This window comes from Myxocyprinus asiaticus, chromosome 8, assembly GCF_019703515.2.
Source record: "Myxocyprinus asiaticus isolate MX2 ecotype Aquarium Trade chromosome 8, UBuf_Myxa_2, whole genome shotgun sequence".
In the NCBI taxonomy this organism is placed as follows: Eukaryota; Metazoa; Chordata; class Actinopteri; order Cypriniformes; family Catostomidae; genus Myxocyprinus; species Myxocyprinus asiaticus.
Genome location: NC_059351.1, coordinates 3730023 through 3872500, shown reverse-complemented (window position 1 = coordinate 3872500; position 142478 = coordinate 3730023). Strand labels below are relative to the sequence as shown.

The 142478-nt window shown below is 38.0% G+C and overlaps 2 protein-coding genes across 2 annotated transcripts; both read right to left on the bottom strand.

Annotated features, from left to right (window-relative positions):
- Positions 1-21360: 21360 nt before the first annotated feature.
- LOC127444546 (neuronal acetylcholine receptor subunit alpha-7-like) lies at positions 21361-92204 on the bottom strand. The gene is made up of 10 exons (XM_051703966.1): positions 91893-92204; positions 79153-79292; positions 60224-60268; positions 51762-51871; positions 35958-36037; positions 34924-35091; positions 28236-28430; positions 25475-25561; positions 24770-24879; positions 21361-22693 (listed from the first exon to the last, which is right to left on the bottom strand). Exons 1-10 carry the CDS (start codon positions 91963-91965, stop codon positions 22151-22153), a joined length of 1551 nt encoding a protein of 516 aa, XP_051559926.1. The 5' UTR covers positions 91966-92204; the 3' UTR covers positions 21361-22150.
- Positions 92205-103721: 11517 nt separating this feature from the next.
- Positions 103722-122481, bottom strand: LOC127444548 (neuronal acetylcholine receptor subunit non-alpha-3-like). Its single transcript, XM_051703968.1, has 6 exons — positions 122190-122481; positions 116604-116755; positions 107342-107386; positions 107141-107250; positions 105754-106657; positions 103722-104431 (listed from the first exon to the last, which is right to left on the bottom strand). The coding sequence occupies exons 1-6, from the start codon at positions 122248-122250 to the stop codon at positions 104300-104302; spliced, it is 1404 nt and encodes a 467-aa protein (XP_051559928.1). The 5' UTR covers positions 122251-122481; the 3' UTR covers positions 103722-104299.
- Positions 122482-142478: the final 19997 nt, after the last annotated feature.

The window sequence follows — 142478 nt, the reverse complement described above, 5'->3', positions numbered from 1 at the left end:
TTAGCGTTTTAAACTTGAGTCTCATCAATTTGGTTGACTATCTTAAGTGACATTGACGAGTGGTGTTAACTTTTTTAAACCACTATATAACATCTGCAACAACTTAATGACAATTAGACAGTGGTGCATAATGAACTGCAGAAGAACAGCAACAAGGATATCAATTATTGGGGAGGGGGGGGAGGGCAATCTGGCCATATCTGATTATTGAGGACTTGTATCCCTCAAAGTATATTGAAGTTACGGCCCAGCAATCGCCTACACACAAACAAACATGCACACACCCATACGCACAGAAAGAGTGAAGCCTCATTTTTATGTCAAAATGTTGCTGACGCTGTCCTTCCTGTGGCTGTTTTGCCACTATCCAAAAGAGAGAAACAATCTTATTAAAATTACCTCAAGAATTAATAAAAAACTCACATTTTAAATATGCAACTATATCTAATATAGTCGCCAAAAGGCTATATCCATGTTTTGATGATAAAGTACAGTGATGAGCTGACCTACAGATTTCTTCTCTGCAGATCTATTTGGCATATTCATTGTTTTTATAGGGATGGCGTTTGGTTCGTTGGTTTGTTGGGTCGGACTGCATTCTCACCACTAGCAAGTCACTCCAAATTTCGTTTGCAATTGGATAAGGTGGTGTCGGACTATTGTTTTGGTACGGATCCGAGTGCGATTGCCATGTTCATATATGCCTAAACGAACTGAACAAAGGGAGAAAGAAAAATAAACACACCAGGTTCAGAAAAAAATGCTCCAAATGTGCCAGGTGTGAAACGCCAATTGAGAGGAAAGTGCCAACTGGAACATCTCTAAGGGGAGATAATGATCAGATAAAGTCAATCATGAGTTACATGCCCCTAAAGGATACATGCTATATCACGTGCTTAGTATTGTTGTTTAAAATATGTGTCTGTAATAATTCTTTGATGTGATTCTTTTCTTCATCAGGTGTCCATCAAATTGACCATCATCTACTTCACATTTACCAGGTCTGGAAGACCAAATCCTCAAATCAAATAAGCGTTGAAGGGTTGCCCTCTGCATGTTCTATTTGCTACTGTAATTTAATGGCTTGGTTCCAAAACATAGTGAGCTTCCTTTGCTCTCTACTGCCTACAGAGGCATCTGCTCTTTACGCTGGGTGTACACGGTGCGATTTTCTCCTGTCTTGCGAACTCCAGAGCAATTTTTTCCTGTCAGGAGAAATCGCATTGAAATCGTTGGTGCTCATGTGGTCGCGGTTTGTATCATGTGAGTGGAATTACAAGTGGAGCCAAGCGGCTTACTAGCAGCTTGCGACCAGCCGATACGTTTTAAACATGTACAGTATAAAAAAATGTGTGTACTGTCAGATTTAATTCGTGAGCTGTGTGCGTTGAACGACGTGTGAAGTTGACCAATCAGTCAAAGGTGTCACAACTTGCACAAGGATTCGACAGAAAGGTCATACTGTTCTCTAATATTCAAACAAATCCTTTGCCATACCTAGAGGTTGCGCTAGAAAATAATTCGTTATCACTCTGACAGACTGAGATATTAAATTACCATCTTTAACTATTTTTATCATTTATACTTGTATTCATTTCAGTTGTAGGGCTACATTCAGTTGCATGTAGCATTATTACATAATGGTGTAGACACAATAGTGTGACACAAAATTTTGACTCCCCAAGTGCAAGTTTGGTGAAATTAAGGAAACCAAGGGTGAAAGTTCTACCTGTTAATCAACTGCTGCACTATTTTTAAATCTTTTGCGGCTATGTGCTGCTTTAAAGTGCATTCACATGGACAATACCTCACGGATCCTCTTCAGTACAGTGATATCAAGATACAGTGACACAAATGAGAAGCAAGCACATCTGAGCACAATTATACAGGTACTCCACTAAAATAACTCAGAATTCTGCTCTAAATGTCATGTTTGCGCTTAGAAAAAGTATACTTGCCAGAAACGGTGTGCCGATTTTACGCACTTTCCTTTTAATCTTATACTTTTTGTGTGCATATTTATCATGCAGTGACTGACCATAACACACTGGCGCCATGACTGATGATACGGTCACTAAATCAGACAGCCTCCTCCTAAAATCCGATCTGTCTAATGTTGAACAGCATATGGAATAATTATGAGTCAATGTTTAAAAAAATGGAGTGACTATTTGCACCTTGCTGTAAACAGCATCTGCCACACAGTGCACTCATTTGCACCCCAATAGTTTGGTGAAACCACAGGAATATAAGACAAACTAGACAATAGGCATTGCTGCAGTGGTGGGGGTGTAAAGACGGTGTGAATGTGTAGTGTTGTCATAGCGATCCTGGTTTGATTCCACCTTTTGTCCCACTCTTTTCCCCTTACGATTTCCTGTTTCCATTCTTAATATTTCCTTTAATACTACTTGAAATAATAGATAAAAACTAATATAAATGTTGATTTCATCACAGTGATTTGGTCACGGTGAATTTCGGGGAGTGCAGAGAAGGGTTTGATCCGGAGGCGGGGTCTGTCAATCACAATTGTTCCCGCGTCTCAGCGTCTTTTTGTGTTGTAGTAATCATGTTTTTGGCAGAAACCATAGTTTTAATGCATTTAATCATAGTGTTACTACAGTAATATGGTGGTAATATTGTAACCATGGTTAATTTTGTGGTTACTTTAAATTTACAACATAATACCATGGTGAAACTATGGTTACTTTTTCTAAGGTAAGGAAAGGTTAGGTTTAGGGGTAGGGGTTAATGTAGCGTGTCTGTGCGATTCTAAATAAACACAATAAACACACTGCAGTGATGCCCATATACTGTATGCTAGTAATTAAATATGGGGTTTGGGGTGCAAATAATATCTGCCACTATTTGCACTGGGGTGTAAACAGCATATACCATTATTTGCACCAGGGTGCAAATAGCATCTGCCTTAAAGTCTGTAAATGATGGAGAGTTCTGAGTTAACACAGCCCCTGGCCATACCCGTCTTCTTTTTTATTTCTAAATTGCAAGCTATTACTGCTACATGGCAAGTTGTGATTCATGTGATTGCTTTGGAATTCGCCAGGTCATAAAGTCGTGTTGTGTACCAATGCATCTGCACAATTATCAGATAAACTGACTCGTAACGTGTGTTGGGGCTCAAGATCTCCCAAGTGTCAGAACTTGCACCATGTACACCCGGCCCAAAGCAGCATCTTGACTGAAATTGACTTTTTTTTCACCCTCTATGCAAATACCGCATTGTGCCGCATTTTTCATATCTGATGTAGTGCCGTTTGGGAGGAATACAGTTTACATATGTGACTTGAACTCCCAGATGCATTTACACTTGGCTGAGTATTGTCTGGAATGCGTCTCAAATCACCTCCGGAGTTTGAGTGTTTGAGTGATCGTATTGTTATCCATCTTGAATGCGTCTTGCAGGGCATATTTAATTGGCTTTTCATGATAGAATAGCTGTCCAATCAATAAAAAAGCATAAAGTAACCAGGTGTAAAAACCACCTAAGATTTGTAGTTCTCAGAGTTTTCAGTGTTACATCATGAAAAACCTCACACTGTATTTTAGTGCAAAAACCTGCGACTTTGCTAACCACTCACAATCCAGTTTAACCAGGCACTAAATGTGCTGAAATAGCACTGCACCATGAGTTTTTAAATAAAGTCATTATCAGAACAAACATGCCTCCTGTCTATGTAAGTTAGGTTCAGTATAGATTCACAAAAACTATTAGAACAATTTGCTTGGTGCAATTAGCACCATGATATTACCGTCTGCCGAAAGCAGGCTGTATGCTATTTCATTTAAGAGAGATGTTTGTGAACAATTGTTATTGATCATGACTGCAGTTATTCATCTTAATGCAAATATAAGAGCATTACTACAGCATACTGTATATCCAGGCACACGATGTAGACAAACGTATTTTCAGCATTTTAAATGGTTGTTTCAGCAATCTGGATTGTGATGGTGGAGCAATGATGTACAGTCCCAGCAAAGAGTGCCAAATCTCAGCGCTGTACCCTCACATCTAGCACACAGAATCAACCAGTAAGACATGAGATTGTACCATGAAAATTGTGTTCAGATTTTTTGGGCGCATTTGGGCCATTACTTGATTTGCATATAATTCCTTTAGTGAACTGAATGCAAAAACAATGCAGACAGGATGTAGCCTAGAAACAAACAGCGCTTTCAGCAAGAACAATTCATTCTTTCTGAATACCTGCCTGGGTGTTACAGACTAAAGCGAGAAAGCAGTAAACAGCAGTAAGTTATTGATAATATATTAAAGCAGGTGAAGATGTTATGGACTTTAAAAGCACAGTTGATGCTGGGTCTTGTGTTGAAACTCATTTGGTATCATGGAGATACTCCTGTCAGGATTTGTTTTTTGTGGCTGACAAAACTGACCCTTCACAAAATTCTTCCCACCTTAATTACTTGCTCACTTTGTCAAGTTTTTGTCCCTGCACATTTCCTGCCATCTGCATCTTCGGAATTACTAAATAACATTTGAACTACACTTGTCATTGCATTAGATAACAAAATATCATGTGCAAAGGACACATAAGGATACCCAATACATAAGGTATCCAATTCATAAGGATACCTTTAGTAATATTCTTAGCAACCATTTTAATTTAAAACCAGTATTCTAAAATAAAGACTAATACACACTGGCGGCCAAAAGTTTGGAATAATGTACAGATTTTGCTCTTATGGGAAGAAATTGGTACTTTTATTCACCAAAGTGGCATTCAACTGATCACAATGTATAGTCAGGACATTAATAACGTGAAAAATTACTATTACAATTTGAAAAAGAAGAAAAAGAAAATTTTCAGAACTTCTTAAACTACTTCAAAGAGTTCTCATCAAAAAATCCTCCATGTGCAGCGATGACAGCTTTGCAGATCTTTGGCATCCCAGCTGTCAGTTTGTCCAGATACTCAGGTGACATTTCACCCCACACTTCCTGTAGCACTTGCCATAGATGTGTCTGTCTTGTCGGGCACTTCTCACGCACCTTACAGTCTAGCTGATCCCACAAAAGCTCAATGGGGTTAAGATCCATAACACTCTTTTCCAATTATCTTTTGTCCAGTGTTGTCCACTCTAAACTTTTCTTTTTGTTTTTCTGTTTCAAAAGTGGCTTGTTCTTTGCAGTTCTTCCCATAAGGCCTGCACCCCTGAGTCTTCTCTTTACTGTTGTACATGAAACTGGTGTTGAGCGGGTAGAATTCAATGAAGCTGTCAGCTGAGGACATGTGAGGCGTCTATTTCTCAAACTAGAGACTCTGATGTACTTATCCTCTTGTTTAGTTGTACATCTGGCCTTCCACATCTCTTTCTGTCCTTGTTAGAGCCAGTTGTCCTTTGTCTTTGAAGACTGTAGTGTACACCTTTGTATGAAATCTTCAGTTGTTTGGCAATTTCAAACATTGTATAGCCTTCATTCCTCAAAACAATGATTGACTGATGAGTTTCTAGAGAAAGCGGTTTCTTTTTTGACATTTTTGACTTAATATTGACCTTAAGACATGCCAGTCTATTGCATACTGTGGCAACTCAAAAACAAACACAAAGACAATGTTAAGCTTCATTTAACGAACCAAATAGCTTTCAGCTGTGTTTGATATAATGGCAAGTGATTTTCTAGTACCAAATTAGCAACTTAGCATGATTGCTCAAGGATAAGGTGTTGGAGTGATGGCTGCTGTCTAGATTTGATCAAAAATGACTTTTTCAAAGAGTGATGGTGCTGTTTTTTACATTAGTAATGTCCTGACTATACATTGTGATCAGTTGAATGCCACTTTGGTGAATTAAAGTACCAATTTCCTTCCGAAACAGCAAAATCTGTACATTATTCCAAACTTTTGGCCTCTTAAGTAATTCATAAAAATCAATTACCATTATTACCATTTGGATACAAATGTGATCCACCTAGAATTCACAACGATCAAGTTTGTGATAAATTTCAGTGGCCCCCTCCTGATAACCAATTTGGTGCATTAATGATGGAAACAATGTAGTAACCCAGAAATCATGTTATTTTCTATAAAGAATGATATGTGATGCCTAACCTGTGCCACTTAAGCCAAACTCCACTCCTTTCTTCTTGATTATCTTCCCTTGTAGTTATGCAACAACACTATCGATTTAGCTGAAAAGCAGAGATTTGAATGTGGTCCTTGTGGACCAGATTCTGCTGAGTGCCTATACAAATGTGTCCTATGGCCTCTTTGAGCAGCACAAGGCCACCTACAGATTAATGCTGTATATGGAGATCATGATGTAGTGAGATCTCCCAGCAGGAGTGGCAGTACTTCCTGTGAGGTACTGGAGGCATGGAGAAGGTCAGGGATTAAAGTACACATGTGATTAGAGAGAAAGAGAGTATTCGCCTCCCTCTCTCTCTCTCTCTCTCTCTCTCTCTCTCTCTCTCTCTCTGTGTGTGTGTGTGTGTGTGTGTGTGTGTGTGTGAATACATCAAGGTTCAAAATTCCAGAGTCCACACTGAAAATGTACGATTCAAAATCTAATTTAAACCTTGACATACATAAGGCTTTAGGATTCTGAAAAATTTAAAACGAAACATTCATGAAAATTATACATTTTAAATGAGAAAAATTGACAATTCTGCACTATTTCTAGGTCTTCACAATTTTGTACTTCTCTCTGTAAACATGTGTGAGTGTTGTGTGCCCTTGAATGTGTACTGTATGTATGTTCTTATTCTGAACTTTCTTTCAAACTGACACTGTTGTACACCATACACACAATCATCCTTCCATAAGCCATGACTGAGATTCAGTTGTATTAATTGTTAGACTGAAGTGTTGTTTTCTATTTTTTCCTTATCCTCAGGGGTCTGTACTATATGCCACCATTAAAAAGGCATCTCCCTAATGCTCCATGCTGTTATATTGTTTTAATGTGTGCTGAAGCAATACATCGCTGTGTGTCTACAAACAGAAATCATGTTGTACTACTGCCAAACGTTTGCTCATTAGTGGTGCTTGTTAAGGCAAGCACCACTTTAACTATTGTTCAAACTTACAGGATAAGGATTTGAACAAACCCCTAACCCTAAAGTAGCCCCAGGAAAGTATATGGACATTTATGTCACACTTAAAAAAAAAAAAAACTGACTTCATACATCTACTAAAATTTACTTCGAGAACAGTTGGTGAAAAGTCATGAAAAAATGACTCAGAAAAGTGAAGTTTGTTCTAAGAAAAGGTTTAGCATCATTTGTAGATGCCATTTGGTTTGAAATTTTGTATCTAATGCAATGGAATTCAGACATTTTTAGATGTGACTTGAATGCCCAATTGTGTACAATACTTTTGGCCACTGTGAAAATTTTACTTGAGAATGCAACTTGATATGGATATGAATGGATGAACAAATATCGTTGACTTACATTTAGGTAGGGACCCAAGTCATATCTATGGACCAGAATATAATTGACTTGGGGATTGGGCTAATTTGACTTGGACCAGTAACCACCCATAACACCCTAGCAACAGCATAGCAACCCCTGGCAACCACCATTTAATCAATTAAAACGTTATTTTAAATTTCTTTGCTCTCCTGTCATTGAATTGAGGATATACTGTCCAATTGTTTTCTTCGGTTTCTGTTTTTATATTTCAATCTGCTCCAGTGTTTGTCAACGCATTAACATTTAAATCAACAATGACTGAAACTTGATCAAAGTCCCTAATCTCAATTTGAATGTAAATGGTTTCTGACCAGTATCAGTATTAAGATGCAGTATTACTCTCAGACCAAAACAAAACACACACACTTTTTCTTTTTGTAACACTACTTCTTACCACTGCAGGAATTGCCAGAGAAGCCAGAAGTGCCATGGTTATCTGATTTTGCCTGGGAGATGTATAATAATTTAAAAGAATGACTGCTGTGCATTAATGGCATTAAGAAAGAGATGATATCCACACTGTAGGGTTGAAAATGAACAAAGAAATTAACTTCTGTGTCACAACACCTATAGTATGTCCTTTTTAAAACAGATATCTTGCATTTCAGAAGGTGCTGATAGTAATCTATCAGCCCATTGGCTGTGGTGTTTGTATATTGGGGCTCTGCAAATGGTCACAACTTGAGTACAGTGGGGGTTAAAAGTGATCTGCTGATTGGTCGGTTTAAATGTATCAAGTCTGGTCACATGCTCAAGAAAATGATTAAACAGGTTCTCTTTCTAACATTCGTTCGTTATCTCACTAAGGGGATCACCTCAGGCGTGTTTGTTCCTGGAATCACCAATGACACCACGTCTGTCAGTTGACAGACCAATCACAGCAGTGGTAAAGGAGCCCCACCTCCCTTATATAAGACACTGCCCTAGTCCCCTTCTTCCTTCTCGTTCTCTTCCCCGGGAAAATTATTGGAAGCCATTCTCAGCAGGACTCTCTAGAAGTGGTCGCTAAACAGTTTGTTAGTCGAGCCGTTCAGGTATGTCACAGCGTGTGGATGTTCTTTATGCGAGTATATTCACTGTCAAAATGATTATACTTTTCTGCTGTGTTCATATTGTTTCTCTGGGTGTCATAAACCAGTGCGTCAAGGTAGGTTTAAATTTTTTCTGTAGAGTTTAAAGAGATTATAGCTTCTACCAGAACCCTTCTAATAGGGGAGCCTACAACTTAGCCTAAAATAGCATAATGCGCATGCTCACATAGACATTCTATGGTGGTACACTGGCAAGGAGACAAGAGGCCGTTCTTTTTGAATGGATGTTTATGGAGGAGATGCCTCAGTACGCTGAATAAACTGCTTTTGTGAGGAAACAGCTCATCGTTTAATGAACTGACCACCTGTCTGGTAATATGCAACATGTTCTACTCTAAACAATCCTTTTGGAATGAACTGTGTGGAATTAATTTGTGGAGTTTACTATGATAAAATTGCTGTTTTATAAGAGAAGACACTGACAATTTTGCAACCGGTAGGTGTCATTTTACGGCTCTCCCCATTCATTTATATGGTATCCCCAAACGTTGACTCACTGTCATAACATGCTAGTTGACTGTTACTAGTCGTTACGCTCTCTCCTACGATAGAGCTTCAATTGGAGGTTGTTATCTCCTTATATATAAAAGAATTTCACTTCTACTGTCTAGGGGGAATCCTCTGTATGGAGAATGGAGACATCACCCTCAGGTGGTGAGTCAGCTGTGGGAGAGATTCAGACGAGCTGCTGTAGATCTTTCGTAGCATCGCACCAAAATGCTCATTGCCCTTAGTTCTTTGCTCTGGCGAGAGATGTGCTCCTATGTGTGTGGATGTTCTAGCACATCTTTTGCCAAATGCACTAATTTATGTGTTTCCCCTACTGAGATTAATCATTCCAACTCTAAGAAGAGTACGAGATTATGGTCACTCAGTCATGCTGATCGCCCCGAACTAGCCTGGGAAACTGTGGCTGGCAGAGGTAATACAACTTTTGTGAAGCCAGCACTAGCCCCTCCTGCTATGAGGGACTAGTGAACTCCATGCTTTGTCGATTCATCACTCTTGTATATACTTTGCTGTGGATTTGTCGAGAGTGACTCTTATTACAAAGCCAGCCTTTTTGCCTAAGGTGAGGAACTCCATGCTTAGCTGTAAGCCGGTGGACTTGCTGGCATTTAACCTGCTGCCTTTTTCCTTGTCGGAGGACTAGCAGCTTCACTGTTTGTGTCCAGTTCATATTCTTCATAAGCTTTTCATTTTGTGGGCTGATTCTCATAAAGACAGACCCATATCACAACAGCGTCTGTGTCATTGGATAGTGGAGGCTATTATATTAAGTTATAATTGTCTGGGGTCGTGGCCTCTGGAGGGCTTGAGAGCTCATTCTACCAAAGCCGGACTACCTTGTGGCCACTGTTTAGGGGCGTTTCAGTCCAGGACATTTGTGCGGCTGCGAGTTGGGCATCGCCTGACACTTTTGTCTGATTTTATAGACTGGATGTAACAGAGCCATCATTGGCTCATTCAGTCCTTGGTGTGGGTAGTCAATCTGCTGATGGATAAAAAACAAAACAACAATAACACAGTGAAAGCACAAGTGTGTTCTTTTTTCCCCTATCCATTCTTTGGGAATTTGATTGGGTTCTTGTACATCGGACACATCGGTTGAGTGATCTGCTTCGGACAGCGTATCTGCAGTAAGGGAGTTGGATAAATTCCTCATTGAGATACCTAATGAATTTTTAGAAAGAGAACTTTAGGTTATTTACATAACTCCGGTTCTCTGACAACAGGTGTGAGGTATCTCACCACACTTCCCTCCTTGCAGTTGCACAGAGTAGAGATATGCAGAGAATGAAGAATGGACCTAGGGCAGTGTCATAAACAGTATAAGGGAGGTGGGGCTCCCTTATCACTGCTGTGGTTGGTCATTCAACTAACATTAGTGATGTCATTGATGCTTCTAAGATTGAACACGCCCAAGGCGATTCCCTTAGTGAGATCCCTCACTCCTGTTATCAGAGAACCGGGGTTATGTGAGTACTCAAAAGATTTTAACTTGTGTTCCGGCAATTTTGCTCAGCACTCTTTTCTCTGGCTCTTCTCTCTGGGCTCTGCCCTTGGACACACCCTCTGAGAAACAGCCACAGGTCAGAGGTCACTGGAACAAGCGGCTTGGTGCCTTCCAGAAATTCTTCCTCATCAAGAGATTTATGGAGGAGAAGGATTTTAAAATTGTATTACTGTATAGACAAACAATTGCATTAAAATTTTAGTAACACAGCACAAAGATTAGTTACAGACTGTAACAAGTTCACAAAGAGGTAAAAAGAAGAAGCGGGAGATGGTGAAATCCAACTCAAAATATTTTTCAGTGAACTGTAAGAAACATGCTCTCTGGGTGTATGTGCATGGGCAGCTCTCTCCCCTGCAACAGCCATCTGTGCCCCCTGCCTGAGGACCACCTCGAACTTAAATGGCTGAAGAGCCAGATACCAACGGGCAATCCGTGCACTGGTATCCTTCATGCGATGGAGCCACTGGAGTGGGGCATGGTCTGAACAGAGGGGGAAGACCATCCCAGGAGGTAGTACCAAAGGTTGAGGACCACCCACCTGATGGCCAGACACTCCTTCTCAATGGTGCTGTACCTCGCCTCTCTTGCCGAGAGCTTCCGACTGATGTACAGCACCGGGCGCTCCTGCCCCTTGACCACCTGGGAAAACATGACTCCCAACCCTCTGTCTGACACGTCGGTCTGTAAAACAAAAGGGAGAGAGAAATCAAGAGAATGTAACAACAGCCTACCACAAAGCGCAGCTTTCACCTGCATAAAAGCCTGTTGGCACGGCTCCGTCCACTGGACCGGGTCTGTGGCTCCCTTTTTATTGAGATCAGTCAGTGGGCTGTTGATGTCCAAATAATTAGGCACAAACCTTCTGTAGTAGCCAGACAGCCCCAGGAACTGTCTCACGACTTTTTGGTCTTGGGCCCGTGTCCCAAGTGGAATCCCAGATACCGTACTTCCACCCATCCAATTGCGCACTTCTTAGGGTTTGCCGTGAGTCCTGTCCATTGCAGCGACCTCAGAACAGCCCGCAGATGCTGCATATGCCATTGCCAGTCATTATTGTATATAATGATGTCATCCAGATAGGCAGCGGCGTAAGCAGAATGCGGTCTGAGGACTCTGACCCATGGTGCTGAAATGTAGCCGGGGCCCCGAACAAACTGAACGGAAGGGTCACAAATTAGTGTAAGCCAAACATTGGCATTAAGGGGATTTGCCAATAACCCTTTGTCAAATCCAGTGTCGAGCAAAAGCGAGCCACACCCAATCGATCAAGCAGTTTGTCAATATGAGGCAGTGGATACGTGTCAAATTTAGACACCGCATTGACTTTCCAATAATCCACAAAGAACCAGACCGAACCATCGCTCTTCGGAACCAACACCACCGGGCTGGCCCAGTCATTGTGGGATTCTGCTATTACCCCCATATCTAGCATGACCTTTAATTCTTCCTGAATCACTTCTTTTTGTGCTCTGGTAATCGGTAGGGACAACTGCATACCACTACCCCTGGGGTTGTTTGATATTGTGCTCTATGAGGTTTGTACAACCGGGAAGGGGTGAGAAAACGTTTGAGAATTCTCTTTGCAACCGGGCCACGTCCGTGACTTGCTACAGTGAGAGGTGGTCTCCGCAAGTGACCAGGGTTCTTCGATTGACTTTTAAGTTTACCTCCGGCCCGAGCTCCTCCCGCTCCGAAACCAATATCGCCAAAGACACGGGGACGTTCTTGATTCTCCTGTGATAGCTGCCCCAGTGTGTGGAGTTTTGCTCTCAGGTCAAGAATGTATTGCATTTTGTTTTTGCTGTGTGAAGGTCCCTCCTGCCAATTTTCCCTCATGACATCTAAGATGCCACAAGGCTTATACCCACACAATAATACAAATGGGGATAACCCCGTGGAGGCTTGCAGGACCTCTCGAACTGCGAATAACAGGGGTTCAAGCCACTTATCCCAATTCTGAGCATCTTCATGCACAAACTTACGAATCATGTTTTTCAGGGTTTGATTAAACTGTTCGACCAAGCCATCCGTTTGCAGGTGGTACACACTTGTCCAAATCGATTTAATACCCAATAATTTTACAGCTCACGTAGTGTACGTGACATGAAATTAATGCCTTGATCAGTGAGGATTTCTTTCGGAATCCCCACTCGAGAGATGATTCTGAAGAGTGCCCCCACAACACTACGTGCTGAAATGTTGCATAGAGGTACTGCTTCATGATATCACGTTGTGTAATCCACCAGAACCAACACAAAGTGATGTCCTCATGCTGTCCACTCTAACGGCCCAACGAGGTCCATACCAGTTCTTTCGAAGGGGACCTCGATCAAAGGAAGCGGGCACAAAGGTGCTCTTGTGGTGGCCGGTGGATTCACCAGCTGACATTCATGGCATGCCGCACACCACCTGTGAACATCTCTGTGAATGCCCCACCAGTAGAAGCGGGCCATTAGACGGTTTAGTGTTTTTTATTGCCCTTAGTGACCCACCATCAGATTATGATGAGCCGTCTAGAATAGCATTTCCCGATGGCTCTTCAGTATCAACAACTGGGTTGCATCTTCTTTTGTCTGAGCATCCAGCATCACTCAATACAACCAATAATTTATAATAGAAAAGTACGGGTATGAGAGTGCAACATCTGGCTGAATACATTGACCATAAACTACTCTTACTTGGTTGAAGGCGTGCCTAAGGGTTTCATCTCGTGTCTGCTCCAGAGGGAAATCTCCTGCAGGGAATCCTCTAAGGGCTGGGGAAGCCGAGACTTCCCTCTCCCTTATGTCATTCTGCCGTGGAGCTGATGTAGATGACCCTGGCTCAGCCTCCCCAGCCAGCACATCGCAAACAACACACCGAGGCGCTTTGTTACAGGACCCATCCACACAAATTTCCCTCAATAAAGTGGTAAATGCTGGCCAATTTGTACCCAAGATTAGCGGATGGGTGAGGCAGGGACTAGTGGTGAGGCCTCCATGGTGATGTTCTTCCTCCTTAATCCCGGGTTTCATCACCAGTGTAGCAAGTTCATAAAGCGGTAAAAAGGAGGAAGCGGGAGATGGCGAAATCCAACTCAAAAGGTAATTTTATTTTCACAACTCAAACTCACTTTTCAGTGGACTGTAAGAAACACGCTCTCTGGGTGTGTGTGCGTGGGTAGCTTTCTCCCCTCACAAGGGGTCTGGCTCGCTCTTAAAACTGTCTCCACTCTCACTGCAATGACAAACAGCTGTTAGAGACAATCAATGACAGGTGGTGATCCTAACCATTCTCATCTCCCGATCTCACTCTCCATTCACAAGCTGGCTCTCGACCACGCCCCCATCACCACACAGACTAACAAAACATGACCTTAAAAATCCATGGTCACAGTTCACAATCTCTACATCTATGCAAAAATTACAGTAGGTGTTTTCTGTTTGGTTTAGGGGGTCATATGAATTAAAATAAATGTTTCCATGAATTTTTCAAATAAACCTAAACATACGAAAAACTAAGAAAACTCATCTAAGTTGCTAAAACGTCTCATTCTGCAACTTACTAACATCAGAAATCTGAACACATTAATGTATGACTGCTCACATGTCAACAATTCCTAGTCGGTGTTGAGAAACTTGTCATGGTGAGGTGCATATCCATCCAAGGTTCCCAGCTTTTGAAACAATTGGTTGAAGATTGTTATTAATAATGTCCCTGATCATTTCAGATTCACCTTAACAGTTTGAGGGATTTCTGGGCAGATATTTTTTGGAATAAGTCACAATTTAATATAGGCTTTGTAAAGAGGCTGCTATTGAAGGATGGGGCAATACAAACTATATTAAACCTAACAGCAAACATGTGTAACACGTAAGCACTGTTACATGTTTCACATGCAAAGACGGCATTAACAGAGAGTATTAAAGGCCTAAATTATGACCGTTTTGGAGCAACAACAACAACAACAACAACAAAACCTTTAATAACATAATAAGTGGAGATCAGAGAAAAAATTTAATTATAATGAAATGTAAGATAATACACCTTTAATCTCCCAGCTGTTCCTTCAGTTCACTGTGTGGCTTTTTAAACTCAGATTCTGCGGTCACAGAGAGGTAAATAGCAAATCAGTGTACAATATCTCAGGAGAGGCTCTTCTCTATGTTTCACTGTATACATTCACAATTAAATACATATTTTGTGCACTGTGTACACAACATACTAAGAGACCTTATTTGTTTGATATTAAGAATCTATGATTTGTGTGCATCAGTGGCAGCCCGTGCATTTTAAGTCTAGGCCTTTAATGCGATTAAATGCACCATTTCACAATTAATAAGACACAGTATATATATATATATATATATATATATATATATAGTTTCACTGTAGGGAAAAGAGCTGCTCAGACATTCAGCTTAAAGAAATAGTTCACCCAAAAATGGAAATTCTCTCATCATTCACACACCCTTATGCCATCCCAGATATTTATGACTTTCTTTCTTCTGCTGAAAGCAAACAAAGATTTATAGAAGAATATTTCAGCTCTGTAGGTCCTCACAATGCAAGTGAATGGGTACCAAAATTTTGAAGCTCCAAAAGCACACAAAGGCAGCATAAGTGTAATCCATATCTTAAGAAGCGATATGATAAGTGTGGGTGAGAAACAGATCAACATTTTTACTGTTAATCCCCACTTTCACATACTTCTTCTTTGGTTTTTGGCATTTGTGTTATTCGTGCATATCGCCAACTACTGGACAGGAAGGATAATTTATAGTTAAAGAGTACTTAAATATTGTTTCCTATGTGCATAACTGTCTATGTGTTTCCTATCACTGTATTGGAAAACTCAAGGTCAAGGTAACTCACACAAACTCAAATGCTCACAAACACAAAATGTATTGGATTTTCAGGTACACAATTGCACATATACAGTATATACAGTATATATGTGTAATGGTAGCCAGCTGGTACATGCTATGCAGTATGTATAAACCTCACTCCCCTGGCCTGAAGAGGCACACTAGTGACTGATACTTGTGGCTGTAGCCTTTAGCCTCCTTGTTAGCGCACCCACCTCCCATGCAGGATCAAGTCCCGTTTGGAGCGGGTTGAGCAGAACCGGTAACATATGTATATACAATTTTTTGGAATAATTTGATTTACAGTTTATGCTTACACACAATTACCAATTTTTGAACAGGACAAGAAAATAAATATTGCCATTTTTCAGTAAAGCATGCACATGCCTTAATCCAATTTTTCATCCTTCTCTCTCACATGTCTATAGCATGCAATGTAGACACAAGTTTCATATGTTGATGGCATGCACATATTTGTACCTTTACTCGACATTCATCAGTTCAGCGCAGGGATGCACGTACATGAAATTAATATTTAAGTCACAATAATGTAGTCACACTCCTGCAAGAAGAAGATAACACTTCATAGGGAGGAGCACTTTCATGTTTTATACACTTTCTACTTGACCATATTGACTTGATATATTACTGAACCAATAAAATGTAGTAGCCTACCTTTTCAAGTGTATTCTCCAAATATTCCACAATATGCATAATATACTGTAATTGGGGAAGAAATTAACTTGTTTTGCATGTATGGACACATTCAATATGAATAATGAGGCATAAACCCAAACTCAGTAGCATAAAATGTCTTAATTTAAAGTAAGTCTGTTGCGAGAGTGCACATGTAATCTGAGACAGACTCTGTAACATATTGGGTGTTATTATAATCATTATGGTTGATTATTAAATTTCGGAATTGATGCATTGAAGTTTCAGCATAATGATGCTTTTTACACCCTTAAATACTATAAAGCATAAAAAAACCTGTCATTTCTTTTAGGTGTGCAAGCTTACATTTTGGGTAGCAGTTGCATACCCTGGCACACCTGTGGCTATGCCACTGTTTTACAGCAGAAATAACACACATTATAGTCATACCTCTAATATGAATTTTGAAACCATAAAAAAAAAATTGCCGAATAGCTTTATACTTTTAATGACTTTTGTGTCTGTGTTTTTATTTGTCTGTTGTATGAATGTGTTTGTATATGCAATCATGAGTGTTTAGGAGAGGAAGAAATCTGGTCCTCTGGGCTGGAACATTCGTTATCTATTCAATGACAGCGACAGAGAATGTGCTCTTCTCAACCTAAACCTCTACTGTCAGACTTTCAGGCTTTTGGCACTTTCCACAAATGCAGTGCACTTTGGTGTCCTATATTTATTTATTTATTTATTAATGAAGAGTAGCTAGTTGTATAAAAAAAACAAAAAATAAAGTAAAAGGTTGCAGGCCCTATTTTGTACCCTATTCATTGAAAGAGCATTAATTATGGTATTAGGCAGAGCCATTTCAGCGTTTTACGTTTTACTGAAAGTCTCTTGGACTCTTCCACCAAAATGTCTACATTTCATGTTTTCTAACTGTAATGGACGTCTGTGATATAATTTGCACTCTTTCAATAAAGTAACTCTGAGATCATTTGAACCTAATTTGTATGCATTCTTTTAAGTATGCATCATTTTACAGACCATCAACTGCTGACAGTAAATGTTATTACATTCAGAGCAGCTGGTGTTGTGCAGGGACTATGAAAGAATTTTCCAGAAATGGCTTCAGGAAAGACTCATTAAAGAAGTTTCACACAATGTCAAACTGTCTCATTAATTCTTTGAAAGGTGCCAGTCAGTGATGCAATAAAATGGAATGTGTTTATGTGTGTGTGTTTTATTGTCACTGTAGGTGAGATAACTTATGTTTATATAATGCTGGCTGATATGACAGTGGGTTGGAGCTTTACACTGACACCTATTGGTGTGGATGCAGGATCACACTAAAGACATTTTTCAGCAGGTGTGGAGGGAAGAGTAACGATGAGCTGGTCCATGAGCTGGCTGACTCCATCTTAGCTAGAATCCCTGGGTAGTCTCAAACACATGTAGCTCCCTACTCACAAGCATACTGTCACCTCAATGGTTTTATAACTGGCCTTGTGGCTCTGTTTGTGTGTGTCTATGTGTGTATGTTTATGTGTGTGCATCTGAACAGAGAAGTTGAATATGGATGCAGCAGTGGAGAGTCTGTTTGTGCAAGACCAGAATGGTAAAGTCAACTCTACAACCACTGTGCTCAGACAAGCAGTAGACCACTTTACTTTCCTGTTATGTGTACTCAGGGTAAGTGACAGATTTTGCTAGAAATTTTTGATTGTAAACAGCAGATGATAATACAGCAGTTATTCAAACAACAAATGAATGTGTCTGAACTGTTAAACACAGGTAGATCCTGTTGTAAAAAAAAATGTACTACAGTATTCGGTACAGACTAATCTCACTGTGAATTCCACGACTGTAGGCAACACTTTAGCTGAAATCGGTCTGTGCTGATCAAAATTCTAACTACTGTCCCTAGTGGCCTAAGCAGGAAGTGCTTTTGTACAGAAGGGCACGTGTGAGCTCCAGTTTCTGGGTAAAAGAGATGAAATAAAGCAAGTTGTTTTTAGTTTTATAGTCAATGATTTAAAACAGTTTAAAGAAATGCATATTTCATTAACTCTACCACCAAACCCAAACCATAAAACTTACCTTCAATGGAACCTCCATTTAGGTCTGTGACACTGTTGACCCAACGTGCATTCAGTTGCACCACAGGAGAAGGTAAACGTACTTGAACGAATGCAAAAATGTCTGATGGGAGATGGTGCTTGTCAGTAACTCGGCAGAATGGGATCGATGTCAGGGGGCTGGAAAATTCAGTGGCAACTTTTTGACTTCCTGTATGATCATGTTGTTTGAATTGGAACAGCATCCCCCAAATATTATTATTATTATTATTATTTTTTTGGTAGTCCCAGAGACAGATAATAGTAAAGCCTTAACAATACGGTTTTGTTCTGTTTTCTTTGTCCCATGTGGGCTTGGTTGGGATGGGTCAGGGAGATAGAAACCCACACGGCGATGTAAAACTATTAGTCTGATGTCGGACTAATAAAATGGTTGAAGGTTTCTGCGTTGTTCTGTCTTTTCTGAGTGCTGAAGCAAAAACACTTATTATTAATTTGCACTTTATCAGTTGAATTAATTTTATCTGACTCCAATTTTATATTAATCTGACACCAGTTTAAATTGAACCTCTAATTTAGATTTAAGCTCTAATTGATTTCTGATCATTCTTTTAATTTAATCTTTTTAAGTTATTGATTTCTCTGAATCGTCCTAACTTTCATTATCCTTTCATTCGTGTCCCGATTGTCGCTCAGAGTCATATGCCAGCCTATTAATTACATAGATCTCACGGACACAAAATCGGCAGTTCCGTTCATAGTCAGCGGTTGCAGGGTTTACTAAAATCATCTGGTTTGGCCGCCTACTGCTTGCTCATAACCAGATGATAGTTTTATGTAGTCACGTTTCATACAACTTGCTAAGATGGTGATAAGCAGTGACTGGTAGTCTTACGTGGTTTTCTCCTATTCATAAGCTCCAGTAATGATCATTATCCTGGACATAAATTTGCAGTAACAAAGGCGTCCCTAGAATCTACTGGTGATAAATTATTTCAGAGGAATACCGAATAAATCAAAAAGTAACAATTTATTTGCCAGGTAGGATTTAAAACATTAGTTTCAAAATAAATCAAAGCCAATTTCACACATGATCAGAATAAACAAACATTCCTAGAAATAAAAGACAAGTCAAAGAAACATACCTGGCAATAGAAAATGACGCAGGGATAAGCGTGGGATATCTGACTACAGACTCCCCAAGTACCTTGCCAACATTCCTTAAATATCCAGACAGAAAACACTGAGTACCAAATTAATTTATTACATGGGGTGATATTCAGGTGTTGATTTCAGCTTTTGTGAGAGAGTTCAGATGTTGTCTGAAGTTGAAAGTTCTTTGTTATTCTATGAATTGATGTGTGTTGGGCTATCAGACATCTTGGCATCGGCCTTACAGCAATATATTTTTTGCTTATGTTGGGGAGTTACAAGAGTGGTGTAACCATCTATGTTACTGTAAAACCTCTAAAATAAAATAAAAATCACTACAGTACAGGACAAGTTCATTATAGTGGCACTGATGATTTGACAGTAGTCTTTCATATTTGAATGGACTGTTATCTCCACTACTAATAACACCAAATACATTAACACCCAGAGATCATAAAATCAAACTAATTTCTTTTTACTCCAAAGTTATAACATCTTATAAGAGATTAGACATATATAGCTTATTAAGGGATACAAAGATACCAAGGAATCATATCGGTTTTATTTCAGTCTTTTGCAACACCTTGGATTTGAACGTTTATGCAGGTGTAATGCATTGCCTCATCAACTTCATTGTAAATGCACTTTTCTTGTTTTGCTTGTTTTTACAAACTGAAGAATTAGTTACAATTATTTTCTGTGGAAATCAACAGCATGCCACAGATGCTGTCTTAATGTGTATTGTTAAGTTGTCATGGGACTGTTTAGGTTATTTTCATATATCTTGATACATGGCTTACAGGTTTGTAGTCAATCTGTAAAACTCTGACTGTTATTCCAAAAACTTTCATTTCATTTCTGTTTTTATGTCATTGAAAACAGTTGAAAGACTCAACTCAACTCCAGCACGCACGCACGCACAGACAGAGGATTGTTTCACTATATAAGAGAGGACATCTCATAGACTTCCATTGATTTCATATCAGGATAATGCTATTTTCTATCTCCTAACCCTCACAGAAACCTGTGCTCATCAGTAGATTTAAAGCTTAACATGATTTGGCCGATTTATGAGCCTTTTTTTACTAGTGAGGACCACCTAAAATGTCCTCACTAGTGGGTTTTCAACAAGTTTCTCTATATTAGTGAAGTCATTTAAAAAAAATTGGTACTCACAAATATAATGAAACCTGTACACAAACACACACACACACACACACACACCACACACACACACACATGGACACATCCAAACTGTTAGCTTTGACTGGATCTACTGTTTCATGTGGATGGTCTGGAGCTCTCTGTTATATAACCCGCACAATAAGCTCATGCTAATATAAATGAATGCCGGAGGTACTGGATATGTGTTTCTAAACTTGGAACACAGGCTCAGCATATGTGACTTTCTGTAGTTTAAATATAAGCAGTGATATGAGAAGTCTCCTCTCCATAAACATAAATAGATTGATGTAAAAAGCAGAACAGAAGCCCACAGGCTTTTTTTGAGAGATAAAACTTTTCCTTCTGATGTCGTCCTCAGATTTACAGATTTTAATAAAAAAAATTATTATTGAATGGCCGTTCATGCAGAGTCAAGTTTTGCATCTCTGCACTTTTAATTTTCCTATGTATATGTGCTAGATGGATAGATTTGACCATACAACACATCTTACTGTTTTTTTCTTTGTCAGCGTCTCGCATATGCACACCATTTTTTAATATGTGTTTAAGTTAAGTTAAGAGTGTCACCTTTTGAAACAAATCTTGAGACATCTGCATTTTGTTCCATTCAATGTGCAGCGTATAGCTTTTTCAAACCCAATGACAAGTTCTATCTGAGCAGCCATACGGTACTCTCATGCAGTTTCAGATTCAACATTTTGTCATAAAAATCCATGGTACACAAAAAGAGATTTTTAGCAGAATGTTCTGATCTTTTACACACAACGAGAGTATATGTTGTTTAAAAATCATCTTTAAGAGAAGCAAAATTAGGCTAACAAAATTAGAACATGCCTCTTGCACACGGTTCACATATAAAAAAGCCATAATTAAACTCCAGTAATTTTTTATTTTTTAATCTATATTTTCTAACAAAATGACCTGTATCCACAGTGTTTACAAATTTGTACATAATACAACAGAGCACAGGGTCAGAAAAAACAACACAAAATAATGACACTCTGATTACGTGGACACAAGTGAGTTTAGAACACGCTAACAACTGTAATATCTATTAAAAAAAAGTCACTGTGAAAGATTGTGTCTATGAATTCTACCTTGAATATAAGTTACTGTTGCACTGGTAAGGGAAACAGAAACATAGCAAACAGATAAACTTATTTAACTCTAAAGTATTAATATTAAATGATGCCAAAATATTGTTAGGAATGAAAAAGGATGAAGGACTTCCAAAGGGATTACGCCGCCCTTACATGGTATTGAGAATGTTTGTACTGCTGCACATGAACCATTAATCAGACACATTTCTAACTTTTGTGAATATGTTGACAGTGCTAGCACACACAGTATACTTTTTACATAAACCAACCCAAGTGCTCGGTCAAGACACAGTGTTTAAAGACATAAAATTTCACCCTAACAGCTTGTCCAAGTGTCTGCATGTTTGTTTGAAAAGTCACATTTCAAAAATACATAATTTATTCAAGGTTTTCTTTTTTGTTGTTGTTGTTAATTATTGTAACAACTGTTCATGTTAATCTCAGAACGATGAGTAGAGGAAGGAATCAACTTTGGTGGTAAACACTTCTCACACTCAATCAAGTGGTGTTGTTTTATTATATTAACTTGTCTAAAAACAATGAAAGAAAGCAAATGCAATGCTATTATGATTATGTGAAGTCTTTTGAAACTGCCTCAATGAAGTTCGGCGCAGACATGAGAATGGTAAAGGTGCAGATGATGGAGAAAAGTGAAAACGCCACCAGACAGAGCCGATCCACGACTGCTGCTGCAAATTTCCACTCACTGCAGATTGCCTCTGCCTCATCCTGGTCACGGAACCGTTGGGCGATGTACATCACCTCCGCCAGGATGCGATGGATCTCCTGCTCACCTGCAAACATCCTAACTGCCTCCCGCTGTTCCTCGTTGGGCGACCCACAGACTCGCCCTCCACTGCAAGACACACCAGAGTCGCTGCTGGGTGGGCAGCAAGCACTGTCAATGGAGTGGTAGCCAAAGTACAGGTTCATGTGACCATTGGTGTTGGAGTTGGTAGAGGATGGCTGTACAGGCATCACCCCCATCTGAATGCTGCTAGCACTGGCATGGTGTGCTGGAGAGTGGTCATATGTGTGGTTGGCTTTCCGTTCCTCGCCCGGCTTCTTCATGCGCAAAAACCAGGCACACCAGTTGAGCAGGATCACCCGCACCTGAGAAGAAAAGGAAGAAGCTTCTAAAAGATATTCTAAAAGGTTTTCTGATTGGTTGATGAGGCATTCAAATCATTCCACTCTGTATGATGATAAATTGCTATGTGAAGTCAGTGTATTTCAAATGATTATGGGAGAACGTGTCCAGTAAAGGCCCAGGTGTGTTTAAAGATTCAGGCGTGCTTCAAGCTGAGGGTGCTTCCCACTAGACATGAACTAAATAAGCAACACCAGGCAGCTGTACCTAAGAGTTCTTTTCTTCTTCTAAGAGTAGCAGAGGAGACATTAAAAATGAATACAAAATAGACCTAATTACCTCTCCAGTGAGAAACCATGATGCACTAGAGTCATTGCAAAACTTTCAAGAAGCTCACCCACACTGGGTATATTTCAGAGCACAAGACATTTTTCTCATATTTTAAAAATCAATTTATCTTGTGGGATTTAAGGCTAGTTGCTTTCGGGTAGAAAGCAGTATTTCAAAGGAATAGTAAACTCTTTCTTTTTTCTGCGGAACACAAGGAAAGATATTTTGATGGATATGTGAGATGTTTTTGTTCATACAACACAAGTCAATGGGGTCTAAAACTTTCAAGCTCCAAAAATGACATACAGTAAGGAGAGCATAATAAAATTTAAACCTCCTGAGACCCCTGCATGACTGCTGTGTGCATTGTCCATTTCCCCTTTTGATTTGAAACTTGTACCACCTAATAAACAAGCACTGATGAGTGGTAATGGCGTAGTGGGCTAAAGCACATAACTGTTAATCAGAAGGTTGCTGGTTTGATCCCCACAGCCACCACCATTGTGTCCTTGAGCAAGGCACTTAACTCCAGGGGGATTGTCCCTGTAGTAATTGCACTGTAAGTTGCTTTGGATAAAAGCATCTGCCAAATGCATAAATGTAAATGTAAGCAAAAAAAAAAAGTTTTCCTTAAAATTGATGTCCACATATGTGGACAGTGGGACTAAGTTGTGAAATAGTACAAAGTAATACCAAGCTATAGAATGTCTGAGTTTTATCATCAAATAGTTTATTATGTTGATCCTGATAAGGGCCAATGGGGGAATTTGGCCAGGACACCAGGGTTACACACCTACTCTTTATGAGAAATGCCCTGGGATTTTTAATGACCACAGAGAGTTAGGACCATCGGTTTAACGTCTCATCCAAAAGACAGTGCCTTTTTACAGTATAGTGTCCCACATCACTATACTGGTGCATTAGAACCCACTAAGACCACAGGGTGAGCACCCCCTGCTGGCCTCACTAACACCTCTTCCAGCAGCAACCTAAGTTTTCCCCATGAGGTCTCCCATCCAGGTACTAGCCAGGTTCAACCCTGCTTAGCTTATGAAAGAATGACTTAACCTCCAGTGTGCTGTCTGTCTGGTCTCAGAACAGTTTGAAACGCACCTTATTTTCATCTAAATGTGACTCCTTTTTCACTATAAATCTTGCCATCTGCAGTCTGGCATCATGATTTGAAGCTCAGTTACACTTCCTCACCATGCACTGTGCATTTACAGTGCTCTGCACATGTGTCAAATGCGAAGAAGTGTAACTGACCTTCAAATCATGATCACGCTTAAAGTGTTGGACCCCAATGATTTGCATTGTATGTATAAAAACACCTCAAATCTGCATTAAAATATCTTTGTTTGTGTTCCGCAGAAGAAAGTAAGTTTGAGACGGCATAAGGGTGAGTAAATAATGAGAGGATTACTGTGAGATTTTTTGGGTGAACAATTTCTTTAAGTTTAACATTAATTAAATATAAATAGTTCAGACTTCAGTTTCAAAAAACGTAGTACTTAATTTTTACTTCAAAAATATAATTGCAGAATAACAGTCTATTAACCACTTTGTGGTTCCCACTAGATAGTTTCATGACTAGTATTTTGTATTCTTGCATGTGTTGCATGGCATGCATATGTAAGGGACTTTTTTTATGTTGCACAACTCAACAGTATAAAATGATGACAAATAACATTCCTCTCTCTCGATCTTATTGTTTTCATGCTAGTGGTGCCCTGATGTTGCCTGATAAAAACAAAAGAGTCTCTACTCACCCATCTTGGCATCTTGCCCCCCTGTGGATCATGATGATGAAACTGCAGAACGAGGACGGTGACAACAACTGACAAGCCCACAATCATCATAGTGCTGGCAAAGTACTGAGCTACACAGAACCAAAGAAGACACAACAAAAACACATTTTTTATGTGAAAATCTGGGATTTGAATTCCAATTTAATTTTGGAAATTATGTTTTAGGATTTTGAAAATAATTAAAACCAAGAGACATGGATCATTACATTTTACACAAAATTCTGGATCACATGTGAGCTTAAATACATGCTGTCATTAAAGGAAAAAAGGGACCAACAAATACTAAAATTTTTTGAAATTCATGCTCAATTTTGCACTTGAATTATTCTGATATCATTTGCAATGGTAAAATATATATATATATATATATATATATATATATATATATATATATATATATATATATATATATATATATTAGACAAATGCAAAATAGAAGCATTTTCACTAGTGGTCTCAGATGTATGGACCCCACTGTATATTGTCTAAAACTGACTTTTGTAAAAGATTTATACGCAAAATGTTGGTGCTCGAACTATACATGGATTCTCCTCTTTGTAAAGTATGTGGTAGTATAAAGCATTAAACCAATCTTTTTTTAAAAAAAAAATATGATCACACTTTTCAGACCATCAACTAATAATCTTAATGAAGTACATGACTTACCTATGAGAGGAACAGAGTCAGAGGTGGCTGGCATAATCTCAGCCACCAGCAGCATGAAGACTGTTAATGACAGAAGGACTGTGATCCCTAACAGAAGGGGAAATTGAAGGGAAGCATAAAATTACTTGAAGTTCAATCATGAAACTCTATAGTAAATGGCGAAAACTGATTAGTTCTTTTAACTTTCTACCTCTTAGCCAATCGTCTTGTTTAAGCGTGATGTGTTCAGCCAATCCACTTGCATACTGCCTCTGACTAATATTTAAATTGCTCAGTTTTCTAGATAAGCCGGTTTCATTGCAGGGCGCTGCAAGAGTTTTTCTCTGAAACCCACCTCCACCCCAGCTTCACAGGTCTAGATCTGCCACTTTTACAGGTCTAGATCTGCCACTTTTACTGTATGTCTAATTGTGCAGCAGCATGTCTTGTGTTTGTATAATTGTGCAACAGCAGCATCGTAGCAGATCTAGTCCACCAAGACCAAATCCTATCAATAGTCATTCCCATATTAACATGCTAAATCATTCCGAGTGTTGTCATGACTGAAATAATGTCTTCCCTTCATGTGTGTGAATGAATGTCATCTTCAATTTTTGCACCTGCTACCAATTTGATACTAAATACTGTATTTCTTTTACAAATGTTGCCAAAATATTAGTTGTCAGAACGTTTTGGAAAAGTTATGGAGATTTCCATTTCATACACTGTTCATTGGCATTTATCATGTGTGGTGTTACAATGTAACATTAACCACGATCCTGTATTCGGTTGTTTGTGTGAACGTTCATCCATAGACGGCTGAAAATGTCAGGAATGTGGCGAGCAAAACATTAGCCTGCAGCAGCACAAAAGAAATGGGCAACACTTTATAATAACTACATGGTATAAAGTATTTGTAAAGCATTAGTTTGTAGTTAATTGATCATTAATAAATGATTGTTCCTACATTATTAATACATTAATAAGCTACATATAAATAGTATGTTATTAGTTTCTATTCAATTTAGCAAATGATTTATTATTGTTTAATAAGTTCATATATAGGCAGTTTGATAATGTTTTCTTTTATCCATAGTAAACTTTTTAATCATAACTAACTGATGTATTTTAGTTGATGCAAACCAGTGGTAAAGAAGTGTTTATGAGAACATAAAGAAAGCATACATTCATAATTAAAAAAGATATTAAATATGTAGTGAATTGGATACACATTTCTGCTTAATTAATGTGTATATTAATGTTTTAGGAACACTTACTATTAAATCAATTAATGCTTAATAAAGGTTGTAATAAAGCACTTACTAATGGCTAGCTAAGCAGTTTGTGTGACCTAATCTAAAGTGAGAACTATACATGCCTAATTGAACATTTATTAACATAGTTCAACAGTAAGTATGGCCAGCTGGCCCAGGGCCAGTGTGAGAGTTTCACCCTTTCGGACTCCAGCCAGGTCTCCTAAGCAACCAAATTGGCTCGGTTGCTAAGGAGGGTGGAGTTACATGGGGCAACCTCCTCGTGGTCGCGATTAGTTGTTCTCGCTCTCAATGGGGCACGTGGTAAATTGTGCGTGGATTGCGGAGAGTAGCATAAGCCTCCACATGCTGTGAGTCTCCGCGGTGTCATGCACAGCAAGCCACGTGATAAGATGCAGGGATTGATGGTCTCAGAAGCAGAGGCAACTGAGACTTGTCCTCCGCCACCCGGATTGAGGTGAGTAACCGCGTCACCACAACGACCTACTAAGTAGTGGGAACTGGGCATTCCAAATTGGGGAGAAAAGGGGATTAAAAAAAACAAACAAACCATTAATTAAGTTTAAATGTAAATGCAATTAATTACATAAACAATTTCTTTATTTACCATGAATTCATGCCTTGTTCATGTTAAAAAACCTTATCAAACTGCCTACAAATGAACTTATTAAACAATAATAAATCATTTGCTACAGGGAATATAAACAAATAACAAACTATTTGTATGTAGCTTAATAATGTAGGAAGAGTAGTTTATAAATGATCAATTGACTATAAACTAATTCTTTACAAATATTTTATACCATGTAGTTATTATAAAGTGTTACCAAGAAATGTGGTCTCAACAACGTGTTCTCTGGCCTAAACCGATGCCTCACCTATAATTAAAACATCATAGCCATAAAATCTCACTGGATTATTCACATTTATATCATCAAGTGCAAAAATCACACAGACGTTTCTTCCTGCAGGTCATCATGCTGTTGAACTCCAACATCAAATAACACTATAATCGAAATCCTACCCAATCTCTTCGAACCATACTTCATTAATCGCAAGACACTGTAATTAATTACTGCCTATTTATTGCATATCATCAAGCACATGACACAAATGAATATAATTATTGCGTCTGTCACTGCCTTATGTCTTGTGTTTAAGTACTTTGCACATTCATAAAGCTGTCAACTGTTTATACAGTAATTTGCATATTTTGTATAATGGATAAATGTGTTCCAACAGTGTTAATGTCTCATGTGCTTTGCACATTTGTCAATCAGTGAATTATGTGTATAGTAAATTTGTATAAGACAGACTGTATACGATCATTGCACTGGAATATGGCATGTGTATAGTGAAGTGATAAAGTAATTTGAAAGATGAAAAAAATGGGGTGGTTCAAACGACAGAAGTATGTTATATTGCTTCAGGGCCATGTTGTGCAGTAGACCAGAGGGATAAATGTGTAGATATGATATGTGAGAGGAAAAAAGATTGTAACATTTTACCCAGTGATATCTTCTCTCCAGAATCCGCAGGCAGCAGGAACACTAGCAGAGCCAGACCAGAGATGAGCACACAGGGAATGAGCAGGTTAAGACCATAGTACAGTGTTCGCCTGCGCATCGTTACGGTAAATGTCACATCAGGGTACGGCTCTTTACAGCATTCATAATACAGCTCATTACGCTTTCCAGGGACACCTGCAAACACATGCACACACACGCACAGGATCACTTTCAGCCCTATGTCATACATTAGCAGGATGGCTAAACGTAATTCCTAAGAAGGACGTAAAAGTGAGACTGTCATTAACTGATAGCCTAGACCATCATTCTTGTGACAAGACTAAACCTCTGAAAGGAATTTTACATGACCTTTTAGTACAATCTAAAGCAAAAACACAAGCATCAGTCATAATTTATTCTCTGTTTTTGTCCTTGATCTGTGTTCAGCACACTGATATTTGCTTTTTATTTTGCAAATTTTTTGCAAAGTAATCCACTGAATCCTGGTGGCCTCCAAAGAATGTAAATAAATATTTCAATCCATCAAAGTCAAACAAGCCTGAACAAAGTTTAAATAAAATGAAACACAGCCTTGTCGTCTGTAATGTGCCATAAAAACACAATGCAAATTCCAAAATGCACAAAAAACATTTAGACAAAAACTTTATTTCTACCATTTACAAGAGTGAAGGGAAACAATTACATGTAGCAAATGAAACAGAATCTTAATCTGTAAGGGTCAGACAGCCCTCCTCTACAACTGATTAAAAATGAAATCAAAATTGTAATTACTCAAAGTAAGCGGGTGGAGGAAAAGCTTTCATCAGGGTTTCACGCTGTGAAATGACTGGTCACAATTGTCATGGTACTCAGAGATAATCACATCAAAGCAAATTGTCAGTTTGAGTCATTTAACTGATTAAAAAAGACTTACCTGAGTGATGTGGTTGCGTGTGTGTGTGTGTGTGTGTGTGTGTGTGTGTGTGTGTCCGTGTGTGTGTGGAGCAGGAGGGGACTGCCATTTATAATCAAATCTGCCATCTAGATTGTGCCACTGATGGAAAATATACACAGAACTCAGAAAAGGATAACAATTTCCTTGTTGTTTGGCATCATGCATTAGGTTTTAATACAGGGGAAATACACTGATGACAAACTATTATCACATTACAATTACACATGTTTCATTTATCCAAATAATCCAGATGAAAAAAATAAAGGAACAGAAATACAATCTAGAAGAACATGTAAAGTACCCCAGTGCTGTGAAATATTAGCACTCTTGGAACAACGCTTGTTCAGTCAAATTACATGAATGAAACTAACTGTTTAATTGTACATATTGTATATGTTGATAACTCTCTGCAACAGGGTAACCAACTACAAGTGTGTGCGTGTTTCAATGCAAGTGTGTTTCCCTGCAGTGTTAAAGATGCTCATTCACAGACTGTCCATGTCACTGCAAAACCCTGGCACCTAACTGGGATTGGTGCCAGCCAAAATCAGTGCCAAAGCACTGCCAACTTCCATCAGGACCCCATCTGTCAACCAGACCCTGGGTCACATTGGCTCTGACTCAAAGGAAGAAATCTCTGACTGAGACAGAAACACTGATGGAGAGATTAAAAAGGCAGACATCATCAAATTATGACATTTCAGAACATCTGCCACAAAAGAGGACAAGGTGGAAAAGGACCACGTAAACACTCATTTGGGACAATTTGTAATATTAGGGCAAACATTTTTTATTTATTTTTTTACATTTAATTAACACATATTAATGATATTAACCCTAAAATGCATACGTGGGTCAAAATGCTTTGCTATACTTTTTACGTTTTTTGTTTTTTATCATGTGAACTAACTGTTTCCACATTATTATTTATATATAGTATATATACACCGATCAGCCACAACATTAAAACCACCTGCCAAATATCGTGTAGGTCCCCCTCGTGTCACCAAAACAGCTCTGACTTGTCGAGGCATGGACTCCACAAGACCTCTGAAGGTGTCCTGTGGTATCTGGCACCAAGACGTTAGCAGCAGATCTTTTAAGTCCTGTAAGTTGCGAGGTGGGGCCTCCATGGATCAGACTTGTTGGTCCAGCACATCCCATAGATGCTCAATCTAAATTATATCTGGGGAATTTGGAGGCCAAGTCAACACCTTGAACTCTTTGTCATGCTCCTCAAACCATTCCTGAACAATGTGTGCAGTGTGGCAGGGGGGCATTATCCTACTGAAAGAGGCCACTGCCATCATGGAATACCGTTACCATGAAGGGGTGTACGTGGTCTGCAACAATATTTAGGTAGGGGGTACGTGTCAAAGTAACATCTACATGAATGCCAGGATCCAAGGTTTCCCAGCAGAACATTGCCCAGAGTATCAAACTGCCTCCCCCGGCCTGCCTTCTTCCCATAGTGCATCCTGCTGCCATCTCTTCCCCAGGTAAACGATGCACATGCACCCGGCCGTCCACATGATCTAAAAGAAAATGTGATTCATCAGACCTGGCCACCTTCTTCCATTGCATGGTCCAGTTCTGATGCTCACGTGTCCATTGTAGGCACTTTCGGCGGTGGACAGGGGTCAGTATGGGCACTCTGACGGTCTGCGGCTACATAGCCCTTTACACAGCAAGCTGCGATGCACTGTGTGTTCTGACACCTTTCTATCATGGCCAGTGTTACGTTTTTCAGCAATTTGTGCTACAATAGCTCTTCTGTGGGATCGGACCAGACGGGCTAGCCTTTGCTCCCCATGCGCATCAATGAGCCTTGGGTGCCCATGACCCTGTCGCCGGTTCACCAGTTGTCCTTCCTTGGACCTCATTTGGTAGGTAGTAACCAATGCATTCAGCATACGGGAACACCCCACAAGACCTGATGTTTTGGAGATGCTCTGACCAAGTCATCTAGACATCACAATTTGAGTCGCTCAGATCCTTACGCTTGCCCATTTTTCCTGCTTCCAACACATGAAATTCAAGAACTGACTGTTCACTTGCTGCCTAATATATCCCACCCCTTAAAGGTGCCATTTTAATGAGATAATAAATGTTATTAACCTGTCAGTGATTTTAAAGTTGTGGCTGATCAGCATAAATATACTGTATATACTATATGTTAAAAAGAGATTGTGTTACTATCCTTATTTTAAATATGTTTTTCTTTCATTTGTTATCTTTATATGTAATTACATTCAGTATAGGCAATGTTAGATATCGTGTTTCTGATCAAATTTAAATATATGTATTAAGAAAGCTATATGCACACTCATTTAGCAGATACTTTGATCCATAGTGATTTACAGTATATTTATTATGATTAAGAGTATAGGTATTACAGTGACATTCCCCCTAGAACAACTTGGTGATTTATATTATTATTAAATAAAATGATTACATTATTATTACATTACACTAGTGTTACAATTTTCATTCAGAAAATAAGCAGTGTTTAACATACGTTTAATTTTTGACCCACGTACGCATTCTCTGGGGGAGAAGTTAGCTATGCATTCTATACTTAATTGCATTAAATTATAAAACATCCAGGAAAAGTACCGGTAGATGATTTTGTTATAGTAAACAGGATCTGACTATAGACATAAAAAAAATAGTGTCTTTCAAAGACCTGTTCTGTGTGTCTGTAAGTTTGTGTTCCCTGCAGTCCAGCAGGGAGGAGGAAACTCACTCAGCATTCAGATGAGCCAACATTCCATTTACACAGTTTTCCATAAAATAGACAGTAAAAAATTATCAATAGTGTCCCCTTAGGCAAAGAAAGAAACCATACAAACACAGCTGATCTCACACATTGATAAGCTACTGAACTGACATTTAAAATCCAAAAAGTGAGAAAAGCAAACAGATCTATACTATTATAGAGAGAATGTGTCAGGAGGGATGTGTTTGTACTTTAAAGTGCTTTCATAAAAATGGATTGGGTTCTTCACAAAATGCTCTCTTTTAAAGGTGTGGTGTGTAATTTCTGTGACAGTAGCAGAACCAAATAGAATTGCACAAATAATGATTGTTTCCAAACAGGTTTCCCAAACACTCTCAATCCGTTATTGTTCAGAAATACAGGTAGTCCTGCACCAAACCAAGACTGATCTCGCGGGATATCTGCGACAGAATGTACATTTTTTGTCTGCTTAAATTGATCTACTTTTTTCGAATTTCTGAGTGTAATGACACACTGGTGTCAGGAGCACAACCTCTCCCTCAACGTCAGTAAGACAAAGGAGCTTGTGGTGGACTTCAGAAGAAAAGACAGAGAACACAGTCCCATCACCATCAATGGAGCACCAGTGGAGAGAGTCAGCAGCTTCAAGTTCCTGGGTGTCCACATCACTGAGGAACTCACATGGTCCATCCACACTGAAGTCGTTGTGAAGAAGGCTCATCAGCGCCTCTTCTTCCTGAGACAGCTGAGGAAGTTTGGAATGAACCACCACATCGTCACACGGTTCTACACCTGCACTGTAGAGAGCATCCTGACTGGCTGCATCTCCGCCTGGTACGGCTAAAACACCGCCCACAACCGCAAAGCACTGCAAAGGGTGGTGCGAACTGCCAGACACATCATCGGAGGTGAGCTTCCCTCCCTCCAGGAAATATATACCAGGCGGTGTGTGAAAAAAGCTCGGAGGATCATCAGAGACTCCAGCCACCCGAGCCATCACTTCTGTGGTGGTGCGGGAAGTCACAATGGATGTTTTCACATTTGAGTCTTCTTTAAATCTGTGTGTGTTTGTAAGTTATTTTCCCGCTGAGCAGTCTTTTTCAAATGCAGGATAATCACCTCAGGTGAGGCAGGTCCTGTCTTTCAGAAGACCATGTTGACATGTTAATTTTGCTCATCAAAAATTTATGATTTTGAGTAAGTAGCCTAGAAAATGATTGTTTTGGCTAGGTATGCCATTTTTTTACCCTGCTGTCTAAGAAGGCTATTTCCAACGATGTGCCGACTGCTTAACGGATTAAACTATCTTTTATTCTGTGTGCACGTCATGTTTAGAATACATTAGGTTTATTGTTAATTTCCCATACGTTTTTTTTGTTTGCTTTTTTTTTACATCGTAACTGTTATTGGTTAACGTTCTTAACCGAACAGTTGTCATATCAGATCCATGGCTAATGCACGTCGTGAAATACGTGCAACTTTTCAGCGCATTTTTTTCTCTCGTAGATTTGGCTCACCTGTTAAGTAACTTTGACTTGGTGTATTCCGTTTAGAACAGGCTATTATTGTTGCTCTATTGGTCCTGCACTGTTCATACAATTGTTTTCAATAAATATGCCTGTATTCGCCAACGATGATTCAGTGAATGTGTGTCATGTTCTATATTTAATGTACAATGATCATAATGCAAGGCATGCACGTCACAGATAAGCAGAATTTAGCGTTGGATTTGAAATAGATTAAGTACTTTAAATGGGTCGCATACAATTTTTTTTTTTTTACTGTTTTCTGAAGGTTTCTTACTTTTTAGACTAGTCGACTTCAAAATTTTAATTTAAACGTCAGTGAAATTTCGTTTCTCACATCCCTAGTTACGGTAGCCAGCTGATACATGATAGCTGTGCAGTGTGTAAACCTCACTCTCCTGGTCTTAAAGCCCAAAGTATACTTCGCCTGTCTGCGATTCGCGACGGCATGCGCACAGTCCACGTGACATAATTTTCGTCATCATTCTGTCCCTGTGGACTGTGCCTTAAGAGACACACTAGCGACCGAGGCTAGAGGTCATGGCTTTATAGCCTCCTTGTTAGTGCATCCGACTCTCATGCCGGGGACCGCCATTTTGAATTCTGCTCTGGGTGAGTCGAGTAGGACCGGTGATACGAGTTTGGAGTACAGTACAGTTCAACACGTGCATCTTTGTGTGCAAGACATTAGCAACATGAGAAAACATCATCTGAATGAAACATTTGAGTACTTATTGATAACATTATTGAGAATTTTAATAAACTTGTAACCCTGACAGTACTGAGACCAAAACTGTTCTTTAACTTCTTTGCAAATGTAGTATCTCACTAGCCGGAGATCAAATGGGATGTGACATCAAAGGCACAGCATGGGTGATTTTCAGGGTATGAATATTCGCCGCATGGTGGGAATTTAGAATTAGGCACATTCAAAGCTAATATGCCGATTTCCCATGAAACCATGTTGCTCAATCTGATGCCCCTGGTTGCTCTGTGAGGCTGTTCAAACAATGTTTTCAAAGTGCCTCAGAGCCAGGATGTTCACAATTTTTTAAAGAATTCAACCTATGAATGCCTTATAATTGTCTCTGTATATTAAGGGATTAGTTTGCATAACAATTTTAGTTCTGTTATCATGTACTCTCCCTCATGTCATTCCATACTCCTATGACTTCCTTGATGTGATACATCTAAAGGCACCATATTTGATTTGAGAGCTACAGTCAAATAACATCTTAAATATTGGTTGACAGCACACGCTCGCATTTACTTTTATTACATGGAAAAGAGCAGTTTATTCTTCAAAAATGTACCTTTTGTGTTCCATAAAAGAAATAAAGTCAAAGGTTTGGAATGAGGGTGAGTTTTTAAGATGGGACAGGAAAAAGGATTTGAATATCAAATGAAAAAAATAAAATAAATAAATACACACATCAGCTTTTCATTTTAATTCACAGGGTCTCTTACCCACTAAATCCCACTCTCCATTGGGGATGTATGCAGAGATGTCCACTGCCTGCATCTGTAGGTCCAGTAGCCAGCCGTTATGAGTCCAAGAGCCAAACTTCAGGTCACACTTTTGTATATCAAATGGGAACCAGCGCACATCTATGTAACATGTACTCTTCAGGATACCTGCAAAGTCACACACAAACATATACAGTATGTGCTTAAGGGTAACATATAATGTGCCAACCAAGCAATTGCCATTAAGATGAATGAGAATGCTAACAAACAGCTGAGGTATTATAGACCTCCTTGGGCTAATACACTATCCACTTGTTTAGAATTCAATGCTCTGAATAACTGCAAAACTCATGTATACTCTTTTAGGTAATTCCAGCCTTACAGCAACATTCATAGATTCTAACAGATCAATCTTAGAAAGATTTACCAGACCAAAACAGGGTTTAAGGGCTTAAATGTGTGGTGGATAGAGGCTCTAGAAGATATGACCAAAGTTCAGCCAAGAAACTCTATGCGGCACAAGCTAAAAGGTACTTTGAACCTGTTATCTTTTTGCCAGTTGGCTCGCTCACATGTGACATGTTAAGCCAGTCTGGCCACATGGTGTGAGCTGATTGGTCCTTTGACATGTAATCTGGTGGCCAATCAGCATGGTTTCATGGCAGCACGCTGCGAGAGTTTTTCCTCTGAAACCCACCTCCACATGGCTAAATCTGCTACATGGGGAATGATTGTATGTCTGTTTGTGCAGCAGCATGCATTACTTGCTAGATGCAGCATGTCTTGCGATTTGTCTAATTGCACAGCAGCAGCAGCATGTCCACATGCTTAACTCAGCATGTCTGTGTATGTTCATGCAGTAGCAAGTCTCAGTACTTGCTCTGCAGCAGCAGAAGCAGCAGCAGCAGCAGATACAGTCCGCCAAGAATAATATACAATCAATATGTCATACCCAGATTAACATGCTACTGTAAATCTTTCCGAGACTTTTCATGACTGAACTTGTTTTGTGGGGTGGTAAGGACACTTCTTACCTGGTGGAATGTACTGGCATGAGCCTGATGCATTAACCAGGACATTCGTATGGAAGGTGGCATCAAACCTCTCATCGGCACTACAGAGAAGAGTGCAAAAAAGAGCAAAACAAACTTCAATATTTTTTGTATTTTTTTAACTATAATAGTTGCTGAATTGTTAACCATCCTGTAGTCTGCATAAAGTGACACAGAAATAAGACATTCAAACGCTAGAGATATCTGAGTAAAATGTGGCTTTGTTTGATGCGGTTGGTCATTATCCAACTTAAAATTGTTCCTATCCCGGTAGCTCTTTCTAGAATAATATCTATGTCTTTGTCCAATTGCGTTTCTCTGGACTCCTACAAGAATAATTTTCCTTATATTAAAATGTCAAATTAAATAAGACAGTGTGGTTACCAAGAAGCAGTTGCATTATTCAAAAATCTATTCATTATTAATCATACAGGCCAAAGCACCATCAGGAGGATGATTAAGAAATGAAATTCAGGAAAATCTCAGCAGAGACTAAAGCTTAGAATTAGGCTGATAATACCTTCATTAAATAATGTCATGAATCCTCTGTGATATTGAGGACTTAACATTAGTATATAAGAGGTACCCAATATGGTCTTAAATCTTTCTATGTTATTATACACATGTACTGACATTTTATTTGGCACATTAGCCAATTAAATGAGTAACTACACAGAAATTGTATGTGCAAATACCAACATGCAGTCTTCACTGCCAAGATAGCAATAATAGTAATATTTCCTGATAAAAGTATTGCTTACTTTGTGAGAACATGCTCTTATGACATTCCTTCCGATCTTAAACTTGTCATAAAAGTCTTCACAAAGTCAGAGAAGTCAACATCCAATTCAAAGTCCCATAGAGTCTATAACTTTGTCTCTTAACAACATTGCCAAGATAATGGAGCTGATAATATTCTGCTTCTTAGAAGGCTGTCATTTTTAATGGTAGTTTTGGCAGATTTCTTTGTGCCAAAGTGAAGAGACACTGTCTGGCTAACAGCCATGAGACAGGAGTAGAAAAAAAATCTCACATTATGAGACTTAAATAATTTTTTTGACAACAATTAGCTCAAGAGCCAATTTGCTAATTGCTCAAATCGGTCTGTGTTAGTAAAATTCGAAACACTTCCCCAGTGGCAAAACCTGGAAGTGTTGTTAAACATATGGGCATGTGTGAGCTCCAGTTTCCGAGTGAAACGTCAACAGAATGGCACCAAAAGAGAATTGCATTTTTAGTTGTAAATTATGTCATACAGTCAGCAGGAATTCATATTTTATTTACCCTACCCCTTTTATTTACCCAACCCCTACCCCTATTTACCTTATACCTAACCATCGGTGGAGTAAATGTGTAATTTTAGAATGAAAATGCAACCTCTGAATCACGCTCATCATTGCTTATGTGAACATGATTACTTTCTGGTTTCCATGGGACCAGAACCTGCATCTCTACCAGTAGCGCCGGAGGGAAAGGAGAACGCATCTAAATTGATGCAAAAATGTCTTTAATTGGGCAGAATGGGGTCGATTTCAGGGTACATGTACAAGCAACATGTTGGTTTCCCAAGTGATTGTGTTTTAATGACTGAATGCTCTTTTGTTTTTGGAGTTAGTAGCTGTCGTCATATATTTTAGTGTTGGTGTGAAAAACAGGTTTATTGTCTAGCTAAGAAAAGCAGTGCTTCTTTGACCACCTCCTCTTGCCTCTCTGAGATAACATGAAGTTGACAACGCCCCCTGGAGAACTATGCATCAATCAACCTTAAACAATACTTTGTTCTATTAGGTAACACAGTCATAAAGTAGACAATCAGATTCATAAAATTCACTGTTATGTACCCTAATGCAATGACAATAGTAGCAGAAGGAATGGTTGAATCGCATCTGCATGTGTTAGCTTCTATTTACCCTTTACATTTTATTTCACAGATGTCCGATGGCACAGATGTCTCCAGTTTAATGCACCTGACCATTACCATCATCATTGGATATTTTAGCTAAATCAGAATCAGAATCAGAATGAGATTATTGCCAAGTATGCTTACACATACAAGGAATTTGTCTTGGTGACAGAAGCTTCCAGTACACAACAATACAAAAACAGCAACAAGACTTTTAAAATAATAAAAATTTAATAAAAAATAGCTAAATATTGAAAAGAAAAAAGTATATATAGAATACACAATAGACAAAAAAAATAAAAATAAATATATATATATATATATATATATATATATATACACACACACACACACACACACATGTACATACATATACACACACATACACATATATATATATATATATATATATATATATATATATATATACATATATATATATATACATATATATATACACACACACACACACACACACACATACATACACATACACATATACATACATATACACATACATACATATACACATATATACACAAATACACGTATATGAATGTATATACAGACATATACATACATAAGCAAATTGAAGGGGATCTAGAAAGGGTCCAGTGATGTCTTTCAGGTGGGCCAACACCAGTCTCTCAAATTACTTCATGACCACAGATGTCAGGGCGACAGGTCTGTAGTCATTAAGTCCTGTGTTTTTTGGTTTCTTTGGGATGGGGATGATAGTGGAACATTTGAAGCAGCATGGGACTTCACACTGCTCCAGTGATCTATTGAAGATCTGTGTGAAGATGGGGGCCAGCTGGTTAGCACAGGATCTAAGACATACAGGCGAAACGCCATCTGGGCCCTGTGCTTTCCTTATCCTTTGTTTTCGAAAGACGCGGCACACATCATCTTCATAGATCTTAAGTGCAGGTTGAGTAGCAGGAGGGGGGAGGAGGGGGGTTGCAGGAGGTGTTGCTGTTTGTGTGAAGTGAAGGTCAGAGCAGGTGTGGGGTGTGAGACTGGGCCTTTCAAATCTACAGTAGAACACATTTAGGTCGTCAGCCAGTTGTTGGTCCACCACAGGGTTGGGGGTAGGAGTCCTGTAATTCGTAAATTGTTTCATGCCACTCCACACTGATGCACACTAAATGCATTCTGCCTTGTTATAAGTCAGACAGCAAAGTCAGCATGTTCCCAATCTCTCCTGCTTGTTCCATCTGAACATGGTGGCATGATGTTTTAACTAATGACTTCTGCTAAGAGGACCATTGTAATTGGCAGGATGATACAAGTGGGCATACGCAATATTTTATGGTGCACATGATCTGGCATTTCAGATAGACAGAATCAAGATGATGTGGATTAAAAGCTCTTTTCATCCAAATAGGAAGTGGCTGTAATGCAGATTTGGGAAGAGTTTGACACTCTGACAAGCAGCGACAAAATAAATTTGATAATTCAGATTTATGAAGCAGGACCAAACAGAGGGCAATTACTCTGGAGTCATTTGACACAAAACAAATCTTTTTTCTTACAGACATATTCAATTGCAACTGTAATGTTCCATGACAAATGTGCTGTAATTAAAACCAAATTATTATTGAGAATATGATGTTATTGTTGTGGTGGTATTATTATTATTATTATTATTATTATTATTATTGTTTAAATAAACTGTATTTGGAGTCCTTGGGCCAATCTAGACCAACAAAGTAACAAATAAAGTGACATGTTGTTCATAATTTTTGACACATTATTAAGCAAATTAATAACAGTGCAACTTGAATGGACTGATGAGTAACGATTAGGTGTAAACTCTACTCTCTAAATAATAAAGCAGTAAACATTTCCTGAAGTAAATGTCTCTTGATTCAGCTAGAACAGAGTTTCCCAAACGGAGGCTTGCGAATCCTTAGGGGTTTGTGAGAGAACTTAATGGGGTTTGTGAGAGAGTGAAGAGATTATGTACAAAAAAAGATTTACGTAATTACACGTATTTAAGAAACATTTATGGATAATTCCCAAAGCTGTCCGTAATTTGACAAATAAAACACAACTTAAACCAAGCACGTCAATTTTCCTTTTAACCATCCTTGTGTCTATGCGGCTTCACTCTGTGGCATAATATTTATATAATATATAATACCACAAAAATGAATTTTAACTTGCCCCTCCTTTTGTTTAAAAAAGCAAGAAATCTGGGTTACAGTGAGGCACTTCCAATGGAAGTTAATGGGGGCCAATTTCTGAACATTAAAATACTCACTGTTTCAAAAATATAGCCAGAAGACAAACAATATGCATATTATATGTGATAAAATCACTTACTAACCTTCATATTTCTGCCTTTAAACCCGCCAAAAATTGGCCCCATTCACTTCTATTGTAAGTGCCTCATTTTTTGCTTTTTTAAAAGAAAACTATGGACAAGTTGAAATTTATTCTTGTGGTAATCAACATTATGCCACAAATGCTGTTTGAGTTTAACTTGTATTGAACCCAGGTTATTCCTTTAAATACAGTTAGGAAACTCTACTTGGTGCAGGCCGATGGGTTGCAGCACATCTCCAACAGCAGCAGCATACTGACTAATTTCAAGCAGCAGCAGCAGTATGCGTAAAGCAGATCTACAGTAGTCTGCCAAGACCAAACCTACTCCAATGTAATTTCCGTGAATAAAATCTTTTATAAACTACTCCGAGAGTTGTCCTAACTGAAATACTTTTATTATCTGCAATGCAATCATGTTTTTGAATTAACCTTAGAGTCATTAACCTGACATTGTTTACCCTGTAGTCCTGAAAAACAATAGGTGATAGCTGTACCTCATTGGGCTGTTAAATGCTTGTGCATTGGTTCAGTTCACTTCAGAAACCAACCAGATGACAGAGGCTTCTGCTGGGTCTTAAAGGTTTCGTTTAGGTGGCCAGCTACTATTTACTTGCACGGCTACCTAAAATTGTAAAATATAATGTATGATTTCCTAAAAATTATTTCTAGAACAATTGGACATCCAAAAGTTTTCTTTTGAATTTCAGATGTTGTAAAACTCCTTCACAACAGATTCCCAGGCAATTTTGCTCCTGTTTGATTAGTGTGTGTTTATTCAAATTTTGGATAAATCCGTGTCAGTTTTCTATAGAGTTCTGTGAGCACAGATTGTGTGTGGGCCTGGTCATAAACACAATGTGTAATGATAATGTACTGCAGAATTCACATATAATTCTTTGACCTCATAAATGTGGAGCAAATATTTATGAGGAGCATGCATTCTTGCTGAATACCACAAAGAACTGTGATGTGGAAAGAAAAGGGTGACGGTTTTGTAATCAGCGCAGTTTGACCTCCGAGGTCTGTCTAAATAATACATCACACTGCATCTGTCCACTCTCAGCACACACAAACACAGCATAACTACAAACTGTACACTGGCCAGTGCTCAAACTTACAGCATTTGGAAACATGAAGAGAGAGTATGTTTGTTGCTGGGAGATTACTGGGTAGTACGAGTGCACTGGTACCCACAACATATGGTAATAATTATATTATTATCTAATATTGTATATTTTTGTATAGCTGATGTTGTAATATTTCAATAATGCAATTATTAACTGATGTTTCACAATTCCATTTCTAAAGATATTGCATCGATACTCTAAATATTTATATGTGTATTTATATCCTTTTCTACAGTTCAATAAATGAAGTCATCTAAAGGTGTCTTTACACTGCTAACTCATATGGCTCTGTGCCACCTTCAAATTCTGCAAGATGCAATACTGCATAAACGCTGGACCAAAATTTGCCATAGGCTCTAACTTGTCTCATCCCCTAGTATCAGAGGTGGCTTTGATGCAGCTTTGGTTCTGTTTAACTGAAATGCCACATTGAAGCCACCTTAAAGAGATAGTTCACCCAAAAATTAAAATTCTCTCATCATTTACTCACCCTCATGATATCTCAGGTGTGCATAACTTTCTTTCTTCTGCAGAACATATTTGAAGAAAAATAGAAAAATATCTTAACTCAGTAGGTCCTTAAAATGCAAGTGGATGGTGATTTAACTTTTGAAGCTCCAGAAATCACAGACAGTCAGCATAAACGTCATCCATATGACTCCAGTGGTTAATGTCTTCTAAAGTGATATGCTTTTGGTGCGAAAAAAGATAAATATTTAAGAACTTTTCAACTATAAACAAATGCTTCCGGTAAGCTTCACGAGTGAGTGGATTTTAAGCGGTCTCTCGTGTGACGTATTCACGTTGCCATGATACAGACGTAATCTCACGTTTTTCTCTTGGTTGAGACATCCAGAATGAGCACACAAACCCACCATAGTGAGTAAAGAATCCGATAAATACAGATCTAAACCAAAACCAACCAAGGCACTGTACAGAGTTCCTCCTTCTCACTTGTAAACAGCACTGCTCTTCTGGCTGTGACGCACGTGTGTCAATTCTTGCGTGTTTCAAATGCCAATGCAATTACTTCACACGCAGAATGGAAGCACGATTTAGAGTTTAAAAAAGTACTTAAATAATGATCTTTTTTTGCACCAAAAGCGATCGTGTCACTTTAGAATATATTAATTTAACCGCTGGAGTCGTATCGATGGCGTTTATGCTGACTGTCTGTGATTTTTGGAGCTTCAAAAGAGAAATCACCATCCACTTGAATTTTAAGGACCTACTGAGCTAAGATATTGTTCTATATTTCTTCAAATGTGTTCTGGTGAAGAAAGAAATTCATACACACCTGGGATATCATGAGGGTGAGGAAATAATGAGAGAATTTTCATTTTTGGGTGAACTATCATTTAAACTTTTTTTCTTCTAAACAATTGCCGACTAACAGTCGCGATCCATTTTAAATATTGTGATACTGTACATCGCAACCTATTGAATCATGATGCAGTTGCTCTTTCCCAGCCCAGGTACATAATGTAGATAGCTTTGGCAAATTTTATTTTGAAATATTAAAAACTACAGAAATTAAATCATCTTGATTCCCACAACATGTTGTCATTGAAAAGTGTAAGTGTGTGCATTACACGTACAGGAAAGGACAGGAAACAGGAAAAGTTACTTAAAAGGAACTCACCCACATACATTGCTCTTTCCTTCACTTGTACTGTTTTTACAGTCCTCTCTTTCAACTAATGCCTCAAAAAAGAAATACTGTCTTGTTGTGCATTTCTTACCATTTGTGTCACAGTGGGCGAATGGACGGATTCTCTGTTACCAGGTTTAGGAGTTCTGCTCAATTGCATGTGTGTGTGATTTTAAGCTGACCTGTGTCAAATTCTTATTTGATATATTTGCTTTATGATTCACATATATATTAACATATGGCAAATATTTCAAAACACATATCAAGCACTTGTGTAGAAAAACAGCCTAAAACTTGGCACCTCTCACATCTCAAACAATTCAGTTTCAATGCAAATTCTTTGTCATTGTCTCATTTCCTTCAATCTTTAGCTTTTGGCACTCTTCAAGGAATTAAAAGGTTGCATTCAATAGAGTTTTCCTTTATTACTGAACTTGCATCATCTCTCTCTAACTCTTTTATTGTTCCCTTCTTTTCAGAATAGTGACATTACCATAATTAGGAGTTGATAATCCTATGTGTAAGCAGCTTAATGTTGTGTGTAATTCTATTCTCACCTCAATAATTTCTCTCAATATCCTCCTTTTTCTTCTTTTACAGGTTTAACTTAGGGAGTGTGTTTGCTATAAGAAAATCAACTCTATGCAGCCTGATCGCATGACTGGCAACATTTTTGCTCAATTAAATTACGTGGTTCATTACACGTATCGCTGCAGTTTCAAGATGAAATGTCCACTTAGGGGTGTTAATGCGTTAAAGGGTACAGGTTAACGCTTTATGCAGATTTAAAGTTGCTCTCAGTAAGTTTTTAGCTGGCTTTTAATCGTCCCATCTGTCCCAGTACATGTAGTTTTGTACTCTATACTGACACCTGTCATCCTGGATGCTTGAAGTATGTTTACTAAGTGCTGCCGCTTTACACTGAAGATGTTTGTCTATCTTCTGTTTTGTTACTTTTAATCTGTGTTTTTTCTCCATGTCATACTATACATATCCCTGTTATTGACATTCTTGGGTGTAATCCAAATGAATTACTGTATTGTGCTCGTGATTGCCGTTTGATGTTGTGCGTTTATCTGTGATCCATGCAGTGAGAGCTGCAGGTAGTAGTGGATTGTTTCATTTCTTAAGCAGGGACATCTTGTTTGAATATTTTATCTTTCCACTCTCACTCATTCTGTTCGGACTGTCTGGTGGATCACACTTCTGTTTTTAAATACCATACCATCAATATGGATAATACAGTTGACTTGGGCTCCGTTGTTGTTTGTAGTATTGTGTTTGTTGATTTTTTGTTTGGTTTTCTTATTTTATTTACATGTAATTTTATGTTTAAGCATTGGCTGAAAGTGCTATTTAATCTCCTGAGATCCGAGCACAAATGCTGTGTGCATTTTCCATTTCCCTTTTTGATTTGTAACTAGTAGCCCCTAATAAACATGCAAATAGTTTTTCCTAAAAATTGTTGTCCTCATATGGGAACAACGGGACTAAGTTGTGAAATTTTAAATAAAAGCTATAAATACAGTGCATCCGGAAAGTATTCACAGCGCTTCACTTTTTCCACATATTGTTATATTACAGCCTTATTCCAAAATTGATTAAATTTATTATTTTCCTCAAAATTCTACAAACAATACCCCATAATGACAACATGAAAGAAGTTTGTTTGAAATCTTTGCAAATTTATTAAAAATAAAAAACGAAAAAAAAACAAAAAATCACATGCACATAAGTATTCACAGCCTTTGCCATGACACTCAAAATTGAGCTCAGGTGCATCCTGTTTCCACTGATCATCCTTGAGATGTTTCTACAACTTGATTGGAGTCCACCTGTGGTAAATTCAGTTGATTGGACATGATTTGGAAAGGCACACACCTGTCTATATAAGGTCCCACAGTTAACAGTGCATGTCAGAGCACAAACCAAGCCATGAAGTCCAAGGAATTGCCTGTAGACCTCCGATACAGGATTGTATCGAGGCACAGATATGGGGAAGGGTACAGAAAAATTTCTGCAGCATTGAAGGTCCCAATGAGCACAGTGGCCTCCATCATCCGTGAATGGAAGAAGTTTGGAAGCACCAGGACTCTTCCTAGAGCTGGCCGCCTGGCCAAACTGAGCGATTGGGGGAGAAGGGCCTTAGTCAGGGAGGTGACCAAGAACCCGATGGTCACTCTGACAGAGCTCCAGCATTTCTCTGTGGAGAGAGGAGAACCTTCCAGAAGAACAACCATCTCTGCAGCACTCCACCAATCAGGCCTGTATGGTAGAGTGGCCAGACGGAAGCCACTCCTCAGTAAAAGGCACATGACAGCCCACCTGGAGTTTGCCAAAAGGCACCTGAAGGACTCTCAGACCATGAGAAACAAAATTATCTGGTCTGATGAAACAAAGATTGAACTCTTTGGCCTGAATGGCAAGCGTCATGTCTAGAGGAAACCAGGCACCACTCATCACCTGGCCAATACTATCCCTACAGTGAAGCATGGTGGTGGCAGCATCATGCTGTGGGGATGTTTTTCAGCGGCAGGAACTGGGAGACTAGTCAGGATCGAGGGAAAGATGAATGCAGCAATGTACAGAGACATCCTTGATGAAAACCTGCTCCAGAGCGCTCTGGACCTCAGACTGGGGCGAAGTTTCATCTTCCAACAGGACAACGACCCTAAGCACACAGCCAAGATAACAAAGGAGTGGCTCCGGGACAACTCTGTGAATGTCCTTGAGTGGCCCAGCCAGAGCCCAGACTTGAACCCGATTGATCATCTCTGGAGAGATCTGAAAATGGCTGTGCACCGACGGTCCCCATCCAACCTGTTGGAGCTTGAGAGGTCCTGCAAAGAAGAATGGGAGAAACTGCCCAAAAATAGGTGTGCCAAGCTTGCAGCATCATACTCAAAAAGACTTGAGGCTGTAATTGGTGCCAAAGGAGCTTCAACAAAGTATTGAGCAAAGGCTGTGAATACTCATGTACATGTGATTTTAATTTTTTTTATTTTTAATAAATTTGCAAAGATTTCAAAACTTCTTTCACGTTGTCATTATGGGGTATTGTTTGTAGAATTTTGGGGAAAATAATGAATTTAATCAATTTTGGAATAAGGCTGTAACATAACAAAATGTGGAAAAAGTGAAGCGCTGTGAATACTTTCCGGATGCACTGTGTATATATATATATATTTTTTTAATCAAATAGTTTATGTTTCCAGGAATGTTGGTTATTCATGTTTTTGAGACGTTGCAGACATTAAAGCTGATTTTCTGTAAAGCTGTTTTGGAACAATGTGTATTGGGAAAAGCACAAGTGAAAAAACTATACAAATACAAATTATTTGACTTGATTTGTCTTATGTTACAATGTTTTTTCTACTTTGGCAAAAAAATCTCAATGTTCTCTCTTTGCACAGTCAAACAAACAAATGACAGTCAGTGCTGAAGCATTTTACCAATCAGAAATTAGCATAATATATTCTGATTCAAAGTAATGGCCAGCATCGTCCAATCACTGCCAACCGTGTTAAAATAAAGTTCATCATCATAAATTCTAAATCTATGTACTGATCATCATTGTCTGCCAAACATGTTGAGTGGACCAAACATCATCTGCAGCCTGAAACTGAACTTTTGACCAGATGTTATGAGTGAATTCACTTAGCTGCATAGGAAAGCTATAGCATGCTCCCTTGCTCACTTGCTCCTTATTAAGTTAGTGACTCCAGATTCTTGTCTGTCTGCACTGGTCTCAGAACAGTTTGAAATGCCTAATTCTGTATACAGCCTCTAAAAGCAACATTTTACAGCTTTTGGAAGCACCCATTGATTCTCAATGTGATAATACACAGTCAGTGTAGGATTTGAGAGGGGAAAACAGCCCTATTGTTCTTATCTGCGGTCATTATGTTTAACAGAGTTCCGTTTTGCGATAAATCCAATACATTTTTGAAATGGCGTATCGGATGAAAAGAGTGTCTTGAACTGAGATCAGTCAGTTGAAATTAAATTATGCATAGCGTATAGCAAAGACAAAACATAATGTACACGCATGAGGTCGTAGGGGTCACACAAGGATGAAGTAAACGTGTTATTATTACTGACATTATTAGTGTCAGTGTTAGTTACTTGTGTGGACAGTTCTTCCATCAATGTGCGCTGCCCTGAGGCTTTTGCTTTCACTATTGTGCACTGTCTACATGTTTATATATGCATCTCCTGCTGAACACGCTTAGATGCGCTATACAATATGGAACAGCCTTTCTGCCCCCCTCCCCCCCAAGCCTGGGACAAAAGGTCCAGTTGTCCCCCCTTATCATGTTTGCCTCTCTCTCAGTATAAAGCGGAAACGATTGAAAATGGTCAGTAATATTAGATAATTTATGTGGAACTGAACCTGTGTGGCCGATCATGTACAGAACACTCCCTTACACAAAACCTATTTTCTCAGTGATGACATAAACATCAAGATTCCTCACACGAGCCGGAGGAGTTCCACTGATATATACAGTATATACATAGATATATATAGGCTATATATATTATAGATCAGTGGAGGTTCCACCATGGGTTCAGCGATAGTGGCAGGGAACATGCAAGACCCAGTAGTTTTGCGTGGTATACCAGTGCTACAGAACTACTGGTGTACTTAAGCTTCAGAACACAGGTGGTGCCACATTAATTTCCAAACTGTAGTACTGTGATCACGGTGGCACCATAACAACCGCTGTATGTACAGTAGTTAACATTCCCAAAAAGCATGTGGTACTCGAGCTGATTTCCATGACGGTTGTGTGTTGTGTCCCGTGTGCCCAAATAACGCATCCTAACAACACGAATGGTATCGTAATACACAGTTAGTATCGTACCGTACATATTAAGGTAACTATCGTGGCATTGCAACACTAGAGCTATCACATGCTTGCTTTGCTGAACTCTGGTATTTTGCATTCAAAGTACAACACTCTGCCAGTTAAGCTACCACGCAACTAAATCACATTGGAATAGCTTGTAAATGTAGTTAGTTGTGTAATGCAAGCATTAAAATATACAGTATTGTCTGTAAAAAATGCATTATAGTAAAAGTGTTTCATTGTCATAAGATTGAAAGCATTGTGTGAGTAGAAGAGTGAAAAATAAGTGTTTATGAACTGTTAATCTGCCGTTATTCGTGATTAGTAAAAATGTAGTAACCAGGTTGAATATTTCAGAATGGCCTTTCACACTAGCTTGTGTCCCAGTGTCACTATAAGTCATTTGCAGAGGTGACAAATTTGATCAAACTTAGCAGTAAAAAAAAAAAAAAAAAAATTCCGTATGAGACTAATCTAAAATATCACGGCTGTTATAATCTCTTCCTTTTACTGTCTGACATCCAAGCACCACAATAGGCTACTGCATACTACAGTAGGAGTGATACGTTACTGTGTAAATGTACACTAAGATTTCAGTGCTTGTCCTTACTGCTTGAGGTTTCAATTCAGTCTAAGTGGTAGTGGCATCTAAATTGAAGTAGAATGTTATAAAGCTGAGTGCATCACAAATCAGTTCAGCCTGGCATTCAGATGTGACAGATGGCAACTCAAATCTACATGTATGTTGAAACAAAGCTTAAAAGAATAGTTCAACCAAAAAGTAAAGTTCTGCATTTAATTTGCCTCAAGTCATTCCAAATCTGTTTGCTGTTTTTTTTTTCTTTTCTTCTTCTGAGATACATGAATACAGAACTTTTTGTAGATCATGGGCTACCGAGCTACAAAAAGCACACACAAAAAACACACCACAAAAACATCATGAAAGTTGTCCAAATGACTTATATTTATGATGCTATCTTCCAAGTCTTCTGAAGATACATGATAGTTTTGCGTGAGGAACAGATTGAAATGTAATTAGTTTTAGTTTCTTCACCTGCACCAGAGCTTTTCGTGTTCAGGTTTGAAATGACAAGAAGGTGAGTAAATTTCTTATCTTTTAAACATATACACAGCAGAACTTGAGTCTTGTATTCTTTATGTTTGGTGCTGTAAAACATCACAAATGCATCATTACCTGTGTCAAGATTCATAAAGAATGTTTCTCATGCTAATGACTACTTTGTCATTATAAAAATCACAACACCATATCCACACAGATATGGGCCACAGTGAAATGGTGTCTCTGTTAAGCTCGATAAACTTCTGTTTCTGTTCTGTTTACTCTGATCTGTTTTACTGGCTCTCTAGTGGTGAAGTAAGATCAGAGCTCCTGTATCGGACATCAACAAAATGTACAATTCACTTGGGAATGTGATTAACCTTGAGTCATGATGTGATGACTGATATTGATACATCCTCTTATCCTTCCTTTACTGTTCCACCAAACCTCTGCCAGCACAATACATTTCTCATTTAAAGTTCAAAGCTGTATTTATCACATACACATTGGTATTGTTCAAACTTACAATAAAACAAAAGAAAAAAACACTGCATGGTCTTAAGTATGTGGACACCCAAACACCACACCCCTGTGTGTTTATACATTTAATTTCAAAATGATGGGAGTTAACAGGGAGTTCCTATAACAGCTTCCACTTTTCTGGGAAGGCTTTCTACAAGATATTGGAACATGGCTGCTGGGATTTTCCTCCAATTCATACACAAGAGCATCAGTGAGGTCAGGCGACCGATGTTGGTAAAGTTAGTGTTCCAATTCATCCAAAAGGTGTTCAGTGGGGTTCAGGTCTTGGCTTTGTGCAGGCCAGTTCTTCCAGACCAGAATCAGTAACTCATGTTTGTATAAGAACATTGTATGGCTGTATGCTTGATTTTATGCACCTGCTAGTAATATGTGTAGCTGATAGTGTTGTCACAATACCAAAATTGCAGTAGTCGGTACTGATATCATTGAAATTTCATGGTTCTCGCCACCAATTTCGATACCACAGCAAAAATATGCTGATATGGTAATGTGCAAATGAACACACTCCTTTAGCCTATTTAAAGTTAAATTTCAGTGCAAATAATAAATTAAAAGAAATGCATGTTTCCTTAAGTGTTTTATTTTTATTTTTCCAAATATTGTGTTCCTTTTTTTTCTTCATGTTTTAAATTTAAGTTCAACATCAAAATGGTGTCTAATCAAATTAATTTTCTAAAGTGAAAATAGAACAATTAGTTTTTCAAAAACTTTTAAAGTAAACATTTTTACTTTTCAACATAGCATTTACTTTTAATCAGTACAACAGCACACTTGCTTGTGATATAGTGCTTAATTTATTATTATTATTATTATTATTTATTAGTTATTATTATTAATATTCCTACAGTGAATATTATATTGAACTATATAGGTGTAATATATTTCTGTTGCCATTTCTTCCATTTCAAGCGACTGGCTTTTATTTTGAATCGTGCTTTTATTTTGACATATGTTGTTGCCGAAAGCTTCACTTCTCCAGATAAACAGTTCTCTATGTGTTCCAGTCTGATCATTAAAGCACTAATGCTGTGATTTAATTACCAGTATATAAATATTTAGTCTACATGTAATATGTGCTTTACAGTGGTTTAGTGCTCTGCTTTGTCTTCTCATCCAATGTTTCTCAATGTCTGTGGAGTTTCCAGTGTATGAGGGGTCGGCTTCACACATACATTTACAACATGCAGCTCGAATGCAGACAAAGATTACAGCGTTTCACGGTTTAATAATCAAAGTAGGACATATCACGATTTTAACTGTATTAATTGTGCATTTCAGTGTAAAGGGAGTAACAGAGCACATGCTCAGATTTTTGTGAGAGTATTTGAAAGCAGTCGTGTGTCAGACAGACAGCGTATGGGTAACGGATTGAGTCGGTGATCGGTACCGGTACTGCAGAAACACTGGTATCGTTGCATTTTTTCAATTTAGTATAAACTTCTTACCAATTCTACCGAAGTACTGGTACTTTTGATAACACTATTAGCTGATATAGACAAACACGTTAATTTGAAGGGAGTGTCGGCTTGTAACAAATAGCATTACCTTTTATAGCATTACCCTAATAGCAAAACATCTTTGGTGCAAAATAGAAGTATTAATATCATACAAGAACCTCAACGAACCAGCTTTTTTGAGAGTGTGGACCTGTGACCTTTGCATTTCTCCAAATGTAGATAAAGCAAAGAAACGTAAACAAAAATGCAGTTAATTGACCGCATGGACTGACCAAAATACAGTGGAGAAATGTCCAGAAAAAGCTGTGCATTTTGCATTTAATGTAGATGCAGCCAACCATGCATCCTCAACTGAATGGTGTAAACATTGTGCCACCGACATGGCACTTTTATGAAGTTTACCATGAAGTTAGTAAGTTGTCATGTAATCATTTAGTAGATGGTTTTATCTTAAGCGACTTATCACAGTGCCTTGCTCAAGGCCACAATAGTGGATTGTAGATCATATTTATAGATCACCAATCGCAGGGATTACACCAACAACTTTGGGTTACCAACTCAGATCTTTAACCACTACAACACAACCCCCACACAAAAGTCGGAGAAAGTAAACTGTTGTCCTTTATGAAACTATTTGTAAAATAGCCAATATACACCTGTGTCATTAGTTCAGTTTGACAACTTAGTTGGTACATTTCTTGGCAACCATAGAAGAACTGCTCATTTTTATTATTATTAATAATAGATTCAATCTTTTATTGATTAGTGTCTTTTTTCATATTACCGTTGATACATGTTTAAGAACAACACACATGGACATGGACAGCAAACAGAGTAATTTAAATGTGAGTATGGGTGTAGCACCTGTTATAGAGTAGAATGTCAGGTGTCCAGATCTGATTGGATGGGAAACGCAGGGTCTGAACACCAGGATAGTTATCGGGGTTCCAGCTCAGATAGATATCCGTCCATGACTAAACACACAAAACACACATATCTATCAGCACCATTATGACATGAAAATGCATGATTTCATACAGCCAGTAAACCATAGTCACAGCTGGGGTCTGCCCAAGATACACATATGTATGTTTATCACTGGGAAATAAGAAGACGACATACATCCACATACAACAAACATTACACAAAAAGGCACATACTGTACATAATTACACACACACACACACACACACACTCGTGGATAATGAAACTAAAAGTGCTTGAACAGTCTCCAAAAACACATGAATGACAATAATTAGGGAGATCAGGCCTGTATAGTGTTTTGACGTCTTTGTGCTTGAACTTCACCTGATCTCTTTTTATTTTTGCTACAGTTAGTTCTCTGGGTCGCAGGTTTCCACCAATATAATGTGACTTTTCATCTTTTTTTGATAACTTGTGTGTTTGTATGTTCGCTGATGCGTAGTTATTTCAGCTGATAAATGAGTGAGAAAATCATGTTTGTGTCATCCTCACAGATCGCATTAGATGAGGTAAGAGGAGGTTCTGTCCCACATTTCTCTCTGTCTTTCTCTCTGATTGTGGTTCAGATATCACTGTGTGCTTTAGTAAACGTATTCCCTGAGGCGCTGCCTTGCTTTCTGCAGAACTGATAGCTTGCCTGGCACTGGCAATCGGGGAATGTGTGCCACACATAATTCATCTATCCACTGAAATGCACTTGGAACACACACATTTTCCATGTCAAATAAAAGCACAGGAGAAAAACAACATAATGAGTGTTTTCACAAAAACAAGAGCTTAGTCTAGAAATCTAGATCTCAACACACCTCTCTCTCTCTCTCTCTCTCTCTCTCTCTCTCTCTCTCTCTCTCTCTCTCTCAGCCTTTATCTCAATCACAAACCCAGATGTTTCATGCTACAATGAACAAGTGCCAAACATCTGTGGACCATACATTATAAAATCAAATAATCGTTTTTGTTAAGTCAATCTGTGGGTGATTGCCTGTGCATGATCTGTCTCTGGACAGGCTTGGCACTTGGGATGCCAACTGGTCTGAATGTTGAGTTCAAAACCAGAGCAGGCCCATTGTGGAATATTTCTTATCCAGCTCAATTTCATGGTTAAGTGCTCAGTTGGCTAAACTCACGCATTATTGCTGATGAGGTCAATAAAGGTGAATTCTAGCCGAGAAATGTTTTAAACAGACAGAAACATATTTTAAATGCACCAACTGGTGCCAATTGTGAGCTTACACACACATTTATGAAATTTCACACTTGCTTGCTTTTGAGCTGTTTATGTGTTTGGCTAATATATTTAATGTGCTTACACTGTGCACCTTTAGTGGGTCTGGGCATTTTAGTAATTAGTTTGACTTATACTATTTCTCAGCGTGGACGCTTTCAAATAAGTAAAGTAATATACAGGATTATTTCGGATGTAGAAATGGACTGCATTCATATTCTAATCACCGAGGAATACAGACACCATCGCTCATTGTAAAGTACTCTTGCGAGGTGAAAACTGCTCAGCAACCTCACATGATTAGCAATATTCATATGCTATTTTATTAACCCATTCTCACATCTGAGGCATCAAAACTGAAGCATTAATAAATAATGAGGTAAGTGTTGTGGGCTTTTTTGTAAAAAAAATTTTTTTTATAGCCATTGATTAATAGTTGTGTGATGATGTTAAGAGCTCATCTTTTATTTAATTATATTTGTTGATCACTATTACTGAGGTTTGTGTGTCAAATGTTGACATCAATGTGCCTCCTACTCAAACCATTATATTGTACATGTAGTCTGTGCCTCTCAACAAGAGCACAACCTGCAGTGCAAAACATGCATGGTTAACTTGACTATTAAAGTTATGTTTACTAAACATTAACTTTACAGCAACAGATTGTAAAGTTCAGTAAATTAAAGTGAAGTTGTTAAACTATATCCAATTTAAGTTTAGCTAACTAGTGCCGTGATTTTGATTCATCCCAGTGACTCTAGTCTTTTGAATACGTTTACCAAAAAGATTACTTCAAATTTGTTTACTGACAATTTCTGCAAATGACACCTTTGCACCAGAAGATGGTGCCAAATGACTGTCTTTTATGTTTTGGATGAGTAATTAAATTGAAACAAAAGTCATTCACCACTGGAACAAGTCCAATTATCCTTTATTAAACATTGTGGGCTTTCAATTCTTTAAAGAGACTTCAGGACTGCAAAGTGTTTAAGCATTATAAGCATTTCCCCACAAACAAAACATATATATATATATATATATATATATATATATATATATATATATATATATATATATATATATACATATATAAAACAATTAAAAAAAGAATTATGAGCTTCAATAACGTCCTTATGTCATTATAATATGTGGTCATCACTCACTTTTATTCATAGTTTATCCAGCCCTTTTTCTTGTTGAAAGACATTGACCAACCGAACGAACAATGTGCCTCCTCCTCTCGTTCAGCCAGTCAGCAGATCCTTGTTCACAAACCCGATTCATTCAGTTCATTCACAAGCATTCAAATAACCGAATTCTAGTTCAATGAAGGGGTGTATTCATTCAGTGGGTCAAACCAATGATATGCTGTTTCACAGCCAGCGCTCTAATGCTATTGGCTCACACTATAGTCAGTCTTTAAAAGCAGGACAACACAACACAAATGGAAATTTAAGTGTTAAATTTGATCCAAAAAAGCAAATGAGATAAAAAAAAAAATTGTCAAAAATGTTATTTTTATTCTTAGTTTTATTTTCTTGTCATCTTTTATTTTCTTTATAATTTCCATGTAAAGCACGTTGAATTACCACCATGTATGAAATGTGCTATATAAATAAACTTGCCTTGTCTACAAATGTACAAAAACACTTACCATAGCTGTTTTTTTGCCACAAATGATAAAACACTTGTTTAAGTCAAAAACAACTAATTTCTCCACACTTTTCTTGTATTTATCATAAAAGGAGAGATTTATAATAATGTAACTAATTAGTAAATTTACTAAAACTCATTTAGCCCATATTTTAGGCCACATTCATAAATGCAGGAAATGCTAAATGTGCTGTGCTAAGTATAAAGACATATTAGCCTGCACTTAATATAGCTAGTCTAACTCACCCTCACATGTGAAGTTTACAATGCCTCCACTGCTGATCTTTTTCATTTTTCATACCTCTGCTGACAGTAAAGCAGTGCATATTGCTGGCTTTATCTTGAAATATGAAGACAGATGTTTGTCATGTTACAGTGTAAAATATTCAGGGATAGAGGAATTCTGCATCGTATGGGGACAGTCACAATGGGGTTTCAGTTAAAACACCATACAACGTGCATCCAGTTTATTCAATGACATATGCCAGTATATAAAGAATAAACCCTTGCATAGACATCACAGGTGCGAAAGTTGTTATTGTTCTTGATGTAATTAACGTGTTAACTGTGTGGTAATATCTTGATGGTACTGTTGGTCTTCTAAAATACAGGGAATACAAATAAAGATATATGCTTGAATGAATTAACAATTACTCATAAACCTACAATTAGCCATCACAATACAAGTGCTACATACTGTAGAACTAAAACCTAATCACAATATCTTGATGACAAGACATATTATAAGCAATCAAAAGACCTTATTACATTTCAGTCACGCAACGAAACACCGACAATAAAGGTCCCAATCTGCATGAACAAATAGCTGCTGCCATGCTCAACTACACTCTTAATTTTAAAGGGCAACTCATTAGTGGCAATGAATAGCAGCTATTGGTAGTAGGAGGGGCTATGATTAGAGTCATTAGGATTTTCTTCATACAGCATTACTTCACCTTAGTTTTTTAAATTTGCATTTCACTTGAGTCATATCTAACTACCGACTGCACCTACAGTATATATAAGATTTAAGTTGTGCCAGTGTAACCGGTCCTGCTTGACCCACTCCGAATGGGACTCAAACTGGCATCTCCGGCATGGGAGATGGGCACGCTAACGAGGAGGCTAAAAGTTACAGCCCCTAGTGTCAGTCACTAGTGTAAGTCTTGAGGTTAGGGGAGTGAGGTTAACACATACCGCACAGCTATCACGTACCAGCTGGCTCCCGTTACACTCACCCTCTAAACCTCATTCCCATCCGGGTCACAGCACCACTGTAATCGGTCCTGCTCGACCCACTCCGAGTGGGATTCAAACCAGTGTCAGCCGGCATGGGAGGAGGGTAAAGGATACAGCCTCTAGCGTCAGTCGCTAGTGCGCCTCTTGAGGCCAGGGAAGTAAGGTTTACATGCACGACACAGCTATCATGTACCAGCTGGCTCTCGTTACACCAGCTGCTAAAGTAATTCAAACACCTAGGTACTTTCAAACTTTAAAAGTACTACTTTATCGATACGGAAGCACCCTCATCGATACGCACATCTGCAAGCAGAACGATAATTTATCAGCGTTTTGATATTTTGAACACAGCCCTACTGCGAGCACTGCCCAACCTATCATGTAGCAATGACAAAATTGTACCTTAATAGCCTTTATAATTTCACAAAGATAAAATTCGATGCCCATCCCATCAGTCTATTGACGGCAAAGATTTCTCCTTGAAAGCAACGCGTTTGCCGGTGTAGTGCCGAATTTTGACTCCCTTTTATCCTTGGGGTAGGTATAAGGTTGGGCTTTAGGGGTAGGGACCAATAAGGTTAGGGTTAGGGGTGGGCGTATGGGTGGGCTTTAGGAAAAAGGGCCAATCAGGTCACGGGGAGTCAGACACGGGTGGGCAGTCAGATTTTGGCACAACACCGGTGTGAGGTAAATTGCTTGAAATGGTTAATTAATTTATAAATATAGGAATAGTAGAAATAAAGGTGGAGTTGATGTGTTGGAGTGATGCTGGAAGAATTGTCATAGGAGTAACGTAAGGAGGTGTTTATATATTTAATAATATAGTTTATTTCTATATATTATCCTCCTGCATTTCATTTAGAATTCTATATCATTGTTCACTATGAAATGTGTATATGCTATAAAACAGCATGTTTGAGTGCACCAGGTGATGGAAGCCTTGAACAGGCCATTCCAAATGAAAACAGCCCAAGTGATCAAGTCAGAAAGCACATTATAAGTCAAGCTCCTAGACAAAGACCTGCTCCTCACTGCAGGCTGTTATTGTAGTTGCAGATTTGATGGATTTGGCAAAGGGGCCATAACAAAAAACTCAGCCATTGCAATCCTGCTATCTTGTTTCTCTGAGGTTTGAAACCTTTGATGCCATCACCCGTGAGCCATGCGACAGGATCAACTTATTTAAATTTCAAATAATACTGCTGTTTTCTTGGCTTTTCAGGGAGGTGTCTAAACAATGAGCATTTGAGGAAGATGTGTCAGTGAGCAGCATAACTGAGCAGAACAGGAACTCAGGGACTGCCATGTTTACCAAAATGATGGTGTGGGTCACACACATACACAATACATGTGTGCAGTTAACATGACATCACTGCCCCTTCCTGAAAAAAATATTTAAACCTCACATTAATGTTCCCTTTTATAATGATTTATAAAGGGCTTCATTAATGACTTATAATACATTTACAAATGCATTATAAATCAATGATATTTAGTTATAACAACATTAAAAGGCCGGCTTTCATGCAATACTTACCAAATAGTGAGCATTTTTATCTTATTTTTATAAATGCTTAATGAATAGACGTATTCATTATTTAGTCAAAAACATAAAACAGAAATTCATTATTTAATGCATAATGTTGCAAAAATAGCCTATTATTGTGAGATTAAAAAGACTGAGTATGTCATGTTGATACAGTCCGCTTTGTGTTCATATCAGTTACTGGAATGTCTTGACTCACTTGTGTTGTCACTTTCCTTGTCACATTGACGTCACAAGAATTGGTAGCACTTTATTTTACAGTACTGTACATGTACATACCAGTGGTACAAACATGGTGATTATGTTGTACCTCCAGACAAGTGTGGGGTAATGACAGGCACTTGCTTATGGTATACGTACATGGTAACTTATACAAAATATTATTGTACTTACCAATGGTAAATATGAGGTACCTACAGACAAATGTGGTGAATATGTACTATATATATTACAAAGGCTAGAGAACTGGTATTTTATATGTAATGGTTATGTACAATGGTGCAAAACTGTTAAATTACACAGTAATTTGATTAAAAACTGTGGAGTCTGTGAATCAGAATCAAGGCAAATGATTATTAAAGTCACTTGAAAAGAGAACAACTTCATTTACATTTATTCACTTGGCAGATGCTTTTTATCCAAAGCTTATTCAAAGATTATTCATTCATTTAATAGCACTTACACATCTAATAACATTAGCATAAGTGAACAGAGCTGTCTATAATGTCTCATAACACACTCATTTTGATGCTGCGAACGGTTTATTTACTATCGCTTTTACTATGACTTGAATAAATACATAAATTAATTGACATTCTGTTACTAGCTTTAGTTTATCTTGCAACAAATGTAGGTGTCGTTGCAGATGTTTTATGTTAATTTGAGAATGAGGGCTGACACAGTTTAATCCAGAACATGCTCTTCTCCAGATCTATTTAAAGATTATTTAAAAAAAAGAAAAGAAAGAAAAACACTGCGTGTATCCTCTCTGGGTAACTCGTGTCACTATTACAAATTACCTGGCAACAACGTGTTTTACATTTTTTAATTTATTTGGATAAAATCCTGCTTAAAAGTATACAGACACACATTAGGCTTGGGAAAATAGCAAAAGTGTGTGAGAGTAATGGCAGCAGGGCAACAATTGCTAAGACAGGATCGGTCAGAAGCACTTTTAAGGCAGGGCTTAGCGAAGGGTCAATTTAAAATACTTCATACCATATAATAAATCCTAATAACCATTAAACCAAACTGAACTTTACGTCCTCTAATGATGGCAACGTATTAATAAATGCTTCATAGATCTCAACGTTCAGATATATTTTTATAGTTTACTGATGTTGAATAAGTGTGTTATAAAGTATTTATAACATGAGTTCAAACAGCTCACTGGCTGGTATTGCATGAAAATCACCCTTTTTATGCATGCTGTTGTAACTGTATATAAATGATTTATAATGCATTTACAAATTAATTATTAGTCATTAAAGAACTCCTTTTTAAACCCTTAAAAAAGGAACATCAATGTAAAATGTTACTAAAATATTAAAAAATTTAATTGATCTGGAATTTCATGACAAAGCTTTCTCTACAGTACGTTTCATATTCATCATGCAATTCTGAGTAGAATACGGAAATATAGCTTTCCCTAATATGTAACCAGCATGGATTAACAGATAATAATCTCATTAAATTATTAACGTTTTTAAAATCAAATCAAAAATGCATCTGGTATTATATCATAAGTGTCTGTTGTCTTGTCAAGTGTCTTTTGAAAACTTTTGTTCTATGATTCATAGAAAAAACATGGTAGTCCATTTACATTTTTCCCCAAATTTTCTTAGAGTAAAATGTCCACAAAGCCTATTTTTTCGGGAACAAATATCTGTAAGAAGTCACATTTTAGCCAATCAAACTATTTAAACAAAATCACATGTGATTACTCTGCACAGTTTAAACTTCATTTAAGGTATCATGTTTTTCTGTCCCGCTGTACACCGCTGTACTAATGGTTCTGTCCATTAGTATTTTGAATGTGGGTGGACAATACAGATTTCATGAAGCACTTGAAATGAAATGCTAAGCTTTAAAGCTGTAAAATATTTAAAGGTGCTCTAAGTGATTTTAGCATTCTGAAGCTTTCACATGACTGAGCCATTTTATTAGCCATGCCCCTTCCTGTGGCTGTCAAATTCAACAGTGGCACAATAGCGCCCTCAACTGACAAACATTATGAATTATAGCCTCAATGATCCGCTTCAAATACAACACTATGAGAACGAGCTAAATGATTGACAGGTGAAAAGCGTCAGTGTCCGCGGCCCATTTGCCGTTTACAAAGTCTACAGCTGTCACAGAGACCGGTGAGATATCTCAGGACACTTATTTCATTAATATCTATAAGGGAGTAGGAACATTTTTTGCATACTTTTCCATGAACAAATCGATTACAGCACCTTTAAACATACAGTAATGTCCAGTGGTGTGAGATGCTAGACTCCATCTAAAACTACATGACAAACATGATAAACTTATAAAAACATATACAGCATATAAGTGTAACAGTTTCCTAAATTAAATTTTAACATACAGTCTTGATAATAAGAGTATTTAAATAAATGAACAAGCATGCATGCAGGCCAACATGAGTACAAAAAAGAAATCTATGTAAAATCTCACCAGCTGTAGCCAGGCGTTGGTTATTAATACCTGATTTTTTTCATCCTGGGGCAGAGAAAGAAGACAGAAAAACAGAGTCAGTATCAAATGAGGACATAAATGAAGGATTACTTTAAATTGAACAAATCTCCTTTCTGCTTCTATATAATCCCAACTCTTTCTATGAATAAAGAATTGTATTCTTTTTTTGCCCTCTGTGTACCATTCACTAACTATCTCTCTCGTTCTCACATCCACAGATGCACACTTTGCCTTTTGGAACATTTGAGATAAGGCCAAAAAGACCTGCTTTGAATTTGTAAACATGTCAGGTCTGATTTCTTCACATTTCTTTCAGTTTGGGTCAGGCACTCTCTATTTGCCATGTTTTTTACCCTTAGATAATGTTGTTTTTTTAAATCACCACACAAACAGGGATAGTGGAATTAGTGTCTGTTACTTTCACACAATGCCGTCACAAACTTATTACAGTCTTGCTCAAGCCACAATAGCGGTTTGGTTTAGGTGTAGGGTTTAGGGTATGGACACTGGTTGTCTTAATTTAAAGCTCCAAAAACAGATGAGGTTTTTAAAGTTAAAGCTTCATTATTTTTCATTTGCTTTTTAATGACACATTTGGTTAGGTTTAGGTTAGGGAGGTAGGAAGGTTTTGTTCATTTTAGAACTCGATAGAGCATTAACTTTAGAAACCTCATCTGTTTGAGGGAACATTTAAAGGGGTCATGAGATGAGGAATACATTTTTCCTTCATCTTTTGACATATAGGAGTACATTGTACAATAAAAACATCATGTAATTTTCAGAACTCAAAACTTCCTCCCCAATGCAAAAAAAAAAAAGAAGCATTTATTGAACCCAAGCTGCAAAAACGACTTATTCTCTACTTCCGTGATTTGTGACATTACACAAGGGCTCATTAATTCATGACCGCCTTAACAGCAAGACAACAACAACTACTTTTACATCATCACACCCCTGGCCCACCCACTGATGCTCAGTCAGAAAGCTGAAGAGGACAGAGCAGGACAGGTAGGCCTACTCTTCCTGCACACCAAAGGGAAACATTCTGCTTCATTCTGCTGCACTGCGTCTTGCTGTTTTGACACAATCTTGCAACCATTTGCACTATTTGTAATTGTTGCTCTATGTAAACTTGCACAAGATAAATGACAACGTGTGCTGTATTTTAAGAGTGGAACAAATTCAACTTCTAAAAACTTTCTGTTCCGTTACACTCTTGTCAACAGATATTTAAGATGTAAGATGTCACCGCTGTGAAGACCAGAGTCTCTGCTTTGGCTTCTGTAGAAGCATCACAACATTAGGAATGAGTGGCTGAAGTTTAACAGTTCCTGATCGCATCAGTGCAGGATTATGTGTGTGCAGCGTGTTTCACCGTGGATTGTGTTATGTGTGCATGTCACATTTTACTGCAGGTTATACTTTTTCGGCTCAATTCAGCGTGTATTATGTGAGTTCAGAGACAGGATTGTGTCAAGGCACAGATCTGGGGAAGGCTAAAAAAAATGTTTTGGCTGCATTGAAGGTTAACAAGATCACAGTGGCCTCCGTAATTCTTTAAAGGAAGAAGTTTGGAACAACCAGGACTCTTCCTAGAGCTGGCCACCCGGCCAAATTGAGCTATCAGGGGAGAAGGGCCTTGGTAAGAGAAGTGACCAAGAACCCGATGGTCACTCTGGTTGAGCTCCAGAGATCACGTGTGAAGATGGGAGAAACTTGCAGAAGGACAACCATCACTGCAAAACTCCACCAATCTGGGCTTTATGGCAGAGTGTCCAGACCGAAGCCTCTCCTCAGTGCAAGACGCATGAAAGCCTGCTTGGAATTTGGAATTTACTCTCAGACTGTGACAAACAAGATTCTCTGGTCTGATGAAATGAAGTTTGAAATGTTTGGACTCAATTCCAAGCATCACATCTGGAGGAAACCAGGCACGCTCATCACCTGCGCAGTACCACCCTAATGGTGAAGCATGGTGGTGGTAGCATCATGCTGTGGGGGGGTTTTTCACTGGCAGGGACTGGGGGACTGGTCAGGGTTGAAGGAAAGCTGAACGCAGAAAAATACAGAGATATCCTTATTGAAAACATGGTCCAAAGCACTCAGGACCTCAGACTGGGCCGAAGGTTCACCTTTCAGCAGGACAATGACCCTAATCACACAGCCAAGACAACGCAAGAGTGGCTTAGGGACAACTCTGTGAATGTCCTTGAGTGCCCCAGCCAGAGTCCAGACTTGAACCCAATCAAACATCTCTGGAGAGACCTGAAAATGGTTGTCCACCGACGGTCCCCATCTTCCTGCATTAAATATATGAAAATAAATCATGGTAATTCGTATGATTTTAAAAATGCAATTTAATGTTACTGACATGTATTGATGACTATACAAACAAATCACTTTGAAACTATACATGTAATGAACCCCTTAATATAATTTTGCCAATATATTGTCACAGTCATGTAATATTCATTAGATCAGGTTGGATGGTTAAAAGTAATAACTAAATGTATAGGAAAAGCTAGGTCTGAGAAAAAATAATTTGTTTGCAGATTCCATTTGTTTGATATATTCATATATTTTTAACTGTGTCATATACTGTATAATTACTACTATTTTTATTCATGATGTCTATGAGTACATAGAATGTTTTTTATTTTATTTTAATTTTATTTTTGCATTAAAAAAGCTAGACACAGTGCAATAAATGGAACAGAATCAATGCAGATGTCCTGAAACATGTTTTTAAAAGTAGAGGTTCTTTTAACTTGCCACGGTGCAGTACAAACACAGGCACTGAAAAAACAACAACAACAGCATAGGCATAGAGCGACTGCTCAATGGTCAAAAACCTCTGTCTAATGCATATTTACGTTTTTTTTTTTTTTTTTTTTTTTTTTTTTTTTTTGGGTAGTAAGTGTTATTTCCTAATTGCTTATGCCTCAAAAGAACTCTGACTCTTTCTGACTTTATGTGAATGAAAAGACACAGATTCGCCCGTTTTCTCATTGGAAATTGGTACATTTCAAAATATCACTGTCCTGGTCACAAAAGCAAAGTTTGTGGGGAATAATAGCCATTTTCTATACTTTTGAGGCATAAGCAATTAGGAAATAACACTTACTACCCAGGAACAAAAATTGTGTTACATAGTGCAGTAATGGGAGGCAGGAGCACTTACGAGGAGGCTAAAGGCAACAGCTTGTTGTGTCAGTCGCTAGTGCGCCTCTTGAGGCCAGGGAAGTGAGGTTTACACATACTGCACAGTTATCACGTACCAGCTGGCTCCCATTACATTCACCCCCCTAAACCTCACTCTCATCCGGGTCATGGCACCACTGTAACCGGTCCTACTCGACCCGGTCCGAGTGGGATACGAACCGGTGTCAGCCGGCATTGGAGTCGGGCGCACTAACGAGGAGGCTAAAGGCAACATCTTGTTGTGTCAGTCGCTAATGCACCTCTTGAAGCCAGGGGAGTGAGGTTTATACATACTGCACAGCTATCACGTACCAGCTGGCTCCCGTTACACCAGTAATGAAGAATATATTATGATCAACAGTCACTGATTTTCACATTACATTAAGTGACATTTCTTTTATTCCTTTTATTCTGCATATTCAGAAAGCCAACATATTTCTATCCATGAGTTCGTGAGCTTTGAGTTTCTACATAGTTGTAGTATAAACAGACCTGTTTTAGTCTGTAACATCATAAATTCACACATCAACACTGAAGCTTCATAACAGCCAAGAAGCAACTATGGCGGGAATTCACTAAGAATGAATGGCGGGAATTCACTGAGAACATTGGGTAGCACTTTATTTTATACCAATGGTACATACTATACTGTTCATGGTAATTGTGTTGTACCTCCAGACAAGTGTGGGGTAATAACAGGCACTTACTTCTGGTATACACACTTGGTAACTTAGACAAAATTTACTGTACTTAACAATGGTACATATGTGGTAAATATGTTGTACCTACATTACCATGGACATTATAGTGAATGTACCTAGTAGTGTTGTATATGTACTGCAGGTAATACAAAGGCTAGAGAACTGGTAATTTCTATTTAATGGTTATGTACAATGGTGCACTTTATTTTACCATCCTATTTCTGAATGTACCTAGTAGCTAATGCATAAGTTATACAGTACTTGTGTGTGTGTGTGTGTGGGGGGGGGCAATGATACTTACTGAGTGGTCAGTCAGCGGTAAGTACCATTGCAGTTCACCTTACCTCACAATCTTTAACTGAAAATTGATTATTTTAACTGATTGGTATGTACCATGACATTACCCTCCTTACATCCTTGTAATTTCTGGCAATTCATGAAGAGATTTTTGATCTCATTTTGGACATGATATGCAGTAGCTACCAGACTCATATTTGCACTTCACTTTACCAATTGTCATGTAAAGAAGGCCTTGCTTAAAATTACTAAGTACTAACCCTATGAAGTACTGTATAGTTACTGCTGTGCTTCATATTAAATTCTATGTAAGATTCCATCCAACTTCCAAAGCATTTACCATGAGGACTTTTTAACTTAATAATGTCTATATGTGCCTGTTATTATCCTACACTTGTCTGTACGTACTACATATTTACCATGTGTGCACTGAGACGTACTGTAAAGTTTCATATTAGTTACCATGTAGGTACACTTTAGATAAGTACGTATTGTTATGCCATATTTGTCTGTAGGTACAACATACTGTATTTACCATGTGTGTACCTTTGGTAAGTACAATAATGTTTATAAGTTACCATGTATGCATACCATAACTAAGTGCCTATTATTACCCCATACTTGTCATGAAGTACAACATAACTACCATGTATGTACCATTGGTAACTGCAGTAATGTTTCATATTAGTTACCGTTTATGAACACTTCAGGTAAGTACCTCTTGTTGCTACACATTTGTCTGGAGGTACAACATATTTACCATATATGTATCAGGAAACAACACATAATTTAAATAAAGTGCTACTGAACATCGTTTATTTGCGTCTGCTGTCAACATTGTTTTAGCACCAGATTAATGAACTTTGACACAAACAAGCCCAAAAAAAAAAGTGCTTAGGGAGTAACTAACTAAAAGTATCAACGCTACTAACTAAACTACATTTTTCAGTAGTGTGCCTGTAGCTATTTTCACGATATTGTAGTTTTTCTAGTAATAAGCAACTCCCCCCCCCCCCCCCCCAAAAAAAGCAGTGTTGCATCACAAACGCTACAGTTTTCGCATTGTAATGTGCATAGGAGGAGTAATCAACTGCCCTTACTCACCTAAACCCTCCTTTCTTTCTTATCCTTGAACTACCCGGTGTGCTCATGCACGTAGATTATTCTTTGTCTTCGCTAATTTTGTGCATAATTTTATTTAATTTAAACCGACTGATCTCAGTACAAGACAATCTGAGCTGTCATTAAAAGTTTAAACTTTCGACACACAGAGTCATGTGACAAGACAACATGCCGCAGATCACAGCGGAGCTTGTCATTGTTGTATTATCACATTGAGAATCAATGGGTGCATTCAAAAGCTGGAAAATGTTGCCTTCAATGGCTGTATATGGATTTAAGATGAAAATAAGGTGCATTCAAACAGTTCTAAGACTAGGGCAAACAGACAGGACACTGGAGGTTAAGTCATTCACTAAATAGGGAGCAAGGGAGCATTCCTATAGACCAGTTCAAGGATGTAAACAATAACAACGTAATTAGAATGCACTTCCGGTATCATTACCGGATCCTTTTAATAAGGCTCTCAGTTAACATATTTTCTCAAAGAACATGTGACTTATATAGATGTGTCGTTTATACTGAGCGTCTGGATGAAACTCTGAATGGCACAAACTAATAGGTTCTTTGAACTTGTTAACTGTTAGCCAACCAGCTTGTTCACATACTGTATTACATGTCAAGCCAATCATCTCACATGGTGTAGGGCTGATAGGTCCTTTAACGTGTAATTGGGTAGCCAAACAATTTGCATACTCTCTATTTGGCTAACATTTAAGTTTGCCCAGTTTGCAAGTAAGCGGTTTCACTACAGCACACTGGAAGAGTTTTCTCTGAAAATGCAATTTGCTCAGGTGGTTGCTGCCAATTTCGTCTAACAGCTTGCACGGTAAGGTATGCTTTTGGCCATGACACATAAAAGTCTTTATCATAGTAAGCCGTAGCCAATTCAGGCACTGGCACACATCTATCTTAGGTCATTAGTATAAATAAATCCACACATACAGTAGCTGGGCTAAGTCACTAGTTAAATAAGCTCTGGGCTTCCCTGGTCCAGTTAAATATTATGAGTCAGGTACACATAGAGATTTAGTTCGTTAGCATTGTGCCATTCGGCCAAACAGGTCAAGGCACACCTAGCTAGCATACACTCTGTGCACATGGCTCTTCGGAGCAGTAGCAGTACACAAGTCTTGGGGGTAGATCTGCCTATTTTGGAGATTGTTTTTTGTGTTTAGCATTGATGCAGCTTCACTGCTTTGTTGGGGGATTGTATTGTCATACATGCTTGATGCTACATGTCTTGTGTTTTGTCTAATTGTTCAGAAGCAGCAGCATGTCCACATGCTTAACTTTGTATGTCTGTGTATGTTCTAGCAGTAGCAAGTCACTTGCTCTGCAGCAGTGGTGTGGCAGAACTAGACCGCCAAGACCAATAACCTATCAATATGCCATACCCACATTGACAAACTAAATCTTCCCAAAAGTTGTCATGACTGAAATTAAGTTAGCAACTTTTTGCTAATAGCTTGTAGTGTAGCTACCTACTTTTTTAAAGAGAAGTTTGACTGTAGTTTAGCTGCTTAAAGTTACAAATAGCTTGTAGCTATGGAAGCTTCCCCAATACTAGTGCTGAACCCAATTTCCACGGCAAATTCTTGTAGGTGGGATCTGAGGGCTAGGCTGTTGAGGATGCTGCAGACTACCATGATCTGGCACATTGTACTTGGAATGTACAGCATCGCTCTCCCACTGTGATCCAGCCACAGATATCTTTATCTGCTTGGATGACATATATACAGTACAATACTCAGTATCATACACTTACAGACTATGTAGATGGCTACATACAAAAACTAGGCAGCACGAATGAGGATCACACCAGCTGTCAAGTGGATCCGATCACGAACTCAAGTGGAAGCAACCCACAATGTAGGAGATACATGACAGATAAAAATAAACATGGGTGAATGGGAGTGCTGCCGTTGTTGTTGCTCTGTTCCGAGTCTCGCAAGAAATGGGCCAAACGCATTTGGGTGCAGTCTTGGGACAGAGACAGAGAATGCAACATGAGTTGGAGGTGAGTGGCATTAAACGTAAAGCTCCCTTTTGAGTGCTGGTTCACCATCTCCATTTCTTTGTAGTCCAGTTTCATGGCCTCGCACAATCAATTTACATTGGCTGCTCACCATTTGACTTTACATTTGAGGACCTTTTTCCACCTGGTATTAACATGCATCTCAAATGCCTCTTCTGTGACCATTTGTGGGGGGGGTTTTCAAAGGGAGTGTCTCTGATTTCATGACAACATATATCAATCTATATTTTAGTATGTTACTGCATGATAATAAACCACAAAAAAGTCAAAAAACAACAACAACAAAAAAACTGCACACTGTTTCTCCCAGATGCAGCTAAAATATTATCTAAGCACTAATGCAACATTTCATTCCCCAAATGAAGAAAACAGAATTATCTGTTTTTTTTATTTTTTTTATTAACCTGAGCTTCAGATGTGTGTGCTTGTCATCTGTGTCACTTCATGTTGATATCAGACACAATGAAGAAGTTCAGTGAAGTTTTCATGCTTGTATATGTATTCATATACAAGCTTTTTCTAATGTATAGACTGGACGGTTATTTCCTTTTAAAAGCCGCACATAACCAGCAAAGTTTAAAATCTTGTTTTAGCACAGCGGTTGGTTGGACGCTATCAGGATAGATTGCGTTTCACACCTCAAATGCAATGTGGTCACATGCGTTTTTGACTACCTCCATGTGTGGTTTCAGTGATCCGATCACAAAACGTTTTGGACCCCATTTCCATCTGTATTTAGCGCTGACCACTTGTGATCGGATCACCAAAAAATCCATCTTAATACCAGGTGGAAACGGGATCTGAGTCATGGAGCATCATACAATATAAGATGTCCTCTACAGTCAGATCTAATATATCAAACATGTTTGATAGCCTCTGACTAGATGAAATTATTTCACTCTCTGTCCAATATTACGACATTTATGGATTCCCGAGTAATTAAATCATCTCCGTCAGAACTTTGTGATTGGCCCAGAACAAACTTCCCACATCATCCCGTCCTGAACTTGGATGTGCTTAAACCATTAATCTTACGGCTTTTTTTACATACAGCATCAAAACTGAACTTCAGGTAATATTACAACTTCTCATTCAGGGAAATTGCCACTATTTTCCAACGGGTCTTATTCACACATTACCTCAAAAAGGAAAATTGCAGTAAATGTTCTGGAAATGGCTGCTGATGTGAAAGCAACTAATGAGTGTTGTTAATAAAGTGCAATCTATAATGAGTGTTATTGACATTGAAATATAAACACATGTAAGGTGTGTTTGCACTCAAATTAGTTAAACACTGAAGGTGCAGTGCTATTTAATTACTCTGCAACTTAACCCAGCCAAGACCGAACTCCTTGTCTTTCCAGCCAACCCTGCTGTTGAACACAACATCACCATGCAGCTGGGTGCAACTAGAGTAACGCCTTCCAAAATGGTCAGAAATCTAGGGGTAACCATCGATAACAAACTAAATTCCACAGACCACATCTCAAAGCCTGTAAGATCATGTAGATTTACACTCTACAATATCAGGAAGATAAGACCCTTCCTCTCTGAACATGCCACACAACTGCTTGTCCAGTCACTTGTCATAACTAGACTGGACTACTGTAACGCTCTCATTGCAGGCCTCCCTGCATGTGCAATTAGACCCCCGCAAATGATCCCAAATGCAGCAGCACGTCTGATCTTTAATGAACCAAAGAGAGCGCATGTTACACCACTCCTTGTCTCTCTTCACTGGCTGCACGTATCAAGTTCAAGGCTCTGATGCTGGCATACTATGCTTCAGCATACCTAAAATCATTTCTGCAGAGCTACGTGCCCACTAGAAGCCTGCGGTCGGCTAAGGAACGTCGCCTTGTTGTACCAACACAAAGAGGCACCAAAACATTTTCCCTGACTTTCGGCTTCATCATACCACGTTGGTGGAATAACCTTCCCAATTCCATCCGTGAAGCTGACTCACTTTCTGTCTTCAGAAAATGACTAAAAACACATCTTTTCCATGAGCACTTAACCAGTCACTAAAATATATATATATATATTTTTTCCTTGTTGCACTTTAATCTGTTTTGAATGCTATTCTCATGCTAGTGAAACTTTGTAATATGGCACTTTTCGTACCACTGTCTCATTAAGATGATTCGCTTATGTGTTCCTCTTTTGTAAGTCGCTTTGAATAAAGCGTCTGCCAAATGAATAAATGTAAATGTATTTCACTGCCTTAAGCTCCTGGCTAAACTTAAATGGAGGTAGTAAGTGAATACGTTTTTTAACTCAAGTAATGTCTGCAAAAGTGACGCATCTGCTTTTGGACAGTGACGGACTGTCCAACAGGACTCTGTGAGTGTGAATGAACACATCTAAAGAACTTCTAGGGAGAAAAAAAAAACACATCCCTTCCTCTGGTAATGAGCAGTGACTGACTATTGTGATCATATTGAGATAAGGGAGCGCATGAACCTTTTCGCTCTGTGAACCGATAAATTGAATCTTTCATATGGAAAAGCTGTGGAATGAGCATGAGCTGCAGATGACAAGAGATTATCCACAACTATGGCGGGCTCTTAAAATGGTGACAGTATGTGTCATTTGATTTGATAAAAAGAGGATGTGACTCTCGCAATATGCACTTGATAGGAGTAGGAAGTGAAAAATGGAGCAGAACTATGGTGAATTGTAGCGGTTAATCATGGCCCTATGTATACACATCCCACCCCTTCTCTCTCTCTCTCTCTCTCTCTCTCTAACTGTTTCATTCTATATGGCTATGTTCACACTGTCAGTGTGTTTGGGAAAGACAACTGTACAGCTTACATGAGCAGCTTGAGTTAACAGCACAAGTTAACCAAACTCACTTGCAATACGTGGGTGTGTGTCTTATTTAAGCAGAGAAAATTTAAGGGAGTCATTTCAGTTTTAAAATGCAATTGCAACTCTCAACAATAACCAAATTGTGTGTGTATTTACCACCTTATTCTGCTGCTGTATGAACATGAATCTCTCTGTCTCTTAGGTTGGTCATAATGGTCTCTCTCCTCCAGTGCAGGTTTCTATGCAATAGAGACAGAGAGAGAGAGAATAACACTGTCTCACTTGTGGTTTAGGGACAGCAGACGGTGAGTGAGACAGGCCTGTACTGTATGGAGTTTGAGTGTGGAGAACAGAAGGAGAGAGGTCAAGTATGGGTTACTGGTTCTCTGGGCAGACGGTGAGGGTGAGAGGTTCATGCTGTGAAACAGACCTTCCCTCAGAAACTGCTGATGGCATCCCCAGCATTCACTTCAGATTTCAGCTGAACCATTATGAGGACATGTATACAGATACTCTGTTTAAAACCATGTCAAACCACAACCATGCAATGTAGAGCATTAATGTTATCTGAGCAGCCTTAATTAAGTGGCCATATGTGGTACAAGCTTGTTTGGCTTCCACAAGGAATTTTTCATGTTCAATACTAGGACAGCATTTATGGCATTAAGTCTGATTATCACAGATAATCATTTTGAAACTGCGATTACAGTAATGTACATGCAATGGATGTAAACTCGGCAAGTGCTCCTGAGGGTTTAAAAACAGAAATTATACTCAGGCTGGGTATCGCCAGCCACCTAACGATACGATACGTATTGCGATACACATGTCACGATTCGATATATCGCGATACATCACGATATCATGGTTAGAATTCACTTTTAATTTCAGTACTGCCTAATTTGTACTGTTTACAAGTATTTACTTAGATATGTAGAGCAAGTGCTAAAATGGTCTCTTTAAGACCTGTGGCGGGTGTTTGTTTGGTCGAAATCCATACTATGTGTGATTAGAATTAAATGTTTCTTTTGTTGTTTTTGATCAATAACTGACTGTAGAGAACAGAAAGGATATTAAAAGATACATTATTTAACAATAAATGGTTTGCTTGGATCTAGTCTTTGGACTCACATTACACAGAAAGAGTCAAAACTTTTAATCTCAGCACGCAGTGAAAAGATCTTAGCACTGAACTTCTATGCCACTACACCACTCCAACACTGGTGAGTGAAATCTAAAAAATTACCAGCCAGTGGCTAATCACTGACATTTTTTGTAGCAAATGGGAAGTATTTACGCACATCTGATTGTTGAGGATTGCAGATAGAAAGAAACAGCGATCTTGGCATTTTTAGAATCGACATTTGGATCATACAAATGAAGATTAAGTAGAAAATCTACATTTTTGCCCGGCCCTAGATCCAAACACATGAGAGAGGTCCAACATGTCTGGGAGAGAAACCGTGAGCAGCTATATACAGTACACAAGCATGAGAACTTCACAGATCTTCTTCAGCGTGTCTGATATCAACATGAACAGGCAATTATGAGAAGCACGAACATCTGTAGCTCAGGTTAATACAACTAATCCACTAAAATAACAGACAGTTCTGCTCGAAATTTAGATTTTGTACTTAGATTACATTTCATTTGCATCTGGGAGAGATAGCATGCCGTTTTATTGTTATTTATTTATTTACTTTGTCTTTTCTGACTTTGTTGCTGTTTGTTATCATGCTGTAACACACTGACATAGTGACTGATGTATGTCATCATGAAACAGAGTCCCTCCCCTCCAAATCCGATCACAAGTGGTCACAGGAGACGCATTTAAACGACCAGGTATAAACCTGGTCGTTTAAAGATTTGTCTCACCTGACCACATGTGATCGGACCACCCAAGACGCATCTTAATACCAGGTGTAAATGGGGTCTTTAATCTAAGTCAGTGTTTTTTTGTTTTTGTGAAATATGTGTGACTGGATTCTAAGTGTCAGACTCTGCCAACTCGCAAGTCTTGTGGTTATGTTTTTGAGACTGTGTATTTTATTGCCTTGCCCTGTGTACTTGCTTTTTAAGTGTCTTATTGTAAGTTTGCTTTTTTTTTTTTCTTATAAAAACAGAGAAAGAGGCTAAATTTTTTCTGTGGTCACCAACATTATACCTTAAATGCTGTCAATACAGCTTAATTTGTATTGACCCAGAGCATTCTTTTAAGATCCCCTAATTGTGTCTTCAATCAACCATTCAATCATGAAATGGTGCATTACCCTTTTAACCAGCAGACTACCAATTCCCCAATCCGTCAAATATAAACAACATTTATTCCAAACTATTGTAATGCCCCCTCAACATACCAGCTTTCTTAATTAAAGCATCAGTTCTGATACACATCAGTAAACTTTTCTTCCTCATAACTGTAAAATTAAATGCCATGCTTGAAAGTAATGGTGCATCAGCAGCACAAATCAAACGAAGCCTTTGCCATGCCAAATATTTTTCAGCCTTTTGTCTCTCACAGTCCGCCTATCCCCGCACTCATTTCCCTCCGGCATTGCAGTGATGTAGAGTGGTGTGGCAGCTGCCATCCCCAACCCCCTCTAGCTGATTGTGAACAGCTCATGCGTTCACAGTTTCACAGCATCCCAGTCATAGCCTATGGGCCTCTTGCCATCTGGGGCCGTGCAAGAGCCACATCACGGCAGCCATTATTTAATACACAGGATAAACAGATATTTCATAATTCATACAGTGAGATGGGTGAATGGAGATAGATTTCAGCATGGTGATGGAGCCCATGGGACAGCAGGAATGGGACAGTCAGGCATGCATGCTTTTATTTTCTTTCATCTAAATTAATTTTTTTTTGTTCTATTGTCCGAATACCAAAGGTATGCCAAAAAGATCCCCCATAAAGCAGATCTTGGCAGGTGATGCTGGGGAGGAGGTGGGTTAATTCTAGGAAAACTCTCATAGTTTGCGCAGTGAGACCAGCTTACCGGAAACAGGCTGAGGTAAGGATATTTAAATGTTTGACGTAACTGGTGAACATGAGTTGCTACTGAGATTGCATACGTGGAACCTGTAAACTTGCGCCATAGAATTTTCTGACTGAACTTTGGGACATTCTTGAGACAGTGACTCAACAAAATCTCTACTTTAAGAACTTCATAAGGATAGAAGTAATTGAGAGAACTCTTGTATAGTCCACCACAAAATGTGTAGTCTGATGTGCACCGATATAATTATTAAACTGCATGTTCATTTATCAGAAAACCTGAGGCTTATGTCAAGAGTTTCTTTAAGCACCCTTTCCCTTTATCAACTTCTCTGAGACTTAATGAATAATGAATAAAATTAACAAAACAACACTAGAAGGCTGCAATTCAGTATAAAACCATTGAAGCTAGTCAACATGAATGACGAGATTAACCATAGCATGTAAAATCACATTCAGAAGATTACATTGCAATTGACTTTACAACAACACAATATAGTGACTTAATCAGAGATGGGTAGTAACGCACTACATTTACTTGAGTAACCTTTTGTAAAAAAAATTCTTTCAGAGTAGGTTTAAAAGTGGATACTTTTTACTCTCACTCAAGTAAATTTCTAATGAAAAAAAAAAGTACTTTCACTTCATTACAATGGGCAGCATTCCTGTCGTTACATTACTGGATTTAATTTTAATTAATGCATAATTTATTGAGAGATTATTGAATGGGACTTTTAAGACAGCGGAAGTTCACACAGCTGCGCACGCTGTCACAGACTGTCACTCAAGCTGAGTCCATCACTGTGTGAAACACTTTCTTCCCCCCGCACAGTGGAAAAAGAATAGTTTCATCATGCAGTGCCTTCATTTAACACCAAGACAAGCAGATATTTCAAGATTAAAATTTAAGCTCCAATTTAAGGCAGCAAGTTGAGGTAAGTTGTGGCTCTAATGATAATGCTGGCTTTTCTGTGACATGGTGATGGTCATTTTCAGGGTGATTTCATGGAGCGGCAGTACTGCTATACAGAACTAATGATCTAAATTCTTTTGACACTGAAAACTGTAACTACACTGAACTAAGAATCCACGCAGGACTTTAAAAGCTATGAAATAGCAAAAGTAGGCATTAATAAAGCATGATCTTGCTTTGGTTTATATTTCAGCATTATATACTGTATAATGTCCCTGTGGGACATTGTTCACTTTTTCACCATAATAATTACTAGAAATTACTGTCAGATCTGACAAGAGCCCTTAAAGTGATAGTTCACCCAAAAATGAAAATTCTTAATTTGTGTTCTGCAGAAGAAAGGAAGTCATATATATCTGGGATGGCATGAGGGTGAGTAAATGATGAGATACTTTTCATTTTTGGGTGAACTATTCCTTTAAAATGATAGCTCAGCCATAATTTAATATTCTGTCATCATTTCCCAACCCTCGTTTTGTTCCAAACGCATGTTACCTTCTGTATTCTGTGTAACATAAAAGTTGGACAGAATGTTAGAGACTGACAGTCTCGGTCACTGTTCACTTTCAAAATATGGAGAAAAAAAAAAACACATTCACTGAAAGTAAATGATGACCAAGGCTAACATCCTGTCTAAAATCTCCTTATTATGTTGCATGGAAGAAAGAAAGTCATATGGCTTTGGAACAACATAATGGTGAATGATGACAGAATTCCCATTAATAATAATAATAATAATAATTCTATAATACATGTTCAATGTGTATTATGTAATGGAATATAGGAGAGTTAACGTCCATTATGTCATTTGTCAAAGTATCGAGTTACTCACTACTTGAGTACTCTTTTAATTGGATAAAGTTTTATATTTAAGTTTTTTTTTTTCTGCTAGAAAATCTTCTCCCTGCCCATCAGGGGGCGGTATGCATGAAGAATATGAATCACCAATAACACAAGGAGAAGAATTTGACAGTGATCTGTTTCTCATCCACACCTATCACATCGCTTCTGAAGATATTGATTTAACCACTGGAGTCTTATGGATTACTTTTATGTTGACTTATGTGATTTTTTTTTGTTTTTTTTTTTTTTGCTTTAAAATGTTGGCACCCATTCACTTGCATTGTATAGACCAAAAGAGCTGAGAAATTCTTCTAAAAATCTTCATTTGAGTTCAGCAGATGAAAGAAAGTCAGGCACATCTGGCACAAGGGTGAGTAAATGAGAGAATTTTAATTTTGGGGTGAACTATCCCTATAAGGGCTCTTGTCAGATCTGGATGAATTTGCAATAAGAAGAGAGGTTTGGAAACATTTCAACCCCAGTTGCGGAACACTCGCTGTGTCTGAAACTGCCCCCTATCCACTATATGGTGCACTGGGAGTTTACTGCTTCCTTCACTCCTGCAATGTTTTATTTCATGCTGAATGTATTAAATTACTTTTTGACAAATCATTACTTGATTAAAATAACATAATAACAAATAGAGAGGCAAAACATAACGATACATTTGAAAATTTACTCTTTATTTATATTTATACAGAATTTTGCCATTAAGCTGAAGAATTCTTTATTTACTAAATAATTCACTGCGGTGATATTATTTTAACTCAGGAGACTGCACACAGTGGAAATGATAATTTTGTGGATGATTTAAATATTTGGTTATAACATGTTGGTTATGATAATTTGGTCAGATGAGGGCACCCAGAAATGCTACCCAGCTTGTATTGGAGTTTAAAGATAATAAAGTATAACAAATAAATACAATAATGTACATTTGATCAAATGTGTTTACTCTTTATATTAAGATAAATTTTGGCATTGATTTTGAAAATATGACTGTCTTTTATTTAAGGATAGTGATCATATGAAGCCATTTATTATCACATAGTTGTTTGGCTCCTTTTTAAATCATAATGATAACAGAAATCACCCAAATGGCCCTGATCAATGTTTGGCCTTGAAGTTTTGGCCTTGTTACAGACACACAATGTTTGGCCTTGTTACAGACACACAAGGTGACACACACAGGTTTAAATGGCAATTAAAGGTTAATTTCCCACACCTGTGGCTTTTTAAATTGCAATTAGTGTCTGTGTATAAATAGTCATTGAGTTTGTTAGCTCTCATGTGGATGCACTGAGCAGGCTAGATACTGAGCCATGCGGAGCAGAAAAGAACTGTCAAAAGACCTGCGTAACAAGGTAATGGAACTTTATAAAGATGGAAAAGGATATAAAAAGATATCCAAAGCCTTGAAAATGCCAGTCAGTACTGTTCAATCACTTATTAAGAAGTGCAAAATTTGGGGATCTCTTGATTCCAAGCCAAGGTCAGGTAGACCAAGAAAGATTTCAGCCACAACTGCCAGAAGAATTGTTCGGGATACAAAGAAAAACCCACAGGTAACAGTGTTAAAGACAGTGTGGTTGTTTCAAGGAGCACAATACGACAATACTTGAACAAAAATGAGCTGCATGGTCGAGTTGCCAGAAAGAAGCCTTTACTGCGACAATGCCACAAATAAGCCCGGTTACAATATGCCCGACAACACCTTGACACGCCTCACAGCTTCTGGCACACTGAAATTTGGAGTGACTAGACCAAAATAGGCAAGGCCTATAGTGAAAAGAATAACATCCCCACTGTGAAGCATGGTGGTGGATCACTGATGTTTTGGAGGTGTGTGAGCTCTAAAGGCACGGGGAATCTTGTGAAAATTGATGGCAAGATGAATGCAGCATGTTATCAGAAAATACTGGCAGACAATTTGCATTCTTCTGCATGAAAGCTGCGCATGGGACGCTCTTGGACTTTCCAGCACGACAATGACCCTAAGCACAAGGCCAAGTTGACCCTCCAGTGGTTACAGCAGAAAAACGTGAAGGTTCTGGAGTGGCCGTCACAGTCTCCTGACCTTAATATCATCGAGCCACTCAAGGGAGATCTCAAACGTGCGGCTCATGCAAGACGACCAATGACTTTGCATGACCTGGAGGCATTTTGCCAAGACGAATGGGCAGCTATACCACCTGCAAGAATTTGGTGCCTCATAGACAACTATTACAAAAGACTGCACGCTGTTATTGATGCTAAAGGGGGCAATACACAGTATTAAGAACTAAGGGTATGCAGACTTTTGAACAGGGGTCATTTCATTTGTTTCTTTGTTGCCATGTTTTGTTTTATGATTGTGCCATTCTGTTATAACCTACAGTTGAATATGAATCTCATAAGAAATAAAAGAAATGTGTTTTGCCTGCTCACTCATGTTTTCTTTAAAAATGGCACATATATTACCAATTCTCCAAGGGTATGCAACTTTTGAGCACAACTGTAGGAAATAGTGAATGAATGAACGATTTCAGACACAGCCACTCTCTTCACAATTCGATCACCTTGCGCCCGGACATCTCTCACGTGCGTGCCCTGCACACTTCGCTTTGCGTGCGCAGAAATGCTGTCTGTTTGCACACCAGTTGTCAATCATGCACATTTTTTCACTGTGCGGCGCAAAGAAAGTGTTTCACTTTGAAGAGCTTGACGCTGCAGCAGTGATGGACTTGGCTTGAGTGACAGTCTGTGACAGCGCGCGCAGCTGTGTGAACTTCCGCTATTGAAAAAATCCCATTAAAAAACTCTTAATAAATTATGCATGAATTTAAATTAAACTCAGTAATGAAATGAAAGGAACTCTGCACATTGTTCATTCGAAATTTACTTGAGTGAGAGTAAAAAGTATCCACTTATAACCCTACTCTAAAAGTATTTTTGTAGTAATGTAGTAATGTAATGTAGAACATTACTACCCACCTCTGCACTAGACACAAAAACATTATTGACGCCTTGAAAGACCCTTCTACATGCATATGTTTACAAATCCTTCGGGGTTAAAAAAAAAAGTTTCAGAACAATTGTGACAGCCTACACACATCAGGAAATGAGTGAAACACAAGTTTATATCACACTTTAACATCGGAAGTGTTTCGCTTATGTTTAATACTTGTTTATAAATAAATTAAGCCACACAAAGAGTGAAAATAATTACTTTCATTAGTCTCATCTGAATTTGATTTATACATAAATATGCCATTTCAAGGTCATTCTTGGACAGAGAAGTTTCTTTATCATTCACTGACAAATAAATACTGGCTATGGTATTGTAAATTGTGAATGAGTAGTGAGCATTCATCAGCAACAGTGTTCTCATTCCAGAAGGTTCTAGGAATTTTATTTCAGAGCAGTCATCAGAGGATTCGTAAAGATTGGTACGTCTTTAATGCTGTACTTGTACGTAAAAGTACTTACGCATTAGATGCTGTGAATATGTTGATATCGTACATTTGTACACTTTTGTAGTGAACCTATACTAAGCAGAGAAAGGAAACTATAAAAGAGAATATAAAATGGACTGGGTATGAAAGTAAAGACTGTTCACATAAGTGTTTTTTTTTTTTTTTTAAATAGTCTTGATATGTGTTTTTATTCCTCATGGTAGGGCCAGTATTCGTTTTTCTTTTCAAGAGTGCTCTCACACTTTCTGACTGGATTTTCATGTTGAAATGAAGAGCGGAAACCTTCATCACACTCAATTTACACAGACATGGATTTTCAGAGCACAGAAAGCCCAAGTCTTATCAGTCAAACTGAAATAAGCACATGATGGATCCAATTGCAAATCAACAATGAAAACACTTGGAAGTGACAGACACATGGACACATGAAAGGAAGATCATATAAAGAGAAGCAGACACAGATACTCACCACATCTATGATTTGAAGCAGTGTGAGTCCCAGCTCCACCACTATGGGTGCAGAATCATTGAGCACAGGTCTTTCAAGCCTGTTATAGTTATCCATCAACTCCTTATACAGCTTCCGCTGATGCTCTCCCTGTAACGAGTCTACAAAGAAAGAAAGAAAGAAAGAAAGAAAGAAAGAAAGAAAGATAGAACGATAGATAGAAAGAAACAAAGTTAACACCCAATTCACAAGAGGCAGATGGGTTGGAGATAAATTATTAATTAACAAATTTGATTGCCTCAGGCTCATCAACTGAGACTAATTCCCTGAGGGACTTTGCTGTTGTCCTTTAGATAAAAACACACAGAAAGGACAGCCTGGGAAAAAATGGAATATTGATGTAATTCTACAGTGTACCAGCCATTAAAATATTAATAACAGACACCCTCCTGCCAAAAATGGACTCGAGTCCCCTGATGTGTACAAATGGGATTTACTCAAATGTAAGAAAGCGATGCAATAGAGAGATGAAATGGAAAATGTAAACAAAATAATGGATGGCATAATATAGGCAGTCCAGGATGATTCGGTGTGGATAATTTAATTTTCTTGGAACATCTACGATGATGTCTACATTTAGATTTAGAGCTTTGAGTATGGTTATGCTGTTACATAAGCAGAATTTCCTTCGTAAATCAAAAGAAAAAATTCACATTCCAAGACAGAGACATCATTCACACTCTCCTGACTCTGCATATGAGGAAATGGTCATATTAAAGGTATAGTTCACCCAAAAATGAAAATTCTCTCATCATTTACTCACCCTCATGCCCTCCCAGATGTGTGTGACTTTCTGTCTTCTGTGAACACAAATTAAGATTTTAGAAGTTTTTCTCAGCTCTTTTGGTCCATACAATGTAAGTGAATGGGTGCCAAAATTTTGAAGCTCCAAAAATCACATAATGCTGCATAAAAGTAATCCATACAACTCCAGCGGTTAAATCCATGCCTTCAGAAGTGATATGATAGGTGTGGGTGAGAAACAGATCAATATTTAAGTCCATTTTTACTATAAATTAACATCCCTGCTCAGTCAGTCTCCACTTTAACTTTCACATTCTTCTTCTTGTGTTTTTGGTGATTGATATTCTTCATGTATATCGCCCCCTACTGGGCAGGGAGAAGAATTTGTAGCAAAAAAGGACTTAAATATTGATCTGTTTCTCACCCACACTTATATCACTTCTGAAATATAGATTAAAACACTGGAGTCATATGGATTAGTTTTATGATGACTTTATGTGCTTTTTGGAGCATCAAAATGTTGGTACCCATTCACTTGTATTGTATGGACCTGCAGAGCTGAAATATTCTTCTAGAACTCATAATTTATGTTCTGCAGAAGAAAGAAAGCCACACACATCTGGGATGGCATGAGGGTGAGTAAATGATGAGAGGATTTTCATTTTTGGGTGAAGAGCATTTGTTCTGTGAATCTGTAAATGATTGTGTGTCTTGCTGTGACTGAGAGACAGTAACTGGGTGAACAGATTAAGTTTTTAAGATTAATGCTCAGTCTTGTTTTAAATGAACAAAACCTACCTCCCTAACCTAAACCTTAAACCTAAACCATACCAATAGTGTAATAAAAACAAATGTTTTATGAAAAACAGATATCTTTTAAGGTTATTGCTCTATCGAGTTTTAAATACACAAAACTGATGTTGCTACCTAAATCTTCAAACTAAACCTAATCGGTACTATCATAAAAGCAAATGTGAGGTGAAAAACCTACGTTATTTTGTCGTGCTTTTTTGACACTTATGTTGACTCGCGTGCTCTTCTGGACTTGTACCAGGTCCTCTATGTTGAACGAGCCACGTTAAAGTTATTGTGCAAAACATTTACTTGTAAGTATCAATAGTAACTTGATTCTCTGAGACCAGGTTGCTTACAGTATGTAAATTGAGAGAGATTTCTTTTGTGAGTTTGTTCATGTGTGCGTGTGTGTGATGGTATGTTTACTGTGAATGTATCATGTGTTGTATGTGTGAATTAATGATTAAAGGGATCATGACGTGTGGAATCAAAATTCCTTGATCTTTTAACATATAGGAGGTCATTGTACTATAAAAACATACTGTAAGTTTCAGAACTCAAAACTTTCTCCTCACTGCAAAAAGAGCATATGTTGAAACCATGTTGTGAAAACGACTCGTTCTCTACTTCCGTTATATTGTAATGTCACACTGTGGTAGACATTTCCATCTGACCGCCTCCACATCAACATGCCAATGCCTACTTAACCTTTAATCACCTCCGTAGCCACCCAGTAGTGGTGAGCAGTGAAACAGCAAGAGCAGGTCAGTCAAGAGCAGAGAGCCAATCAGAACAGTGGGCGTTTACTGTCAAGTCTTAAAGGAGAAGCAGCACCAAAACAGAGTGTTTCTGACAAAGGGTCAAAATGAGGGAGTAAAATGATAATGTTTTACAAATATGTGAATGTTTGTTTTTTATGTTGTTTTTTTGAATGTTGTGGCTCTTTATTAAAATAATTAAAAAAAGGCATGTCATTACCCCTTTAAGCACTCTCCTGCTACCTCATGCTATCTTAGAAAATTCTTCAACAAGCAGCTCACATGAAATTCGTTCAACATGACTTACTGTTTTGAATTAATGCACTGATGCAAATTCTTTGCATTTTGATGCAAGATATGCATCACATCAGTTTCAGTACTGCCAACGATAAAAGCATGCTGTGGATTTTTATCGTGACTTCTCACATAACTTCACTGGTGTTAGAAATAGGTCTTGGAATTCTTTAGTATTAATTTTATGTTTAGAAGAAAAAAGAATATGCTCATTTCATTTTGTTTATTGCCTAGATTTTAGTCAAGGTACTGTATATAACTTTGTGGTTTAAAGGAAAAACATTTGTTTGATATTAAAGCACTTTCTCCTATCCCACCTTATATGCAGTGTCAACTATAAGCAAGCCATTCATATGTTTATTTGCCCACAAAATTAACACTGTGGTTCTGCTGCGCTATCAAAACATTGCCCTGTTTGTTTGAGTCTCCCTACCAGCTTGACACTACTACGCTGGCTCAACTAATGGTGTGAGTTTGGGGCAGAACCATCTTTTGTCTGGCCAAAGGCAGACGCTGGACTCTGGGAAACCTGTTCCATGTGGTGACATTCATGGCACAGAAGTTAAACACTTTAAGGACCAACATGTAAAATCAGTAGCTTGTTAATTTATGTAGACACTAGATTAAAAGCTTGCTTGCTTAAACCAATCAGAATATTTTAGATTTTGTATAAATGATTGCAGCATTTATTTTATTATTATTATTATTATTATTATTTTATTTTCATCTGTACATTACATATACTGTCTGAATGCTTATTATACATTTTGGCCTAAGTTAAATTATATGTGGCATCTTTTCTAGTGCATAGTAATGGCAATGATCACTACATGTTTGAATTAATTATAGGTGTACTGCACATTATATTTTCTTTTAATCTCTTATACTAGGCTACCATAAAAAGCATTTTCATCTCTCAGTATGGTGTCCCTTTCTCCCCACAATTCTAATTGCTGATGATGCCTGTAAAATACTGCACTCTTCTGCAAATGTCATGCAAGCATTTCAATGCATTTAGAATAATCTTAGCAGCAGAATACAGGGTATGTCAAGCAGCAGGATACAGGCTGGGCTTTATAATGCTCCTATTTGAAAGCTGCTTTGAAAATGTACTTTCTACACTGCAAAATCAATGTCCAAAAACAAGGGGGGAAACTATATTAAAGGATACAAGTTAAGCTCAATCAACAGCATTTGTGGCATAATATTGATTCCCTCAAAAATTCATTTTGACTCGTTCCTCTTTCTCTTTGAAAAAGAGTGACAGTGAGGCACTTACAATGGAAGTGAATGGGGTAAATGTTTTATGTTAAAATACTCACTGTTTCTAAAGTATAACCACGTACAAGACATACAAATATGATTGTAAAAATGATTTTAGTGTGATAAAATCACTTACCTCTTCTGTGTAAAGTTAAAGCCAATTTTACAACTTCGTTACCATGATGATGTAATGTCAACAAAACCTAAAATCCTCAAATGACTGTCAAAATGACGATTTAAACCACTTTACAGCTCAAATAATACACAAGTTTTAACAGAAGAATTAATACAAGTGATTTAAGTGTCACATTTCTGTGTTTAAACCCTCCAAAAAATGTCCCCATTCACTTCCATTGTAAGTGTCTCACTGTAACGTCGATGTTTGCTTTTTCTTTAAAGAAAAGGAGGAACGAGTCAAAATAATTTTTTGTGGTAATCAGTGTTGTGCCACAAATTCTGTCGATTGAGCTTAACTTGTATTGAACCCGGAATATTCCTTTAAGAAAAAAAAAGAAAAAAACTGCCAATGGTGTGAGAAATTTCTACTTGATAAGACTTCTTGAAACAAGAAAAAACTCTTGTCACAGAAATGTTATAGTCGTAAAATAAGATAAAATCCTAGTCATTTCCGATATTGTGACTAGGTTGAAGCAGTACAAAGTAAGCCTTCTTAAAAACATGGCAAAAGTAATTAGTCTATAAATAAGTCTATCATTTTTAAAATACATTTTACATTTAAATTTGAATTTGTCCACACTTATAATAAATATGAACTTTTAAAGTGCGCCAGACATAATCCGAGGGAAAGATTTGTTTTAAAATAAATAATATAGTCTTAAAATTTGCATTTATCAGCCTAAATCAATGTAGCCTGTAGCGCTAAAAAAATATATATATATATATAAAAAAGACACTGTCTCCTGTGAATAGTTTTGAAAAACATAGTAATTGCAATAAATCACTGAACAACATGATGGTCGCTGCTTTTTTACAAAAACAACAATTTGGAAAAGATTGGTTCGGTGTGTTTCACACACAAACATCAAACACAGCATGGAGGTCTGACAGTGGAGGAAGCAACAGATTATTCAGCACTATGGGCTCTATTTTCTTGACTGCACTAGGCTCAGTGCTAAGCACAACGACTGTGTGCTAAGTCTTATCCAAAATTTACAAAGCACAAGTCTGCGTTGGTATATGCGCACAAACTGTGGGCGTACAGAAATTAACCATAAAACATAAACCAGAGAAACATACAACAAATATACAGTACAGTACATTACAAAACAATGAACAATGGGAGAGAAGCAAGCAGTTGAGACATGGGCGAGCAGGATGAGCGCCAACAGTCCCAGAGAGACTGATAGAGAGCACATACATTTTGTTCCGGAACAACGCAGGCAACGATACAGTCACAGAGCAGGGGATATATTGCATACAGCCCATTTACCCTACACTAACCAAATTCTTATGAATGGGCTGTCTTCATTTATATAGACGTTGCTAGACATATATAATAGGACACTGATGGTTCAATAACCAGTGAAGAACCTCAGAATTAACTTGCACGAAAATATCACAACTTCATGTCCATACCCACTGACTTTGCGCGTATGACGTATGACATAGCGCTGCGCTTAAGGCATAACGCTCTTAAAACAGAGCCTATGACTGTAAAGGATTACAGCCCATGACGAGACGGACTGACACTCTTAGCAAGGTCCCTACTGAGAGGAGATTACAGATTCTATCAGAGGCAACACATTAATTTCTCCTTTGTTCTCTAACATAAGCCATTAGTAACAAGAGACAACTACCAAGATTTCTTTTGATTCCTCTAAAAATGAACCATTATACAAGATGATTGCAGTGATGTGTAACAGAATAAGTGTTTTCCCATCTCAACCTGAGGGCTGATGCAGTTTCTGTAAAGTAGGTATGCAGCATATACAACGCATAGGCAATGGTCGCTGAATCAAACTCATAGGGGAGGGGGAGGAGTGGGGAGGGAAATGGGGATCCAAGCTGAAAGATTACAAAAGGTGACATTTATTATGCAATTTCAAATCACAGAAAGACAACATGTTGCCAAAAAAACGGAAAAACTGTATCTTCTATCTTAGGCTAAAGTCAATATTTGTAACCTGTCCTGCTCGACCTGTTATGAACGGGATTCAAACCAGCGTCTCCGGCATGGGAGACAGGCGCACTAACAAGAAGGCTAAAGGCTCCAGCCTCTAGTAGCAGTCGCTAGTGCGCTTCTTGAGGCCAGGGGAGTGAGGTTGACACATACCGCACAGCTATCACATTCCAGCTGGCTCCCTGTTACATACTGTATGCATGTCTCTTGATAACAATTTAGGTTGGATGGAATGAAATTCAGTGGAATGCTATGTTAGTGGTGATCAGCAGCACCCTAAATTTGTAGCTGGGTGACATCGATGGATGTCGAATGGCGGCTGCGGTGTGCGTACATTCATAGAAAACAGTGGTTTCAAATTTTAGGCTGCTGTAAGTTGTCCGCCTTTCGTGTCCATTGTGCAATCCCCTTGGGGCTGCTGTGTTTCAGACTAACTCTGTCCTGGTCACATCTATGAAGTTCTGCTTCAAGACCCAGATTTTACATTGGACATCCAGTTGGAACCTAACACAGTCCTTGTAAATGTATCAAATAAATAAAAATGTCCTTAAAATAAAGAAATTAAATAAAATTGCAGTTTATCAATTTTAACGTTAACTGCATAGGCCCGATAATATGCAGAACTATTAACGTTAACATAATGTGGAAAATTACAATCATGGCACAAACCATGATTGCCATTATTATTGCATGTGGTCCCATATAATTTAACACTGTGATTTAATGAGGGCCTGGGTAGGTCTCCTAAGCATCCTGATTGGCCCGGTTGCTAGGGAGGGTAGAGTCACATGGGGTAACCTCCTCATGGTCGCAATTAGTGGTTCTCGCTCTCAATGGGGCATGTGGTGAGTTGTGCGTAGATCGCGGAGAGTAGCATGAGCCTCCACATGCTGTGAGTCTCCGCGGTGTCATGCACAGCGAGCCACGTGATAAGATGCACAGATTGAATGTCTCAGAAGCAGAGGCAACTGAGACTTGTCTTCCGACTCCCAAATTAAGGTGAGTAACCGCACCACCACGAGGACCTACTTAGTAGTGGGAATTAGGCATTCCAAATTGGGGAGAAAAGGGGAGAAAAATAAAATTAAAAAACCCCACTGTGATTTAATAATCAAACACGTTCGCGCTTCCTGCACTACCTCACAAAATCTCTTTAACAAGCAGCTCACATAAAATTCAAGAGTCCACATTTAATGCACTCTTAGTCACATTTTTTTTTTTTTTTTTTTTTTTTTAACCTTGTATAGTTTTGGTCATGGTTTTTCAATTTGAGGAAATGTCTCTCAACCTGTGCATGTTGATATCTGCCTAATATGGCAAACTTGTACCAAGTAAAGAATGAATTTCAAACACAAAATGCTACAGAGTTTTTTCTTGGATGCACAGCCTTACACGTCAACAACAGAAGCTTATTAATTTGCTATTGTAACTATACACATTTATACGGTTAGTTGCATTTTATTATTTATTTGCATTTAGCATTGTTTTTCCACTGCTGTCCAAGACCTTTCCAGAACAAACCAGCAACCTTTTTTTTTTTTTTTTTGCTCATGACCAACCAGTTGTAAACCACTGATCTATGGGGGACATAAAAGCCTTTAAGTCACATTTGTTCAATTTCATTACTTATTTAAACTCTTTCTCCCACTGGCCAGCACAATCTCATTACTATGTACAGTATGTGCTGTCAGTGATTAATATCTTTACATCCAAAGAATTATGAGCATTTATGAGCAAAGCATAAACAAAAGACCATTAATTACATTTCATATGTCAAAACAAAGTCACACATTTCACACAAAGTAAAAAAAAAAAAAAAGTGTGAAGTTAAAAACTGTACAAACAGGAGCTGTGAAACACAATGTAGGCCAGAGCGACATTACATATTTAAACACACTAGAACAATATTGTCACTTCAGCCAGCCTGGGAAATAAGCACACACTGAATTTTTCCTCACACCTCACTTGAGTGCTAGCATACGGTGCTAAACCCCGAACAACAATCAGGGAGACTCCAGGGTGGAGCATGAGGTCAGCAGTCTCACAGAGTCTGAACCCGACAGTGATGATGTGATGGGTGATTTATTGAAATTCATGCAAAGCTGTAACATAATAACACATTGAGTGTTCAATGGGAGCTTTGTAACTGTGACACTGGTAAAAAAGTGAAAAGTAGACTGAATGTGGAAAGATATTAGAGGTTAGTTTAAAGAAAAAGATAGAGCTGAAAATAGCGGAAAATTTTGCACTGCAAATAATAATTTTCTTAATCATAAAATACTGAAATGTCCATAACATTTTTTTTTTTTTTTTACTTCACATAAGATACTGTATTAAGACTTGTATTTATAGAATATATCTTAAATCAGGTTTCTTTTTCTTACCCCACTGGTAAATAGTTTTTTTCCTCCTTGTTTTCAATTTAACATCATTTTGTGAGGTTTAATCTTCTGAGATTCAGTTTCAATCAGTTCTTCACGCAAAGCAATCCTGTGAATTTACAAGACTTGGTATACAGCACAAAAGTGGTATGGGCCACCTTAATGATACTTTTATGGTGCTTTTGTGTCCTTTATGAAGCTTGAAACCTCCAGTCTCCTTACATTGAAACTGTATGGAAAAGAGCTACCAGAACATTCTTCAAAATGCCTCCTTTTGCAGAAGAAAGAAAGTCATACCCATTTGTAATGACATGAGGGTGAGTAAATAATGGCAGAATACATTTTTTGGGGTAAACAATTCCTTTAAAATAAGAATTAAAAAAAATGCATTTAATTTTGTCTGTAGTTACACTGTTACTCTTACCCCCCATACCCCGATAGACGGAATAAAGCTCTCTTTTTCTCTGATAACATCTTGTGTTGGAAAGGATCAGAGGCAGATGTTCTTTGCATGTATGTGTGTGTGTGTTTGTTCACTCACAGTGAAGGCCTTTTATGGGGATTTATGTCAATCTAAGTATGATTATGGCAGCACAAGTTAAATCTCAAAGCTCAGATCGGAATCAGAAAAGCTGTAAATTTGCCGTAATCTCCTGGCAAACTTGTGATGGGAAAAATGACCCATTTTATTACTCTCCTTCTCCACTGAGGATAAAGAGCAAATTATTTTATATGGAAACCTGATCAGGAACAAGATATTCTTTGACTCAAACATCAAATTATCCGGTCTAATAACACACCAAATATTTCACCTCATGCGTGTGGAAAAAAGAGAGGGAGGAAAACAGAAAGAAAGAGCAAATCCCTGTGGAATAAATGGGTCAGCTCACTCTCTGTAGGATTGTGTTGTTGTCCAGATAAGCAATGAACGTCTGGCTTTGAAAGCTGAATAGGTATCACATCACTCTATCCCTGATGAAAAATAAGATAGGGGGTTGAGGGGTGAGGGGGGATAAACAAAGCATTGTTTCCAAATTGATCCATTCAATAATGGCAGTAGTAGGGAACAGGGGGTAGAGGAGAGAGAACATGGGTTAGGAGACACATTTCCTGGAAGGTGACAAATCCCTGATTCTCATGCTTTCTAGTACCTGAATGTGGTCAAACTTTGTTTAGAGTGTGGTGCACAAGTGCTCATATCGCTTCAAGGTTTGCTTTCATGTTACATTGTGAAAGGATCAAACAATCCACCCTGAAATATGCCACACAAAAATCTGAAATTATTTGAAATGAGTGTGCAGTAGATGACATACAGCACAAGGTTTGACGAACTTTATTATATAGTTAGTTTCTCTGGTTTTTAGGTGTGTGTCAGGGTTAAGTACAAGCTGTCACCTGTCACAGATGACAACTAATATATGTATGGGATAATGTACAGTCAGCCGGTTGTTATCGCAAAATAAATCCGACAGGGTGATCAGGACCCCAACGTGCTTAACACATGGCTATTAACCAAAATAAATAAATACATGGACATTTTATATTGATTTGTGTTGAAATTATGTAATTATGTGGGAATAAATACTAAATCACTGAACATATGAAATCCACCTTGGGTATGCGTCAGAGTTCTATTGGTGTTTATTTTGTAATTAATGAATGTTGACTTCTCATTATGGGCAAGACTCATTCAAGACTACTTGCCGAATAAATAAATGCATGTGAAACATTGATTTGAGTTGAAATTATTTTAATAGCTTACTTGTAGAGATCACACAATGATCCAAGAAGCAGGAAAGATGGCTCGCAATACCTGGATGAGCGGTCTGATACGTGGAGGTGCGGTTGTTACAGAGAAATATCAGACCGCTAGATGGCGCCATTGATCAATAAGAATTGAGTATTCCAGAAAGCCCATAAAGGCTAATAAGGGCTGTCGATTTAATGTGATTAATTATATACAAATATTGTGTTAAAATAAAGTAGTTAATCATCCCCCATTACGACAGCCCTAATATATATATATATATATATATATATATATATATATATATATATATATAGTATATATGAATGTATGTATGTGTGTGTCCAAATGTAGTCTCACAGAACAAGACTTTTCAACTGTCTGCATGCAGTCTTCCCAACAACTGCCCACTTAGACAGGAAGGGGCCATCTGACATTTTTGTTTTCAAAATTTTTTAAGTCTTGCCAATTGTGGAGGCAGGTAAAGCTGAAATTGATGATAGGCCTACCACGGTAGGACCGCTGTGCAAAAGAGGAAACAATAGCTCCAAAGACTCAATCAAGGAATGACACAGCTGTTTCTGGAAAGTGATTTTATTTTATTTTAATTTTTTTCCTGTTTGTGAGTGCTGTTCGTGCTCTGGAGAACCATTGTAATTTAGGACTCTTTTTTTTTAGGACAGGTACCTCTACAACAGCTGTCTGTGTTTAGGCTAAATGCAAAACTCATTTTACAGAATGGATAGTTCCAACTCTAAATTCTGTCTGGATGTGTCACGCTCAAAGCTGATGTAAAATAGCCTGAATATGTGCACCTTTGTTTGCACATCAGTTCAGTTCTATTTGTCATGTTGTTATTTCTTGGCAACTGAAAATAGCCTTCAGTTAGGTTTATGAATTATTACCTGTCACAATAATTGTTTATTCGTATTGTCTTACACCAGTAATAAAAAAAAAGTAAAAAATAAACTATGATAGCACTCAAATCTGTTAATCACACAACTAATAATATCCATTTAAGAACGGAACAACACACAGTATACACATGATAATCCCCGAAATATACTTTTCCAGCTATTTTTGTATCTCCAAAATATGCCAAAGACATCAAGAGGAAAAACAAACAAACATCCAGATTAAATCACACCTGCAATCAAATCTAATTTTGTCCCGTAAAATCTGTGTGGGCTGAAACCTGAAAACATGCATGTTTAACATCACAAATTTCCCCCCACCCTGATGTTCAGCCTCTTATGTGGCTCAGTGAACAAAGCTTGAGATCACAAAATCTTGACCACACTTGTTGGTCTCAGAGGTGTATTACTCTTCACATTTATACTGTTTTGTATAAATGTGGAGAGTTTCTCTAATCTGCATGCTGACCACCTCTCTCTCTCTCTCTCTCTCTCTCTATGCCAAATGGTGTAAGCTGCTGGTCTATGGGATTTTAAGGTCATGGGTTAAATTCTAACCTTCCAGGACAGCTGGGGGTGTGGTGTGAATCTTGTCATAATGTTGGATAAAATGGCATTTTCCAATATTAGGAAAATACAGTGTTATTTAGCAGGAAATATCTTACGTTAAAAAAAATAGCAATCATGTCCATGAATATTATTTTTACATAGGAGGATTGACAAGAGTGCATGATCCAGGAATGGAGGGGCTCCTTATGTGGGAAAACTACATTTTAAAGGAACCTGCAAACTCTGCCTTAAATAAAATATGACTTTAGTTGGCACACATATGACCAGAGCCATAAATCGCAGTCATTTTGCTGAAACACTTAGGCTATTATAATCAGACCTGGCTAAATTTAAAGATGACCTCTGCAAGCAGTTCAGGGGAATCCCCCACCTTAAATGGTTAGATCTAAAAGCCACAAATATTTCCAGAACACAATGGTTTTAAGAGCTTCTGGCTGATAGTAAAGGAACTAAAGAACACCACGAGGCCGCTTTCATGTCTTATGAATGGCACAAATTGTCCTAAGAAGTAAAAGGCAGACTTATTGTTGTTTAAAAGTACCGAAATTAAGCCAACCATACACTTGATGCGCGCACGCACTTACAGTATAGCCCTTCTGCAATGAGTCACCTCCTCATAACGATAGATTATAAAGCTTTTCTTTTATCCTGTCCTTGCCATGCTTACTCGCATCTCACACTGGCACATTAACGAGCAGATCTAATGATGTTGAATGGTATTTATGTCAGTGCATGCTCGTGCGTTCTAGTTGCAGATGTTACTGGGGTTTTAAGAGGTCGTGGTGCTGCTAGGCAAATCGCACCCAGAAACTCTTGAAAGCTGTACACATTTTTTCATGCAGGGAAATTATTATCATTCACTCTAAGTAAATCTAAGTCATTATTTAAAACAATCTAATTCATAATATAAGTAGCATATGCAAGCAACGCAATTAATCAACCCCTTGCCTTAGGAATTGTCAATATTAATTGACAATATGCTAATGTTTGAGGACATCTAGAAAAAAAAAAAAAAGAAGAAAAAAAAAACAGATGTAAAAGCAACTCATTTAGATGCAATGTAGTCTACTCACAGGTATCATACTTTGCACTCACCTTTAATACAAAATGACGTCCATACAAACATTCCAAGCTGTAGAATTCCAAAATATCTTTGATTCTGCATCATTCCTGTGATAGAAATAGGTCCTTACAGAAACTACTAAACTTTGGTGTGCCAGCATCCGAGATGTGTCCTTAGGTACGCAACACTTGCGCGCGCTCTCTCTCTCTCTCTCTCTCTCTCTCTCTCTCTCTCTCTCTCACTCTCTCTCTCTCTACCTCGCATTCTCGCTTCCTTTTGATTTTAATTTCACAAATACCCTCACCGACTGCAATGCATGAGCATATCTATAAGCATAAACTATAATCAGCATGTCTTGACCAACTATGACCCATTAGCTTTCATTTTCGGTCTAATCAATTTCAGTTAAGGATCTAATCATTATGTATCACAACACATAAGCAATTTACGGGATTGACGCGCGCTCATATGCGTAAAGACGGCATCTGGACATGGGCTATCTGCCGAAATCATTTAACTCTGTTTACTTGGTGTGCGTAATATGCTGCAAGCACATGGGTGCTTGTAAAATAAGCATTCAAAAGTATTGGATCCTCTGGGATATTTTAAATATAAATACGTCTTATGTGTGTCTGTCAGCATTCTTCTTCATGAATTCATGGTTCCGTAGAATTTATAAAAAATGAGAGCATCATCAAGTGTTTTGGTGTACTAAATCTAAATGGTATTACATGCCTCTCGTCAATTAATTTTAGTGGTTAAAGATGTGATCTGATAATCCGAAGGTCGCTGTTTTATCCTCCGTACGGTGCGATTCATGATTCATGCCACCATTGTGCCCATGACAAAAGCGCTTAAAAACTCATGTTGCTTAGGGGACTGTCCCAGCATGGATAGCGCAGACCGGGGCTAGTTGTTAGACTTTTTACTCCAGTGGATATTTCTCAGGGGTTCTTTTTAAAAGTCGGCTTCACATAACTTGAAGTCTTGACTGTTAATATGCTTTGAATATCGTTATTGCCCTGAAAAAAAAAAAAAAAAAAATGGTACAGTAGACACAGCTACAGTTCAACGCATTTTACACACGCTGACTTTTTGTGTTGGGGTAAGTTGTCACTAAGGGGACTTGAGAATACAGTTAATCGTACAGTTAAGTTAAATAGACATTCAGTTTATTACAGTTCCATTTTTTTTTTTTTTTTGACTTTCTTCTGCAGAATACATACACAGTATTTTGAAGAATGTATGATGTCTTTTGTCCACACTGTGCAATGTAAGTCAATGGGGCCCAAAAATTTCAAGCTGTAAAAAAAGGCTTTAAGGCTGCATAAAAGTAATCCATACAATTTAAGTGGTTTAGTCCATGTCTTCTGAAGCGATACAATCACTTTGGGTGAGAAAGAGACCACAATTTAAGCCCTTTTCTTCTATAAATCTGGACATCTGCAATATCCTTGGCATGTTCATGAGAGAAGCTCGTTTACACACTTTCTCGTGCATGACACGTGTGCAGAGTGCTGTACACGAACCAGAGAAAGTATGGCCTGGTTTGCGGTTTAAAATGATAGAGTTGCGAGTTCAGTTTTTTGGAATACTTTAAAAAATGTACCATGGTCTCCATAAGGTTAATGGGAAACACTATAAATGAAAATGCAACATGTTAATGATGTATAATAATACCTGGCAACCACATGCAGATTCAAAGTAGGCTATCACAGTCTTGAGACTGTGTTCCAATTGGGCCGAATGTAAAAATTTGTGGTGAATATTGACGTATATTTCAGTCTCTTTCTCACCCAAAGCGATCGTATTATTTCAGAAGACATCGATTAAACCTTTTAAATTGTATGGATTACTTTTATGCCTTTATGTCCATTTTGGAAAGTTTTGGACCCCACAAAAACACATCATACTGTACACCCTTTAAAATATCTAAGTAGGTGTTCCGCAGAAGAAATAACTATGAACTATTCCTTTAATGACTTTCATATGATATGAAAACACTGTATGTTATTAGGTGTCACAAAGTTATTGTTGAGTCAGGAGCACAATGTTGTTTGCGGATAGTCTGGTGCTATATAATGGATTTGTACAGAAACTAATTTAAGTAGGTGGGTGTATTCACAATATAAGGAAGAACACTTTCCATATCCAATCAAATCTAGACCCATGTGATAAACAGACGAGAACCTGTTTATTATTTTACTCTTACAAAACAATTGTCATTAAAAACCATTTAAATTATGCTGTTTGATGTTACAGGCTAGCAACATTTAATTGGCTCTCGGAGCGCATATGGCTTTACAGTGTACTGCACTTTGCAGCTGCATGAATTGCAAACGGATTCATCACATGCTTGTTTTTCCGGCAGACGTTTGTTCTCAGACAGGACTATGAATGAGAGAACAAGGGATTGAATCTGACAGTCCCCAAAACCCTGTCGGTGGCAGACACCAGTATATGAGCTCTCCCCTTCTCTCCTTCTCACGGCATCCACAAGCTTTGCACAACTGTCTCACAGAATCAGACAAGAGCAGCTGGGGAAAAAAGACAAGCCTCATACGCTGTCAGCTTGACTCAGCGTGCATGGACTAACTCTTATTGCATGAAAATCAAAAGGCAGTTTTATCTTAGCAAAATAATAAGCACGTTATTGTCTTCTTTCTTCTCATTAAGGGGACATTCCCTCTTTTCTTACTTGCATATAGCCTTTAGCCATGTAGATTTCACATTCAGCCGAACTCATATACCCTATGGCTTATTAAAAATCCCTTTTGTCTCTTCCACCCAATAGTGTCTGGTCTATTAAAGGGATAGTTCACCCAAAAATGAAATTTCAGTCATTGTTTACTCCCCTCTGTGTAGTTATAACCCCATATGACTTTATTTCTTATTTCTAAACACAAAAGGGAGATCTTGTGAAAAATGTTGTGCTCAGTGACATCATACAATGGCAGTTTATGGTGATCACCTCTTCAAGCTTCAAAAGGATGCAAAAATATAATTCAGAAGTCTAATAAATTATTCCATGAGACTCATGATTGTTATGAAAGGATACAATAAGGTTTGGTGAGAAACAAACCGAAATCAAACTTATTATTTAGTGGAAATCATCACCGACCATTGCTGTCCTATGCGTGGTCATAAGAGTTCACAAAAACAGCAGGTAAGCTGCCCCCTGCTTGTGAGATTGTTGATCTAAAAACAGGTCCACCACAGGAATAGTACCAACAGAACACAACACAGCTGCACACAAACCAGAGAACAGAACTTACTAAACATGTCTGAAGAGTTTGTAGTCGAAGAGTAGATGCATTTCTATGCCATGCCTTATTTGTTTGAAACGGAGAGCTTTTTGTTGTCAAAATATTTTGTTGATTGCAAAAAGTTGTAGAAGTACGTCAAAAATCATGCCTTCACCGTTATGGATTATTCTTTTCTCCCCTTTTCTCCCCAATTTGGATGCACTCTAAGTCCTCGTGGTGGTGTAGTGACTCGCCTCATTCTGGGTGGTGGAGGACGAATCTCAGTTGCCTCCGCATCTGAGACCGTCAATCCGTGCATCTTATCACGTGGCTTGTTGAGCGCGTTACCGCTCACGCTGTTCTCTGCAGCATCCACGTGCCCCACCGAGAGCGAGAACCACATTATAGCGACCACGAGGAGGTTACCCCATGTGATTCTACCCTCCCTAGCAACCGGGCCAATTTGGTTGCTTAGGAGACCTGGCTGGAGTCACTCAGCACACCCTGGATTCGAACTCGCGACTCCAGTGGTGGTAGTCAGTGTCTTTAATCGCTGAGCTACCCAGGCCCCCACCTTTATGCATTTTTAAGATATGAGCAATAAAACATAGTGGCCCCATTTTTTTGGGGCCACCCTATATGTGTATATATGTACTGTATATATGTGTGTGTGTCTGTGTTAACAGAGACTGACATGATGTCCCCTCTGATTAACTGAGCATGCTCCTTTTAGCGGGTGACTCTGGGTATGGTCCTTTGCTGCTATCATGTTTCTATGGCAACTAACTGTAAGTGACAGCTTGGTTTTTTACATACTCTGTGAAAACTTGATTCTTACAGCTTGAAGTTGGCAACAAACTGTTTTATAAGGTACCAGAATTTCCCAGAACAATTTCCTGATACATACAATCCAAAGACCCAAAGCTTAAGTGTGAAGGACAAATAGTCCCGTCCCAAACTCACGCCATTGGTTGATCCAATCTTGCTGTTTTGGCCTAGTCAGGATGCTCAAACAAACAATGTTTTGTATTGTGCCACAAAGTCACTGAGGTTGTTATATTACGCTGGGATAAGAAAGAGTATTTTAAAAATATCAGCAATATCAGTTCATGTTAGATCAAGTGAACAGATCAATCATCAGGGACAGGTGGTACACAGAGGTGTAGTGGAAGACATTAGATGTATCTGAGAGAGTTGGGACAACGTCTGCTACATCTAGAATGTAGTGTTTTAACTAATTTCAGTGAACCACACAATGTTTCTTTATACCAGCTAAATTTCTCTAGTAATTAAAAGTTCTTCCAAAAGGGATGCTTGTCATAAAGATCATTGCATGCCCAGTTTCATAACTATAGGGTATGCTGCCATCTCTTGGTGATGAATGGGTAGTGTGTAAAAACCCTTTCGCTATCACCGTAATGCTAGCTTATCCTTTTCAAGGAATCCACAGGAAAAAAAAGTAGATTTCTATTCATTTAAACAGTCTATTTATTAAATTATTGTGATCTTTAAAAGATAATACAGTTTTTATAATAAGTACAGAACAATCCTCTTATTATAGACTTATGTATGGATAGATTAAGTTAGAACAAACCAGTCTGGTGCTTACATAGCTCAGTTACCAAGTACAGTAATGAAATATGAATGGTGTCCCATTCATACACCAAAACAATATATATATATATATATATAATGTAGTTTGTGAGTGTGGGTATTGTAAAGTAGGTTAGGGAAACTTGTAAGTTTGTTACCAGTGCTGTCACACCACATCTCCTCTACTGAATTATAGAAGAGGCGATGAAGTCAGACTATTAAAAATTGGAGGTTTCCGGAATTAGGTTTGTTTTAATTAAAGGACAGGTTCATTAAACACTTCTCATTTCTTTGTTTTAAATGACTTGACAGATGACCTGACTTGAAAACTGTTGTCACATCTTTGAAGACTAAACATGCATTTTGAGAACAATACATCCATACATTAAGAGCTGAAGTTATCATATATGTCTATCAATTTAATTTCATCTGATCCTATTACAGTATAAGCTAGTTTTCTTTCGGCTGACTTGCTCTCACTATAATATACACACTGGTGAGTATTTTAAGCCCATTGTGCAGTGCATATGTATAAGCAATCAAAAGCCGTTTTGCTCAACAGCTGGATTTATAATAGGATCCTAATTAGTTTGTTACTGGTCAAACGCGAATAGCATCAAACGTAAAGACAAAATATTATTTTATTTTTTTTAGCAACTTTGCAGAGATATTTCTCCATTTGTTTGATCACTGCTTTTGCAATTCGCTTAAAGGAATAGTTTACCTAAAAATGCATCATGTGCTACAAACAGTGCATTTTGCTAACAACAGTAGTGGTCTTACCAGTTCTTAAGCATAATATCAAATACATTTTTGATTACCAGTTGAAAAGTTGAAAATCATGTCTTTTCCCAGGAATGAGATCAGGCTGAGTGGCAGCAAGACTGTTTTGTCAGTGGCTGTCCCCATAGCTGAATGCTGAAGGCTAGATAGGAAGTTTTTCCTTCCCGTTAGCGCTACACCTGTGGTTTGCCAGACCCTCTCATCTTTCCAGGATTGTATGGAGGATTTGGTGAATTAATATATCAGACCTCTGTCATCACGTGTATAAGGCTTCTCCACCCTGGACATGGAGGGGTTGGAGAAAGACTGCCATTTCAGCAATGGAGGTTGCCTTAACCCTAAATCAGCACTGGGTTTATCAACCTCTGCTTCTGAGCTGCCTCAAAAAAACAAAACAATATATATATATATATATATATCTTATCGAAGAAAGTATCGAAATGCTGCGAGACAGAGAAAACAACTTATATTGTCACTCTTCTTCTGGCATACTTGACACAATTAAAGAAGGATATGTCAAGGGTGGAGGTCACAGAGCTGTGGAGGAAAATCTGCACCATCACAGATCTGGGGCTGGTTGAATCTGTTTTAGACTAGTCTTACTGTAAGGAAGACTTACTTAAAGGGATAGTTTACCCAAAAATCTAATAATTTTACTCATCATTTACTCACCCTCATGCTGTTTCAAACTCTTAAGGCTTTCTTTCTTCTGCAGAACACAAACAAAGATGTTTTGAAGGATTTATGATGTTTTATACAATGTAGGTCAATGGGGTCCAAAACTTTCAAGCTCCAAAAAGGACATAAAGGCAGCATAAAAGTTATCCATACGACTCGAGTAGTTTAATCCATGTCTTCTGAAGCGATATGATCACTTTGGGTGAGAAACAAAATAAAACTTTTGTTAGCTGTCTCTCCAATTTTCCAAAATGTTTTACTTTTAAGTCAGTTGCATTGAAACTTATTAAGACCTTATAAATTAAGACCAAAAAGACTGCATATTCCAGTGGCTAACTTCATTTACATTCTGTGTAAGAAGTGGAGCTGGAAGTGAAGGCTGTAAGTGAGGCAATGTATATTCCGTCTTTAGTGACACGCTGCTGGTAACTCCTCTTTCCCTCCCTACTGGGATTGTCCAAAACATGGAGAGATTCCAAACTGTATTTCAATGACCAGTTCTGTTATCCTTTTTAATTTTGCACTTGGTCCTCCTGCTCCCTTGCTTCCTACCTCCACCATGTTTTCAAATGATTTCTGGACATCTTTGGGCAACGGTTCGGGTGACCAACGACACCAGTAACTCATCCTCCATTATTGATTGTGTTTTTCACTATTTGCTCTAAATTTGTTCATTAAAATCCATTTGACAGCTATATATTCCTCTAACATGCTGTTTTTTTTAATGATTATTATTATTAGGGAAAACTGTATTGTGTGCCCACTGTTGGCAATTTTTCCAAAAAGTTGTTTAGTGCCTTACTTTTCTTATAATGCAATTCGATTTAGACTAACTTAGACTTAGACTTAACATAGTCTTGAGTTAATGGCTATGTTTATGCAACATGATTGGTCTGTCTGAGAGTGTACACACATACTGCCCTGAAGAGCTGAATGAAAGGTGTTACATAAGTGGCCACAGATGGGTGTCCCATAGATGTCCCTGCCGAAAAGACCACCATTGCTGGTCATCAGCTTAAGTTGTGTTTTGGGTGCTGATCCCTCAGCATGGGATGCTGGTGTGCTGGTGACCCCACCAAGCTTTTAGCTTAACCAGCTTCATCAGAAAGACCATGCTGGTCAACCAGCCTCACTATAGGCTTTGCTGGTGAAAAGCATGAATGTGGTGGTCCACCTCCTAGACCAGCACCAAATCAGCACTAGCCAGAGTAAACCAGCCTATAGACCTGCATGGGAATTGCATGCTGGTTCAGCTGGTCTTTTTAGTAGGGGCATCACCTATCTGCCTCAGATAGTGAACCTACATACAGTGGCGGAGGTAGGGGGTGGCTAGGGGTGGCCGTGGCCACCATGGACCGAAGCCTGGCCACCCCACATGCAATTTTTTGTATTGGGCACATTTAGATTTTTAGAGGTGGAATCGTCTCTGTACGACCGCCACACACAGGAGAATAACGTGCGCACACCAAGATCGCTGCACCTCTCCGTCCCGGGTGTCACTGTCTCCACTCCCCTCCGTTTTTCTACACCAACATCCATCAGGGACTAAAAATCTGAGTTCTGAGCAAAAGCTGTAATTTTTTGTTCTGGTTCAGAAGTTTCACAGCCTCCTTTCCAAAAGGTTACTGGTCTGAACAAAATAAAAGAATGGATAATAACATTCTTTTTAAAATGACAGTGCTCTGCGCTAAGGGGTGGATGATATATCAGGTGCAGTGTTGCCAGATCTCTCAAGAGAAACAAACAACCTGGTCTGGAAAAACAAGCTCAAAATATGCCACTTGTCTCACCAAAATAAGTGAAAATAAGCAGTTACATTTTTTTCCTGTGTGGTGGATTTATCAGCATAGAAATCATAACAAGCGGTTAATTAACAGTTAAATATAATTTTATTTACAGATCAGAGTCAAAACCCAGCAGCATCAAATCTGTATTAATGCATCATATCTAACAATAATTCAGTGAAAACTTAGACACAACTGAGAAATGTAATTTTTACCTCTAATAATGTTTTCCTTGTATCTGGATTAATCGTGCATGTATATGTAGTAATTATACTGTACATAGTTCTACAGGTCTTTATTCAGAGAATGCGACATCCACAACATGCAAAGAAATGTATGATGCAGCAGTTTCCTTCAGGATCAAAGCACATGCTTCATTTTTTTCAGGCAACATGAAGTGGTGTAGTTTCAAAAATGTACTGTGATAAACCCTTTGGCCTTTAGTTTCATGAAAAAATTATCGAAACAAAATTAACCGGTTATAACCAGTTACCAGCATTTAAAAATAATGTTTTCACTCCAGAACAACTGAAAATCACTTTGTTCCAGTTTTCGGTTACGTTCTGCTAAAAATTTCGTTCCTTGAACTGTTTTTAGTCCCTGATGGAAATGCTTTAATATTGTGTTGGTTGAAATGCGATATGAACAATAACATATTTTTGTGACACTGTATTAGAGTGATTTGTCTAACATGGATAAAAAGCTAAAAATTCATTTTTCTCAATTAATGTGGTGATGGATTTTTAACACATAGAACAGCTCTGTAATTGCTAAGAACGCGTGCAGTGATCTCAAGGGAATGCGCCTAGAGCTCATGCTTGGAAAAGAAAGGAATGGCACAACAGCGTGAAATTCAATCTAGCGTTTACACATTATCTGTTGCTAAGTCAGTGATTACAGAGCCCAGATGTGGCTTGAAAACATATCTGAGGAATTCACACGCTCTGGAAATTGAAATATTTCATGCTCTGTGCTTCTCTGAGAGGCCAGACAATATCACTCCCAGACCAGGTGCTTTGAGATTTAAGCCTGTCTATCAAAAAGGCAAACTACACTGTCAACACCCTGGAGCTTTCTAAATTAATATCATTTCTCTTTAATGCATTACAAAAGAGGAAACATAAAAACACCTTTTGGCAGATTTCACAATTATTAGCATTTAGTTGTAATGTGTACTCTTCGCTTAAAGTCTACATGAAAATGGCATTCACAACCGATTCAACTTTCGTGATCTGATGTACAGTGGATAAGTCTAAATAATTTAGGGTTGAGGTTGATTTTATCCATTGGTAAATTAATTAGATCATGAAAAGTGCTGTTACATACCAGAATGGAGCAATGTGTTTGGAAGTGAGGGGTTCAAAAATAAGGATTGGTAATATCAGCTGAAAAGCAAATTTGATAAGAAAATGGCTTATTTTTTCTTTGGAATAATGTGCACAGATGAATCGTTCACAATAAGACTAGGAATGTATTTTATATATTTATGTTTTTATATTTACCGTAGAGTTTGTCAGTTCGAACCAGTCTGGCCATTCTCTGTTGACCTCTCTCATCAACAATGCATTTCTGTCCACAGAACTGCCACTCACTGGATGTTTTTTGTTTTTGGCACCATTCGGAGTAAATTCTAGAGACTGTTGTGCATGAAAATCCCAGGAGATCAGCAGTTACAGAAATACTCAAACCAGCCCATCTGGCACCAACAATCATCCATGCGATTATCTAATCAGCCAATCGTGTGGCAGCAGTGCAGTGCATAAAATCCTGCAGATATGGGTCAGGAGCTTCAGTTAATGTTCACGTCAACCATCAGAATGGGGGAAAAATGCGATCTCATTGATTTGGAGTGTGGCATGATTGTTGGTGCCAGACTGGCTGGTTTGAGTATTTCTGTAACTGCTGATCTCCTGGGATTTTCACACTGAACAGTCTCTAGAATTTACTCAGAATGGTGCCAAAAACAAAAAACATCCAGTGAGCGGCAGTTCAGTGGATGGAAACGCCTTGTTGATGAGAGAGGTCATCAGAGAATGACTTCGAACTGACAAAGTCTACAGTAACTCAGATAACCGCTCTGTACAATTGTGGTCAGAAGATTATCATCTCAGAATGCTATTCACCCTCATGTTGTTCCAAACCTGTATGACTTTCTTTCGCAAAAAAAAAAAAGCGAGATGTTTTATTGAATATTACAGGCCATCTTGTCAATACAATGGCAGTGGATCATGTACCATATTCCAAGTCTTCTGAAGGCATAAGATCTTGGTGAGAAACAACCCGAAATTTCACATTTACATGAGAAATTGCATTTTTTTGGTGTTAAAAACAAGTTGTGTGAACACTCATGCCATTGTGAACAACCTTCACTTATGCACTTACAAAAAAAAAAAAAAAAAAAAAAAAAAATCTGGTTGTCACCAAAAACAATGTATGCCTTCTGAAGACGTGGAATTTGATGCACAAGCCACATGGAATACATTTGTGATACTTTTGGATCCCCTTTTAAGCTTTAAAGTGAGGCACTAACCACCACTGTACTGTAAAGTCAGCCTGTGTTATTAATTAACTCTTGTGCTTGTGTTTGTTTTGTGCTAACACATTTTTTGTTCCCGGTCAAAAATGACCGGCACTCTAAGATTGTTTATAAATCTCTCATATTGCAATTATCATCATAAGATATTGCATTCAATTTTTTTTTTTAGTTGTTATGACAGGTTTTGTACTCCTTTTTTGAATATGTATTTTTAAAATATATATTTTTACTGATAGAAGGATTACTTGAAATAAGCTTATACCGGGCCAGTGGGGGGCACTGCCTGCGGAAAACAACAAAAATAATAATAATTACATAATAAACGAATAACCACTTGCTTGTTCTGAAAAAAATAGGTGTCATTATAAAGCTTTGAATCTGGACTTTATAATGCATATAGCTAATCCTACCAATTCTTAAATAATGCATTTTAATTTGCTAAGAAATAAGAACTGTTTCGTTCTCATCATTTGCAAATGTTATCACAACAATTATATTCAGAGTTGGTAAAACCATAAAAAAAGATGAGATGAGCCATGTGTTAAATATCATTGGAAAAGTAGCAATTAGTACAATGCAATGAGCAAATTTGTTTCACTCATGCAGAGGCCAAACTGCAGTGAGAATTAGTGTATGAAATTACCACTGACACACATAAATATAATAAACAGGAATGGCTTTTTGTCACATATTTCCTTATTACTTCCTGAAACATACATACTGTATAACATAGACAATGACATATTGTAACTTACAGCAGACTATCTGAGCCCAAACACAACATAATATGATGAGAAGATCATGAAATGTTCCTCAACAAGTGTACATGGAAAGACAATGAAAAAAAGGATGCTCAACACACATTGTGTGTGTGTGTGACTGTGTGTGTGTGCGCGCGTGCATGTCCGAGGACTTTGCAATATGCTATGTGCTCATCTAAATGATTGAGATGCTACTGAAAACTTATATTATTAAAACTTATATACAAAAATATTTCTGTATTTTGTAGTCTTATCCATTAATTTCCAATGGCCATTTTTGACCAGGAATACAAGTGAAACAAAATGAAATGAAACCAAGAAATTGGTCCAATTTTTGTTGTGTTTTGAGATACCATATGTGAACAAAATCAAAGAATTTTATTCCAATTGGATAAAGTAAAAAAAAAAAAAAAAAAAAATATATATATATATATATATATATATATTTGTAAGAAAAGAAAAAAGTTGTCTGGGTAAAAATGAACGTAACACAACATAAGGGTTAAAACATCTCCTTTTGTGTTCCACATAAGAAAGAAAGTCATGCAAGTTTGAAACAACATGAGGGTGAGCAAATTATGACAGACAATTTTCATTTGGGTGAACTAAACCTTTAACTACTGCAATGAGGAAACCTTAAATCAGACAATTGTTCACACTGTTGGTGGGTCTAAATGCAAAATAAGAGGCCTAAGCAGTGTAACACCTTTTAAATCAGAGTACTTAGATCCATCAAATTATTGAAGATCTTTAAAAGAGTAATCCCCTAAAAGAGTCTACACAGATCCAAACTCCACAAATCTAAAGCTGCCTCTTGTGTGAAATGGGCAGAAAATTCCTAAACCTTAATTTAGCTGAGTTTTTGTCAGTCTGAGCACAGCATTGAGAAGGATTTAGGAGGCAGAGATAGAAGTTCAATTCAGAAAGGATTACAAATCTGGCTAGGTCAGATGAGGACACTTTAGATGGATTACTGTAATGTGGGAATGTTATATATTTGAGAGGAGCTGTAAGTTGTAAGAATGTTTTTGAGGGAGTAGGTTGAAATCTTGTGTGATTTTAAGATGTGCTGAGGTACATCTGCAGAGCCGGGGTGAAGATGAGGACGGTCCCAAGCACAGAAACAGTGAGAAAGACCCATAAGAAGATCCGGTCCAACACCTGAGCAACAAACTTCCAGTCCTGAACCACCTGAGAAAAAAACCAGACCCAAATACACTTATTAAACGCAGGAAGCAAGCATACTGACATTGTCAATAAATTGCATTTTCACCTTAATAAAAGCAAAAAAATCAAATGAATTTACATTTATGCATTTTGCAGATGCATTTATGCAAAGCAACTTACAGTGCATTCAGCGTATACATTTTATCAGTTTGGGTGTTCCCTGGGAATCAATCCCATGATCTTGGCGTGGCTAGCTACAGAAATCATGAGCTACAGGAGCGTTACAAACCTCAAGGCAGGAAATCCAGTACATTATGGGGCGTTCACATGGGACACATTCTTGTGTCCATCTGTGTTATTTTTATACATAGACGTGCTGGTCTATGTCGTTGTATTTTGACTTCGCTATACGTAACGCATTATTTAAATGAATTAAAAACTGACTGAATACTGTTCACAAGACTCTACACTGTCATTTAAGGTTACAATTCTGGTGCACCGCGTCACGTGACACAACAGCATGACGTCAATTTCCATGAAGTGCTTCTATGGGTGCAGCAGCAATAAAAGTGTTTACGTTTTTTGATTGAAACCTGTTTGGTTGCGAAAAGTAGCGTCTCTAGTTTCGTTTGATATGCCTCTTTAAATGATGCATTCATTTTTTGCATGTCAATGTGCTGATAAATGTTCACATATGATGTCCACATAGGACACATAGGCACAATAGGACCGTATTCCCTAAAAAGTTGAAAAAAAATATTCACTCCTAGCATCCGACCAAAAGTTCAGTTTCAGGCTGCAGATGATGTTTGGATCACTCAACATGTTTTGCAGAGATGGGACAATGATAATCATTACATAGATTCAGATGAATAACCAACACTCCTGGACACATAATTAACTATTTGATAAAAAAAAAGGCAAAAAATAAATAAATTTAAAAAAAGCTAGGTATTACTTAAAATTTCACAATTTAGTCCCGCTGTCCACATATGTGGACATCAATTTTTAGAAAACTACTTATCTGCTCTAGAATACATTTTTTCTATTATTTATTTATTTTTTGCTTATTTATTAGGTGCTACTAGTTACAAATCAAAAAGGGAAATGGAAAATGCACACAGCTGTCATGCAGGTGTCTCAGGAGGTTAAACAACATGAGGGTGAAAAATAACGACAGCATTTTCAATTTTGGGTGAACTATCCCTTTAAGACGCCTGTGTTCTGTTTCATTCCATGCCACTGTGATGTGTCTAGCTATTTCTTTATATTGTTTTTGTTTTTTACACAAGCATGCTCCCCTATCTCAGCCAGTTAATGCTGTGGAAACATGAATGGCTAAACACCTCTCTGATGAAGTGTTCCTTCTTGATATGTCTGGAAATGTAGTGGACTGAATGTGTAGCTTTCTCCAACAGGGCAATCCAGGCCTGGCTCTCATCTTCCTTTATTCCCCCTCTTCCACCTCCAGCACCCTTCTGTTGCCCTCTTTTCATTCCTCGTTTTAGCTCTGGGCTCCGTAGCTCGATGTCAGGGTATTGATAACGATCTGTGTGCCCTCTCATACAGAGCAGTCTGGGTAACCTCTGGAGAAAAAGGCTCTTAACCCATGGTGCCATGGGGTGGTATGTGGCAGAGGAACGGTGATGGACGTTGATGACAAAAACAGTAACAATGATTGAGAACGTGACAAATATCATGATGAAAAGGAGGTACTCTCCTATCAGAGGGATGACCTTAGAGGAAGATGGGATTATATCTTCAATAACAAGAAGAAACACAGTAAGAGACACAAGGACGGAGGTGGAAAGCGAAAGCTTTTCTCCTTCATCCGAAGGAAGGTAGAAGACAAGCACGGTGAGAAACGATAGGCCGAGACATGGAATAATGAGAAAGAGTGTGTAAAAGAGAGGGAGTCGTTTCAGTATGAATGAATATGTAACATAAGGATAGGAGTAGATGCCATCATGGCGACTGCCCCTCTGGCCGGTTGCGTTGAGTATTTCCCATTCGCCATTGTCAAAGAAGTCTTTACGGTCTACGTATGGGTCTAGAAGTGTCAGATCCACCATAGTGCCATCGTATGTCCAGGATCCAAACTTCATTGAGCAGTTCTGCCTGTCAAAAGGGAAAAAGGTGACATCCATGGTACAGGAGGACTTATAGCTGGCTGGAGGAGTCCACATGATGGTACCGTTAAACCTCACAATGGCTTTGGTCATTAGAGAACCTTCAAATCGGCCATCAGCACTAAGAAAGAGAGTGTAAGAGAGAGACAGTATTAGCAAACTTATTTTTATGTTTCCTTCAGAAAATGTGAGTGGTGCTTGCCCATGTAAATGTTACTACCACAAGGGTGTTCAGGGTGGATGCCAAGGCATTGTAATGCAGCTGCTTTTGTGTTCTGAGTGGTTGCTAGGGTGATGCTAAAGGGTTGCTAGGGTGTTCAGGGTGGGTTAAAAAGCACCACTAATTAGATCTGACAGATCTGATGTCTGATTGAGCCGTTAAGAAGTCAACTGATTCATAAATTCGTAAATAAGCATTGCAGTTACTAAATATTTCCTTGGTTATGTCTGAACTGATTTTTGTTGTGGATCAATAGACATGACCTTACGGTGCCTTGGAACCAATTTCTTTAGGAAGTAACTTAAATCAAAAATGCAGACGCCTTTGATTTCGGACACATGCTGCATGTGAGATGCACTCTGTGTAGGTGATAAAGGGACTTACTTCTCATATAGGACTATGTCTGGTAGCCAGATAGTTTCTGAGGGCACTCTGATAGATGTAATTCCACCATAATCTTCCGGGTTCCACCTAAGTTTATAGTCTGTCCACTCCTACAGGAAAACGATCAATAAACCACCAATCAGGAAGTCTTAGCTATTTTTGGGCGCACTTCAACATTGAAGCAAAAAGACTCTGGGTTACCTGCCACAACCAGATATTAGTGGTCATTAGCTGATTCTTTTCATCCTGAAGAGAGAAATGGAGAAAATGCACAACCATGAAAAGAGATAAATATCTGTGGCTGCTAAAAATGTTGATTCCACTACTTGCTTTTGAATATATCATGAATAAGCTTGCACCATAATATTTAAAACAAAATGAAAAATTAAGTAAATTATTATGTTATCATAATTTCTGTCTTTGTTGTCTCTCACTTCCTACTTATAGCAGGTCATTGACATAATTGTCCTGTTTATATATGCAGCTCAAAATATAGTATCTTCTGTACCTTGTTTCACAGAAATGGAAATTCAGACCTTGAATAGGAACTGATATACAGTACTGAGACACATCTGTAAATCAATATGGTGTGAAAATCAATTGCTCCCACAGTGTTCAGTGTTTCACCGGCCAGAAAATTCACACCATCAAATCTTGACAAAAAAATAAAAAAATAAATGAATACATTTTTAAAAAGGGGCGCACTGAATAGCATGTAATGCTGATTATGGAATATGACCATAAGGTGGCTCTGTAGGACTACAACAGTTAGAGTTCACAGCCTTTCTTGTGTGTGAATGCTCTTGTGTGAAAAAAAAAGGAGTTCTGCAAAAAACAAACAAACAAACAAACAAACTAAAACTGGAAACATTAACCCCATATAACCATACATGAAAAATGGCTATTCGGTCGACTCTGGGGGAAGAAATAAATAAATTGCATGATATAGCCCCTTTAAAAATGGTGACAAGAATGAAAGACAGAGACTTTGGCTCTTTAACATATTATCCAAGTGCAGTAAACATTTATTTTAAAAACAAAGAGTGTGTGATTGCTGTATGCGTGTGATTGCTTAATCTGATTACTGAATGACACAGCTTGAAGTAAGATACAATCTCATGTCATTGTATTTACAAACACAGTTACTTTGCAATAATGCGCTTAAAACAATGGAGTGCTAAGAATGGTGGTGTCTGTGAAGTATGCAAAGGAAATGAATATTTCATAGGTAAAAGATTAAACATTTACACATCTTGTTGAAGAGTATCAACCTTTCACTGTTGAACAGAGACAGTTTTACTGCAGACTCAGCCAGAAGTTACAGGGGGTGGCGTCACATGCAAATATGTTCAGACAGTAAGGCAAGGCAAGTTTCTTTATATAGCACATTTCATACACAATGACAGTTCAAAGTGCTTCACATAAAAAGGATAAATTAAATACATGATCTAGCCTCTTCAGGAAGCTGGTTCCAGCTGCGGGTGGCATAATAGCTAAACGCTGTCTCACCTTGTTTTGACTGAACCCTCTGTATTTCTAACTGACTTGATCCTAATGATCGGAGAGGTCTGTTAGGATTATATTCAACCAGCATATCTGCAATGTATTTAGGTCCTAGGCCATTGAGTGATTTATAAATGAGTAATAGTAACTTAAAGGGGTCATGTCATGAGGAATAAAATTTTCCTTGATATTTTGACATAAAAGAGGTCTTTCTACTGTAAAAACCTACAGTAAATTTCAGAACTCAAAACTTAATCCCCAATGCAATAAAAGCATTTATTGAAACCAAGCTGCCAAAACACCTCGTTCTCTACTTCCGTGACTTCCCTACATCACTAGGGGTACTCATTAATTCATGACCGCCTCTACAGCAACAACATCAATGCCTACTTTACATCATCGCACACTTGGCCCTGCCCACTGGCCCTGGGGCTCAGTTGTAAACACAGAGACAGAAAGAGAGAGAGAGCAGGGCAAACAGTGTGGCCTAGTGTGGTCTGTCTATTCCTAAACACCAAATGGGACCCATCTGGACTATTTTGAATTATTTTTGTATATAAACATGGAAAACACAGACATCTTTGACTTGTCATATCTCTGGCGCAGCTTTCAAAAGACATGTCAAATGACAACTCAGTTTTAAGCTATTTGGTTACATTCAGCTGCTGTCACTTTTTGTTGTGTGCACAAACTGCCCAACATACTGTTCTTTCGCCAATCTGTGCTATTTTTAATGGTTGGTGTATTTAAACACACACTAAATGGACGTCTTTAACCGTTTTGATGCATTTCTGGCGATGTGCACCTCAGTACAGGATGATACTGGAAACTGGATGTGTGCGTCTTCATTGTGCTTTGGACTATTGTATGTACGTCATGTGAATGTGTCTTCAGCATATTGCATGATGCGTCACGTGATAAGAAGCGCGGATTGACGGTCTCAGAAGCGGAGGCAACTGAGGCTTGTCCTACGCCACCCGGATTGATGTGAGTAACCGCGCCACCACGAGGACCTACTAAGTAGTGAGAATTGGGCATTACAAATTGGGAGAAAAGGGGATAAAAAAAAGGAAAAAATAAAAATAAATAATGTATTCAGCTGATTGAAAACAACCTTTTCAATGATCTTGCCTATGAAAGGAAGATTTGAAATTGGTCTATAGTTGTTTTAAATGGAGTTATTCCGATTTTTATTTTTTTTTTTAGAAGGGGCTTAACTGCAGTTTTTAGGGACTTTGGAAAGACATAAGACATAATTACTACAGTAAGACATAATTACTTACAAACTTCCTGTACAGTGCATTACTGCATGATTTATGGACTGCTATGGACCAGACTCAGACTATGATTTGATTTAATCTGGATGACATGTGCTAACTTAAAGGGATTTTTTGCCCAATAATTCACATTTACTCACATCCATTTTGTTCCAAACCCTTATGACAGAGTGGAACACAAAAGTAGATGTTATACAGCCTCAGTCACCATTCAATTTCATTGTGTGGAAAGTCATTGTACCGGTAAAATGCAATGAAACTGAATTGCAACTGACTCTACCATTCATAGTTTTTCAAAATATGTGCTTGAGTGAAAGTGTGTCGATATCATAAAATATAAGGGTCTGAGTAATAGAGAGAAAAACAAGTATTTATAAAGTCATAATCAGCCATTAAAGTCATGATTTGAGTGAAAGTGAACAAAACACACAGTTGTTGTAGTGCCTCTAGTGTTAGAGTATTTTTACCTAGAAACTGCAGGGAATTGTACCTGGAGACACGTATTACAAGTTTTGCAAAAATGTGTATAGGGTCACGTTTTTATTATGAGACCAAGTTGCTTTCTTTCTTTTGCAGACATAAAGATTTTTAGAAGAATACTGCAGCTCTGTAGTGAATGGGTACCAACATTTTTAAGCTTTGAAATCCACATAAGGGCAACATAAAAGCACTCCAGATGACTCTGATGGTTAAATCCATATCTTCTGAATCGATATGATAGGTGTGGTGAGAAACAGATCAATATTTAAGTCCATTTTTATTATAAATTCTCCTCCCTGCTTCGCTTTCACTTTCACATTCTCCTTCTGTTTTTGGTGCTTCACATTCTTCATGCATATTGCCCCCTACTGGGCAGGGAGGAGAATTTATGACCAAAAAATCTGTTTCTTATGGAGCCCCTACAGGGCCAAGGTGGTGGGGAAAAATGATCAGCGTGGGGAAAAAATAAGTAAATGCTTTTCCGTTCCCCCGAGAAACTTTGCGTTCTCTCCCAAATTATTTTGCATTCTCTCGCAAAACTTGTGTTCTTGTATATGCATTCCTGCATCTGAATGCTCTGCAGGCTATTGCATTTATGAGAGATGAGTCGAGATGACAGGTGCCGGTGCCTACTTTTTGTGGAAAACTCTTGTAAACTTGTAAAGAGTGAGAAGATACAGTGACTCCTTTCTGTATTGCATCATTACATCATACATAAATCTGATATATGGCATATGCAAAAAAATAATAAAACAACATATAAAATATATGAATTTTAATGCAATTCAAAATGCAACATATTTAAAAATGCTACAAAAATGACCATTTTATATAAGTAGCATGTTTTCCCAAACTATAGTGGAATCTGAATATCATATATGCTCAAATATAAGCTATTATTTTATATGTATGTTTTTATGTGGCCATTTATCCACAATGGGAGTAAAGTGCCATCGGTTGTTCCTGGCAGGCTATTCTGCCCTACAGGCTCCATTTGGTTAGGATTTGGGTGGGGTTAGGGCATCTGCTGCCTGCCAGGAACAAACCATGGCACCTTTGCGGAATGGGCCCATTTATCATGCACCAGCAGATGGCAACAAGTGAATGTGTTATGAGTGAGTCAATCATTCAACACTGACACCAAACCACATAAATGATGCCTCCACAGGCACTTCGAATGGAAAGCAATCATGGTGGCCATACGAATGATTTAAAAGTGAGTTCCGAATTGCAGTTATTTGAAAGCCCCCACATGGTATAATGCTGGAATACACAGTACAGCTAGCAGAAGACTGTCATTATAATGCACATTTTGCAAGCGAACACAAAATAATTTGTGAGAGAACACAAACGTTTTGTGAGAGAATGCAAAATAATTTTTGAGAGAACGCAACATTTTTGTGAGAGGCAAAAATTATCGCGGGAACGCAAAAAATTTGCAAGAGAGCGCAAAAGCATTTGCTTCTTTTTTTTCAGACCCAAAGAATTAATTCCCCACCACCTTGGCCCTTAAGGGGCTCCGTAGTTTCTCAACCACACCTATCATATAGTGTCTGAACACATGGATTTAACCGCTGGAGAAGTATGGATTACTTTTATGTGGCCTTAATGTGGATTTTGGAGCTTCAACATTTTGGCACACGTTCACTTCCATTGTGAGGACCTACAGAGCTGACATATTCTTCTAAAAATCTTCATTTGTGTTCACAGAAGAAAGAAAGTCATACGCATCTGGAATGGCATGAGGGTGGGTTAATCATGAGAGAATTTTCATTTTTGGTGAACTATCCCTTTAAGTTACAAAGTTATCAAAAGGAGATTTCTTGAACTGCAAAGACCAGAACATGTTAAGTACCACTTAATACCACTGTATTTTAATTTGTGCCTGAGTACAAAAAAAGTTTGTCTGTGTGTGTTTGTGTGTCGCTCTGTATGAAAAATATGGTTAAATGACAAATATCACAACAGATATGACATAACTGCACCTCAAAACTGGTTTATTTGCATGCTCGTACATGCAACCCCCTGCAACAGTACAGCCTGGTTAAACTGAACTTTGGGTGGTTAGTAAATAAAACGCAGGTTTTTGAGTTGAAATTTCACACACAAAAGTAGCACAGCTGTTTAGTGTTTTCACCAACCAATTAATACAGAAACAGTAGAAGAAAATACCCTTAAATTATTTTTAATTTGGAAATCTTTTTTTCCATTTTGGCTTGTGACTGTGCACAATGGGCTTGTACTGTATTTGGTAAAGATGGTTCTCTCTCTCTCTAGGTCTATTTCTGGAAAACTTTTCTTTCTTTTTTTTTTTTTTTCATTTCTGATTGTGCAGTGGAGCAGTGAAGCCCATCTTAAGAGCCTCCGCAGTGCTTTAAATACCCTGTGTGTGCACACTTATGCATGTACACACATATTTTAGGAATCCGTTAAAATCTGCTAATTTTGTCACACTTAATTTGCTAAGAATAAAGCATTAGGTGCCGATTTATTGCTTTAGTAAAATGCACTGGTTATGGTGTCAGTTACATTTCTAATTAAACGGTAGACAAAAGATTGGTTACAAAACTACACTATATCTCAGTAACCATAAGGTTTTGAGTCAAAAGTCCAATAACACAAATACTTATTTTCTCAAGAACTGGTTTTGTTTGTTGGTTTCAAACACCTAGTTCAAAACTGTCTTAACTTATAATACAGTTTGTGAAATCTATGCTCCAAAAAAATGTAATGTAATAATAATAGCTGTAGGGTAAAGAAGTAACATTATAAAAAACACAATAAAACCACACTGGCATATTCAGGCAAGGGTCAGCTAGATAGATTTCAACCAAGACGTTTAACTGTGTTCTCAGGACAAAGGTACATTTCATAAATGTCAAGTCAGGGCAAAAAAAAAACAACAAAAAAAAAATAAATAAATAAATAAATAAATAAATAAATAAATAAATGTTTTTATAATTTCTGTTAGCAAAAAATAATAAGAAGAAGAAGAATAAAATAAAAATGGTTTGATATTTTTGTATATTACCATTTCCATTTTTTCTGTTTTATTAATGGTTTTGTATTTTGTAATTGTTTTACTTTTGAAATTAAGGTGAAAAGTCTATAATGAGCTGTTTCCGTCCTGTCACCAGTGCTTGAAGTAAAATTTATTCAGATTTCATCATCTAGGATATCTAGATGTTTGACTACTTTCTTACGTGATGTTTTGGGGTGTGTTTAACATCAGTGTGTGCATCATAAGTATGTTTTTAAACATGCGGGGGCATCTCGTTTACTTAAAACTATCTGTCTACATTTTTAAAAATCTTTAAGTTCACGTCATGAACCTTGTAAACTTTGGCAGGTTAAAAAAAATATTAATAGGCATAAAATTTTTTAATTTGCGTACATTTGCTAATTTATATAGCATATATTTATTTCCTTTCATAATGTAATGCATTCAGTATTAATTCATCTAATATGTCTCATAAGAAAAGAAGCTAAATTAGTTTTTTTTTTTTTTTTTTTTTTTTTTTTAGAGATCAGGAAAACAGTTTTATATCAAATTTAGTCAAATAAGTAAGACTTTTTTTTAAAGTAACATTTAATTAAATAATAAAATTACCTTTGGCAGTATCTTCAATATCTTCTTTATTGTCTCAAAATAAAACAATAGCCTACTTGATAGTATTACATCACGCCATGGTCATCTCTACAAAACTGCACAGAACTACCATGTGTTCAGTGTTACATGATGCACTGTTCTTAAAGAGACAGTAATCATCTTAGCAGTGTCCATAAAATGTATGCAATACATAAACAGTACATAAAAATTATACTAAAAAAAAATACTACATTTATAAAAATACATGCTATTTGTATAATGCATAAATTATTTAATTAAATAACATTCAACAATTAAAAATTCCTAAAAGTACATATCTTTATTATTATTATTATTATTATTATTATTATTATTATTATCAGGTTGAGTTACGCTTCACGCCACCCTTGAATGAGTCTATGCGCCCCCATGGGCCACCCCAGTCAAAAATGTCTGGACACGCCACTGCAAGACGTTGTAATGTCAACAATTTTATTGGCCAAAATAACTTATTTTGAGTGTTCAGGGCTGATTTAGAAATCCCTTTCTTGTCCTGTGTAGTCTTACAATGATCTACAATTGGTCAAACAAGTCTCTATCTTTGTGTTTTTATTTTGCTCACAGTATGCAGGCTAACCAATTAGCCTGCAAAGCTAACATACCCACCACCAGTTACTAAACACAATCATAGCAAACCTCAGGGCCTTTTTGGAGCATATGGGGGCCCTAAGTGAAATCCAGCTTCGTGATGACGAAAAACTATTTGAAAGTGCACGTGCCTGTCACATCTAGCTACATTAGTTACATTCACCCTTCCCTCTCGGGCCTCAAGAGGGCCCCCCTATAACTGTCTAATTGAGTCAAAACAGGTGTCTGAGTCTAACTAGAAGCTTTTAGTATTTAAAAAAAAAAAAACAACCTTGCTTTGTGGGGCCCCCTGGTGGCTCGGGGGCCCCAAGCAGCTGCTTATAATGCTTACAGGTAGAAACTACCCTGGCAAAACTTTATGGAATTCCAGGCTCTCAGTATTAGATCATGATATCCAAATTTCTTCATCTAAAATAACCTTAGAATTTTACAATGAAGTTCACAGTCAAAAAACACTAAACTAATTGTACGGACTGTTGTCCCAGGCAACCGATTTCCAACAAAGCTGTGCTAATTTCTCTCAATTCACTTCCTCTTTCTTCTCAAGTAGTACAGTAAAATAATTTCCACTCAAATCACTATTTCATGTCCATTTATTTGGTAAGTAAGCATATAATTAGTGAGATAATGAACAATGACTCCAAACCCCTTCAGGGTGTTTCAAAACCTGATCACAGTGTCAGGGTTTATTTTGTGATAATGACTGACTGCATTTAACATTATACTTTACATAATTTAGGCACTACAGAAATACAGTAAGCTATTATAATTTCCAAACTACAACCAATATATTATTACTATATCCTGTGTTATTAGCGTGATGTACTGTTTAATAATAACAGTAATTTCCTGATAATTTACATCAGAATAAATGACTTTTTGATCTACATTTTACCCAAGAGGTCCAATTGGCGGCAGGATCTGGCACAACACCAGACTCTAACTTGTTATGTCTGCATGCACACCACAGCTCAACATGCATGTGTGCTAGCTGCTAGGCGTCATCTTTGAACAACCAGCAATAAGTAAGTAATTCAGGACAAAATAGGATTATGGCATCATTTTAGGCTTGTCAGTTAAGCTTTGCAGTTCAGATGTGCTTATCACCACAGGCTAATAGTGTGATACCTTTATTCCAGACTGTCTCCTTCATTCAAAAGTGTCAACTGTTTATATATATATAGTTTCTGTAGAAACAAACAATAATCTTTACATTGATAAAGCATTTTTGTAGTGAAACGTGATTAAAGTGCATCTTGTACTTCTAAAAAGCACACACACTCAAATGAACTCAACCATATTCAATCAGGTTCCTCCTGAATGCTCAGCAATGGCAAGATCAATACCATAAGTCACAAGAGAAGAAAAGAACAGAGAGAGAAAGAGATGAATTAGAGAGGGAGTATAGAAAGGGCAAAGTGTGATACAGCACATTGTCAAGATGATGTGTTGGGTAAATACTGTAGTCCATGAACTATGATCTGATCATAATTGTCATTCTCATCTTCTTCCTAAACTAATCAGCTCTATTCTATAATGAGAGAGCATACAGGCTAGTCCATCAAGTCTGTGCTTGACTGCATGTGCAACTGTATGTGTCCCTGGATGAAGGCAGTTGTACAAATATATGCAATTGTATGAAGCATGTCACACAGTGTGTAAATGGGCGTGCATAATATGTTTGCATGTGAGTTTGTGATATCTGCATATATGATTACTCATCTGTTGGCACCAGTGCATCTATGAATTACAGATGTTAGGGGCAGTTTACAGAGAATGCATATGCGTAAAAAAATGCAATGGAATGAATGGAGCAGAATTCTGGTGTCTGGAGATGTGTTTATAAAAGTTGCATTTTTAAAAGCACAGCACTCATAGCACAAGGCCCTGAAAAAGCAGTGAGACACCGACGCAAAAACATAAAATGCGTGAATGGTCCCCTACAGTCCCTGTGTGTGTTTCTCACCACATCCACCAGCTGTGAAATCTTCAGCCCGAAGCGAACAGTGATGGTGTCATTGGCATGGAGAACAGGCCTCACCCACTTCTGATACCCCCGAAAAAGATTCCTCAACAAAGTGTCCTCCATCTCAGCCAATGAGAGAAACTCCTCAGGAGCTATAGAGAGAGAGAAACAAAGAGAGTGGATCAGCAGAATTTTATTAGAAACTAAAATTACAAGTAACAATCTCAGGTGGCACTTGGTGATCAGGTATGATTAGAAACATTAGGGGAGGAGATGGACCACTCGAATAAATATGAATGAGAGAAATCATAAAGCTAAATATGGCAGCTGTAGTCCCAGTTAAAAGAGGCAATTTGCTTTTTGATAGAGTCATCACATGCTCAATATATAGGAATAGAAGTCCCACCTTACAGTTAAAAGAGCCATTTGCCTGTTGTTTACTCTAGAACATGCATGCACATCAGCTGGACCAGCCTGAAAAATACAACTTTTTGCCTGATTTTAGCTAAAGGAGCACAATATATGATACCACTGTGGCCAGATTTCATTCTTGATTTGACATTCATTGTTGAACCTTACAACGTGGCACTGTTGAATGCTTGATTTTGATTGGTTTTTCACAGAGCCATTCAGGTGACCAAAGCAAAATAACCAAATAAAACAAAGATATTGGCTAAACAATCTGGATAAGAATCAGGGCCGGTACTAGGATGCAGTCTTTGGTGGGGCACTTGTATATTTAGGGGGTGCAACTTTTTGTTTCACTATCAGTCAAGGTGGCAGAGTGCCCCTTTATCGTTTCAATGTCAGTCACAGCGGAGGCATCAGAAGTATGTGGAGGGGCTTGAGGCAAATTTAGATGGTCAATGCCTGCCCTCACATCCCCCCCCCCCCCCACACCAGTGATAAGGATGATCTTTCGCTCGCTCGCTCGCTCACACACACATATGCACCCACATAGACACTCGTGGGCAAGACACATAACCATGTCAATGCACCCCAGCGAATTAATCAATACATCAGTTTTGAAACTGAAAAGCTACATGCAAGAATAGCGATGCTACCATCCTGCTAATGAGAAGTGAAATGTCTTGAAATAAAAAGGTGAGGTAACTGTGGTTTAAGTGGAATAATTGACGATTGCCCATCGTATTATTGATCAATTATTCACATCCGTGGTGCAACGGCCACTCTCAGGGTGTACAAAATTTTCAGTAATTCATTGGGGCATTGTCAATTATTACTTATGTAACCGTTACCAATAGGAGATTTTGGTCTTTCCCCATTCACATAGATAGGAGCAGTACTTGCATGACTGGAAATAGCTGCCTGTGGGCATTATTGTACCAACATGGCCGCAGAAGGAACTGGCTTTTGAAGGGACTTGGTTGGTAAAGTATAATTTAAACCTACAATGCTGATTTCTAAAACCACCATAGTGACGTATGTTGTAATGATATGAACATATCTGGCTGGTAAAGTAGGAAGAATGTTGCCATTTGATAGTCCACTCTCTCAGGACTATTTGCTTGATAAACACAGAGTCACGAAGTGACAGCTGGCCCACGCTCCTCAGAGTTCCCTACACTGACGCAACCATCACCGTGGTGTGATGACCTCAGACAAGAGCACTACAGAGGGCGTCTGGAGAACGAAACAAGCACAAGAACTGCACACACATAATTAGTGCTTACACGCACACACACAAACACGTTTATGGACACAGTTGATTATTCTGCTAATTCTTTGAAAAACACTCTACTTGCAAAAGAATCTCTGTCTATACATGTTCTTCATGTACTTCCTGTTCCTTTCTTTTTTTTTTTTTTTTTTGGCACTAGACCTAGACATTTGTGTGTGTGTGTAATAACAGATGAAAATTGCATTAACAGTTGAAAAGGGCCTATCAAAATGATTCATAATATACTGTGTTATTAGAATATGGAATTCCAATTGGTTACTCCATAGAATAACACAACTTGAATGAAGGTTTACATGACATTAAACGTCTCAGTATGAATACTGTTATGTTCTGGGTACTTCCAGAACACTCCATGCATGCACTGCCTCAGAGCTCATGTAACTAAGGTAAATACAGACTCTCATTACATGCATTGATTTTTCCATAGTTTCCATAGCTGCGCATTATGCCTATGAACACCCCTACAAGCCCCAGAGAGCATAATTAACTTTTGTGGTCAAACCTTGTCTCTGTCCATTCCGCTCTTTCACCCACTCTCTCCTCTCTTCCTGTCTCCTCCTTTCTTCTTGCTTTTCTAATATTTCTTCCCCACTATTCCTTCCTCTTTCTTTCCATCTACCCTTCCTTTTTCAGTAGTGTGAGGCCCCTTACTAATAGATCAGTTAATAAAAGAAGGTACAAGAAGAAATAAATATTGGAAAATCAGCCCCTCTCTCTATCTGCTGAAAAAAAAAAGAGGCATATTTTTTTGATTGCCATATATTTCAGAAACAGGGAGAGAGAAAAAAAAACAAAAAACAGATTTTTAAGGGTGCATTTAATCCTATTATATCCTAACCTCACCATGACTAGCATAGCATTCTGTGCTCTACCACATTAATAACATTTTAAAAGAATGTTACACCAATTGTTGCTAAAAGACCAGCATTCTTTCCTTCCTCATTCCTGTCTGTCATGCCCAGACAAAATAATTCTCTGTCTGGCTTTGGAAACCTGTTATTTCTCATCGGCATGACTGTGGGTCTTGCTACAGCATGTTTATAAAATGATATCATAAATAAAGACTGTGCAGGCCATGTCTCCTGGGTTTATGATTCAATCAAAGGGAGAGAACAGAGATGTGTAAATCAAAAGACAAGAGGAGAGGATGGATGGGGAGTAACAGAGAAAAAGCGAGTGTATATGTATAGTATTTGTGTGTGCATTAATGTGTATAAAGTGGCATCTGTTATTTTCGACAACCTAAATATTTTAAACTAGTGCTTAAGGTTGTCAGATTAAAGTATTATGTTTTTTGTGTGTGTTTTTTTTTTTTAGAGAAAGGATTGAAAGCTTGCTTCAAAGTTTGTTGGTTCCTCGATGTGTTAATGAGTCACTCCTTGATTCTAAAGAAGTATGATTACTGTCAATTGCATCAGGATGATCAAAGCCACTGTAGTGCACTCAAGCATGCTGCAAAGGACATCTTTACAAAGGCCTACACAAACATGTCACACTCAGTAACACATACCCTGAATAACCTTCTCAATCAAAGGACAATTTTATTATTAAGAAATGAATCAGTCGCTGCAGTGAAGCATAAAAATAGTGAAAAGGAAATATAAAGTGTATTTCCTTCAGTTACAATCATTTCAGATAAAAGATCATGAAAGCTGTGGAGTGGTTTGCATACTGAGGTGGACAAAGTTCACAGAGATGCATATGACCTCATTAGTCATTGGCCACAAATGGGGACAGGCGACCTCTTGTCCTCCCCTACAGCAAAGCCATCTGGTCAAAGCAGGCTTTAAAGGGGAAAAAAGGTAGTTTGTGGGAAAATTTTTGGACTGAAACCCTCCTATTTTCTTATGGAAAGGTAAAGAATATGTTATAAAAAAAATGTTTTGGTTTTGGTACCAGAACCAAATGTTGTAACTTTGTCAAACCATCAAGACAAAAAAAGAAATGTTCCTTCCATTGTCTTAACGGGTCAATTTTGACCCATAGGGGGAGAACCAATTGTGAACTTTCACCTTCCGACTTATTGGATGTTATGCATCTTTCAATCAAATTTGACCTAAAATTCTTAACATTTTCTCAGATTTAGCCCCTAGCCCCATAGTGTTCTCTATCTTCCCCACCTGCTCCACTGGGTACTGCATCTTTTTCCCACAAATTGCGTTATTTCCTTTTTCTTAAATGGGGTTTGTGCACATATACAAACACACCCAAACAGATTTTTTGTTTGTTTGTTTGTTTGTTTTTTACAGTTTTGAACAGGTAAAATGTAGTAAATAAGTTTACTAACATACTATTATATAAAAGGGCACAATAGGGGCAAAAGGTCCCCCAATTGTAAAAGACCATTGGATGTTATATTTTTCTGAAAATATAAGATGGCAGATAGAACTGTTACAGCACCTTCCAAAACCCCTGTAACACTACAACAAATTGTTTGACATTAGTGGGAAGGAATGGATTTGTTGCAATGGACGTGGACCCATTTGACTTCTTGAAAAGGAAATATAGATTCATTTTTGAAATAGGCATGCAGTAAAATTGCAAACTCTAAAATGTACACTGTTGATTTTCTGCAAGCAGAATAAATCAGAAATTGTTTTTATATGGTTATATATAGTGATATAGATAATATAAAATGCCTAAAGTGATTAAAATAAATCTAAATTGGGACCTCCTTTGCCAATGTTTTCCAAGTTTGTAATTTATATATATATATATATATATATATATATATATATGTATATGTATATATATATATATATATAGTTTTTTTTTTTTTATTCTTTTTTTTTGAAAATGTAGAAATCCCCCCCCCCACCCGTACTAAACATTTTGGGGCCACAACAAAATAGGGGTCTTGAGTGGCGTGGACAATCGAAGGGTGCAGGCTGGCAGTTCCTTGAGAGAAAATAGGAGGGTTAAAAATGTGGGGTTGCAAATTTAGCAGGCTACTTAGGAGATGGATTCATATAATTTTACACTGTTGAGGAAATGTGTGTGCAATCCTATTAGGCCTATGTCGCAGATACAAACATCAACAAACAGTATGTTAAACCTCCTTTATTCCAGAGCTACAGTTATGCACATCTACACATACAGTATATAAAGACACTGGTTGACAGCATTTTTCTAATAAACAAAAGCTTGTCTCTTTTCCAAATAATGGAACAGAGAGAGAGAGAGAGAGAGAGAGAGAGAGAGAGAGAGGAGAAAACCTGTCAACCCCACAAGTATTCTGCTCTAGCATGCTAAAAGAGGAGATAAATGAATATCCCGTCCAGCAGCTCCATTTTCAGATTTAAAAAATGGCTCCAAATGGCTCTCATGGCATTGACATTGATAAGAACCCCCATCTCTTCACTTTTACACTCTGCCAAGCCCAGACAAAACACATTTTCTTGCACTAGTGCTTCACTTGGACATTATTAACAAACAACAATCCGTCCTGGGTGTTTAAATGTTTTAATGTACCCTTACAGAAGGGTAAGAGTGTGTGGTTCCATCATGCATGTGAACATAAGTATTGAACAATCCTCAATATGAAATTAACGTTCCTCAAAGAACAGGTTCCATCCAGAAACCCTGTTGAGGGCGCTATAAGTCAAGCAATGAGCATACATTAAACATGAGCCCAATTTCTTTTGTATATTCGTTTCAGGGCTGAATGCACACTGTAAAAACGGCAGAAGATACCTGAACTGGCTTTATTCTGACCATTTGTTAACGTATCTAAATCAACGTTTTAAGCCACACATGGAGCCAAAAACACTCGCGCATAATTTACTGCGTGGTTGATCATGAAATTAGTCAAACGGAGCAATCACATATGCAACAGCTCGTGCAAAGATGCAGAAAAACTCTTCAAAATCGCTCTAATTACTTACCCTCAATCGCTGCATTGGTTACTGCTATTACAAGCAAAAGACCGGAGATTTGTAACTTCATTCTGTCTTTCCCGGCTCTACTTCCTTCGTGCAATGGAATTATTTCATGATGTTTGCATAGTGAGTCCGTGTCATTGATAAAAGGGCCGGATAAAAAAAGGCTACAGTTTGCAAAAAAGAAAAAAGAAAGAAAGAAAGAAAGAAAGAAAGAAAAAAGAAAAGAAACGACGAACAGATGTACTGCAACCTGCTGTGTGATAAAGCTATAAATTAATAATAATCGGAACGGAATTTTTACCCTGCTCCATCCGAGGCGAACACAAGTGCAAGATGCTCTTCACTCCCCCTCTTCACTCCCCCTCGGCGTTTACGTGATTGTCGGGAGAGATGCCATTCATTCGCCATTCATTGCAACGGAGAACGGTGAAAAACACAGCTCAGGGGCGTTAGGGGAAAATAAACAACGCACGAGCGTCTCCTATAATACTACTGGAGTTTTTACGGAATGACCAATAATTGAACCCCCACCCCAAGGACACAAATTTATAGCTTGGTTTTTAAATATATTTAAAAAAAAATAATGATTTTTTTTTTCGTTACATATATTTCTCAGCAAAAAACACACAAATTATAGACAGTGTGCACATTTTTTAAAGTGTCTAGGTACAAATTCAGTGAAGTGCCTCAGGGACATGACAAAATACTTTGTATAAGATAGAAAGAATACATTCTTTTATTTAAAAAAAAAAATTTCAGTGCAATCATTCTTTTAATTCATTATAATTGTAAAAAGCTTTCATCATTTATTTTTAGTTCTTTTTAGTGAACCACCACTTTAAAAATTCTGGGGACTGAAATATTACAGAATCCCGGGAATGACCCTGGTAGAACCAACACTATTAATGAGAATATTTCTGAAAATGTAACATATGCAGTTGTGAATACCATTAGTGCTTGTATTTGTACAGCTGAGTGGTCAATTGCAGCAAGAGGATCACACCTAACTCAAAATACACTGATGTGAAGTGGCAGCCTTAAGCATCTGGGGGCCCATTTCAAGAGCTAATGTGGGGCATAAAAATAAATAATAAAAAAAAAAAAAAAAAAAAAAAAAAAACATAAAACAAAGAAAAAAAAAGCAAAGATTCAAGTTGGTTTTCATCAGTATGGTATATTTTCGGACTTCACCTTAAATGCATTATGTGCACTTTCAGCATCAACAGCTCAGCATAGAAATAATCCAAACAATTCCCTTAATTAAAAACTGAAATAACGCCATTATTTTTGCTTTGGAATAAGGAGAAGCCTCGCCCTTCGGCAACTACTATTCGGCACTGAATAGCACTATGTGTTATGTACCAGCTGACATAAAAACAGCTTAAACAATTCCCTCATATTAAATTAACAACAACAGCATTAACCTATTTTGCTTGGGAATTAAAAGTGTCTGAAACTGCTGGTAGTTTACAATGAATTGTGCTTCGTGCTCTTTCAGCACCATGGACAGCTCACTACGAGCCTGGATAGTGAAAAGAAGAGGGGGAGACAGAGGGGGAGCAAGCCAAGCGAGAGAGAGAAATTATGATTGCGGGAATCCAGTCAGCCGACACGGCCACAATATAGCTATATACTGTGTATATATATATATATATATATATATATAATATATAATTTTTTTTAAGTGGGTGAAATATTTAATTCTGGCATGTCAGTTGGGGGCCCTTTGGAGTGTGGGGCCCATTTCAATTGAAACGGGTGAAACATAGCTAAGGCCGCTTATGCACCCCCCCCCCCCCAGCCCACACACACACCCAAAAAAAAGGCAGATGCTATTTACACCCCAGTGCAAATAGTGACAGATACTAATTTCACCCTGGTGCACATAGTGTCAGATACTATTTATCCAAGTCATAATTTGTACTGATATCATTGAAATACTACAGTACCTATACACAGATGTCACTCAAAAGACAGGAAGAAAGAAGGATAAACACAGACTTAGAGCTAGACTGGGAGAAAAAAGCTGGAGAGTGAGAGAGGCCAAAGAGACATGTGGTTAAAGCAGCATGCTGGGTAAATCTCCCATAACTAATTAAGACGCTCTATCGAACAGCTCAACAGAGACCAGCAGGGGTCCTGTTACGCACTTATACCTTTACACACCATGCGTGCTTGTGTATGTGTTTTATGCATGCATGATCATGTGTGTGTGAGAGTGAAAATGTCTGTATGTGTTTCCCTGTTGGGCCACAATGGTACCCCAACCAAAAACCAAAACACACACACGTCAGCATCAACCCAAGAAGAGGAGTTTCTGATTTTGGTGTGTGAAATGTGGGTATAATTAAGCATGAAAAGCTCATCAAACATCAAGAGAATCCAGCACCTGATCTCTCCAACAGTCTGCCAAGCTCACCGTCATGCTCACAGACAGAACAATACACAGCAGCACCTCAGTTTTCCAATATGTTTTGGAACAGAGCTCTGCCAGAGACAGTTTAGCAGAGATGGACCACTGGTATTAAAATAAATGGGAGAAATTGGAACGGACAAGGGATGTAGAAAAGGAAGTCCCTCCTTACATGTAAAAGAGCCAATCACCTTTTAGATACAGACATCGCCTGTGAAAACGTGCATGTGCATTAGCTGGACCAGCCTGAAAAAGCACACTAAAGAAGCACAATTTATGATACCAATGTTGTCCAATTTTACTGATTTTAAATATGTTTTTGAGTGTAATCTTGACCAACCATTTTCTGTATTCAAGCAGATAGGAGCTGTACTTTTATGCACTTGTTAACATAGAAAATAGCTGCCCAGCCTGTCCGGGAGCATTCCAAAGATGGCCGCCGAGTGGACTGACTTGAGCAGTGAGACATTCCTTTTATTTTTTTATATTTCTCACATTTTTAATCATTTTTGTTTTGTTGTTGTTGTTTTTTTTTTGTTGCCTTGAATGGTTTATTTTAAAGTATTGTGATGTATTGCAGTGCTCATCAGTGTATCACACCATTAGCTTAGCAACATGCCAACATTAACCTCGATTCATTATTGCTGTTAATGAAGAGCGTTCCATATTGGTCATTTATGAGGTTCCATGACTTTTAGGATGCTGCCTTAGAAGCCAACTGCGTATAAAGGCAGTACGCAGCAAGGCAGATCACTACATTTAGGAACAGAGCTCTACACAGCAAGAGCAGCAAGCAGGACACATTTATGCATCCACAAATATATGGGAAATGGCTGTTTAAAGTGAAAAATGAGAACTCAACTAGTTAACGATGAAGGGCAGTTGATGAGAAGTGGGGGTCAGGAAAACTAATGCAAGAGCCCCTGTCATAAATCAATAGATGTTCATGAGTGAGTGTGTTTATATGCTGCAGTGGCAAGATGCAGCTAGTAGGTGTGCAATGAGTGACACACAGGTGTGACACAACATATCGCAATATGTGAACCTGATAGAAGTTCTCCAGACTGCTCTCTTAAGCTTACTTTTTTTATTTATTTTTTTACTTTTCTTCATTGGAAACCTTAGTTATGTTCTTTAGTGCACCACCTCAATATCAAGATGTTTCATAAACATCAATTTTAATATAAAAGATCACCTCACTTGACATAATTCAACTTTGATAGGGATTTATGTAAGGACCTCATATAAGTGTTTGTCACACTTGTTTAGAAAACACAAAAGAAGGATTGAACCCAAACACAGGTTTATTTGTCAGCAGGGTGACAAAGAAAACAAATACTGAAAATCATAAGCAAACTAAGGTAAGTAAAAACACAAAGATGATATACTCAGGAAGAGTAAACACTTTAGGAAAGCGATAAAGAGGTCTTCCACTTGTCAATGACAAGACTAGACCATAAGAGTGAACATGAGGAGAGTATATATAGACGCTGCATCCGAATATCCATACTTCCATACAATTTAGTATACTAAAAACAGTATGCCAATGGAGAAGTATGTATGTCCGAATCCACAATATTCATGAAGCAGTAAGCGAGAAGTACCCTGATGACCTACTATTTCCGGTGAAATTCATGAAGTGCAGATCAACTGGACACTTAACGACCCAAAATCCCTTGGGATCTGAGTCGACGTCACGTTAAAAACGCTGGATTTAAAAGAATGGCAGTGAAGCGCGAGTCGGATGGCTCTTCTCAACTGCAAGTGCTATATATACCAAGATAATTGTTTCTTGTGCTTAAATGGTGCTTGTTTAACAAAACCAAAGCAGACTGTTTTCGTGGTTGTTTTTCTTATGTCATATATTTGGGTCATGAGATAAGTAGGTCCTTCATCAAATACAGTACATACTGTGACTACGCGGTTTCTGACGCAGAAAGATTCTTGATGATGAGGTGATTGGGAACAGGTGAAAATGATTCTAGTGGAGTGAGTTGGAGCAGATGATGGCTGGAGATGGGGAGATTGATGAGGGCGTTGTGTGACTGTAGCCACCCCCCCCCCCCCACCCCCCCCGGGCCGCTCCAGAGGTACGGGATACCCGATGATAGGGTCGTCCTTGTCTGGATGTCCGGATGGTTGCGATGGAGGCTTGAGAAAGGGGGTGGGGTCCGGCAGCCAGGGAGGCGGCTCCGACTGTGGAGTAGGGCCCAACAGCAACTACATTTAACATGACACAACTTCCTAAAAATGCTGCATTTATGGCTTAGAGACACTGAAATTCAGTGAAATACAATGCAAACCACACTTTAAAGCACCAGAAGTGTCTGTCTGAACCATGTCTGTCTGAATCTGAATCATGCAAAAACGCTTTCTGTGGGAACATCTAGCTCGGACAGATTGATGAACTCAATTGTAAAATGGATCGCTGTGGACTATAGGCCAGTGATTGGTAGGTTTATGTTTAATGGAATGGAAATAAACCAAACAATATATTGACTTCTAAAGCCACTTTTTGTATTGTCTTACAAATGCTGTGAGGTGCAGTTCCTTGATGGTTTTCTGATTTTAGACTAGTGTGCACATGTAGTGATGCATACATGGCTCTGACACACACACACACACACACATACACACACACCTGCAGGCAAAGTGAAAGGTGCAGGGTTTGAAAGTGAGGTTGTTTTAGGGAGATACTTTCATTAGATTTATGCTGTGGGCAGAGAAATTGTGCAGCATAACTCCACAAAGGAGTTTTGTGTGCTTGTATTTGTGTGTTACTGTATGTGTGGGGGAGCTGAATAAGGCTTCTGTGGCTGAACTTTGTGAACGTCAATAATTCTTTGATTTAACTATCAATAGCAATGGGACTTTTTCAGTATAAATAAACATGGAAAGTTGCATCATTATCCAAAAGAGAGCAGCTTGCAAGAACTACCCAGTCAGTTCAGCTCTGAAATCTTATGCATGTACCTAGAAATGATGACCAAAAAAAAAAAAAAAAAAAAAAATATATATATATATATATATATATATATATATATATATATATATATATATATATATATATATATAAAGAAAAGACTAGAGCTCCTTCAAAACAGAGTGACAGCTGTCCTACAGCACAGGATATAGACATACAGTTTTGTAAATTTACCTCTGTCCTCTGCCAGGGTGTGCATTACGTGAAGGTTTGGGTCTGACCCCATAATTAAAGCTTGGATCCCAGGGGGTTGTCATAATTAAAGGTTGAAGGGGTCTTAAAAAGTAAATACACTGATCAGCCACAACACTAAAACCACTGACAGGTGAAATGAATGACATTTATTATCTCATTACAATGGCACCTGTCAAAGGGTGGGATATATTAGGCAGCAAGTGAACAGTCAGTTCTTGAATTTCATGTGTTGGAAGCAGGAAAAATGGGCAAGCGTAAGGATCTGAGCGACTTTGACAAGGGCCAAATTATGATGGCTAGAAGACTGGGTCAGAGCATCTCCAAAACAGCAGGTTTAGTACCTACCAAAAGTGGTCCAACGAAGGGCAACCGGTGAACCGGCGACAGAGTCATGGGCGCCCAAGTCTCATTGATGTGCGTGGGGAGCAAAGGCTAGCCTGTCTGGTCCGATCCCACAGAAGAGCACAAATTACTGAAAAATGTAATGCTGGCCAAGTTAGGAAGGTGCTAGAACACAGAGTGCATCGCAGCTTGCTGTGTGTGGGGCTGTGTAGCCGCAGACTGGTCAGAGTGCACATGCTGACCCCTGTCCACCGCCTAAAGCGGCTACAATGAACACGTGAGCGTCAGCACTGGACCATGGAGCAATGGAAGAAGGTGGCCTGGTCTGATGAATCACGTCTTCTTTAAGATCATGTGGACGGCTGGGTGCGTGTGCGTCATTTACCTGGGGAAGAGATGACAGCAGGATGCACTATGGGAAGAAGGCAGGCCGGCGGAGGCAGTGTGATGCTCTGGGAAAATGTTCTACTGGGACACCTTGGGTCCTGGCATTCATGTAGATGTTACTTTGACACGTACCACCAACCTAAAGATTGTTGCAGACCACGTACACCCCTTCATGGCAACGGTATTCCCTGATGGCAGTGGCCTCTTTCAGCAGGATAATGCGCCCTGCCACACTGCAAAATTTTTCAGGAATGGTTTGAGAAACAAAGAGTTCAAGGTGTTGACTTGGCCTCCAAATTCTCCAGATCTCAATTAGATTGAGCATCTATGGGATGTACTGGACCAACAAGTCCGATCCATGGAGGCCCCACCTCGCAACTTACAGGACTTAAACGATCTGCTGCTAATGTCTTGGTGCCAGGTACCACAGGAATGGTAACAGAAATCTCTTATCAAAATCCTCTGCATTTTTTCTGCATACTCAAACAGCACCAAAAGGAAAACACATGAAAAAGTATTTGTACATCTGCCCTTAGTTCCTCTTCAGTGAAAAATGTATACAATTATACATTCTCTCTTTTCTTCCATTTGTTTATTTAGACGTGTCCTTTTGTATTTCCTTCTGTTCTTCTGATCTAATATTCTATACCAAGTTTACACAAACTCAGACACACAGATTTTGGTCCTATGATCTCTTGGTCAGGACATAAAAGGCTTATCAAAATGAAAGTCTCTCTTTCTTCTCTCCCTCCTTCATCTAACTATGTGTGACAGCTTTGAGACTTGCCTCTCTCTGTTGTCACAAAAATAATATCGGCACTGTCAAGTTGTCTCAACCTCCTGCCTTTGATGATTGCAGCATTGACTAACATTGACAGAACTAAAGTATGGCCCTTTAACACTTGCTTTTACAATGTATTTACTAGAATGCCAATCACATAAATCATATAATAAAGCACAAGAGATGCTCCCACCACAGATTATTCAGACAGGCAAACACACACACACACACACACACACACACACACACACACACACACACACACACAGTAAGCAGTAACGTTAGAGCCCCACAATTATAAGAGCGCCCTGCTGAGCCTTGGTCACTGCGTAAGAGGCATTTAAAAAGCTGTTAGATTGTCAGAGGGCTTGCAAGGTGAATGCGACTCATTATTAACGTGGCGCTAATGAACAAAGCGCTCGATGGCCAGATAAAAGCACTCTGAATGTGAGAGAGCACAGCGCTTACTGTCAGAGCGGAACTGAACTGGTTTAACAGCAAGGGGTACTGTGCCGAGACATCCCCTCTCTCTCTCATAAAGTTGTTTGGAAGACTGAATTCTGTTGTTTGCAAAAGAGTTCCGTGGAGTTTTTGCAGCAGGTGTAACTAGCGCTGACCACACAGCGAGGATATTTGAAATCAAATAGTCTTGACAAGTGGATCCAGACAAAACAATAAAAACATGTAATTTGGATGTCAGTGGCCTGGAGTGCAGATCATATATTGTTGTTTTTTGTGCCGGCGACCTGAGCTCGAATCCAGCTTGTGAGATTTTCCAATTCTACCTGACTAACTCTTCACCGCAGTTATCTTTTCTACAAGCTCAATGTCTCTGCATGGTACGGTGTAGCGATATGGCCACAATATATTTCCTTTCACTGTCTTACATTTCAGAAAACACTAAAACATACTGCATTGTAGGAAATCTTTGTTTAATGAAAGTTAAATTAGATGTTGTTGTTAACTTATCAACTTTATCTAATATAATTTTATAGACAAAAGAAAAAGTATGAATGTTGTCAGATGCAACATTATACCACAACGGAAAATAATACATATGGCAACTTTGTACTACAATGAAATTGCTGTTACACTAATACATTTTCTCATTGGTGATTTTTATAGATAGTGGCATCAATTATATAATTGCAGTTATTCATTTATTTGGAAGTGTTTACCATAATATAACAACAACAAAAACAAAAACAATTATGATTTGTATTTCTTCTTTTCAGACAAAAATGAACACAGTGATGTTTTATGGAAAGGGCAAGATGAGTGAACAGTTAGTGTAGCTCAACAGTAAGGATGAGCTTTAAAAACAGTAAAAATGACTATGACAAGAATGCATGATAATGATTAACTTTATAATTAGTTTGTAAGAGTTCCAAGTATATGCAGTAAATACACAAATTATTTAACTGATTAAATATTCATTAAGGAAACAAATGTGTTAAAAAAGTTTTTTGGACCATTTTCAATTGTGGTGCAATGTTGATGCATTATTTATTTATTTATTTATTTATTTATTTATAGTTATGACAGTAAATGTTAATGATAATAATAATAATAATAATAATAATAATAATAATGGAATTTGTTTTAAATATAATGCGTACCATGCAGGGTTAATAAAAAGACAAAAAGACAAAAAAATAAAATAAAATCTGCACACAGTTATGGTTCTAATAGTTATGTAACAAGACAAATGCAAATACTATATGTTAATATTACTGTTATGTGCCGAGAGAGTTGTGCCATTGCTTTGTTTTGTTTGTTTGTTTCTCTCTCTCTCTCTCTCTCTCTCTCATGCTGTCACTCTCTAGGATGACGCCATTGGATGACTATCCTGTCTGTCATCATTACGGTGATGACTTGTGCCCAATGAGAACAGACGTCTCGATTATAAATGTGCCTACGTCAACGGAAAGGAGGATGGGTTTCATGCACATTGAGTGACTGAAGTGACCTGGAAGCAGGCGGTAGGCAACACTGGACTGTGACTGGAGCATCGGTGGACGGAAGTGACGTTAGCAATGGTAGTGATCCGGAAGTGGAGGATGAATCATATAGCGGGAATGATGGAGCGAATGAATGGTGGAAAATAGTTAATCGGAAAAGAAAGAAAACCTGTTGTCAAGGATCGTGTACAGACAGTGGAAAGGAATATCATCCTGGTAGGAAAAATAAAGAAGGATTTATTAACATTGAAATTTACAGATCCTGGCATGACGATAAACCCTATCAAACTGACTAAAGCTTTGAAGATATCTTTAGGAGAAATAGATAGTGTGAGGACTTGAAGAGATGGAAATTTGTTAATCATGTGTAAAGACGAAAAACAACAAAAGTCGTCCTTGGGCTTAAAATAGATGCTTGGATATCATGCACTTTGCTGAATAGGAAATATTGGGTAAGAGGAGTAATTACTGGAATATCTACTGATGAACCTGCTGACAAAATCAAAAGTTCTATTGAAGGGGGTAAGGTAATTGGAGCAAAGCAGCTACAATATGTAAGAAACAAAGAAAGGATGGATAGTCTATCGATAGTCTATTGGTAATGTTACAATCTGATGAAGAAAAAATGCCAGATAGAGTTAAAATAGACTACGTAAATTATACAGTTAAACCATACATACCTCCACTACTTAGATGTTTCAAATGTCAGAAATATGGACATGTCAGTGTGGTTTGTAGAGATAAACAACGATGTGCGAGGTGTGGGGGCAACCATGAATATGGTAAATGTGAAGAAGGAACGAAGGCAAAATGCTGTAATTGTGACGGTGAGCATAGTGCTGGATTTGGGGGATGCGTTGCTCACAAGAATGCTGTGAAAGTTCAAAATGTTAGAGTATCTGAGAGATTGCCATATGCTGAGGCAGTTCAAAAAGCAAAACAAAATGAGCAGATGCAAGAAGAGACAAAACAGGAGCGGACTGGGAAAGTCCTGGATAAAGAAAGAATCAATAAAGACAGATTGGTTATTGGAAAAATTGTCATAATCAGAGCAGCAGAGAGGTACCTGAATGTAGAAGGAGTAACCCTGGAAAAAATAAATGACAAACTAAAGGTTCAGATAACAAGTACGCAGACACCATGTGGAAATACATAACATAATGATTTTAATTATTCTGCAATGGAATGCCATAACTCTTATTGCAAATGGGCTAGAGTTAAAAAAGTTTATAGATAAAAAGGAACAGAAACCATATAAATTTGTCTACAAAAAACATGGTTAAAACCTCAGTTAGATTTTGTGTTGCAAGGATAAAGCATTGTAAGGAAAGATAGAAGGACAGGAAATGGAGGTGGGGTGGCCACATTTATTAAAAATGAGATAGGATATAGAATTATTAATGAGAATGGAGAATATGAATCAGTGGTTGTAGATTTATTTGCAGAGAAACAAAGTATTAGAGTAATAATTATTATAACCCTTGTAATAGATTAAGTAAAGAATTAGAAAACATAATTGGGACAGGAAACCATAAAATAATTTGGTGTGGAGATTTTAATGCACACAGCACTTTATGGGGAAGCAATAATAAAGATCATAATGGGAATATTGTAGAAGAGATAATAGACAATAATGGATTAGTATGCTTAAATGATGGCAGAAATACAAGAGTAGATTTGGCACGTGGAGTTGGATCAGCTATAGATTTAACGTTGGTCTCTGAAGGGTTGGCAAGGATATGTGTGTGGGATGTTTGGGAAGATAATATAATGGATAGTGATCATTATGTAATTACATGCAATATAGGTATGGATGTTTCTGAGTATAATAAAAACACGGTTCCAAGATGGAGATTTAAAAAGACAAATTGGGAGGCATATAAATATATTAGTGAGGTAGAATTAACAGGTTTAGAATTAGAGTTGGTGGAGGATATAGAAGAATTTAATAGGAAAATATGTGAAGTTTTGTAACAGACATTGTCATAGGAAAAAAGGGAAAGGGTAAAAAGAGGACAGCAGTTCCCTGTGGACAGATCAATGTGGTAATGCTGTACAAAACAGGAATAAAGCATTTAGAAAGATCAGAAAGACACATTTGTTTGAAGACTTCATTACGTATAAGAAAGCACAAGCAGAAGTAAGAAGGATAGTTCGAGCAGCTAAAAGGAAATACTGGAGAGATTGGTGTAGCACAATAGAAGGAGATACTGACATTAGTGAAGTATGGGGTACAATAAGGAAAATGGGTGGAATTTATAAAAATCAACATTTACCTGTCTTAAAAAATGATGAAGGGAGAATAGCTGTGACAGACACTGAAAAAGCAGAAATTTGGCGGAAGTGTTTATTAGAGTGCATAGTGACAATAATGTGTCAGAAGAAATAAAAAGGTACTGAGTGCAAAATAAGAGCCAGAATCCAGATGTGCTGGTGAAAAGAAATTCTTCTGGAGACACTTTAGATATAGAATTTACCTTATATGAACTAAAAAGAGTTCTATGGGGAGTTAAGCATACATCTCCTGGCAAAGATGATATATGTACTTAATGATTCAACATCTGTCAGAAAGATCATTAAACATAATTTTAAGTCTGTTTAATAAGATATGGAATGCATGTAAACTTCCATCCTCATGGAAGCATGGAATTATTGAGCCAGTAGGGAAACCTGAAAAGGATCAATTCAATCCAAATAATTAGAGACCTATTGCATTAACTGCTCATTTATGTAAACTGATGGAAATAATGATTATATATATAGACTAAATTATGAAATGGAACTAAAAGGACTTATTCTTCCATATCAGAGTGGATTTCGGGCAGGTCGGAGTACAATGGATGCTGTTACGTATGTCTGGAAGAACATATTAGAAAAGCACAAGCAACTAGAGAGGTAATGGTAGGTATGTATTTCGATATTGAGAAAGCATATGATATGCTTTGGAAAGAGGGGCTTCTAATAAAACTTGAAAGTATGGGAATTGGAGGAAAGATGTATAACTGGATTATGGATTTTCTAAGAATAGTACAAGTTAGGGTAGGAGTAGAGTATTCTAAGACATACAAGACAGACAATGGAACTCCTCAAGGGAGTGTATGTAGTCCAGTATTATTTAATATTATGATAAATGACATTTTTAGTCATATTAAAGGAGACATAGGAAGGTCACTTTATGCAGATGATGGGGCAATAGGAAAAGAGGACGTAATGTAACATATGTGTCACAAAGTTTACAGAAAGCAGTTGATGAAGTGGAGACATAGGCAAATAAGTGGAGTTTCAGATTATCAGTGGCTAAAACTCAAGTCATGTGTTTCACAAAAAGGAAAGCTGTACCAGTGGTTAAATTGAAATGATATAAACAGGTGCTGGAACAAGTTTCAGTAGTAAAATACCTTGGCGTATGGATGGAACCTAGATTGACATTTGGCGCACACGCTTAAAAGCTGATTGAGAAGTGTAAAACAGGAATAAATACTCTACGATGTTTATCAGGAGTTGAATGGGGAGCTTGTAGATTGTCACTGAAAAGAATATACTGTACATTAATCAGATCAAGTTTGGATAATGGGAGTATAGTTTATGGATTTGCATCTGCATCCATAATTAAAAAGATAGAAGCAGTGCAGGCTCAACCCTAAGAATATGCTGTGTCACTTTTAAAACATCTCCAATTCCAGCATTGCAGGTAGAAGTCGGGGAAGCTCCTTTATATCTTCATAGGTATAAACTGAGAATGACTTACTGGGCTAATGAGAAAGGTCATAAAGAAAGTCATCCAGTAAAGAGTGTGCTGGAGGAATGTTTGGATGGACTGCTAATAGGGAAGCACAGACAATTGGTATTGAAGAATATGCAGTCAGCCCTACTGTGGATTTATCTAATGTTCCCCCATGGATATATCCTATGCCTGTTATTGACCTACAATTGCAAAACAAAATCATGAATGAGAAAGTCCCTAAAGAGGTTACTGTCCAGCAGTATTTAGATCAGGTGTATTCATCAAGGCCACATATTGTAACGTAGTCTCTGTAACGTGGGTCTGTGCTGAAACGTAGCTTAGACATGAAGAGTAAGAAGTGCAGTTTATTCCTTATATACATGGTAAATCCAGAAACATGAAACCAAACAAACTTGACTTGACACTAAACACAAACATGAGCATGGACTTGACACTAAACAAACATGAGCATGAACATGGACTTAACATGACTTGATTTGATTTGACTTGATCTAAGCACGCCAACACAAACAAACATACAAACAATACCTGACCCTGATACAATGGAAACATGAGACTTAAATACATGGACATGGGAAACATAAACCAGTGAACAAACAGAACTAAACGATAAGACAATGTGCATAAACCAATGGCATGATAGAACCAATAACAAGACTATGAACATGAGGGAAACAGGATGATCACATGACTTGACATGGAAACAGGGAATCACATGACATGGCAGGGAAACAGGAAATAACATGACACGGAACTACTTTCAAAATAAAAGACATTAACACAAAACATGAACAAAAATACATCTAGACGTGGCAGCTCCCAACACCCCAAAACATAAACACAGAGTTCAAGAGGGAACTGGTGGGGGGGGAGGGGTTTTGGCATGGCGACTTGACATGGCTACATGGCATGACATGATAACATGGTAAGACAGGATCACAGACTTGGCCGTGGTTGGCATGGGTGCTGGCTCATTGGCCATGGCAGGCGTGGGCACTGGCTCGTTGAGCAGAGGCGGGCCTGGACTGTGGAGCAGGGGTGGGCCTGGACCGTGGTGCAGAGGCGGGTTTGGACCGTGGAGCAGAGGCTTCCTTGTGACAGGGCATGGAGCAGACTGGGGCTTGGCTGTGACATGGCATGGAGCAGATTGAAGTTTGGCTGTGACATGGCATGAAGCACACTCTGGCATTGCTGTGACATGGCAGGGAGCAGACTCTGGCGTTGCTGTGACATGGCAGGGAGCAGACTCTGGCGTTGCTGTGACATGACAGGGAGCAGACTCTGGCGTTGCTGTGACATGACAGGGAGCAGACTCTGGCGTTGCTGTGACATGACAGGCAGCAGACTCTGGCGTTGCTGTGGCATGGCAGAGAGCAGACTCTGGCGTTGCTGTGACATGACAGGGAGCAGACTCTGGCGTTGCTGTGACATGACAGGGAGCAGACTCTGGCGTTGCTGTGACATGACAGGGAGCAGACTCTGGCGTTGCTGTGGCATGGCAGAGAGCAGACTCTGGCGTTGCTGTGACATGGCATGGAGCAGGCTGAGGTGTGTCTGTTCATGTTCATGTTTGTGTTTAGTGTCAAGCCAAGTCAAGTCCATGTTCATGCTCATGTTTGTATTTAGTGTCATGTAAAGTCAAGTTTGTTTGGTTTCATGTTTCTGGATTTACCACGTATATAAGGAATAAACTGCACTTGGGTTCTTACTCTTCATGTCTAAGCTACGTTTCAGCACAGACCCACATTACAGAGACTGCGTTACAGAATACCTGACCCTGATACAATGGAAACATGACACTTAAATACATGGACATGGGAAACATAAACCAATGAACAAACAGAACTCTAAACAAGATAACAAGACAATGAGCATAAACCAATGACATGATAGAACCACTAACAGGACTATGAACCAATGGGAAACAGACACAATGAACATGAGGGAAACAGGATGATCACATGACTTGACATGGAAACAGGGAATTACATGACATGGCAGGGAAACAGGAAATAACATGACATGGAACTACTTTTCAAAATAAAAGACATTAACACAAAACATGAACAAAAATACATCTAGATGTGACACATACACTACCGGTCAAAAGTTTTGAAACACTCATTCTTTATTTTATATATATATATATATATATATATATATATATATATATATATATATTTTTTTTTTTTTCTCCACATTTTAGAATAATAGTAAAGTCATCACAACTATGGAATAACATAAATGGAACTATGAGAATTATGTTGTGACTAAACAAATTCCAAAATAAATCAAAACTGTGTTATATTTTAGCATCTTCAAAGTAGTCACCCTTTGCCTAGAATTTGCAGACATGTACCAACTTCTTGAGGAATCACCCTGGGATGATTTTTAAACAGTATTGAAGGAGTTCCCATCTATGTTGGGCACTTACTGGCTGCTTTTCTTTCTTATTTGGTCCAAGTCATCAATTTCAAAAACGTTTTATTTTTATTTAAATTTTGGTTTTATAATGAAATAAATTAATATGGTGGCACAATTATATTTTTGTCTACAAAACTAATTTAAAACATTTAAGCATACGCCTTCAGATCAAAAGATTTTTAAGATCATGAGAAACATTTCAGGCAAGTGTTTCAAAATGTTTGACCGGTAGTGTATATACACTGATGGATCCAAATATTCACTCTCTGGTCGCACAGCTGCTGCACTATATATTCCAAAATCCCAAAACAGTATTAAGAAAAGAATAACTGATCATATATCTGTGTATGCAACGGAATTAATTGCCATGTTGTTAGCTCTCCAGTGGGTAGAAGATGTAAAACCAAGTCCAACTGTCAAGCCTTGCAAGTGGACTACATTCTTCAAGGCAAGATATTATCTATGAGATTCTCGCAAATTTGTTAAGAATAAAAAATATGAGCTAAATAACATTTTTATGGGTACCAGCTTATGTGGGAGTGGAAGGTAATGAATTTGTCAATAAACTAGCTAAACAAGCACTAAAGCGCATGGATATAGACAAACAAGTAACACTCAGTAAGAAAGAGATTAAAGGAAAAATTTAATAATATTTTAATAATGAATGGCAAGAAGCATGGAACAGTGAAACTAAGGTCAGACATATGTATAATATTCAGTGACAAGTAGGCAATGGGATAATAGTTTAGAATAACAGGAAGGAAAATTCCGTTATCACTCGCCTCCGAATAGGTCATACTGGACTAAATCATTCATTATATAATAGGAAAACATGAAACAGAACAGTGTAATAATTGTGGTCAAGCAGAGACAATAGAGCATGTACTAATAAAATGTATAAATATGCAAAAGAAAGGTTAAAGCATATTAAAGTAGTAAGAGATACAGGTGAAGAAACATTTAATCTACAAACTCTGCTTAAAGAATCTGCAGAACAAATGGAAAAATATAGTGCAATATTAAGGTATCTTAAAATAACAGTGTTAGTCAGGAGAATTTATTTACCTTCCCATTGATGCTTCACACTCGTGTTCGCTCGTGTTTTTCACTGTTTGGCTTTTTGAACGCTCTTTGTGTGCTATCCTACAAATTTGGTGCTATCCTACAGTTTAAAAAAATGATTGACAGAATTGGCAAATGTAACAACCCTAAGACCACAGCTGTTTAAACGCTTTGTAAAATTAGCATGGCATCATAATGGAGTGCTTTTCTGGTTTATGACAGGTTTTACAGTAAAATAAAAGCTGCTGCGTGGCTCTGACAGGCGTAATCTAACAGAAGCTCTGCACACTAGAATGAATTATTGAGTTGTAGCCTCTTCCCTTTACTTCCAGTCGGCTTGACTAAGACGCGTTGGGGGTGAATGTTCAAACAAGTTTGCATGTGCATGTACACACACTCTTTCTCGCATAATCTTGTTAGCCATCACAGACAAATAAACATAAACACTCTAAGTCACATCTATCTCCTAAAACTAGCTTTCCTATCTAACCCAAACAGAGTGTGTGTGTGTGTGTGTGTGTGTGTGTGTGTGTGTGTTGGACTGTGAAACCTTTCACTTAACACACAAGAGGTTCCAACAGATAAACCATCCAAGAGTTGTATACTCTACGTGCAAAGAGCTAATATTCTTGTTCTGTGTTTTCTGAAATAATGTTAAGCAATAAGTACACTGCTTTTAGGAAGAGCACTCACATTGATTTATCTGTAGAACATTACCTCGTTATTACTTTCCGAGAGATCCATTAGACATTTAAAAGCTCTCAATCACTCCTTCAGTCTCTCCAACATGATCACATGAGAAGTCAGTATGTTGTTTCCAGGGTGTTCCTGTACCCTAGGATCGGACACATTATGCTGACTCACTGACAAGTGCCATCTACCATCAGATATTTTTGCATTGGCTCAAGCATGCTTACCTTCCCTTGTGGTATGACAGGAAGCACATTGCTTCAACAGGGTTGGAGACCCGGGTTCAGATTCTGCATTGAAACCGGGTGGTAACTGTGTTCACTAAATCAGTGACAACTGTGATTCGGTGTTTGCGTTTTCCCTCTAATATTGCATTTTTACTCCACTGATTGTTAAGTTCAGGTTTGGGGGTTGGGAGGTATACAGTTTATAAAATATGCATTCCAGTTCACTGTATTACATCCTATACAGCAGAAAGCAACTCGCTTCGCAACTCACTTTAAGTGCCCCACCGTGGACATTTCTCACTCACAAGTGCCAATACGCCTAACAATACTTACTGCTTTGGCCACTGGTGGCAGTGTTTTGAATTTCAGTAAGCACAGACCGATTAGCAAAAGAAAAGTCAACCTACTGTTTCAGATTTCACTGTGAAATCAGTCTGATCTCTCACTATCTCTTTGTGTGGGTGGAAAACAAACATTCCTCAGCTCTGTTTAACACGGCTGTTAGAAAAAAAGAAACAACATCATAAATGTCCTGGTTACTTTTGTAACCTCCGTTCCCTTATGGAGGGAACGAGACATTGTGTCGATGTAGTGACACTAGGGGTCACTCTTGGGAGCCCCAAACACCTCTGATTTTGAAAAAAGGCCAATGGGAATTGGCGAGTGGAATTTGCATGCCACTCCCCCGGACATACAGGTATAAAAGGAACTGGCTCGCAACCACTCATTCAGGTTTTGTGCTGAGGAGCCGAGACAAGGTCCCAGCCATTTCAGCGGGTAGTTCAGTATTGTGGCAAGAGGGACACAACGTCTCGTTCCCTCCATCAGGGAACGGAGGTTACGAAAATAACCAGGATGTTCCCTATCTGTCACTCACTCGACGTTGTGTCGATGTAGTGACACTAGGGGTCCCTTTACGAATGCCACACTACCAGTCAAAAGTTTTGAAACACTTACTCATTCTTTATTATAATTTTTTTTTCTTCACATTTTAGAATAATAGTAAAGTCATCAAAACTATGGAATAGCATAAATGGAACTATGGGAATTACGTTGTGACTAAACAAAATCCAAAATAAATCAAAACTGTGTTATATTTTAGCATCTTCAAAGTAGTCACCCTTTGCCTAGAATTTGCAGACATGTACCAACTTCTTGAGGAATCACCCTGGGATGCTTTTTAAACAGTATTGAAGGAGTTCCCATCTATGTTGGACACTTATTGGCTGCTTTTCTTTATTATTTGGTCCAAGTCATCAATTTCAAAACCTTTTTTTTAAATTAAATTTTAGTTTTATAATGAAATAAATTAATATGGTGGCACAATTATATTTTTGTCTACAAAACTAATTTCAAACATTTAAGCATACGCCTTCAGATCAAAAGATTTTTAAGATCATGAGAAACATTTCAGTCAAGTGATTCAAAACTTTTGACCGGTAGTGTGTATATATATATATATATATGTGTGTGTGTGTGTGTGTGTGTGTGTGTGTGTGTGTATATGTGTTTTCTTTTTCGAGTGATTTCCTTCATCGTTGTACCCCCTTTTGTTCATAATTAAAGTTCTGCATTTGGATCCTGACTCTCTTGCCTCTTCCCTTCACAAATCCTCACACGAGGAGCACCCATTGAGCAGGTGAAAATATGAGTTCTTTGCATTATTTATATTTCAATTGCACTGTTATAGCACTGAGTATAGCCCCACATGAAAACACAAATAGTGCAACACTTGCTCTGTGGGTTTAAAACTGAGTGATGTCTTTGAAATACCAACAGTGACAAGATAAAAACCAAGCCAGTCAGTCAAGCTTAGGAAACTGATTCTGCATGCCTGATCAAAACAGGGAAGGGAGAGGTTGTTATGTTGTTTGGAGAGAAAGAGAGACAGAGAGTAAAACGCATCACTGCAGATGTAATTGACAGGCTGTCCTTAGAGCTCCCTAAGACTCTATTTCTGACTTATCATGTGACACTCCTTGAGAATATCACAAACACACACACGTTCTCATAAAATGGGGACTAAAGCAATGAACGTTATTTAGCAAATAATTGTTCCAATTTGTAAACCTCTCTCCATTTGGTGGAGAAATTATTTTGATATATATATTTATTTTATTTTATTTTATTTTATTTTTTTAAATGCAGCTACTTGTCTATATAGCTCATCCTGGCATAACAGATATCTAAAAACTTTGTTTAAAGGTTTGTTACACAGGGATGAGAAATTAAAAATGTTAAAAAGTCAAAGCAAGTGTTCCAGATGTACATTTTTAGTTGATCTGTTTGCTTTATTTAAAGCTTTTTGTTTGTTTGTTTTTCTAAGTGTTTAAACTTAACCATTTAAGTAACCATTTAAAGTGATTTTAATAAGGAAAATGTGCATTATGGCACACAAGTCATACACTCAGCACAGCAAGTTTGTCCCTTACACTGACTCGTTATTGGGTACACTCCCTTCAGCTATCATAGAAACACAATTAGATGTACATATTAACAAAATGTATGTTTTAAATGTATTCTACAAAAATAATCTTTCTTTAGAAAAGTAACTGTAATCTGATTATAAGAATTTAAAATGTAATGGACTACAATACTTTCGACTAGTATTACAGTAATAATCACTGTGTAATCAGATTATATCCAACACCGATCAAAATAAAAACCCGTGCGATAGTATTCACACCCGTGTTGAGCAACACTAAACGCATAATAGAATGTTTATGTGTGTTATGAAAGTTTTTTTTTATTTATTTATTTTATTTCTGGTCTCCAGTGTTTTCACTCGCATCAGCATATATTCTTAGTGGGTAATGTAATGTTTAAGGTATTACCTTTGTAAAAACTGTCAAAAATATATAGTGCTGTATAGTGCCGATACTTCACAGAGTCAAAATGACTGTTTATTATTGACAGTTGTAGTGACAGTTACACTGGCACCAGCTGAAATGAACTGGGCCACACACAAGACACCAAAGTATTTTGAGGAGGGTCCTTTTCTGTTTCAGCATGATAATGCCCCTGTGCACATAGCATGGTCCATAAACACATGGTTTACTGAGTCTGGTGTGGAAGATCTTGA

What these genes read in the sequence shown, in the direction of transcription:
- LOC127444546 (XM_051703966.1), bottom strand. Translation starts at nt 91,965, where the DNA reads ATGATGCAGAATCAAAGATATTTTGGAATTCTACAGCTTGGAATGTTT. An exon ending in TGCTTCAAATCATAGATGTG is followed by an intron (nt 60,269 to 79,152) that starts GTGAGTATCTGT and finishes TCTCTGCCCCAG; the next exon opens with GATGAAAAAAATCAGGTATT. An exon ending in ATGCCAGTACATTCCACCAG is followed by an intron (nt 35,092 to 35,957) that starts GTAAGAAGTGTC and finishes GTGACTTTGCAG; the next exon opens with GTATCCTGAAGAGTACATGT.
- LOC127444548 (XM_051703968.1), bottom strand. Translation starts at nt 122,250, where the DNA reads ATGAAGTTACAAATCTCCGGTCTTTTGCTTGTAATAGCAGTAACCAAT. An exon ending in CTAATATCTGGTTGTGGCAG is followed by an intron (nt 107,251 to 107,341) that starts GTAACCCAGAGT and finishes GTTTTCCTGTAG; the next exon opens with GAGTGGACAGACTATAAACT. An exon ending in AGGAACACTTCATCAGAGAG is followed by an intron (nt 104,432 to 105,753) that starts GTGTTTAGCCAT and finishes TTTTTTTCTCAG; the next exon opens with GTGGTTCAGGACTGGAAGTT.